Source organism: Dicentrarchus labrax, unplaced genomic scaffold (genome assembly GCF_905237075.1).
Source record: "Dicentrarchus labrax unplaced genomic scaffold, dlabrax2021, whole genome shotgun sequence".
Classification (NCBI taxonomy): Eukaryota; Metazoa; Chordata; class Actinopteri; family Moronidae; genus Dicentrarchus; species Dicentrarchus labrax.
In genome coordinates, this window is record NW_026136722.1 from 13,912,070 (window position 1) to 14,030,716 (window position 118,647).

General features: G+C 40.5%; 4 protein-coding genes across 9 annotated transcripts; 3 read left to right on the plus strand and 1 right to left on the minus strand.

The window, feature by feature from the left end:
- Positions 1-7,358: 7,358 nt before the first annotated feature.
- On the minus strand, positions 7,359-30,121 carry atp6v0a1a (ATPase H+ transporting V0 subunit a1a). 4 transcript variants are annotated; one of them, XM_051387362.1, is made up of 23 exons: positions 30,112-30,121; positions 22,330-22,360; positions 20,971-21,142; positions 20,264-20,342; positions 19,822-19,919; positions 19,610-19,738; positions 18,716-18,798; positions 18,079-18,205; positions 17,884-17,966; positions 17,707-17,800; positions 15,618-15,830; positions 14,218-14,368; positions 13,793-13,932; positions 13,438-13,604; positions 13,253-13,343; positions 12,841-12,959; positions 12,513-12,729; positions 12,290-12,397; positions 12,087-12,194; positions 11,515-11,559; positions 10,880-10,997; positions 10,566-10,737; positions 7,359-8,515 (listed from the first exon to the last, which is right to left on the minus strand). In XM_051387362.1, the coding sequence occupies exons 3-23, from the start codon at positions 21,085-21,087 to the stop codon at positions 8,422-8,424; spliced, it is 2,553 nt and encodes an 850-aa protein (XP_051243322.1). In that variant the 5' UTR covers positions 21,088-21,142; positions 22,330-22,360; positions 30,112-30,121; the 3' UTR covers positions 7,359-8,421. The 4 variants fall into 4 exon arrangements, with proteins under 4 accessions (XP_051243322.1, XP_051243324.1, XP_051243323.1 ...); XM_051387364.1 differs by lacking the exon at positions 30,112-30,121 and having other exon boundaries at positions 11,515-11,532; positions 22,330-22,426; XM_051387363.1 differs by lacking the exon at positions 30,112-30,121 and having other exon boundaries at positions 22,350-22,368.
- Positions 24,432-43,225, plus strand: cavin1a (caveolae associated protein 1a). The gene is made up of 2 exons (XM_051387387.1): positions 24,432-25,235; positions 40,148-43,225. Exons 1-2 carry the CDS (start codon positions 24,735-24,737, stop codon positions 40,913-40,915), a joined length of 1,269 nt encoding a protein of 422 aa, XP_051243347.1. The 5' UTR covers positions 24,432-24,734; the 3' UTR covers positions 40,916-43,225.
- Positions 43,226-43,692: 467 nt separating this feature from the next.
- On the plus strand, positions 43,693-58,407 carry stat3 (signal transducer and activator of transcription 3 (acute-phase response factor)). Of its 2 annotated transcripts, XM_051387371.1 has the most exons (24): positions 43,693-43,939; positions 46,896-47,045; positions 47,898-48,141; positions 48,281-48,373; positions 48,504-48,585; positions 48,734-48,834; positions 49,603-49,754; positions 50,976-51,134; positions 51,545-51,637; positions 51,752-51,811; positions 51,923-51,952; positions 52,055-52,148; positions 52,236-52,283; positions 52,477-52,560; positions 53,544-53,642; positions 53,776-53,911; positions 54,005-54,057; positions 54,148-54,242; positions 54,397-54,536; positions 54,624-54,845; positions 54,951-54,993; positions 55,892-55,951; positions 56,909-57,006; positions 57,250-58,407. In XM_051387371.1, the coding sequence occupies exons 2-24, from the start codon at positions 46,918-46,920 to the stop codon at positions 57,288-57,290; spliced, it is 2,355 nt and encodes a 784-aa protein (XP_051243331.1). In that variant the 5' UTR covers positions 43,693-43,939; positions 46,896-46,917; the 3' UTR covers positions 57,291-58,407. The 2 variants fall into 2 exon arrangements, with proteins under 2 accessions (XP_051243331.1, XP_051243332.1); XM_051387372.1 differs by lacking the exon at positions 55,892-55,951.
- A 3,535-nt stretch (positions 58,408-61,942) lies between these two features.
- Positions 61,943-113,071, plus strand: stat5a (signal transducer and activator of transcription 5a). 2 transcript variants are annotated; one of them, XM_051387369.1, is made up of 20 exons: positions 61,943-62,090; positions 94,915-94,978; positions 97,952-98,089; positions 98,376-98,532; positions 99,837-99,926; positions 100,892-101,066; positions 101,610-101,740; positions 101,845-101,996; positions 102,416-102,571; positions 104,989-105,168; positions 105,960-106,047; positions 106,727-106,849; positions 107,216-107,308; positions 107,934-108,140; positions 108,880-108,974; positions 109,245-109,387; positions 110,057-110,212; positions 110,347-110,398; positions 110,869-110,979; positions 111,157-113,071. In XM_051387369.1, the coding sequence occupies exons 3-20, from the start codon at positions 97,962-97,964 to the stop codon at positions 111,278-111,280; spliced, it is 2,361 nt and encodes a 786-aa protein (XP_051243329.1). In that variant the 5' UTR covers positions 61,943-62,090; positions 94,915-94,978; positions 97,952-97,961; the 3' UTR covers positions 111,281-113,071. The 2 variants fall into 2 exon arrangements, with proteins under 2 accessions (XP_051243329.1, XP_051243330.1); XM_051387370.1 differs by lacking the exon at positions 94,915-94,978 and having other exon boundaries at positions 61,948-62,090.
- The last annotated feature ends 5,576 nt before the right edge of the window (positions 113,072-118,647 follow it).

Sequence of the window (118,647 nt, forward strand, 5' to 3'; positions counted from 1 at the left end):
ACACACACACACACACACACACACACACACACACACACACATGCACATGCACATGCACAAACACAGATACTGAAGTGGTTGATTTAGTGGCTGATTCTCAGAAGGACTCTTAGGATCAGATGATGTGACTTTGATATTTAAGGTGACCATTAGAGGATGATTTAAGGCAGATGTGGAGACTGTTTGCTGTCTCCTGACTGGAGAGTGCGCTGCAGCGAAAGAGCAGTTGGCTCCTGCAGATCCAAATAAATACAAAGAGTGGACAAAAAGCTTACTGTGACATCCAGATAACCTGCTCTCAACAATCTCTGTGGAATGAAACTAACTCCTGCTTAATGGGTTTTTGAAGGTTATCAGGCAACAAATACTGCTTTTAAACACCCCAGTGAGGCACATTACTCTGTATAGTCCATTTGTCTCTCTTGAGTCTGTGTAACAACAGTCAAAAAAGATAACATTAATATAACAAATATTGATTTTCCTTGCACTATACGAAACTGGTGTCTGACATCTGCTGGGCTGTAAGATGTTTTTTTGCTGCAGGCACTCAGCAAGCGTTTCATCTCATGCTAACCAGCCGCACATCCTAAAGACGAGTCTGTCAGCGCCTCAAGCCATAACTCATTGATCCCTTGAGGTTTGTGCAAAACCTGAACTGGGATTTCAAAAGCCAGAAAGGCTACATTCTACACCGTATAGGTCAAAACAATCAGTTATATAACCAGAGATTGTTTGACAGCAGGGTGGAATTTGAACCGTGGCGTTCCCATCTGTGCCACTGACAGCTCAGGAACACGCTACAAAAATGGGATTGTGACTGCACTCAAATACTTGTTTTTGTAAAGAACCTTTATTTCTCATAGTCAAATACTAAACATATAAATACAGTAATATTTTACAGAGCCAGATAGTACCAAAACAATGGAAAATGATTGGAAATATAATATATGATAACTTGTAATGTAATTTTTGTGTGTTTTTAACCTTTTTCAGCCATGTTAACAGCATTGCTCTAGGGATGGAAATGTAAGTCCACCACTTTGGTCCAGACTGAAATATCTAACGCTGGAAGAATAAATTATTTGACTTTTCCTTTAGCGCCACCATGAGGTTGACTTTATTTGGCTTTTATTGAACTACCTTGACAACTGTTCACTTTACAGATATTCATGGTACACAGAGGACGAATCCTTAAGGCTTTTCCTTTAGCACCACTAGCAGTCCAAAGCTTTCACTCCCATCCTGTGAAATCTACTGGATGGGTCGGCCCAAAATGTGCTACAGACATTCGTGGTTCCCAGATGATGACTCTTAATGATCTTCTTGATCCTCTGACAAACCAACATGAGGTTGACATTTGTGATTTTGAGTCAAATTTCTCAACAACTGCTTGTCCTCTTTAATTCATCTATTGGTTAAAAGCACGTTGGGTATTTTTTGGTACACACTGTGGTTTGCTTTGTGTCTTGTTCTACTTTTGAGACTGTGTGTGTGGCACTTTGTAGCAAATATGTTGACCTGTTCGTGATAACTGGAATCCATCTGTCTTTGTATTCTAAGTTACATACAGAGGTTCAGTACACATATGTATATGATTAGATGTCCCACTACTGGAGTGCCGTTGTTTCTATCTCATCCCCTGCCTCCATGAATGGCCTATTTCCATCACTAGTTACGATACGAATGAAGTGTTTTCCTCTCTCCTTCAGCCTGACCCTCTGCTCCGGTCTCTTTCTCTCTCTCTAGCTGTCATGTTTTCCTCTCTCCCTGTCTGTCTCAATCTCACTATCTCTAGATCTCCTTCAGTGCAACAGTTTTCTCAGAAGTTGTTCCCTTTGCACCTTATATAATGGGGAAATTCCTTTACGCTTATGTTCCTGATTATACTGCCGTTATGGAATGAGTCCACTGATGTCAAAGGACTCAAGAAAGTGTGTGTGTGTGTGTGTGTGTGTGTGTGTGTGTGTCATTTTCAACTCCTCTGTCCTTTATAAATGTAGCCACATAGACTGATGATCTCAATCACACAATGTATGGCCAAGCAAGTCATTTTCATTTCATGCCTTTTTTGGCATGCTCTTTGGAATTTTCTCAGTCGACATCCTCAACACCACTGCTACATTCCAGCGTTGACCTTTGCAAGGATCTTTAAGATCCACATAAAGCCCACAATAAATTCAAGAACTGCAGCCTCTTGATGCTGATAGATATCAGTGGTGTAAGTGGACCTCAAGTCCCAAAATGCTGCTGTATTTCATGCAGATAAGAACAACCATCGCAAATCAAAGCCTGGCTGAAGTTCTCCATGTTTTCGCTTACAAGGTGTTGATCGGGACGAACGATGGAGAACACTTCTTTCACGTGTCACAGCAATTCTTGCAAAAGAAGGGGAGAATTTCCAGAAGAGGCAAAACACTCGTAACCGCTGGTAATATGTTTCTCATGGTGGTGCATTCATAGCAGCGAGGGAGGCAAATGCCTTTGGTTAAGCAGGGCTATTTATTCTGTCCCTGGAAACGGTCGAAGAACAACAAAAGCATTCTCAACAAAGAGTAGCACGACCTGATGCTGCTGCCTGTTTTCCTCTGTCTGCGGTGACTATATCCTCCCTCAACATGGGGGCACTACTGGCACACACCGTACTCAAAAAAAGCCACACAATAGGCACACTGAGCTCAGAGAGAACTTTTCAACTCAAAAGCTGTGTAAGGAACCCAACCAAAACAAGGGACACTGCTAAGTTAATCCTTAAAAGGTTCAATTTCAATGTGGGTAAGCTCATGGAAAGAAACAAAAACACTGCCAGTTCTGTTTGCATTTGCAGGACGTCGTGCACATGAATGCCCAATCACATTTACTTAAACTGCAGTTTATACACACACACACACACACACACACACACACACACTTGCCAGAGTACCCACAGTGAACTCTGTCCGCTGACTTGCTACAAACTTGGGAGGGAGTCCAGGATTTCAGACTGACGGGGAACAGATTCTGGTGGTCTGGATCTTTTCGAGCTCTTGATTTTCAACCCGCAGCGCTCTCCTTGTTTACTATGGTACTGGATTAGGGAGTTATTTGGAGCACACACATAGTACACACACGCACGCACACACGCAAGAAAACACATTCAGGATTCAGACAGATTTACTCTAGGGATAAATTAAGATGCCAGTCTACTTGCATTCATTACCTCTCTCTTACTGCAGGAAGCTGTTGTTTTTAAATCCTTTTTACATTTAGGGTTCAATACAACATTAAACAAGAGTCTACAGCCATGCCAGCCGCTCTGTGAGGCCGTATGTGAGCAAGCTTACACGTTCGCCATCTTAGTTTACAATGTTAGAACGCAAACATTTGCTAATTAGCACTAAATGTACTGCTGAGGTTGATGCCACTGGCTTTGCAGGAATTTGGTCATAGATCAATGTATTGGACAAATTTAATTTGTGTCCTTTAGCAAAGTCAATTAGATTCAACCTCCAGGAACCATCAATGTACAGACGTTCATTGCAATCCTTGGAATAGTTATTTAATTCTCAGACCAAAGTGGTGGACTGACCAACAGATTAAATGATTGCATGGTTAAAGACTTGTTAAGATGTTTATTTTAGTAGATGAGTCCGCTATCATTTGAAAGGCTGTCTTCTGATTGTGATGAAACTGTCACTTGTACTCAAGTATTACTCGCAGCAGCAGAGAAGTGCTTGTAATAAAGCCTCTTCCTGGCAGCGGCTCCTGGCCTTTTAAGGTTAATATTGTTTGGTTTGTGAGCTGCCACTTGTAGCTTTGTCCATATGATGAGTTCTGTGGGCGCGGTTAAACATTTTGAGGCCGAAAGAAACAAACATGTTGTTCTGGAACTTGGTAACTTTTCAGTGGAACTTGTTGCCTCCAGGAATATTTTCAAGGTTTCCTGGAACCTGGAACAATTAATTAGTCAAAAAGTCAGCTGTCACATCTTTTTATCCAAGTTCTTTCTTTCTCCTCCTTTTCCCTTTCTCCTGGCTTTTTGTGTTATGCAACTCTGTTCCACAGAGGTATAGAGATGTGAGCATGCTTTTGTGTGTGCGTATGTGCGTGTGTGCGCGCTCAACTTTTTCATCGCTGTCAAATTTTCATATTGTCTTGAAGCTTCCTGATGTAATCGGCCAAATCGGTGTGTGAAAAAAGAGCCTGGAAACAGTAGCTGGGGGTCAGAGGGGTCATGGAAACCTGTTTGAGGAACAATGTTATCTGGAGACCTGGTAATAAAATCCCAGTGGTGTGGAAAGGTGCAAGCCCTTTGACTAAAGAGCGACTTCCGCTCTCCCAGACTCACCTGGGCCTTCTATTAGCCGAATGCACCCGCTTGTCAGTCACGTCGGCATGAACAAGTTTACCTTCTCTGTTTGTCAGCCGTGATAATTCCTGATGTGACAGCCTGCGGCGTTCTGTCTTGTCAACATGACAGGCTTTATTTCTACCGTGTGGCAGATGAATGTCAAGAGGGATCAAGAGCTAGAAATATCAGTGAGAACAGATTATCTCAGTCTTAACGGTTAAGATTAAACAAACCGCATGCCATCCATAAAGCTGGCTGTCAGTCGGTCCATCACTTTGCTCCAGGTTGATACATCAAAATAATTATTTAATGGATTGGCATGAAATTTGGGTGCAGACATTCGTGGTCCCCAGAGGATGACATTGGTGACCCCCTGACCTCATCAGGTTCAAATTTAAATATGCAAAATTAATTACATTCCTATCTTTCTGGGTTTCTTTGTGTTTACTGCTGATTAGCAAATGTGAGCATGCTAACATACTAAAACTCTGTGTGTGTGTGTGTGTGTGTGTGTGTGTGTGTAAAATGGAAGTTTGATCAGCAATTTAATGCATTTTAAGTTCTTTGATCATATATTTGTGAATACTTTTAGGTGAGATTCATGATTATTTATTATCTCACTGTAAAGAAATACCGTTTCCTTTGTTCTAAACATGTGCTTGAAATAAATTTTATTTAATCTGTGTCAAAGATATTGCAATATTGCATAAAAGGCCCAATATTAATGATTTCTTCCATAACAACAGCACAGTGGCATGAGATGTGAGCTGCTCTTTAAATCATTTGTTTGTCTGGAAGTCTAACACTGGGCACAAAAATGTGTGTGGGTGGAAAACAGAAGAAGAAAGGAGAACATCAATATTATTCCACAGCTGCAGAGTGCACAGTACCTTAGAAAGGGAAAAAAATCCTTCTCACGAATCCGTCATCTCACAGAGATGCGAACGATGCCTGAGTAATGCCAACAAGCATACAGCAAAGAGAGATTTCTTGCAGATTCATTAAAATATACCGTAGTTTGTGTTCTTCAGGCCGCACAGACTCCGGCCAGTCGGAGTAATATCCAAACACTACTGTTTGTTCACATACATTAAGCGATGAATTGTTCTTTCTTGCAGTTTTGAACAGCATTACATTGATTGATTTGTGGATCATTAGCTGCCATTGGTGGAGCTGTTTCTGTTTTGCAGTGCCTGGATCAAGAGGACACCAAGGCCTGCAGCACTACACCAGCTGCAAAAGCATCTCTGTTATCCCAAAGAAAATTCTACTATAACCTTACAAGAAATACAACATTCCTAGAAACACTCTTCTGCCAAACTAAAGTGCACTTACTGTTTGCCTTAGATAAAGGAGCAAAATAATAAGCTGAGTCTCATCGGGGTTCATGCTTTGAAATGGCAAAGTAAAAGTCCCTGGAAGTGTAAACACAGCAGGATTTCTGGGGCTCTTATGCAAGCTTGCTCTCACCCCTGGCTATACATGACACGCTGGGAAATATCAAATTAAATGAGCTCGTCCAAAAAAAATTGTAAGATAAATAAAGAGCTCTATTATTACTTTGGCCTGTTGTTGCTAATAGCAGCCATTCCCCTTAAAAAAAAAAAAAAAAAAAAATACACACAGGATACAGAACATGATGTTCCTCATCCTCAGAGGTTTTTATTGTGGGGGGCCTCCCAAACCACCAGTAGGACAAGACATTTTTTCAGACTTAATGTTGGCCCAAAAAACCTAATATGTTACACTTTTGGGCTGAATTACAATGGTGGAAAGCAGGTAAATGGGTCATTCTGCATAATAAGTGTTTACTTTAAGTATACTTTGATGCCAATACCTTTGTACTTGTAACAGAGTATTTACACACTGTGATATAGCGATGTTTTCTTAAGAACAAGATGTGAGTTATTCCACCACTACTGAGGTATGAAAATGTAATATTACATATAGCTTAATGTTTCCTGTTGCTTTTGACAGGCCTGAGAGAGTCAAACAAACCCTTTCATACCTCAGTTTGGACTCATTATAACATAATTGCCTGTAGGCGTCTAGACCGAGCGAACCCGGTCGATTACTCAATGATAAGTGACATGTTAAAGAAAAGGCCCATTATGCACAAAATATAGAACTGTGCATTTATTTGCAATGCAATAAGAGTGTACAGGTAATTTCCCTTTAGTTTGCCAAATAAATGGCGGGTATCCTATTTCAGGCACAGAGTTCAGCAGCATTCAAGCAGGTTAGAATAGTAATTCATCTGTCATAGACAACTGTAGGTGCTTACATTACAACGTCTGACAGAGGGGACAAAAAACACAACACTTATTTCTCATGGACCACTACAACTGCACAGTCTGTTCAATAGCACCACCAAGAGGAGCGGTAACACACTGAAACCAGCCTCTCCTGGATTGTTTTTGTTTTTTTTAAACTGTGGTTATTGTTAGTTTTTGGGGGCAGTTTTTAATTTCATTTATGTGACATGTATCCACCCCTGCACTGGTGGTAAATAATTAAGTCCTTTCCCTCAAGTTCATACTGTTATACATTTAATCAGGAAATATTCTGTTTACTCCTCTTTAACACCTGATGTTACCAGTTATTTTAGTGATTAAAGGTTTTTCATATAGTACAAGATATATAATTAGTTGATAAAAATATGATGAAGAGTCTGTTTATTGGGGTGCCCCCATGACTCACCTTGTGGAGCGGGTGCCCCATGTTCCGAGGCTGTAGGAGTCCTTGCTGCAGGCCACGGGTGTGTGTTGTCCCCGCTCTACCCCGTTTGCTGTCACTATCGATTAAAGGCAATAAAGGCCCCAAAAAACATGTATTCTTTTCCAGCTATTGACAATTATTTATTTAGTTGATAATAACAGTGTCATACTTAAGATTTTGAATGCAGGACTTTTACATTAGTTTTATAGTGTAGTATTATTTTTACTGAAGTAAGGATTTGAATACTTCCACCACTGCTGCAGATTATGTAAAGAAAGTGCACGAGAAAAAAAATTTATAAACCAAACACAACTTAATCCAGCTCTTTCCATTTTATTGACACAGAAATGCACAACTGACGTCGGTATTAATGATTTGTGAGGAATTAATTCTACTTAAACATGTCTGCTGTATGCCAGTCTTACTCCCTTCTAAGTGTGACAATAACATTTTCAACTTTAAACATACGACTGAAATCAGAAGGAATGAAAATCATCACGACTGACACTGCTGAACGATTTCAGCATGCTGGGATTGTCACTGGACATCCACTCACAGATTCTCTGTACTGAAGATCAATAGAGAACAAATCACTGAACACAAAGGGGCGTTTATGGCAATGTTAGTGCAGGATTAAACAATCATTTCATCTCCATCTTCAAAGCGCGGACTGACATCCTGATGCGAGTTAAATCGTATTCCCTTTGGACCTTTATAGCTCTCTACGTGTGAGGTCAGTACGCAGTGTAATAGAGGCGTCTGCGTGTGCAAAGCGGGTGTCTGGTTTTTCTTTAAATCAAACAGAGGAGATGTGCGCAAGGTGTTAAGTGTTGCTGAAGGACAATGACGACACAGAGAGAAAGAGATACAACAAAGTGGAGGAGACGGACAGGAAAGTAGCAAACACTTCTGTCACTTTACTCTGAATAAGCATCTGTCAACACAATGGGTCGAGACATCTGCACAGAACAGACCTAATTTCTGATTGGTAGTGCAACACTGCCACATTGAAAAAGAAATGCAGGTTTATAAAGGAATAATTTGCATAAATAATATTAAACTAAATAAAACACGAGAACAAACTTCACTAAGACAAAGACACATAACAGTAATGCTATTTTTCTCAGGAATGAATGAATGAATGAATGAATAGTAATTTCTGAGTTGTTCCAGATTTAGATACTTATTTTTAAAAAGTGATGTTTAAAACAAATGGCAGTCTGACAGATAATCTTTTGGAGTGTCACTCTTGTAGATGTGGTAACACTCGGGAAGTCGTTAACTGCATCGCACACAAAAATCACTATTCAACACCACACAGACTCTCAAGACGTTATGACATTTAATAGAAGAGGAGTCGTCGTCGTCGTCAGATCTTAGTCCTCAAACCTCCCATCCAGGATGCTTTCGAAGGTGAAGGGGAGGAACTTGAAGCCCTGGCCCGAGTAAAACTTGTTTTGGAACTCCACCCTGTACAGAAAATAGAGATCCAATCAAAAACAAACAACAAAAAAAAAAAAACAATGAGCAGGAAGCGTCTCGCACAATAACACTGGGACAGAGTGTTGATGGCTGTGAGGTTGGGCAATGCCGAGCAGAGCAGTAGAGGCAGATGACCCCTACTCTTCATTTCACAGTCCGCACCCACCTGCAACCGTTCGTGTCTACATCCCTGCTCCTGGGGGCCAGATACCTAAGCTTCTTCCCTTCTGAAAGCGATCAGGCTCTATTTTTAAAAAGGCCGAAGCTAAATGACAGCGGGATGACCTTTCAACGGAGGAGCCGCGAATACCTGCCATTCCGTAGTCTGTCTGGTGTACGAAAGTAAGACGAGGAGGTTTTAAAAATATGACTGCACTTTTTCTTGTAAAAAAACGCTCAGGAATAATCCAAACTGGTGCTCTTATTATAATGATATCAAGTCTTATCTGTACAGAACCATCCCCAAAATTCATGAACCACATTCGTTTTTGAGATTATAAACACTATCTTACTACTTTTTTAGCCAACCGATGATACCGGATAGTATATTAGTGTTTAATGGTTAAGGTCTCCAGGGTTTCTCAAAGAAAATCTCTGGATAGACGAGCACCTAATGGCAACACATTGTCTACTTCTACTTAGACAGACCTTTCGTGTGACATTCAGTAGTCACATGAGGTCCTGATGCAACCACTGGAAATAAAATATTATAATTGGTGTTTTATATAAGCTTCCCTGAATGCAAAACTGCACCCGATTGTCCCTGAAGGCCATTTAGTGAAAGCTGAGTCACCCAGCATTCCTGTATAAAGGATAATTATAGAGAAGAGTGGCTGCGACACAGGCATGCCCTGTAAATGTGCCAGTGGATTATAAAACCAGGATGAAATTCAGCATAGCCAGACAAAGGCATTAATGAGGGAGACAACAAAAGGCTGTTCCCGGTCATACCAAGGAGTTGGATACTGCTCTGCACCACACACATGCAGCAGAAATGCACCGTCTGCACAGTGACTAGAGCCAGACATGTTCCAGGCCACGGGCCAAGAAGGGGAGCGGGTGAAAGCAAACCACAATTTGCTCACTTCTAATTGAGACACACCGTCCTTGACTGGCAGCCGCGCCCTGGCACTGTGAATGTGTCCTTACATAATTTTTGTTGTGAATTCACTATTGGGTACCTATAAGGTAAATAGTAAATAGGATAACCTGTTGTCTGGTGTTTTTGCTCAGCTATACTCAATTTATACTATTTTTAGTGTAGTAGATAGTTTATGAAATGCACTGATAATGTCTGATGACAAGTTAGTTAATACAAACTAATTCCTCTGATATAATTTGTGTGCTCAACTGACTTGTGTTTCACTTTTTTTAATTTTTCTAAATAAATGGTTGTCTCGTCTACACTGAATTTACACCAAGTACCAACTGTGTCCCTTGATATATTCAAATTTCATTTTTAATACAAAGAAGCTGTCCCGGTTCCTTAAGTTGAAAGTCATATTTTGAATTTGTCACCTATTGTGTAAAATGACAAACAGCAGCAGTAGTCTCTCATCTATAAATCTGTTTCTGTGCACCCTAGGATAGTCGTCTGATAAACCGTTTCAAAGTAAAAACTAGCCTGCAGATGGAGCTATAGGTCAGTGGATTACGGTGCCTGCAGTCATTTGTCATTAGCAAAATCCTCATCTTTTAAAACCGCAAATCCAGTGTACAGCAACTTAGTTTTGGATTGATGCTTGTGTGTAAATCTTCTGAACGCTGGATTAGATGCTCAAAATTCTAAAGTAGATTATCAGAACAGGAGCTGAATGTTTTTCTGTCAAATAGGTACAAAGTGTGCAATTCTTACACCAACATCAAACACAGCCTCACAAATTGTTAACACCCTTTCAAACAATTAATAACTGATCATTATTGAGTCTACAGATCAAGCACAGGAAACTGAGATCTACGTTGAGGAGAGGTAAAAAAAAAAAAGAGAAAGCAAAACAAACAAACAAATGCAACAAAAGAACATAATTACACTACTTACCAGTGCAGTCGCAGTGCATGCAAAAAGGCTGACAGGCCTTCCATAATGAGAAGAATGGCAACTGTTAGAACAGCAAAGAAGTAAAAGACTATGGCCAAAAGGAAGAAGCCTCCAAAGCTTCTGGAAGAGAGGCCGATGTGCATAACCATGGACCACAGCACCTCTGACAATTCTGTGCATGGGACAAAGAAAGCACACAGATTTCAGCGCTGTGATAAACTTGACTGAGCATGTAGAAGATGGGCGTAGATGTCCATTCCTCTTCATAAATGGTTGTATAACTTTTAAACTTTGATAATTAGAGTGTGACTTACGTGCATGAGCCAGACTGAGGGCCCAAAGCCTCAGATAGGAGGCAGTGTTGGAGATACAGCCCAGGCAGTACTCTATGGTGTGGATGGCCTGATTCACTGCCACATCTCCAAAGTTAAACTGTGGGACAGAGGTATAAGATCAAAACATAACCGCACTTCAGCACGAACCTCTAGAAAATAACATCTCTACGCCAGGTCCTGAGGTCCACGTAGGACGAGACTTGGGTGTGTGTGCATAATTATTCAGGTAATTGATAGGAAAGCCATTTCCCACTGTACATCAGCAAAGTCCCCTAAATTAGAAAAAGAGGCACCGTTGTCTTAGGACCCTGTAAACCCAGAGAATCAGCTTCCCTGCTGATGCCTCGTGCACATTGATGTGACTGTAAGGAAGCACCAGCCTACTGACACCACTGCTTGAGGAATCCCAGCAACCCATGTTTAAACAAGTGACTCCTGGAATACACCGACCACACACACCGACTACCACTTACATGAACACACACACACAGACACAGCTAAGGCAGGCAATGGTTGACAGTATACATAGACAACAAAGCAAGGGACAGAAAGAGACGCTAGACATGCAGGGGATAGGTTGCAGGGTAGAGGTGCAGCTTGAGCTCCTGTCCTACCTCTTCCTCCTCATGGGCCTTGACAGCAGTTGACAAAAGGCAACGCTTAGTTATTGACAACACACACACACACACACAGACAGATTGACAGACATCAATGAACAGAAAAGTAACGAGAGACATCAGTTACTCTCTTAAAAAAAGAAAATAGGGTGAACCCAGCAATACAGGATGATAACACAAGGCCCACATAAAACAATTCACAATTCAGCACAAATGTTTCCTGGTAGTGTTAAAGCCCTTCAGGATGTACCACAAACAACCTGAATGGTCTGAATATTCTTTTATATTTACAAGCAGCTTCATACAAAGCTCGGTGAAATAAACACAGAAGGACATTTTATAATTGAATCTCTCGATAGCATTTGCTATAATCTAACGGTGGCAGTGTGGAGCTTGTTAAAGTGGACCCTCATCCATAATTGATGTTTTTCATTGCCACAGTGGTAGTGGAAACATGAGGTATCGGTGGCAGACTGAATTATTCAAAAGGTGTGAGTAGATCCTATAACCCCCGCCTCCCTCACTAAACTGCTGGCCAGCCGTCACTAACAAAGACATGTCTCTCTTACCTCAGGCTCCTCCTCAGAGTGCTGTGAGAGCTGGTCATGCTGGATGATTTCAGCCTCATCCTCAGTGGGCCCGTTGCCCACCCTGATCCCTCCAAAGTTCTGGGTACCCTGACACAGAAAAAAAAAGATAACTTATTGTGTTTCTGGTTGAGCTAAGATACATTCTTTCAAGTGATACCACTTTCAGGTCTGCTTTATCTTACCAGGTTTTTCCGCCACAAATGCTGTCTCCGCAGAACTAGAGTCTTCACTATTAACATACAGGGAACACAAGCCAAGGCGATAATCACCAAGAGTGACTGTATGGCCATCTACATATCCAGTGGGGAGGAGAGAAAGAAAAACATTAAAAGAAGAACACTTAACTTGCTGTGGTTCATTTCAGGACAAAAAGTTGGAGGTATGTCACTAAGAAGTGTGTCTGACCTGTCCTCTGTAGAGAGGTTTGTTACTGGGGTCGTTGTAGTTGAAGAGGAACATGTTAATAAAGGCGATGAGGAGACTGGGAGCATCTTTGGAGGTGCTTGCATCGTATGAGAACCATTTATAGAAGATCAGAATGGCTAGGTAGCCAAACAGGCTGGCCATAAAGACAATCTCTGGAATGAATCCCAAGTAGATATTTAGTGGCTTCTTGAAATACCTGCAGACAAACAAACAAACAATCACTTTGTCACTATGGCAACTATGCACAAATTTAAAGAGAAAGAAATACAAGAAGAAATGCGAGTATTAACGGGGATGATAATCTCACAGGTGGTTGAAGAGACTGAGAGAGACTCCGAACAGCATGTGGATGACTCCCAGGATAATAGACATCTTCATCTTGAATGAGTTCAGGAACGTCAGCTTGTTGGTGGCAATGTTCCATATCTGAGGGACAAAATTACAAGAGGGTATGAAGGTTGAATACTGACAAAATCACTCTTTGTTAATTCATGTTCAATATCATATCACTTAGAGTGGGCTTTATCCTTTAATCATATTCAATCAACAGAGTTATATAAGCAAGTTTAAGTTAGCACTACTATTAATTATTAGATTTCAGCAACAAGCCATTATTGATGAATTATTATAACTGATATACATTCATTTGCCAAGACATGGCTCGAAAGCATGCAGTGACAACTATGCTAGTTTGTACTAATACAAAGAAAAATATTCACCGGATCGATGCCAATGGGGTACGGGCCTTTAAACACTCCATCTATTGTTGGATCCAACTGCAAAACTTTATTGCCTTCCAGTGTATCAAACCTTAACAGGATGAGAACAGCGATCAGTTTGGTGCAAACCTTGAGCAGTAACTGGGTTAGAAAAGGTCCAGCCAGTGATTACCAATGACACTTACGTCCAGTTGCCTCCTAGTCGAGCGTCGAACATGGGCCTGACACTCCAGCCAGAGCCAAACACGTTGAGGGACTTAGAAAAACAGTCGTTGTAAATAATACCAGTGTAGATTGAGAAGATTCCCATTAGCAGGATGATGTAACGTCCTGCGAACACCATGCTGAACATCTGCCACGAAAAAAACAATCAATGAGAGATAAGTTGAAATCAACATGGGCTTCTCGAACAAGAAAAACAATGTCTGCAATTATGAACACAGAGCCACAGAAGCACCAAGCCCAGTATGTCTCTGGGGCTGGTGTATCACCAGTAAGGATGGCGTAGTAATGATGAGATGGCCATGATGGGAGCCATACCTCATTATCGTTCTTTTGGGCCATCAACCTGCTCTCTCTCAGCACAAGGTACAGGGCAGCACAGGTCATGAGCGTCCCGTGGCCCAGGTCACCGAACATGACCGCAAACAGGAAGGGGAAGGTGATGATGGTGTATGGTGCTGGAGGTGAGGGAGGCAGGCGTCACATGAGGGGAGGGTGGTGTTGCAAATGAAACAACATGAGTGAAACAGGTCACAATACACAGCATGTTCCAACAAGGTGATAATGGGTGATGAGGCAGAGTAGGCAGCAAGCCTTTCAGTGACTGTAGTGTAATACTACAGGCAGCTGGGTAAACAGCAAAAGTTCAACTGCCTTAAAAAGATACAGCACAACACTGATGGTCAAGGCAACGACAGACAGAGGTATTTTAGGGTGTACAAAGAAAGGTTACACATGATTACCTGGGTTAATCTCACGGTAGCTGCCAATTCCATAGGCATCCACAATGTTTTGGAAGCCTGAGGTGAACTTGTTGGTCTTATTATAGGTGGGTGGGGTCTGCTTGGTCTGCATCCTGTTGAGGATGGAAGGCACAGTGGAGCCGCTCTTCTCCTAAATGTCATGCAACACAATAGCCTATTATGATACACATTTCCTTGAACTACTAGAACATTTCACAAATGGACAAGAAATCTCAGTCAAACACAGGCCATTCAAGAGACTGGAAGCAATGCAACCACCCTAGAGCAGTGGTTCTCAAATTTATTTTGGCAGGCCCCACTTCAGAAGCCGAATAAAGTTCACGCCCCCCGCCCCACAATTTTTAGAAGTTGAATTTTAGTGAAATAAAGGTCAGCAGGATATCATCAGCAAACCCTTGTTTGTTTATTTTCCTGGCATAAATCATATTCATCCTGCTGCTTTCTCAAGTAATACAATTAAGGGTCTCTCAGCCCATCACTGCTCTCATCTGACAGCACTGTCTGATTTTAATAAATGGATAAAAAGATCCTGAAATTAATTTATCGAGTTGCCATTCCCTGCCAGGACAACTTTGTGGAAATAGGGGTACAGATAAGATCCTAACACAGTACACCGTGGCCTCATGTTTCAAGACAAGCAGAGTAAAGGACAGCTGAGAGATAATTGAGTGGAGAGACCGTTCCATGCCTTAAAGCACCAAGCCTCTGTTGCCATGTGTACAACTGCAATTCAGTTAAAAGAGCACTCCAGCAATTTGACATTGCAATCATACAATATCCTCTGACTGACAAGCATAAATCTCAAGCAGAGATGAGGAGCGTGCTACAGAGGTCTGATAAGCTCACTTCTTTCTAACTCCACACGCCCAGATTTTTTTCATTTTCAGACTTCTAGTCTTACCAACTGATACGGCCTCATATAAGACAGCTTAAACTTAACTGTTTTGCACAGCCTCATTCACTACCTGCAACTGGTCACCATGATGGGAATTTGTGCAACCAGCAATTGTAGTTTATTAAAAATATAAATATACAATTATTTGGACTCACTCTACTTCTTGTTGAGAGGAACCTGCATGTTGTGTTTGCCCTCGCTATGACTTGTAAGCTCCTCCTGTTGACTCATTTAAAAAGAAACATACCTTAACTCAACACAAAAGCTGGAGTACACTGCCAGTGGAACACCCAGTCTGTACTGACGTAGTTTAGACTTGTTGGTTTCAAACTAGTTTGTGATACATTCAATAGATAACCAGGTACATTTTAACCAGATTCTACTTTCTAAGAATAAAAAGGGGGCTTTGTGTGACTGTGTCAATACAATATTAACAAAAACCTACTAAATAGTACATAGACGGCCTGGTGCTCAGTTAACTCACCGTCCCCCGGCGCAGGGCAAACTGGATGGAGTCCAGGTCAGAGACGGGACACCACACCTCAGCGATTAGACACTTCTGAGTGACGTCGATGTTGCAGAGGTTGAGGGTGTGGTATATGGCCTTCATCTTCCTCACCTTGATGAACCACACTCTGACTGTCTTGGCTGCAGCCTGCAGGACCCTCTGCCTGTGATCCTCGGTCTGGTTCAGCACCTTTGGGGGGCAAACAAGAGTACAGGTGGTCATGGTCAGAATGAAGTCTTACTCATGGTCTTAAAATTACATTTCTGTTTAACTCTAATTTTGTGGCATATTTGTTGAATTTGTCTTATGATGTTTATCTGTAACTCATTGTTATTGCTCGTATCTCGGCCAAGGGGTTAGATAATTAATTCATTAATTAATTAAAACATCAATCAATCACTACTAGATACTAGATTAACATAATCTCTACAGTCCTCAGGCCAAAAGGTGGATGAGACAGATGTCTGCTGTGGGAGCCCACACTTATTCCTACCATTTTGATTCACCCTGTCCTTTTCTAGGAACTACCAGAGGATCTCATGTAGGTCATTTTTCTTGTAATTAGAGATGACAAACTCCGTGTTTCCATTGTATAAATACAAGGGAAATGCTATAGAAGAGCGTTATAAACAAACCAGCAAGTTATACTTCATCAAATCATCATTTACATTTACTATCTCTACATCTTTCTAAGTAAAGTCTTTAACTTCATAATGTGCACTACAATCAGAAAACGTTGTCATAACAAGAAAACTAAAAACAGAAGCAATGAATCATACATTCTGTAATATTCATAGAAAGGATTTACATTTACTGGTGTGATGAGTGAACAGCAAGTCATATGTTAAAGACCAATGGGCTGTGCAATCCATTAGGATTTCCCAAAAGAGATATAGGATATACCCAGGTATGCTGCTGTATGACTCACATATAACGCCAAGTCCCATGATCAGCAAATAGCAGGATATTTAAGCTCTGTGCTGTCTGCCTACAGGCACAGTCTCGCCCGCTGTTTAGAGGCTTACTGGCCCACACACAGCTGATTGGTGTCCAATTAGCATGACATTCTTCCTCATCCATGCCATTCTGTCATTTAGCTCTCATGCCCACGTAGCGACAAGCATAACACTGCATCCACAAACACTGAAATCCACATTCCCTGGTATATAGGAGCCAGGAGAGGATATCAGTCAGTTCTGTCCAAATATCAGATATCCGGCTCGTGAAAGCTGTTTCTGTGGCTGCAACTGTAAATCACCTTATAAGATCTGAGAACATGATGCTTGACCAAAATTGACACAGCTCGCTGGCTGAATGAAGTTAAGTGAGAGATTCACTTCTAACTGACTCTAGGCCAGGCAGAAGCAAATACAACAAAGATTATCTCTGTGATATGAGAGTCTACGTGATGTAAAAAAAACACATATGGCCAGATGTATCATCATATGACAAAGATACAACACAGTAAGCTAAGTAAGGAAGAAGGGATCGCCTAGGGCTTTACCTTTTGCTAGGTAACAAGTCACCTGGGTGGAATTAAACGATGCAGGCACAAGATCAACAGTGGAAAGTTTATACCTGCTGGAGGACAATTCTCAGAGCCGAAGCTAAAGGTAAGGTTGACGAGTTCATCAGCAGTTGCAAAAGCATTTATCAACTCGGAATTTACAGTACATTGTGTCTGTCAAAAGAGCGACAGAGAGTTCTTCCTGATGTTTTAGTTTTAGTTACTCATCTTACCCTTATTTGCTTTCTATCTTTCCAGTGGCTAGTGAAGTAAACAACTGTGTCTGAGCTGTCATTTGTGCAACCTAAATCAAATTAATGTATTGCTTGTAAAATATCCGGTGCAGAAACTAGGCAGGAAGCTGACAATTAACTGTAAAGAGTAGATGGATTACTGTCTTGATGTCTTACGAAATTTCCTCTATTGTCACTTTCTGGTACAGTTCCTCCTGACCAGGCAGGAACAAACACAACAAAAAAAAAGAGAACCAACCAGTTTGTGTGTGTTTTTGTGCAAGTCTGTGTTAGTGATTAAATAATGTGTGTTTCTTTTGTTTACCATTTGCAGGTCTTCAATGCGTGCATTGACTCCTGCTAGCATCTCTTTCCTCTCCTGAGGTGTTTCTGGACACGGGTACAAGGTTGCTCTGAACCTGAAGACAGATGATGAAGCACAGATAAGGATCTGTTGGCCAAGAACACGATAAAATTGTACAAATGTTGGCCAGATACTTACCCCTCACAGATCTTCTTGACTCTATTCTTCAGCTGGTCTCCCTGGAAGAAGATGATGAAGACAGACTTGTGGACCTGGTCGCCCTGTGGAAACATCACACAGTTAGGACTTCAGGAGGAGAAAACTGAACAGGCACCTGACCAGCTTCACAGGAAATCAGTGTAGTTCTCTGCTCAATTTATTGTCAGTACTGACCGTAGTCGGGTCCTCCAGAGGATCTTCAATGTCTGCCTGCCTCAGGAACACATTTCCTCTGCAAACTCTCCACAGCATCCTCTCAAATGTGGGAATACGTTCCCTGCCAATGACTCCAGCAACAAATCTATAACAGACGGAAGAATTCTGTTACCGTTGTTGTTTGTTATCTGGGCTGATATGGATAAAAAAAAAAAGATTATGAGCTATGCCCTTTTTATATACAAGCTAGAAGTCACTTTGAGAAAGATTCAGATGCTCAAATACTAACAATGTCTATGCGTTTCATAGCATGAAAGATAATTTATATACATAGATCATTTTTTAAATGTATTAAAAGCTAGGTGTATTTGCAGTCTATTCTTTGGTTGTTTCTCCCCGAGAAGCTGAACACGGTAATAACATTAACTGAAATGTCTCCACAATTAGGAATTTGTGAATGGATTGTGAAAAGATTTCCACTTCAGGTGACCTTTGTCGCCTGACTAAGCTGGGCAGCCTGAGCTGGTGTGTGGGAGGTGATTGGCTAGTTGTGACACTCTGGTTTCAGACACAGATGGAGGAAGTGCACAGAATGGAAATCTCCAAGAAAAGCTTAATCCTTCTGAATTAGGGAAGACCACAAAAACAGACTCACCCCAGTCTGAGAGGAGCCCCTCGGTTAGGCTCACTGGGGTCTATGAGGGTGGAAGACTCCTCCAGTAAACTGGGATCCTCCATCTGCATAAGAGTCAGTTAACAAATAATCAGCTACAATGGCACATAACTATTGCTTGAACTACATTAACATATATACAAACATGTCAACACTGTTACTGTAATGTAGAGATCTGGACTGGAGAGAGACAAGAGCCAGTTAATGATTAAACAGCTATGTGTTTGGCTAAATGATTCACCTCAATTAACGCTCACGACAACTTGTAAAAGATGACTTAAACATTGTTTGTGAAGGCAATAAAGTGGAATTGATGTCGGGCAAAGGTGGGAAGGCAAGGCTTTGCTCTGGTGAATGGATAGCATAAACAAAGTTGTTTCTGTGCAAAGTATAACACAGCAGTGAAATTACAGGATATTAATGTGAATAGCTGGTGTAAATGGGCCAAGGCCATGTGAGGAACTATAAGCTATCACGAGTTAAACACCTTTTGCCAAATCAAGCAGCAATAAGCGCTCCTTTGTGTATGTGTGTGTGCATGTGTGTGTGTGTGTATATGTGTGTGTGTGTGATCAGTGCAGACAGCTTATCAGCACAAACTGTATTAGAGCAAAGCAGAGTTTAGACTTAACCATTGTGTTTCTTGCCCATTGCCACAGTGAATATAGTAAATCATTTTTGGTTTCACAATAATCTATGAATTCATATCAAACAGTAAATTTTTTTCTCAAGCTGTCCAACCATGGCGATAAATAATTATAATAGTATAGTATACTAAGTAAAAGTCCAACTTCTCTTTCAGACCACCACAATGTGAGCAGAACAAAAGTCCTGAGCACACAGTTTTGCAAGGCCTGTGTGCACAGTCAAGCTGACCTCATCAAAAAACTGCTGTGTGCGACGCAGGATGTGCTTGAGCTCAGTCAGTTCCAGGAAGTTCTTCTTTAGGGCTTCTTGGTTGGTGTTTATTTCCTTCAGCTCGTTCTCAAGCTTCTCAAAAGTGGCCTGCGGGGAGACGTACAGAAGGTTCAACAGAGGGATGAAAGCACATTCTCTCACTGTTTATCTTTGAGCGAGAGAGAGGTTACCTCCAAGTCGATCATGTCCCTCGGGAAGGGGACTTCAGGGTTCTCTCCAGTGTCAACTATTGGGATGTTGGCCTTCTTTATTTCTTTCTCCACAAATCCTGCAAGATAGATGTAACAAGGTAAAAAAAAAACAAAAAAAAACAGTACAGGTAAACATCTAGTTGCCCTTCCATATAAGCAAAGAGTGCGTTAAGTTTAGGGTCTTTTTAAGGCCTTGTTATGGCTCTTTAACAGTTGGAAATGGAAATAAAACGGTGTTGTTGTGTTTCAGGAGAGGGCGTGGCAGTATTGTTAAATTCCACCAAGGGCTGGAGACAGTCAGAGGCAGCTCAACAAGATTATATATATATATATATATATATATATATATATATATATATATATATATATATATATATATATATATATATATATATATATATATATATCTGAGCTCACTTACTCAGTTTGCGATCCATCTCCTCACATCGCCGTACTTCATTAACAAACTTGCGTTGGAACACATTCACATCAGGATTTAGCTGCCAGAAAAGGAAAATAAGTGAGGGTCAAGAAACGGAACACAGACTATCATTGTGTGACAAAGATAAAAATTGTGCCTCAGTAACATTTGTAAAATCAGTATGGGTACCAGAGCAAGTACACACACTTACATTAGGAATATAAGCTGCTCTGACATCAACAATTTAATGATGAGCCCAAATTCTGCATAGCTATCCACTGACTACCCTCACATTAATAAGGTCTTTTATTTAAGTCTATCAATAAACTCTTTTAAGAAGTGTAAAATTACCTTTTGAAAATATTATATATTTTCTTTTAAAGTGGTGGAAGACGTCAGAGTATAATTTGGTGAAACAATTAAGATACCACCGTTGATACACAGACATACTCTGTTACAGCCCATCTTACATTCTAGCACAAAGCTTCCCTCAGGGCTCGTCAGGAATGGGCTTTCTCATGCGTGGAATGAGGGATCAGCTGTGAGCACATGATGCACATGATGCAGAAGGCATGCCCTTTCTCAGCAATGTCACTGATGTGGTGTTTTGCACAACAGGTACCAGTTTAAGAAAGCAAGTTTCAGTTGAGCAAAAAATAATAATAACAATAAAGAAATCATGATTCAGAGGATAACAGTGGACTTACATCCCGAAATTGCACCATCCCGATCTCTCCCAGTTCACTAACACAACAGTATGCAGCTTCTGACTGGAGGAAGAGCTGAGCCAGTGTCATCTCTTCACTTCTGAAGAGTTCCCCCATGTTGCTGAAGGATGCGAGTGCTCAGCACTCTTAATTCAACCAGAATCTCTAGAGACTGAACATTAAAATTCAACTTTAGTGACACTTCAATATTAACAAACACAGATTTAGAGAAAACACGCTGTATACTGTAGATCAGAGACAACCTCTAGCAAAACATTAAGGATCTGAAAGGTTCCACATTCAACACTTTTCTCACTAATGAGCAGGCCTATATCAGTTATGTGTTAGTTTGAGACAAGGGTGAGAAGCTGACATGTGACAAGACATGAAAAGAGAAAAGGAAAAAAAAAAAAAAAGTCAGCTTGCCCCCAAAGCAGATCTCATGATCAGGCAGGAATGCAGTTACGGTGAAAACGAGTTTTCTCTGTACCATTAAAATATAGGGAACTTTCAAGAGGCTATAATTTTAGTCGTGAATGCCAAGCAAAGGGAAGTGAGGGTATAAGGCGGTTTCTGTCATTTAATGCTGAATATTTTCTTATAATATACTGAAGCCAAGCAACACCTCCTACTGTAAAACGACCACACAGGGCTTATCTATGGATTACAAGGTAGCATGTGACCTGCAGCTCCTGTAAGCCTCGATACTCCCACTGCACATCAACGCAAAGTGCAAATTAATCCATTTAACACAGCAACGGGACACGACAAAACAACACAATGTCATCATTTTGCATTGAGCTAACTCATCGATTAGAGACAGATAGGGTTAAATGAACTAGTCTGGCGACGTTTCCCGGACTGCCGCAGCTTCACCTGTCAAAGCTGATGTCAGACGAGCTAATGGCGACTAACGACAAACCAAAATAACCTGTCACTGTCTACCGATCCACCAAAACAGTCCACTTATAACGTGAGCAGAGTTAGACAGTCACATTGTTTAGCTCATATTAGTAATAAAATACCAACTGTGTGGACGCGAAGCATTGAAATAAAGTGTTATTTTTTTATATGACAAACAAGAGAGCGTTGTACAACAAAACATTAACAGTAGTTAGGTTGATATAATTGTTTTAGCCACCTACTTTACATAACAGTTCATCTCGCTCGGTTAGTAAATGTGAATGTGTGTAAATTAGGGCTAACAAGAAAGCTAACTTAAGGCTAACGACGCGCACCTGTTGTTTTAACATTTGAGCTGCAGCTAAACTAGCCCACAATAAGAGCACCAACGTTAAGAGTAGTTCAACCATATTATTAATTAATATTATTAGCAGTGTTTAGACTCAGTGTCCTTACTGTTTAGGTGGAGATTCTACCTCTCTCTCTCCTCTTTCCTCCTCAGTTTCCTCTTCACTGTTTGTTGTGGACTGGTCGGTGGTTTAACTGTCGACTCTTCTTCTGCTCTGCATTTTACGGTAGTTGGCGTCATTCACGTTGCATTACTGCCGCCTACTGGACAGTCGTGTAATTACTCCAGCGCCCACTAATAAACCCCCCCCCAAAAAAAAATATGTAATATACTTTTTACACTGGTCTCTTTTATCCTGTTTTCCGTAGCCTTTATTGTGTGATGACCACATAGTTCTCTCTTCTGTATATTTTCCTGCATGTTATTAAAGAAATTATCTCTTTTTCACCACACAGTGCCCTCCAGTGGTAACTTTAAGTAACTACAGCATGTCTGTTGTAAACATCTCATTGTGTCATTTATCCACAGTTTATTTATTTTTATTTGTTTGTTGTTGTTGTTTTTTTTGACTGGGACCGTGTTCATTGGTCAACAGATAAAACCACTGTTGAGCCAAAGTAAGCCTAAGCCTTCTATCTATATGGTCAGATGTTGAAAAAGTCGGTCCAAAAATAGAATAAAACTTAAAATCTTATAACATTCACATAGACAATATAAAAGAATATACAAAATACAGTTAAAATTCATCAATAGCACACAGAATACCCCATGGCAAAAAAAAAAAAGAGAGAATGGGTGCAGTGAGTTGTGTTTGGCAAGGTAAATCTATATAAACTGCACATTCAGTTACTAATAAAATTTAAAGTACACACGCTCTACAACTCTGGGCTAATGTTACTGTTTAAGACTTATATCACTGCCAATGGACAAACTAACTAGTACCAAGTTCTAGTGAGACCCCCACCTTCGACCTCAATGACCCTCGCTTGGCGGTCTTGGGAGAAAAGCGCTAAAAGGAAGCGTGGAGAGTAGTGTGGCTATGTGAGGCTACCAAGAAAATAACTGGAGATGGACAAAACATTTTAAGAATGGTAATATGCACTGCAGATTACCACACTATAAATACAGACAGCAAGCTAATACGCTAATATAGTGTCACAAACAGTGCTATCACTATAATGTCAACTCTTATTAATATTAATATGTACAGTCTCCTGAAAGACCACATTTTTCAAGGATTTGCATGACTATGTCTGTTCCTGACTTACAGGTTTAGTCTTTCTCAATACCTGCGTTCAAGAGTAATAATATCACCCAGGCTCATTTTCGAACTAGTTTCATTTATACGTGAACTGTATTCTTTTGATTTTGGTCTGGTGGAAGTTTCTGTATCTAAATTTGTTCGTCCCTAACAGTGAAACAAATATTGGCTAGCTAGTGTTTACATTAAAATGTCATGATGCCGTGCTTTCTAGGTGAAATCTTCTCAAGTCAACAAAAAATCTGAAAGCGATGAGAATGATTAACAACTTACAGCAGTTTGTTTTCAATTGCTTCAATTTGATCGCTGTATTTTTAAAGTAGTTAGTATGCAAGCGAGTCTGCATTGCAGTTTCAAGTTGTTACCACTAGAGGGCAACAAACTATCCGATCAACTGTCAACTCCACATAGCGTCACAAGCTGCGCTACGTATAGCAGCAGTAACATAAATATTGGTAATAACTGTATTCATTCTGTTGTAGAGACAGGCTATCTGTGTTTTCCGGTGAACACTTTCGAAATAAACTGAGAAAACTGAAGCATTTTTTTAACCAGAAGGCAACTTTACAACTTTACATATGTTGACTGAAAATGTGGACAACTTTTGATATTAATCTACATGTCTTATGCAAAAACAAGTTTAGATTATTGAATTAGCATGACCAAGGTGATGCTGTGCAGTCTATGCTAAAATAGAAACAATTTGACAGTGGGGAGAATTATAATGACATGTTGGCTTAAATTCCATAATTGTTACACCACCAATTATACACACTCTCTAATACGCCTTTGACATATAAAACGTGTTAGTATTTCTCTTTCTTTTAAAATTGAGTGTGTAATGTCACTAAAAGAGGTGGGTTCTGGAGATCTGCTGCCCCGTCGGACAGAATGGGGTGGAGCCAGGGGCGGGGGGCCCGGTGTAAGAAGGGAAAAGTTTGACTGGGAGCAGAGGCATTTGAGTCAGGGCACACATGCCTCAGCTGTGAGAGGCCCTACTCCCCTTGGCTGGCTGGCATCCCAGAGCAGAGGCAGAGAGAGAGACATAGTGTGTGAGAGCGAGGGTGAAGAGAAAGTTTAAGTAAAGTAAACTAGGAAGAAGCAAACAAGTGGTCAAGAAAGTTGTCTGACAGAAAAGAGAAAGGATTAGGGACTGAGTTCTGTGCAGCGTGGCTCCTGCAGGTTGGTTTTCAGTAGTGTATTTTTATCTGTTGTGAGTGTGCAGACGGTTTGTATTTGGAGTTGACAGCCATGGCGGATACAGGTGTCAAGCAGGAGCAGGCAGCCCTGAAAGAAGTGCCTTATGATGATGACGAGGTAGCTCTGGTGGGTGCTGCCACAGAGCCAGCAGTAGATGACGATGACCCTGCTGAGGAAGCGGACCTGTTGCTGGCCACTGGCCCCGGAGGCAAGAGTGAAGCGCAGATGAACGGGGTCATGGTTCTGTCTCTGCTAGACAAGATTATTGGGGTGGTAGACCAGATCCAACAGACCCAGAACGGACTCGAGGCCCGGCAGGAATCCATGGAGAAGTCAGTGTCAACCATCCAAGGGGAGCTGTCTAAGTTGTCTAAGAACCATGTTGGCACAACCAACACTGTCAACAAAATGCTGGAAAAGGTGCGCAAGGTCAGTGTCAACGTGAAGACGGTGCGCAGCAATCTGGAGAAGCAGGCGGGCCAGATCAAGAAGCTGGAGAGCAACGAGAACGAGCTGCTCAAGAGGCGCAACTTCAAAGTCCTCATCTACCAGGTGAGGTGGGGTTGGGGGGATACTGAGGGCTGCAATGTGTGCACAAGCTTGTTCTTTTATCATTTTTATCACTAAGTAATTTCAAATAATGTTGGATTGAGAATATGGTGGTAATAATTTACATGTGGCTATTCACATGAATTTGCTAAAGTTACACTTGCAGTAGATGTTAGTCCCGAAAAGGGGTGTGTTGCATTCCCCACACCACAAAGGAAAGTTGGGAAGGAGTGTGAAATGCACCTGAAAATCTATCAAACCATCAGAGCAACCTTTTGACATCAGTTAGAGTCACGCTGTGGTATGACGCTTGGTAGTGAAAATTAAAAGGGGGCGTAATAGTATCTCAGGATAGAGGATGCTGGCCAAAGTTTCAGCTTTTTGGTTTTCATTACATAAATGTTTGAATCCCATTTTCCTGGTACTCAAATGAGGCTGTGATGTTTATGAAGAATCAGACACTGCAGTCTTCTATTTACAGTTGTAAAGTTGTATGGTTTGTACACACACACTCAGTGAGAGGTGGATTCCTCTGCTCACCAATGAAGGGAATACTAGTGGCTTTCATGGAAAACTGAAGGCAGATAGTGACCTCTCCCACTCCACAGGACTTTATGATTACCCAATGAAACTATATAAAGACTAGTGGGTGTAAATAAAATATAAGGTCTATAAACACCGGCATGAAGGGCTACTTGAGACAGAACCAACGCCCCACCTCTGAGTGGTCAGAGGACGGATAGTTGGCAGGCCGCTGCTATGTAAGATGAAGATGTCGTTTTTATTATTAAGATTTCCCAGAAGTGGGACACACAGACTGAATTCATGCATTCATGATGGACAAACCTGCACTGGAATACCTGAGTGTGTGGGCACAGTCAAATTTAATGAATATATTTAATGACTTTAACAGTTGGAACCACGAACGTCTTGAAAGACTATGTAAAAAATAATTAAAGAACACAATTTGAATTCATTGGAAAGTGGGACACTGATTGGTCTTACTGCATTTGAGCAACTTTATTTTAGCAGGGCATGCTGTCATGTCTGGCTGATAAACTCACAGCTTACATCATAAACAGAAACACTTGAACTTGTAATTTATTCTGTGCGTCATACGGTCTTGTGCCCTCTTGTACCACAAATCAAGTGGCAGCTCAGGAAAGTAGTAGAGAGTGGTAGTCACCTTATGCACATCACATTTTAACTGAAGCTAGCTGGAATTTCTTAAAACACATTAGTAACAGTAAATCAGAGAGTTGCAAGACTCTCGTGAGTAGAGCTTACTTCAGGATCTGTATTGGTAGGCAAACGTTTTCACACCCCCCTGCTGGGATGTCCACTGTGGGAGCAAGTTACACTATTGGTATCTAGCAGAAATCCAATCATAGACACTAGGCCTTAATAAATTACTCTCTAAAGCAGGTGCCTCCTGCTGTTTGTGACACTGCGTGGTACACTGCAAGTCCTTTTTTTTTCAGACTGCATGTCTGTGAGCAATTATCAGTTTTAGACGCTGTACGTGCAACAGTTTGCAACTTCAAAGAACTTGCACTACTTTATAAGGCTTAAGATTTGACTGTTTTTATTCTGACTCTGTGTTTGGATTGTGTTTCAGCAGACAGTATAAATCATTTCCTGTTTGGGTTATCTCAACTGTAACGTTCTTATCGCTGTCTAAACTCGGTCTCTGTCAGGTTTTCACAGCGGTTGTAAGAGCTGCAGCTTCCATGTTGCAGTAGCTGTTTTGGGCTCCCATGATCTATTTATTGCCAGAGGATGGCCGCACCGTGTCCAGTTTAATTGACCGACAGATAGGCTGATCAGATCTTGGCAGCGCTGCAAATCAACACTGGCTCTCAGTCAGATTTCACCCCTTTCCACTGTCTGTTTGTGTGTTAATGTGTTAGAGTGGGATAAGTTTAGAATTAGGTTAGGGATGAGATCAAGGTTAGTGTTAGGTATGTAGAAGTTATGGTTAAAGTTACGGTTAACATCTGTGGAACTGATATAAGCTAGTGCAGTGTCCTCCCCAGTACAATATCAATGTGTGTGTGAGTGTGTGTGTGGCCATTCCTCATCAGTATCACCTTTCACTCACAGTGTCAACGTCAGTCGAAGCTAGAATTTGAGCAAGACAAATGAAACATTTTTATAGCATTACTTTTGCTGTGTTGGACCTTCTGCTGTGCTTTGTTAAACTGATAGCAGCTTTGACTGTAGGTGTCTGTCACTCTGTCTGTGCACTCTGAGAATAGACGTACGAATACTGCAGAATTTCTAACACGGAAAGACTTTGACAGTGATGCTTTATAATTAAACCTGTGAGGATGGTAGCACGCAGGATCCCCCGGCAACAGCAGGGTGGGGCAATGAAGACATGTTTACCAAATGCAGTGGTGGAAAAATTACTCAGATCTTTTACTTCAGTAAAAGTCCTGCATTCAAAGTTTTACTTAAGTAAAAGTGCAGTATTAGCATCAAAAGTAAAAGTATTTATTACGCAGAACAGCCCATTTCTGAGTAATCTATATTATTGGATTATAATTATTGATGCATCATTAATGTTGCAGCTGGTGGACAATATACTTCATATACTGCCAGGTATCGTTATTTATGATAACACATCATCATTCATTAGTTGATTACATTTTTGGCGAATAATTTGGATCTGCAAACTAAAGCTGTCAAATAAATGTAGTGAAGTAGAAGTAGAAAGTAGCATTAAATGGAAATACTCAAATAAACGACCTAAAAATTGTACAGTCCTTGAGTCAATGTACTTCATCTCAGATATACATCACAATACTTCTAACAGATCTCAGTATAGCTACATACATTTTAGTAATGCTTAAAAAATGGTTCTCCTGAGAGAGAGAAAATAAACCAGCTTTTCCTTCCTCATTAGATGATGTCTTTCTGGTGTTGGTAGGTTGGAACAAACCTCTCGTTATAAATGACCTTGCAGGGGTCCCCAAATGGCCAGTGATCCAGCACTTTCACACCCTACCTGCGTTTCTCTGCTCTGACTGAACAGCATCTAATATTGCTCTCTTTTATAGACCAATTGTCTTTCTGGAAGAAACATAATAATTCTAAATGAGTCTTTCCTCATTTCCCATTTCATATTGCCAGGTGGTTGAATAATTTTATTTTAGCCTTGCAGGGCCAATTTTATGTTATAGTGTTTTTCTAAGCTGTAATAATACATCAATCAAATAATACATCTAACCCCAAGCCATTAATAACGACAGTAAAAAAGTAATATTGTGGGTTCCTCCTTGAAACCTAATGATGGCTGTAATATAATGATTATAAATGTTGTGAAAGTCCCTCTGCAGGCCTTTCTGTTTCTGTAGCATCTCCATATTAGAGCAGTTAGGAAGTTAAACAGCTAAAAGGGGATTTCCGCTTGGAAAATTACTAAAACAATTGACCATTTGTTAAAATAGTTTCAGTAATAGTCATAATTTTCCAGTTTCTCAGCTGCCTGATGGTAGGAGGAGAACAAGTTATCATCTTTCCAGTCCACTGCCATAGTGGTGCTGCCTTGTCCCAGTACCTGAGCCTCTTGCTTATCCACAGAGGATGTTAGGCACATCTATCTACGCCAATGTACAGCAATTGTCTGGGCCTTCAGTTAGCTTAAGCCTCAGAGGGCTCGGGCTGCATTTGAGCTCAGCCCCTCACATGTTCCTTGGTCTGATTTGTATGGAAGAAGGTGCTGCTGCAGTAGTAATGCAAATAAAAAGCTACATACCCTGTGCAACTGAGGGAACTTTTTCCTCTTCCTGTTTTGTATTAGCTCTGTTAGTATACCTAAAGTAAAAACCAGATCAGAGATGAAGCAATTATTCCCTGGAAACCAATCATACTTCCTCATCAAAACCTGACGCCTATGTTGCTCACAACGGAACTTGAGCACCAGCGGATTTGCCTCATGCAAGCATAGGGAGCTACAGTGCAACAGTATGGTAACCTCGCGTCTTGCCACCTCCACAGCCCCAGATTTTTTTCATTTTCACACTTCCCCAGCTGACATTACTTGAGGCAGTTACTCAGATTTCACACATCCTGTTTCCTCAGCTTTATACAACTTTTACACATATGCAGTTTTACTTCTGCAAACACACTTTGATAAAATTAGTAACTAAAAATAACATGGTGTGCTTCAATTAGATGCTTTAAACTGTGACTCAGAACTGGGGGGTCACATTTCATAATGCACATTATCTATTATGAGGGTTAATGCGGTCTTTGCGATGTGAGAGGGTCCATCAGAGTGTGATACAGTATTGCTGTGTGTCTGGAATCAGGGTGTGTTTGGCTGCAGCTCAAGGACTGTGATAGCCATGTGGTCAACTCTATCAGGGAGATGTAAGACTTCTCAGTTACAGTCTACTCATTCCACGCCAACCTCACAGACCTTCAAGAGCTCAGATCGTAGCCAACGTGCCTCGCCACACACCCCAGCCCCCTTTTCTTTAATAGCTTTTTAACCCTGTCCAGACTACGTAATAACTCAATTCCACTTACGCCAGACATAGTGAAGGTAGTTATGAAGCACTTAACCAACCCCTTTACCGGAGAAGAGCAACCGGCATGACTAAAAAGTACTTGACCAGCAGCACCAAGTTAGTGTTGTGATTCATATCGCTGGCATCTTTCTGCCTCTCCTGCCAACATGCCCACTTGTTCTCCTCCCTTCTTCTCAGTTTCTCTCCCCTATCACTCCCACGATTAACTTAGCCCATTCTACTCCCACTCAGTGGTCTAATTGAAGATCAAGGGGCGCAGCTCATTCAGTATTTGCTACAGTACTTGTACACTATGTGGTTCTCTTCCAGTCTCTCCTTTATGTCCTTTTCTCCTACTGCGCTCCTCTTTCCCAGGCTAGTGGAAAGATATCTGGCAGGCTCCACATTTCACTGTTGCATGTCAGCTTCTATGTCGAGCCACTTCTGAGTTCCAGGACTCGGTGGTGTGTGAGCCTCTGCATGTAAAAAGTTGTCCAGTAGTTTGTGGATTGCTTACCTGCAAGACTACGACATACATGACAAGAAAATCACATATATACAGTATTTGCTATTATAAAAAGAAAAGAAAAACATTTGGGAAGTAAGGATTACCCATGGTGAAATAGGCTACTACTTAATGCCAACACATGGGTCAGAGAGAACGATAATGAGACACAGCAACCTGAGTATGAGTTCAATTCTGAAGACAGCCACCATGCATCTTATCAAGAGAGCCTCCTACCTTTTTTTTAAAGGAATAGTTCAACATTTTGGGACATTTCAGAGAGTTAGATGGGTTGGTTGAAACCACTCTCGTGTCTGTACAGCCATCAGTGTGCTTATTAGCACAAAGGCTGGAAACAAGGGCAAGCAGCTAGCCTGGCTCTGTACAGAAGGAGCAAAGACTGCCCACCAGCACCTCTAAATTAACCCAATAAACCTCGAACTAACATGTTTAATTCGCACTAGTTGATGGAATGTTTCTTATCCAGGCGCAGTCACTTCCTGGAGTCCGGTTACTGTGAGTTGCCAGGCAACCAGAGGAGACCCCAGGAAGTGACTGCGCCCAGTCCAGAAATAGTCTGGTGCATAACCCTACAATTGCATTGGCTTTAGTTAGTCCAACTGGCTTTAGCTGGCAAATGTTAATTAGTGAGCTTTAGAGATGCTAGGATTTGGATGCGTTGCCTGTGGATAGCCAGTCTTTGTGTTAAGCTAAGTTAGCAGTAGCATCACATTTTCCACACGTTATGTGTGGGGGGTAATGCTATTCTCATCTAACTCGCGGCAAATAAGTGTATCTCCCAAAATGTCAAACGATTCCTTTAAAGGACCAGTGTGGTAGGATTTAGTGGCATCTATAGATCGCAACTCCCTCGCTTCTCCTTCCAAGCACAAAGGGGAAATGCAAATGACCCTGTCTAGAGCCAGTGTTTGGTTGGTCACTTCTGCGCTACTGTAGAAACATGGCGGTTCAACTTGGCGGACTCCATGGAAGGTGACCCACAGTGTCTGTAGATATAAAAGGCTCATACTGAGGTAACAAAACCATAACGATTCCTATATTCATGTGATTATACACTAATGAAAACATAGTTATGCATATTATATTCCATTTCTGCCACTGGATCCTCCTAAATGTTACACACTGGATCTTTCAAGTCAAGCTTTCATTTCCTCTGCCTGTTTCTTCCTCTCATCTTCTTTGTTTTGGCAGCGACCAGCGACATCTTGGAGCCAGAACTATGTTTGGCCAAATCTGGATGTTTTAGCACTCTGATACTCTCTCTCTCTCTCGCTCTGACACATACAATCACACACACAATTTGTACACCACAAGGAACAAGTGAGTCCAACCCCAAACAAGAACAATCTTTTTTTCATTTTGTTTGTAATGCTTTCATATTTTTGAAAGATCAAACCCATTGTCCTTGCTTTAAAAAAAAACCCTCTGTCTTTAATGTTGAAAACAATGTGTTCTGAAAAACATCAACAAACTCTCCTTTTTTTCTTTTTTGCGTATGTAAAGCAAAGACAAATGTACAAGCTGAAATGGTCAACGATTTATGAAGAGACTGACCATTTTGACTCACTGAGGACTAAGGGTTGGCGTGGCATATTCAGACAGGCGTAATCTTAGATACTCACAGGACATTTGCCCTGTGCTGTGCTTTTTCAGATCGAGTGTGCAACACTCTGTGGTGTGTGTGTGTGTGTGTGTTTGTGTGTGTGTGTGTGCGTGTGAGTATATAGGAGGAGGATTTGCTGACAGTATTACTGTAGCCTTCCCTGTGCTGCTGTCATTAGGATATACAGTTTGCACCGCAGAAAGAGGATCCCTGCTATTCCAACACGTGGAAACACTTCCCCTATTATTATTATTATTATTATCATCAGTGTTGGGATAGTTACTCAAAACATGTAATTTTTTCCTCTTTTTATTGCTTTATTTATTACTCCCTGCCAATAGTAATTAGTTACACTATAAGATATAGTACTTTGCTGCTACTTCCTAAATTGGTAATTGCGTCATTTCTCCCCAAAATTCAAGACTTACAACTATTAAAATCCAGTTTTGTTTGTTAAAATCATAATAATGGAATATTTCCAGCATTTCCATCTTCCAAGTTTCCTTCACGATTACAAAAATGAATCTAAGGATGTGTTTGGATAGTTGGACTTCAAATGAGTAAAGGGTTGACAACAAAAGTAAAGTTGTAGCTAATTATTTTTTAGGGCGGTAACCGTAATATTATTACTGAAATGTATTAGTAATTACTTACACTACTACAGTAGTATTAGTACAGTATTATTAACATTAATATTGTCTATCAATAAATATATTTGTTTAATATGGATATGTTTAATATTTGTCTTGTTTGTATAATGCTATTTCCTATATGTACAAATTAAGTCTCCCACAGCTCTTATTATGTTTTAGACAATGTGTAAAAGACTGTCCTGCTAAAATGATTTCACTTGTCCTGATGCCTAAACTCAGGGTCCCTTCTAACATCCCCATTCCACAGCAGCAGACAGGATTTACCAGCTGAGAGACCGATCAGATCTCCCCTCAATTTCAACAGTTGTAGTTGTCATCCAGTGTCTTGGCCGGCTAACAGAAATGCGTCCTCATACCACATCACAACTCGATGGAAGCTGCTGATACCCTCTGTGCTGTTTACTCCAAGATTTGTAGGCACACCCTTCATCTACGAGGCCACAGCCAAAATAAAAAGTTGGCCAAAATATCTGAGACGATATATTAAAGGAAACCTCTATGTTGCTTTTGATTATAAATACACCAGCAGTAACGCACTGGAATGGGGTAGTGTCCTGTTTCATTGAGTGGATCTGAATTTAGCAGTCAGCAGCACTGATTGATTGATTAATTACTATATATAGGTGTTTGTGCGGAGTGTGCCTTAGTTGTTGCGTTCATACTGTACTTTGTATGCTACTGGTGTAATGGTCATTTATATGTGAATGTATAATAACAGATTCCTTTTTTTTAACCATTAATTGTAAAATCTGTTTACAGCACCGTGTTTGAATGATGTTTAAAGGCAGACTCAATAGATATTGGCCCAAAACTGAAAAATAAAACTGAAACTAGGCAGTAAAGACACCCTTTGGAGGCATCCCTATATTTTACTAATACAAAAAGTTGATTGAAAGTTAAAGCAGCATTCAAACATTCACTATTAGTATGAGTAACTGCTATCACTGCAACTTCAGGGGTTGCGTGTGAAAGTGAAGCTACTTATGTCTGAAGTGCAACAGTCAGGTTACCCTTGGGGTATATTTCCCACTGCTGCTGCTGCTGCTGTGACGGCTCGCTGTTCTTGTCACTGGTATGTGAGTTATAGGCTGTCACTGAGAGCATGCCAGGGTTTTGGTACCACTTGGGATTAGACTTTGCATGCACATGGATGTTTAGGATGATTGACCTTTAAATAATAGAAATCAAAATTAAATGTAAGAGGCGAACTTTGAAGGTGAAACGTGAAATTCTTACCCCTATTTTATCCCTATTTTCGTAGTTTCTCACACAAGTACGCAATCTTGTTTATACGGTAGAACACCCAGTTTCTCAGGGGAAAGAATGAAAGTTTTGGAATATAGTGTGTGCATTTCAGTTAAATACTAAATTTGATTACTTCCACAAGAGAGCCATTAAAATAACAAGGACTTTTCTGAGTGCAAGTTGATACCGAGACAGCTGAGAGACTGGCTCATGCTACATTAGAAACGAATACAAAGACTCTAAAAGCTCTACAGCCTGTCAGATTTTCCATCTATAACGTCCCAGTCACATTATTCAGTTTCACACCAACAATAGCTCAATTCAGAACAAAGCAAAGCAGTGTGGGTGATTGGCTGGTTGCCTCCCTTCTTGTACTCGTAGGTGTTATTTGGCAGGAGTTATTCGTCATTAATCATTATGTTGGCTTAATGTAATTCAGTAGTTATAGTTTCCTAAAGTTGGGCCCAGTGCTGTACTCATGTTGGCAGCTTGTTAATCCCCTCACTTGATCCACACATCACATTATCCTGTAAAGTGGTAATTGTGTTTTTGTGTCAGAAAAGAACAAGGATACTATGAATAATTGCAACAAACATAAATCTTTATGCTTCCTGCAGCAGGACGTGCGCATTCATGCATCTACATTCCAACTTGTACTTACTGTACCCCTTCAGTGTAAATATGGATGGCACTATTAGGAAAAAAGAGATAGTTATATAATATGTTCCAGCAGTGTAGCTGCCAGTTCACACAGAGACGTAAATGGAAAAGTCAATTTTCTGTCTTTGCATGGGACTAACCCTGGGATTCCAGTGGTTTCAGAGTTATGGATGTGGGAGAATGAGCAGTGGAAAAGGGCTTCCCCCTTAGATTCCTGCGTGTGAAATCACAAATCACTGTGACGGAAAAACCAAGGAACTCCCTTCCTGTGGCATGGACTGTAACATGACATCGCCATGTTGCCTATGTGGTACACAGAGCCCCTTTCTTTGAATGAATCTGTCTGTAGACACAGTGGGATTGGTTGTGAATGTTTCCATTACCTGCTAGACACTTCAACATGGCACCATCCTAGTAGGTTGTTCTAAAAGGGATAAGAGAGCTTCACGAAACAGAATTTGTATCGTGTCATAAGAGTCATCCCAAATGCCTGAGGTAGTAGGTGGCTGGATCAGTCATCTGTGAATTGTTTGAGCCTTATTCAGGAGAGTGTGGGCTGCATCAATATTAATGACCAGAGCACATTAGCGTCCTTATTTTAGCCTCCGAGCACTCTTTAGAGATCAAAGCATGGCAGTTCAGGCCTCTATGGGGCTCTTACATGTGGACCTCCACCTCTGTTTCATGTCAATCTCTCGTTTGGCCTTTTCCCATCCTGGACGGGCACAAGGGTCAGTGATATCACTCATTGTGAAAGCTAAGTGCACAGCTGCAAGGACTGGACAGGATCAGACAGCTGCTCCTGTGACTCACCGGAGAGGCCTTTCATCACGCTTCCTTAAAAGGAATAGTGTGTGTCTGTGTGTGTATGTGTTTATCTACCACCCAGCAAGTTGCTAAATGTCTGCACGATTCTAGGTGGATCAGAGTCGTGAATGTTAATGTGCATGGATTCAATATGTAAACAGAAGTCAGGCTTGCTACTCATCCTTAGTACTCAGATATTGCTGTAAAGGAACAAATGTTAAAAAAATATATTATATATACACTAAATAAAAAGTCATTTATCTAATAAGAGTATATTCCTTGTTTAAATTTGCTTGGATAATTCTCAGCATTATGTTACTAATGAGGTCACTTCTGTAATTAAGGTTGCATTATTTTAATAGATAGCGTATATTTTAATCATAACAGTATACAATTAGCAGATCTTTATTTTGATGCAAAGTGTTTTGAACATAACAAACGAAAAGCTGCACAGGTTTGGAAGGTCTGCAGGTAATTTCTGACGGCATGAAACGTGCTATCGAAAACCTCTTTTAGTAATCTTTCACGTGTTTATTTTAATTATTTTATTAAAGCTATTAACTGCTGAAATCATTGTGGGTTACAACATATTGAAATACCTAAGCAAGAATATTGGACTGATGGAGGTCTTGTAACAGGAGATAGAGACACAGAGAAGGGGATGGAGAAAGGTAGATGCCTGTGGCTTTAGTCAAAGCTGCTAGTCTCTGTATAGGGCTGATTGAGAACACTGTTTGCTCTGTTGTCCATGGTAACAGTCGGTGATTAAATTATCCCAGAGACCTTGTATGAGTCAGACAGAGAACATTTAGCCTCTGATAATATTTAGACAATGAAAAAAGCATTGCTGTTGTTGCATGATTGCCTTAAATTTAAAGATTTTTCAGAATATACATCATTTTTACTATAGGTTTAGAAAATAGGTTCTCAATGGGGTTTTAGCTGTTTACCAAAATCTTTCCCTTCAGTCTGCTGGGGCTTTTTAATTGCATCTCCGGTGTTGTTTTTCGCTCTGAGAGACGGAGCAGAGAGTTGTTGGCTTGTCCAAGTAAATCAAGTACACACACACAAACACGTACACACTCAAAGAGAGAGAGTTCACTCTTTCTAGCCATCTTTTCCATGAGGTATAATTCACGTCACTCTTGGAGGAAAGTAACTTTAGCAACAGACCTCCTTCTCATTGAGCACACACACACTCAGTCATCATTCCCCTGGCACCTGTCAGTAAACACACACAGACACACAGAGGGCCAACTTTTCCATTGCTGGTAAATGGGAGGAGAGAGGAAGGTAACACAGGGCCACTAATGGACTCACCATCTTCTTCCTCAAGCTCCCAGTCTCTTGCTTTGTAATTAGGCAGAGAAACCCAAACAGGGTTCACTGATATTATCACAATTTCCACAGATATAGTAGACTGACTCAAGTTTTAAGAATGTCAACAACAAAATGTTCCAACATGGCAATGTCTCCGTTTTTGCATACAAGTTCCCAGTTCCCACAAGCCCTGAAAGTCCAGTAAAATATTCAAACCTATAAATATGACTAAAATACACCCACATTTATAAATATGGTCTTTAGAGATTGACCAGACAGATATATTGGCTGTTAGCTTATTACAGATATATCGCATCGGCGTATATGCCAGTCGCTAAATAGCAAAACATTGCAGTACAGAAATTCCAAACTAGGTCTGAGGTCATTTAGATTAGATACATTACATAGAGCTCTGTATATCTTGTTTCAGTTATGTATTTATTACTATCAACCGATATAATGCCAGATTTTCTATTATCAATATGGGTGTTGGTCTAAAAACTCTAGAATCAGTCGGGATCGACTTTACATCACAATCAAATGTTAATAATAATAAATGGTTGAACCATAACTTGACAGGTTTATGATATGATGATGATGATGATGATGATGATGATGATGATGATGTTAAAATGTGACCAACATCATGTGGACCCATAAAGCACATTTAAAGTAATTAAAAAATCATAACTGTATTGTATTGAAACTCTTTTGTGCTTTGCTTTTGTTGGTGATGATCCTGATTAAGCAGTACATATCTTTAGCGAGGTATAGAGCTGGCGTGGTCCTTAACCATTTTGTAATTTCTTTATTTTGTATGACCTCGGCTGTTCCCAGGATGCTGTGCACTGCAGTTTTTCCATTAGCTGCATAGGTTTCCTGTTGAGGTCCCTACTTCTTATGAAAAGTTTTCACAGTATGGTTTCATGGAAAAAACCCCTCTATAATTACATTTCTGTCTGTGAGGGTGGGGGTGCACATGTCAGCATGAATACTCATACTCATGCATAGTTGTACATTTGTATGTGGGTATTATACACAAAGGTTGTCTTTCCTATGAGCCGTTTCTTCCAGGAACACAGGAAATATACTTATATATATTTTTAAATGTAAGATTAACACTCTTTCAATTTTTAGCCCACCAGCCAAACTCACCCCACAGCAGAAAGCAAGTTTTGCCAGGGATATATGAGGTCACCTAAACTGTTTCTTAGACACACAGTGTGAGTCACACAGTTTGCAATGTTTTATGTACCATAAGTACACATGTTTACTTTTATATTTACTTTTTTAATAAATTCTAGTCAAAAATCTGGTCACATTTCAGCACTTTGCATGTTTGTCTTATTCAGTTTTGTCCATCATATTACATTATCATTCAGACAGAATCTATGGAAAAATGTTGTGGTAGGGTTATGTGCTCATGCATTTAAAATCTCTCATTCATTTAAAATTAAAGCAGGTGCAGTATTTATTTTAGTTTCATTGTAACATACTTCAGAACAACTGAGAACCTCATGTATGTACAGTATATTGTTGTAGAGATGTCAGCTGTTTATCCAGCTAAACTTCACCACGCACCAGAGACAACATGAGCAGGTGGTTGCCATGGTGACAGAGCAGTGTGTTTATCTGTTGCTGTGTGGAAGGTGGGGGGTGGGAGGGGCGGTGTTGTGTGGTTGTGGGGGTGTCGGTGGGACTGAAAGCTGAGGTGGCTGGTAGCCAGTGAACAGTAGATGGAATCCAGAGAGAGGGAAAGGCCAGCCCAAAATAAACCCATACAGAGCGGGTCGGCCAGGCCCACACCATACACAGCCCCAGAAAAGGAGGCAATGCCCATTTTATGATAGGATCGCGTGACAATATTTGAAGTGCGCAGGGAGATGAGCTGATCACATGATAGAACAGGTGTTTTTTCTTTCTTTCAGAAGATCAATATCAGTGCTTAAATCCAATTCTACTATAAATACTGTAAGTACACTACAAAACCAACCTTCATATAAGCTTCTAAACCTTATTCGAAAACATTGATAAGTCAAAAAAATCTCATAAAGAAGATTAATCTAAAGTGACAGGAAGATTGTTCTTCAAATAAGACTGGGTAATGAAGATGCACACTTGTGTCAGATAATAATAACCCTAACCCTAACCCTAAGAATAAGAATAAGAATAATTAATTAACATTATAAGGTACGCTGTACAAAAGGTCCCAATTTAACTAAATTAAAAATGACTATAAGTAGCAGCAATACAAAATATCAGTGTCATTTTCGGCCTTCCTAAAACTGACTTAATTTCATATAGAATATATATATATATATATGTGTGTGTGTATTTAGAATGTCACAAGTGTGTATCTACAAATTCAGTGAAGATGATGGTGGTGCAAGGATTACATCTAAAGTGGCACACTGAGGTTCAGCAGGGTGGGACCTCTAATCCCTCTAGAGGGCACAGACATGCAGTTAGGGGGGATAACATTCTTAGAATAGTACTGTGTCTCCCTGTGTGGATATCTGGTACCATACTGACAGTGTCCTGCCAAACAATATGGCAATATGGTTGCTGCAGTACTGATTGATTGGCATCTGTTAGCATTACAGCAGTATAGTTTTTTATCTAGTAACTCTGCATTATGCAGTTGCAGACCCTTTGTGCAATTGGTTTTACAATTGGTGTTTCTGTATGTGTAACAGTTACTGTGACCCCAAGTCTGGGTTACATGTAGATGGGGTTTTTTTGTGAAAAGGTGTGAAATTGCTGTGCTTGTGCTGCTGTGCTGAACATTATATGGTCAAATTGGAACTGCACTAACCACCAGATCTTTCCAGTGAAGTGAAAGCATTAGAAATAATAAAAACAACTACAATTTTTACAACTACAACTTCATTTTTCCAAACATTTTTATCTGCAAAATCACCTCAAGGTCTTATTTGTTTGTACTGTTAGATTTGATTAGATTGGAATTTAGGACTTTAAGTCAACAAAACATTTTTATAGAGAAATGATAGTAACATGGCAGGAAATAAACCTGTGGTTAGCTATAGCTACAGCTTTTGCTTTAGTTTCAATATGACTGCAGAGTAGCAGATAATATAGGCTTTCTTTTAAGCCCAATACTTTTATTATGTGGTATAAAATAAATAGTTTTTGTTTTTGTTTTAGCTTTGTATTTATATTTCTAAGACTTGAAGTGTAAAATAACTGAGTGCAACCATGCAGGTTCTTGGTTGTTGGCATATAATTGACACCACTAGATGGCACACACTAGCTACAAGCAGAGAAATGTGTGCACTGAATGTGTAGATGACACATGTATTAGTGAAGTATCTTGCTCATATTTTCAATTTCGTTTCTCACCTAAAGGCCATTAACCTCACTTTCTCAGGCTGATCATTTCCATATGACATCAAATGAAATTCTATTATCTACATTATTCACAGAATACAATCAGTGTAGCACCATGTCTGCTAATATTGTAGTAAATGTCAAATTGAAAATGTTATTCAATTCACACATTGTGATCATTTTCATATCATGCTGCTATGGCTTAATAGTCTTCTGTTTTTCTTATCATTCCTCAGGACCAAGTGAAGCCACCGAAGACATCCAAAACCAAGACAGCACAGACAGTTGCTGAAGGGACAGCCGTGGAGGGCCTCGAGCAGATACCCGAGGAAGGACGAGAGGGACTCCCAGACAATCTCAACTCAGATGAGGAGGTGGAGATTGAGGAGATTATCGAAGAATCTCGTACCAAGCGCCTCCAACGCACCACTAAACAGCAAGTGGACAACATAAAGAAAGCCTTCTCCAAAGAGAAAATGGAGAAGACCAAGGTAAAGACCAAGGAGAACTTGGAGAAGACCAAGCAGAGAACCCGCGAGAACCTGGAGAAGACAAGACAGAAAACCCGTGACAACCTTGAGAAAACCAAGCACAGCCTGGAGAAGAAGATTGGCAAGCTCGGGACCCGCATGACCCCTAACCTGGAGCGCAGGGTGAAGATGAAAACCTCCAAAGACAAGATGAAGAAGTCCCTCACCCCTGACCACACGGTCTACGCTCGCTCCAAGACCACTGTGTATCGCGTGCCGCCATTCACCTTCCATGTTAAGAAGATCCGAGAAGGGGAGGAGGAGGTGGTGCAGCACACAGAGATGGTGGAGGTGACCGAGGCCGAGGGCCAGCCAGCGGGAGAGGAAAATGGGCTGGGTGTGCATGTGGAAGTGGAGGAAGGGGAGCTGGTGAGAGTAGACAGCCCAGACATGGAAGCTCTGTTGGAAGTGACTGAGGACTCTCCGCTGGTCAGGGTGGAACCAGACCACCTAAAGAAGGCCCAAAGCGAATAGAGCATCCCAATTCTGCAGGGCTGAAGTGAGAGATACAAGAAGGAAGAGGGGAACCGAGTCTTGACGAATGAGTCTAATCATGAGGACACTATATTTGTTGTAGGGACTTTCTAGACGTGATCACAATCTATGACATCTCATTTGTTGTCTGATCTCTTTTTATTGTACCCAACAGGGATGACTTTCATATTTCCCCCCCTTTAGCATACAAATAAGAAAAACTAAACAAAAACAAAGCTAGCTTTTGAAACATGTTGCAGGCTGACTGGTTATCTTAGACCTGTATGTTTATTTTACTTACTGTTTGTTGTTGGTTTGATCAATTGAGTGGCTATAAGAAAAAAAAAGGTATAAATAGTCTTTGCTATTGAGATGTAATGTGTAATATAATATTTTTAATGTATGATATGCACATTAGGAAGTATGGTAACAGGAAGTGGTTGGCGGGATTTAAGTTTGAATGGATGATTTTTGGTGATGTAATGTGCACGTGCGAAACAAATAAAAAGAACAGATAGGCAAGGTTTAGGTCCTACAGGAGAAACAAAGGACTGAGGAGGCAGGAGGAGAGGTTTTCCTCGACTGAAGAGTTTACAAAAACATTACCCCTGACATGCAAAAAGCATTAGGGCGTAAAGCTTATTTACTGCCACTCAGGCATTGTGCCAAATGTAAATTACAAATGTAAATGCCTGCAAATACAGTGTAATGTCTGATCAATTATATTGGGGACTTTAAAACGCTGACAAATTCAACTATTGGAATATTTAAACACACTACAATAAAGTTACTGCTGTGCACTTGCAACCATAATTCAATTCAATTTAATATTTTACCGTTTGGAAAAGCAAGTCAGTATCCTGTATGGACATATTTTGTGTATTGATGGAAAAAAGAATCAGTATTCCCCCACTGAGTTGGACGTTATGTGGGGAAATATCGCTGTCTATTTTGAGTTCTTAATTGGTCATTCATTTAAAATCTCAGCTATAATAAAATATTCAGAGCCGCTGCGGAGTATCTTTACAATGCATGCTTGAAATCACGGTTTGCTCGATCATTTATTGCAATGTTTTGATGTATATTCACCTGACTGTATTTATTGCACCTGCACTCACCAACTTCCACATAGGACACTTTGCACAGAGAAGAAAAACGACTGTGTTACCATGGCCACATCTTACCACAGTACATTTGCACATCCCTATTAAATTTTCCCAAGGTAATTGCAGAGAAAAATGATGGTCTGAAGAGCAAGATGACAGTTTAATGGCTGACTACGTAATACATGGAGATGGAAATATCATCCTAAATGCAATTGAAGTGAGACAGTGCACTGCCAAGTTTTAGGAATGGTGTGGCACTCTAATAAATGTCAGAAAACCGGAACAGCATGATCCAGTCCACAAGCCTTTTTAGCAGAAACTAGGTGCAATCTTGTGTACTTCCTCTGAATTATAAAAGGAACGTCCACAATGAAGCTGTCGGACCATAACTCATTAAGTATTATCGTTATAACTTAGAAAAGACAATTATGCCGGTTTAGAGGAAGCAATGACAATTGGATTGTATTTATCTGAGCCTGATGTAAAAAAGGGCCAGAGGCAATGTTCAATCATTAACACCTTTGATTGTGTAAGACAAGCACACATGGCCCTGGACAAGAAGATGGTACGGCTTCCATTTTGTGTGTGATCCTGATGTGGTGTAGCCGTGCAGAAGCCCAGTGTGTAGCATGACACACCATTAAAATAATCAATGGGCTGGAGAATGCAATTAAAGAGAGTGCTCCCTCTGAGCACTGAGTGGGGTAGAGAACGGTGGGAAGGACGGACAACAAGGATGAGTGTCTATCTCTGTCTGTGTGAGAGACTGTGAAGAGTAAGTATGTGCATACGATATAACATTTTGGTGAAAGTCAAGGTTCATATCAGCATTAAGTGGACATTTCATAAAAGAACAAATACATATATTTATTGTTCAACACTTCAAACACTGAAACACTTGTAATATATTGGTCCCTCTGTGTGTGTTCTTTTGCCACCATGTATATTTTGCCTTGTTTTGAGCTACTGGTTATTAAAAAATGGAACCGGCCTCCTATAAGCATGGGGTAGGTCACGCACAGCTTATATAGCGACATTGTTCATTTTGAAAAAAAAATCTGCTGCAGCACAATGTGACATATAATTGCTCTATTATGTTATTGATTCATACTCATACAAAATAATGAAGCTTGCCTTTTCTGTTGTGTTCAAGGCCTCTTTTGCCTAACCACTTCAATATTAAATAAAAGCTTACGGAATAATATGTACTGCCTATTATTGTTTTTATTATATATACATATGCTACCTGATCATAGGCTTGTGTATTTTCTATTTGTTCACCTGTTGTGGGGAGAGGCTTGGGTAAAGCAGCCACTGGATTGAGATCAGGAGAGGTCAATAATGAACAGCCCTGGTGTAATTAAACTCTTGATGACGTCGACACTGCCAGTAACTCAGATGACTTCCAGGCTGGCTGTTCCATCGAAGCGCTCGCACTCCCTCCGCAGCGAACCAACGCGCGGTCCAACTCTGCGGTCCGCCCGTAGGGAGGGTGCGCTTGGGGGAACAGCGCAGTTGCGACAGCAGTAAACACGACGCTCTCAACCAACCTCACAGTGACGTCCCGCCCCTCGCGCTTGTAAACCGCCTTCTGATTGGCCGCCGCAGAGACGTCGACCGTTATTGGCCGTTGGAGGTGTCAATAAAGCAGTTGGTGGAGTTTGTCTGGCTGGAAAAGACTGCAATGTAGGAGATGGGTTCGGTGAGAGCTGTGCTGCCATCAGAGGAGTGCTTCCCGTGGTTTCACGAAAAGATTCAGGGTCGCGGTCATTTTCTGTGTGCTCTCCCTCGCGTTTGTGTCTTTAATTTTTTTTTTTACAAGTAGTCATTACTGACCGCTTTTGTCGGTGTTTTTTTTTAGTAGAAAGAGTGACATTTGTTGTACGGAGAAACTTTCCAAAGGATAACAGCGAGCTTGGTAAGCCACTATAACGACTTCTGCTTTTGGCGTTTATTAAACATTTTTCCTCCGGTGGGAGGCGGGGTTGGTTATTATTATGTTACAGCAGGACACTTTAATGCACGGACAGCTATTTTATCCAGAATGACCCTGAACTACAATTGCAGCATTGTGACGCGGTTATAATTTATTCATGGTGGAGAAAACATTGTGTGTGTGTGTGTGTGTGTGTGTGTGTGTGTGTGTGTGTGTGTGTATGCCCCCTCCCCTCCGCTGTTACTAAAGTTACTAAAGTGTTACCACACCTGTCTGTAGCTATTCACTTTTAACTGCTCCTTATGGGGATGATAATATTACTCATGTGACTTTATGTTTTCTGTTGGTGATCTGGATGGCCTAGTTTAATATTGGCATACATACATAATGTCAGTTGTGGTTAAACAGGGCTGAACAGTGGCTCAAACTTCACCTGTGTGCATTTGTGGACGATGAAATTCAGGTTATTGTTATTTACTGCCTGTATCTGTCACGCCCATCTCCATGCCATCTGCAGGCCAGCATGTGTGACACCCTGCACTGGGATTCATTCTTCCATTCCTCAAATGAGAGCTAGAGATATTCTGCCCAGTTTTTAGGTTGTATGGTGTTTCATACAACCTAAGTTTCCTTTATTTTAAATGCCATCTGGAGTGCAGCCAGTACAGCTGTGGAGTCATAGTGATCTGTGTATCAGGCTACTACATTATTGACTGTGATCAGTGTTTTCTGACTGCCATTAATTACATTATGACTCTGCTTAATGGCATACATAGTGATTTTATTGTCACATGTGTTTTCAGAGACCGTAAAATGGAAAGTTGGCACGGTTACTTTGCTTTCTTTGTCTGTTCAAGGAAGTACTTCCTGGAATATCTGTTACACGATTTAAGGAATGACATTGTGCTTTTACCGTCGCTGCCACATTTTTACAGAGCATTGGACACATCTGTCTGGCCTGCCAGATTTACTGGCAATCTCACGGCCTGCTTACCGTAAGATTGAGTTTCAAAACATAGACAATTATTTGTCTTAGTTGACCCATTGGATGTATGAGCTCACCTTCCAGATAAACATTTGGCTCCTATCATTTGAGAAGCCAGTGACTCTGTGGCATTAACTCAGTGCCAAACATTGTTTAAAATAATTGTTACTCAATAATAAAACAGTATTGTGCCATAATACTGCACAAAAACCCATAGAGGGACACGGTCAAGCCCCTTAATTTAGGTGGTGAGTCTGTAATTCAGCACAATACATGGAAAGAAATTATGAAGAAGATTATACAGTAAAAGTCACTTTGTGCCAAGAGGTTCAGCTTCTTAGTGCATCAGATAAATGTAAAATCAAGTACCAAGCTGAGATACTGTCAACACAATCGAAAGTAACAAAATACTAATTCAGATGATGCAAAAATGAAAGATTATAATCATTATTATTGATGATGACTCAGCTACTCTTTGATGTGATCCTCTCAAGGTTTTCATTTGACCAGAAATTCACACCATGCAGCTGCACATTTTTCATATTTCGGTGAAAGAGGAACAAGGGGTCACGTGCACACTGTCACATCTGATGGACAATCGCAGTAACATAGCTTAACACACCTTTAACGCTCGCCCATATGATGTCATTGAGGATAATTGTTTTGACTGAATACTTGGGACACTGAAGTGATTGAGGTGAAACTAAACACACACACATGTTTTTGCTTCAGTTTGCCCTAAAACCAAAAATACATGAGCTGGATTATATTTTAACGCTTATGTGTCCAGTTTGTGTTGGCACTGTGTGAGATCTGCAGTTAGTGGTGGTGTTCAATTGGATGGTTTTATATTGAGAAGAGCTTCTAATATATTGTCTCTTCACGTGTATGGACAGGGGTGAGCAAGTGTACATGCTAATTGAAGGGGTTTACCAAGTACAGTGTGAGTGATGTAGAAACCTGGACAGATGTTGAATACAATTTTTGGAAATTTTATCAGTGCCATCTTTGATATATGTGCTTTCTGTCAGTGAGAGCAATATCTGAGCCCCTGGAAACAGAAAGCAAAGTCTAGTTTCTTGTCACGAACATGTCTGAGTCATCAGTTACCAAGGATCAGAGTTATACTAAAATTCTGTTCCTATGTCTAAATTCTGCCTGTTGCACTATTGTGTAATGTCACATACAACTAAGTACTGGCTACTCTAACCTTGAGTCCGACTTCGGACGATACGAAAGTATTTAAAAGTTATGTAAGAGGCTTAAGCAAAGGCGTCAGCTGGTCATTCAATACAGATTGCTAGAGGATTTAACTTTCTCTTGGCTTTACTGATTGTCTGGTTGTTGTTAATGTACAGTCCTCCAGGGAACGCTGTAGTCTGGTGTTGGTAAAAAGAGAGGGCTGGTAGAATCTGCCATGTGGATCTGATGGATGATAGTTGTCTCTGCAAGCAGCTGGATGAGGATTAATGAAAATATATTGTTCAAGTTGCATTGTGCTCCTCAGAAAATGAATATGAAGAAAATGAACAAACACTAATCTTGTATTATGTAGGATAGGCCTATGCTTCTGTGGTAGTTTTCAAAACCACCTAAGAAAAGGAAGTGTGGTTTTCATTGTTTCTAGCGAATACAATTGGGGCAAAGCCTCGGCCAAAGTTCAGTAATTCTTTATCTGCTTAGGGACTTGACAGCTGTACATGTAACCCTGTAATTCTTGGTGGAGGCGTAGTGTTTCACTGAACAGGAAGTGAATGTGCTGAATAGGAGGCGTCCCGAGGCCTATACTAATTTTCTGAGAAAAACTGACATTTATCTATTATCTGTGGTCAGTGTGAGAGTTAATCTGTTATGGCATGTTTTTTAAAAATAATTATCAGTATGTATCTTCCCAGAGATGTTCTCTTGGTACACTGCTTAATCTATGTTGTGACCCCCATCTTATCTGTGTAGGTTTGAGGAGGTGTATGTCAGGATGGCCCAGTGGAACCAGTTACAGCAGCTGGAGACGAGGTATCTGGAGCAACTCTACCACTTGTACAGTGACAGCTTCCCCATGGAACTACGGCAGTTCCTTGCTCCCTGGATTGAGAGTCAGGACTGGTGAGGAATAATTTAACACCTGGGCTCTCTTATGAAAGCGCATTTTGTTTCTCCTGTGTGATAACCCTTAAAGGTCCAGTATGTAGTGATTGGGCTGATTTAGGTGATTATACACTAATGAAAACATACCTATGATTATTAAATTCATTCCACCAATAGATCTTCCTAAGTGTTTCACTTGGGACCGTTTAGGTTGCTTTTATCCTCCACTCTCTTCAGACTGGCAGTGGGCCACTCACCATGACTTGCTGTTAGCTTGCCAGGCAGACTGCTATTGTGTTTTCTCTTTCATTGTCATCTTCCTTGATCATGCCTTCTTCTCTCATGACATTATTAAGTGGGTCTCACGCATATTGTGTATTTCACTGCACCTTTTCTGTGGCGAGTGACAACGCTTTCTTCTAAATTTGTTATTCATTAAAATAGTATTAGCAAAAGAGGTTATGTTTCTTTCCAATTCATCTCTTTTTTTTGATAATTGCTTTGCAGAATATCTTAAAAACTGATTTAAAGGTTTCCATGATTAGTTTTAGTGCAGATACCCAATCTGGCATTGAGCATTTAGGCAAAGATTATTAGCACCAGCAGCCAATCACCATGGTTGTCTGTCACCGTGTATTTTTTATACAGACCCAGACTGAGATGCAGAATTATCACAAGAAAGACATTTTCAGATTTTCTTTCCCCTAGTACTCACGCTCATGTGAGATACAGGATGTTTTCATGAGATCTAAAGCAGTGTGAAGGTCACGTGAACGGTGGATTTGAACGAGTTCAACTTCTTTTATCAACTCTTAAAAGGAACTCAAAATAGTCTTATCCTGATTAATATCTCATCTTCTCCTCCACAAGGGCCTACGCTGCCAATAAGGAGTCACACGCCACACTGGTGTTTCACAACCTCTTGGGAGAAATAGACCAGCAGTACAGCCGGTTCCTGCAGGAGAACAATGTACTCTACCAGCATAACCTGCGCAGGATTAAGCAACATCTGCAGAGCAAGTACTTGGAAAAGCCGATGGATATCGCCCGCATCGTTGCCCGCTGTCTGTGGGAGGAGCAAAGACTGCTGCAGACCGCCACATCTGCTGCACAGGTAGAGAAGAGCTACACTCACCTAGCTGTAGCACTCGTATTACATCAGAGAGCTTCAGTTCAGGAATTTTAAGGTTCACACTTTATTCAGAAATCGAACAATGGCTTTAGATGTTAGTGTATGTTCCGCTCTCTTGCAGGATGGCCAGGCCGCCCATCCCACTGGGACAGTAGTGACAGAGAAGCAGCAGATCCTGGAGCACAACCTTCAAGACATCAGGAAACGAGTGCAGGTTAGTTTCGATCAGAGACTTGCCAATTAAGTATTTAAATATGTTGTATAAAGAATCCTGAACTCTCTAACTTTGACAAAATTAGCTTATCTTGTCATGAATATATAAATTATTATCTGTTTTTCTTCAGGATATGGAACAGAAGATGAAAATGCTTGAGAATTTGCAGGATGACTTTGACTTCAATTACAAGACTTTGAAAAGTCAAGGAGGTATATTCTAATGAATATTTTCTTCGCTTTAGCAATGTTATTTATTTGTTGGAAATGTTTTAACTCTGAAATGTTCACTTATTACTTGGTATAGATTAAATTAACCAAATCTGTTTGCTGACCTATGACATGTCCACCCTCTGTCCAGAGTTGTCCCAGGACCTGAATGGGAATAGCCAAGCAGCTGCTACCAGACAGAAAATGGCTCAGCTGGAACAAATGCTGAGCGCCCTGGACCAGCTCAGGAGGGTGGGTGTCTATACTGCAAGAGAAAACAGTTTGAATTGTCTCGAGTGCTTTAAGCGAAACATAAGGATCATAAAAACGGGCAAAAAAAGGCTTTCATGTACAGGCCTTCTGCCTGTGCATTTGAGCACGTTCAAAGGTTTTGTGGCATAAAATTAACGAACTTAACAGACAAATGGAACAACACCTTTTATTTTCACGGTGGTGTGGTATAGGGACACACCCAGCTTGAGGTTGTTGACTGGCACAAAAGGCAGAAGTCTCTCGGCCATGGAGTTCTCTGTCATCACGGCTATGAAACTTATAGCCCTAAATAACCCGCTGTTGTCCATGCTGCGTTTTACATGCTGGGCCAGCATTTCTTAAATGTAAATGTGAAAACTGGGGTAGGGGTGGTGTGACAACTGATCTGACTGACAACTTTCTGAACTGAAAGAATAGTTATGCACAGTTATAAGCACTTTGTAACCTTGTTTAGATAAGTGCTATACAAATTAAGTGATTATTTTCATTATTATGTATCACATTTGCAAAAGGAAAATAATTATGTAGTAGTTTAAAAAGAAGTAGTAACATACTGTACAGAGGTAAAGCTACCAGTCACATTGACCATTGGGACTTTATAATTTGGCAATTATAAATGCATGTTTGATGATATATAAGCACAGAGTCATTGTTGGAATCCTTCACAGTGACAGAAGGTTTAGACCACAGATAGGCGATAACTGATTAATCCCATTTTTAATGTTTCCTATGCTTCCTGTCTTGCAGCAAATTGTGACAGAGATGGGAGGCTTGCTGACCGCCATGGATTATGTACAGAAGAACCTGACAGATGAAGAACTTGCAGACTGGAAGAGAAGGCAGCAAATCGCCTGTATTGGAGGTCCACCTAACATCTGCCTGGACCGCCTTGAAACATGGTAACCACCAGGAATGCAAATTTGAAGCAGTTTGCTAAATTGATCATACAATAATGATCGATTTCTATTTAAAAGTTTATTTTAAAAAAAGTAAAATGTGTGTTTTATGTTGATGAAAGCTTTTTAGGAACTTAGAAACAATAAAATAAACCTGAGGGTCTTTCTGCCTGTCCAGAATCTGAAAAAAAAAAAAAAAAAAAAAAAATATATATATATATATAATATAATATCCTGCAAAAATCAATTTGTTTAAATGTTTATATTTATGACTGCAGGCCCTAACCCTTGAAACATATAATCTTTAAAAAACCCCACCAAGAGTCATTATAGGAAGTAGGGGTGGGCGATATGGGCAAAAAATAATATCTCAATATTTTTTGGGATTTTGGCGATAACGATAATCAGCCGATATCCTTTAAAATGTGATTAGAATTGTCTGAGCTGGACTTGTGTCCACCAAACGCGTTTGCAGCGCTGAGAGAGCTAAACTCTTTTCCGGCGGTGTTAAAGTTGAACAGATTTCAACTTGAAGCACTCTGAGCGCTGCGCTAAAAAAAAACCGTCTCCGCTGACATCTTTTTACCGCTGAAGGCGCTTAGCGCTCTGAACGCTGAAGCCCATAGGACCCACGTCTCGGCACTAAATCATCTGAAGTACCGGTAGCTTCAGGGACTGGAGGTGTTTGCATTTTCTCTCTACCATCACAACGCGCTGCTAAACTGTTGCAAGGAGGATGCTAGCGAGAGGTCACGTGATCACGTCATGTGATCACGTAGGCCCACTAGTCATGTGACTGAATCCTGCCATGCTGTAGAGAGCGCTGCTGCACCGTGTATTAATGGATGTGAGGAGTTTCCGCGGGCGTTTCATTGTTTTTGTCGAAGTAATTTAAATACTCGATAATGGAAATTTGCACATCGTCAAAACAACAATGACGATATTATCGCAAACGATATATATCGCCCACCTCTAATAGGAAGTATGGTTATGATTACAGTATTTAAGTATTTGTGGTGTCTTTTATACCATAGATAGATTATCTTGGCTAACACACTGACTCTGGACTCAACTCTGCTCTACTTATCTGCTTTGTGATCTCCCTTAATCGCTATAGAAATCAACCAAAATGTTTGGTTTGTAATGTGCTCAACCACCCAGTGACAACTACAGGCATGTTTCAGCAAGACATTTAACTTTAACTGGGTGTCATTTTCCAACCAGGATCACATCCTTGGCTGAGTCCCAGCTTCAGATTCGTCAGCAGATCAAGAAGCTGGAGGAGCTTCAGCAGAAGGTGTCCTACAAAGGAGACCCCATCATCCAGCACCGGCCTGCCCTGGAGGAGAAGATTGTGGACTTGTTCAGAAACCTGATGAAGAGGTACTGCATTTGACGCATCATTACACAATTTCTTGCAAGTGTTATCATGATCTGCATCGATGTTATTTGTTGATGCACAGGCAAGACTTTTGTCAGAGTTTGGGATCTAGTTAGGACTCAGTGTAGCTGGGTAGACTAAGCACTGAATGTGAAAAGTGAGTGATCAATTTGTAATATATGTTCTGATAATATTTATAATAAAGTGAAATCAAACCTGTGGTGAAGAGGAGATTCGGAGCTCTTAATTTAGCAAATGTGTTGACATCTGAGCCTTCTCCATTCTCTGGAGGAAGACTGTGAGATGCACTTAAAAGCTTCAAATCAATCACCTTTGATCTTTAGACACTCTTCACCATATGTTACGATTTTTGGATATCTTCCTCTGAAACATGATCCCCTTCCTCTTCTAGTGCTTTTGTGGTCGAAAGGCAGCCTTGTATGCCCATGCATCCAGACAGACCTCTGGTCATAAAGACAGGAGTACAGTTCACAAATAAAGTCAGGTAAGATGCTGGTTTGCAACACAGAAGTCTCAGAAATTTATTTTTATACATTTTAATGACAATATTGTATGTGTCCCACATGACGTTTATATACTAATGAGTGTTATTTTTCAGGTTACTGGTAAAGTTTCCTGAACTCAATTACCAGCTGAAAATTAAAGTTTGCATTGACAAGTGAGTTTTTTTTCTAGCTTTTGTATTGTAAGTCTTGATCAGATACATAAGACACTGATTTGATTGACGACTTTAGGAGATATTTACTGATTCTAATTGTTCATTTTTCAGGGAATCAGGGGATGTGGCTGCAATTAGAGGGTGAGTTCAAGGAGTTTAGGAACGCTTTTTCTTTTCAAGCCTGAGCAGTTACTGTATATTATTTTAGAAATGAGTCTCACTGCTGTTCCTTGATTTTCTTAGGTCACGAAAGTTTAACATCCTCGGTACCAACACAAAAGTTATGAACATGGAGGAATCAAACAATGGCAGCCTGTCAGCAGAGTTTAAACACTTGGTGAGTTACAGAGGTAAAACTCTTACTGGCTGACAGTGATGAAGCTAAAAAGCCTGCTATGGAGCACTAACTTCCTGTTTGTTCCAGACCCTGAGAGAACAGCGGTGTGGTAACGGTGGTCGGACAAATAGTGATGTAAGTACTATTTCTGACACTTGCTGGTGTAATTTAATGATCACATTCTTTATTAAGATATCTGTATTATATGTGTAAGTATGATAAGTTTAGTTTAAACTTCTGCAATAAACAGTTTTCTTGACCTTTGATACACATCAGCAGTCCATGCAATTTTTATACGGAAGAGGTTTGAATAACCTGCTTTCTCTAGGCCTCTCTGATTGTCACAGAGGAGCTCCATCTCATCACTTTTGAGACAGAAGTCTATCACCAAGGACTGAAGATCGATCTGGAGGTCAGTATCGTGTCTCTGTGTCATGAACTTTGAGACAACTCTGTATTCACTGTTCAACTTTCATGTAACACTAGAAGTCAATAAAACTCAAAAGCACACTGTAATAACACAACAATGTTGTTCTTTGACACTCCATACAAAGTAAGTACCCAGATGGATTAGTCATTAAGAAAGTCTTCTGCCTCCAGAGACTGTCACCACCCCAGCTTTTGAATGAGCCTAAAAAAACCCAGTTATTGACACGACCCAAGTTACACTGCTGATGGCAGGGTAACTGGCACTGAATGTTTTTGTTCCCCGATCCCCTGTGGGTGAGAAACCAGTTTCTTTGAATATGCAGACACCAGATACTTGGGTGTCATAATAGTCTGTTATGACCAAGTTAACTTTTAATGTCTGATGTATTATGCATTTCAAATTTCCTCTAACCTCCAACACACCTTAGAGCTTTTCAAGTGTGTGACTCTTGAGTCAAAACGCTGTGTCAGTCTCAACATATATACACATATAACATAAATGACACAAGTTAGCTTGCATTATTAGTGAAAAGATGCAATTCTGCTGCTGTTTATTGCCTGGCTTTTTCTATTTCACTTAAATCTTTGGCCACAACTGGTTTGTTGGCACACTAAAACATGCATCTTCTAATAAATTTGACATATCATTTCATTATTATTATTTCATTTCAGTGCATTATATAATTCTACCATTCTTTTTTGATATGTTGTAGTCGCAGATCCAAGCCAGATCTTAGCATGCGACACACCATTTTTTTACCTTTTACACACCAAAATAGCTCATGCTTAGAACAGCAACTTGCCCTCTCGGTGTAAGAGCAGTGTTATTGATAGGACCTCCTAAGGAAGTCTCATTATGAGATGGTTTACTGAAATAGAAGCAGGAACATTTTCACCCCATTGTGCGAAAGCCACAAGTAAAAGAGAAGAAGATACTGGAAATAAATACTTCTTCTTTTTCTGCAGACTCATTCCCTGCCTGTGGTAGTCATTTCCAACATCTGCCAGATGCCCAATGCCTGGGCTTCCATCCTGTGGTACAACATGCTCACTAACCACCCAAAGGTAAGACAGCACCCTCTGGTGGAAAGGGGCTGTACTCCGCTGGGCAATGTTTACACATTAAAGTTGTACATCTATTTGCAGTGAAAAGAAATCTACACTTTTAAACTATGTTGGCCTGCGTGTCTCTGTACAGAATGTGAACTTCTTCACCAAGCCTCCAGTGGGGACATGGGACCAGGTGGCTGAGGTTCTAAGCTGGCAGTTTTCTTCCACCACCAAGAGAGGCCTGACCATTGAACAGCTCACCACACTGGCTGAGAAATTACTAGGTGAGAGTTCCCATCTAAATCTCTCCTAAAACACATTATTTTGCACTGTGATATGTATTAATGTGTGATGTTATTCTGTCATTGTCCATCCAGGGCCTTGTGTCAACTACTCTGGCTGTCAGATCACTTGGGCCAAGTTCTGCAAGGTACTTACCAACCACAAATGGTTATGTGGTTCAACCTGTCATCTTGCCATTGTATTGCTTCAAAGTTATTTTTCTCCTTCCTCTTCGTAGGAAAACATGGCTGGCAAAGGCTTCTCCTTCTGGGTGTGGTTGGACAACATTATTGACCTGGTGAAGAAGTATATCCTGGCACTGTGGAATGAAGGGTGAGAGGTCCTCCTTTGTTTACAGCCAAGTCCCTGAGCGGTGTTTGGAATAGCCTGTTTGCTGCCTTTCATATTATATGATAGTCAACAGTTTTAAAATAAGACGTACTATTTTAAAATTCTATTTATATGACTTCCTGTTGATTTTCTACAGGTATATCATGGGCTTTATCAGTAAGGAGAGGGAGAGGGCTTTACTTAGTCCAAAACCTCCTGGCACCTTCCTGCTGCGCTTCAGTGAGAGCAGCAAGGAGGGGGGCATTACATTTACATGGGTAGAAAAGGACATCAGCGGTGAGTATCTTTTGGACTTTTCCAATAACATTTCCAGGAATTACTTTAGTTTCTGTTGTGACACTGAGCTTCCTTGAATGTGTATAGGAAAGACCCAGATCCAGTCAGTGGAGCCCTACACCAAGCAGCAGCTCAACAGCATGTCTTTCGCCGATATCATCATGGGCTACAAGATTATGGATGCCACCAACATTCTGGTTTCGCCTCTCGTGTACCTCTACCCTGAAATTCCCAAAGAGGAAGCTTTCGGGAAATACTGCAGACCAGAAGCAGCTCCTGAACCTGAAATGGGAGGAGACTCTACAGGCAGTAAGTCACTGCCTTGTTCTTTATGCTATCTGTGCAATTTCAGAGAAACAGCACATATTGCTTCGTGTGGTGTTGCGGTCAGTAACGTTTTCTTTTCCCTGACAGCTATTCAGCCATATTTGAAGACAAAGTTCATCTGCGTCACCCCGTAAGTATTTGTCCGTCCTCCCTTGTATGTAAATCATCATTATTTTTTATAGAGACAAGAACATCATCTCTGAATGTTCCTGCTCAAGATCTGCACTTCCTTTTTTTAAAAAATTTTGGCTAGTGTTGCTAAATGTTCAAAGAAAAGAGAACAAAGCTGTTTTCACTCTCAATATGAGTCACCACTTGACATTGGAGGAACCATCACCCTGTTCAGTTTTATGAACCCAGATATGTGCAGATTATATCTGGCATGAGGTTATGTCTTCACTGGGTGTTCTGATGGCAATTCATTTCCATGCTCAATATGCAAATATCTGTGCAACCGATCTCTGTATCTTGAGGCCTGCAGTCAAACTCAAAACAGTACACACTATCATCTTTTCTCAGTTTGCAGCAAGCAGACTAACCCACTCTGTTTATATATGTAGGGCTGGTTGTTGTTGCCGTTGTTGTTGTTGTTGCATTCTGGCAACCACCAAATTAAGCTTTAAGCATTCAGACTCTGACCAGCGTGTTTTGGTTGTAACTGTATTTGTATTTATACACATGGAAAGTGACCAAAAGAATCTAAATAGCAAACAATCAACAACCTGACCTCTGAAATTGTATGCATACCCATGAGCAGAGAAAACGTGAATGCAATTGCAATATAATATATAGAAATAGGAAAATATTGGAAGCAGTAAAATATAACAGGGACTCTGAGTTCGTGTTGCTTTTCTTTACACCAAATACACCAAACCTGTAGAGCATCTTCAACTAGTTCGATGGTGTGAGGTCGACTGAGATCAGAGGGGAGTGTGTGCACAGGCCAGACAACCCTATGTGCATTGGTTGGTAGTGGGTTTGGTGGCGTTATGAGGTTTGCTCAGTGAGATCCTGACCTGTCTCCTTAGGTGTCCCTCCGTGTTCATGGACTTGCCGGACAGTGAGCTGCTTGGGAACGGATTCCCAGGGTAGGAGCTCGGGGGGAGGTGGCATGTAGGGCTGTGTGTGCATCTTGTCACTTTGTGTGTTTGATGGGTGGGTTTCAGGGATATCAGCGCAGCCCCCCCCCCTCTGTCTACATAACTCCTGTTTGTGTTTCCAACTCATCGTTCACTTTTCCTGGTCCTAATCCAAGAGCTTCTTCCTGCCATTTGGTTGAAGGCACACTCACACTTTCCCAAACATTTGTGTCCTCAGATTTATCATTCTGTAACGAAACAGACAAGTCAGTTTGAACAAAGATGGAAACAAAAGAAAATTGCCTGAGTAATGGCGTGTTCGATCCACTTAATTTACTGTGCTAACCAACAACTGTTTTGACATTGACTGTAGAGTAGCTGTCATTAACATCAGTTCAGTGTTCAACTTAAAAGCATTTTGTGTTAGTGCCTGCTTAGCACTGCCTGAAATAGCAGTATGTAACATATTGAACACCTACCCAGTCTTTCCTGGTTTCATCTACTGGTATTTTGCCACAGATCCATCCCATTTTTCATCTGCTCTTTTTTTTTTGTTTTTGTTGTGGGCATGACTTTGCATACTGACACGAATGCTGAATTATCTTTTATGTGATAAGACTGATGGACTCACCTTTTTAGTCATTAACCATTCACATGTATTGAATAACGCAGCAGAATCACAGCCCTTCTACTTTTGGTAGCCACGTGTTCAGTGTAATGAAGACACTGACGCTCACAAATTTGTTGGTGACTAATAACTTTTGGTTAAGTGGGAAAACAAAGATGTTGTTACTTATATTGAAAGTACATACAGTATAGCAGAATATGTGTGTGTGTGTGTGTGTGTGTGTGTGTGTGTGTGTGTGTGTGTGTGTGTGTGTGTGTGTGTGTGTGTGTGTGTGACCATCAGTGGCATTTCAGTTTTAAATATAAAATGTGTCCTCTTTTTGTTTGTTTTTTTCACAGCACTAACTCTGGAAACACCAGTGACCTGTTCCCCATGTCGCCTCGTACCCTTGACTCCCTGATGCACAATGAAGCTGAAGCTAATCCAGGACATTTGGGTGAGTCAGTTACACGCATTGGTGTACATACACACACATATATGTACTATTGTAGGAAGCACATTGACGCAATGATTTCCTGATACCTTCGCCAACACACATACATGCCCCAACACTTAGACCACATGTTCCAAATTGTTCCTCACATATATACCCCATATACGTCAAACAACACACACATACACAAAGTTAAACTTGATTAATAAGCAATATTAACAGCTTGTATTTGGATCTTTTCCACAGATTCACTCACTTTGGACATGGATGTAGCATCACCTATGTGAGGAGATTTGTCAAGTTTCTTCATTTCTGTTCTTTCCCTGTTGGGGTTTGATATTATGTTGTGATAGAGGATTCAGTGATTCTTTCTCCCTCTGTGCACATCTGCCTGTACAGTTTTGTTTCTTGTTCCTGTGTAAATGTTCACACCATAGGGAATTGGGTGATTTTGAAAGATGTTCTTTTAAATAAAAAAAAAAAAAGCATTTTGACTTTCCACCTATGGCTTAGTGTGTGAAACTGATACTGACCTGTTGTAAGCAGCATCCTGCTCCCATTCAGTACTTTCCCATCTTCATAGATGTCTTAAGTACCTTTTTAAGTGTCCGGAATTGTATTTTTTGAGAACATTGTATTTTTACGTTATTCACTTTTAAAATGGTTATGAATTAATGTGTTCTTTTCTTTTGAATAAGAAAATGTAACAAGAATAATTGTTGTATAAGCTATGCCGCTTCGGAATTGTGCTTTTGTGGTTTTTATGCATTTAGTGTTTTTCTTCAATATGTTTTGTCGCATTTTTAATTCTTGCCAAATATAATGTCACAGGTTTTCCACAATACCATTGTTTCATTTAAAATGGTTTGGATTATTTTATATATTTCTTAGAGCCATTTGAAAAGCAAACAAATTTAAGGTGATTCTGAGGTAATTTCTTTCTGTATGCTATTTTCCCTTATAGTGAATGGAGAAATTACATGACATAGCCTGTAGAAGTGGTGCTCTGTTTCTTGTCACTGCCACTTAAATATTGTAATTTGTGATCATGTGAATTGCACTTGCTTTTGAAATTAGCATTTTCTACATTTTGGTTGTGCCTGACTTCACCTGATATGATCAGATATGTAATGTAAATCATTTTATGAGCAGTGTATTTTAGGACAAACTTGTTATAAAAATAACCATGGATGTATTTCACTCTAACAGAGTGTACACAGTAAGGTGTGTAGCGGTTGACTTTTAACCTTTCATACAGTTGAGCAAACCCTGTCACTTTGAGTTTAATGCAAACAACATTTTTGTTTGTCTGTCATGCCACAAAATGTAAAGAGGTTTTCTGTAAAATATGCTGTAACTATTCATTATTTGACAGAAGGCAATAAAAACAAGTTAGCACTAAAAGTATAGTCTGTTGATCTATCGTGTAATTATTGACTAAATTTAAATGATTCAACAGCACCTGACCAGGAATCAGGACAATTTTATTATCTGTGATGGAAGTGAATCCTATCCACCTTTATATACAACATTATATTACCATGTCACCACTTTAACAGGAAGACACAATATGCAAATAATTGGCGGACTGAAATAAACCAAACATACAGTAGGCTAGAAACATCTGCAAGGACCAAAAATAAATAACTTATTAAACAGCCAGTTCAAAAAAGCTGTCTTGGCTGATCTTTATGGTGCGCAGTAGCGTGAAGGACAAGTTAAGATTCAATGTGATGAAAAGAAAGGCTCTTTGATGTGTAACCTGGGTCAGAAATAACTTAATGTTTAGTTTATCTTTGCAGTCAGTGTTCCAAAATTACATTTCAAAAGGATTCCAATGGGCGAAAGAGCCTTTATTGGCTACATGGCTTGATGCCACAGTTTTACAATTCTACAGCACAACATATTCAACATGTGTCAGACTCAACATCTGAGACAGTTTCATTTGTGTATCATTCAGTGGTTTATGTACCAACTGATGTGCAATGTTTGTCATGTTTGAATGAATGTCGCAGATCTAAAGCAGATAAAACAGAGATGATGAGTAAAGAACAGATACCAGATAAGAAGGCGATGGATGAGGACATCACCGTTTCTGACTCAGAGCACCGTGATGCTGCACCAGAAGTGACGAGCTGAAGTTTCATTGTTCAGTTGCCTTCTGATCAAGCCAGATGAAACTAAAACAGGTTTTGTTGGAGAACTTCATTCTGAAGGTAAAACAAGCCCTGATAAGATCGCCTGCGTAACGTTTTTTAGGAACTTGCCCTTGTACCCGCAGCAGGAATGAGTTGATGATTGGAAATGAGCTCAAATGCGCCAGTGTAGACGGGAAATCCATAACAACAGGCCATTACCAAAGAGGAAATCCAAAGATTTAAGACAAGCAATAAAGCAACATCTAATGAATAATGTGCAAGCAATAAACTCAGGGCCCCTGTTGGTCCTGCACTGCCAGCTGGAGGGACAAAGGGCTGATGTGTAATGCAAGAAAGATTATTTTAGATCCACACTAAAATTAAACAGAAAAAAAAGCTCCATTTGACCCTTACACTTCATGAGGTCCTTTCATGTGCAAAAAGGAAACAGAAATGAATTTGAGAGGTCTAATTTCTGAACAGACAGTCAACCCTAGGTACTTTTTTTATTGGAATTTAAACAAAATAAAAATAAAACTCCAGAATATGATGTCATGTTAAAGAGTGGGAAACCTGCATTACGTGGGGCCAAAAAACCTGAATTATTTGTGTCAAACTGTTAACAGGTTGAGGCCCCTCAAGATGAAACACCCAGGGGCCCGTGGAAGAATTATTGCCACCATGATTTGAAATAATCAGTCATTTTGATTCTTTTGTATTTTCCTGGGATTTTAATTATAAATATATCATGTAAGATATCACCTGTCACTTCACTTCCTATTTTCAGTCCCCCAGGTTGTTTCTGTTTCTGATGACAGATCTCTCAACACCGGGGTCATCGGACTTCCCTGACTGGAAACCCCATATTTGCGTGTGTGCAGCTCCACTTCTTCTTGTTGGTAGCGCTGATGCCAACAGCACAAGTGTGACTGCTGGGATTCCTATGAGTCCTTTGGAGGGTATGTGACAGCTGAGATAAAGCAGCTATCATAAAATAAAAATAAAAAAACAGTAGGGAAGAAGTTTCTGCATCACTGGGCCTCTGCCTCGCTCGACACCGCTCGCTCACTCTCAGTCTCATGTGTGCCTTGTTTGTCTTGCTGATAGGAAGTGAACACAGACTGGTTTGAGGAGATGAGGGGGTGTGGAGATGTACAGCTATTACCGTCAGCAGCTGCTGACTCAGCTGTCTGAGGAAGCAACTGTCACTCTTCGGGGCCTGCAGCCAATCAATCCGTAGAATCGATGAAGCAGGGTTGCAGTGCGTGGTGGCTGGCTGGGTTAGGTGTGAGTGCGTGTCTTTGAGGGAGAGAAACTGCTAGTGCTAGTTGTGACTTTTTGACATGGATGTGGGAAAATTAAGGGGTTTATTTCTGCATGGGGTTTTTTTCAGATTAGTTTCAGTCTGCAGCAACGTTAAAACTCCGGACTTTTAGACACATACCGTAACAAACATACATACATAAAGTATATTTTGAGGTACTCATAATTCATTTGAGAGTTTCCTTCTGTGGCACTTAATCTTTTTTTTAATCTCAGAGGAATATGTATATGCAGTTTTTTCTCAACTACACTTATCTGACAGATAACTTGTTATTTAGTATACTTCATATGACACTTACAGTTTAAGCTCAACAATATTTCTAGAATCAGCTGAGTCACTATTCCATCTTAATGTGTTATTTATTATGTATTTATTTATCCCCCACTGCACAAAGCACTGCTGGTACAGGATCAAGTGTGGCTTTTGATGCATCTGTGCGATCAATAAGGCACAATAAAACAGAATTGACTTTCTTTTTTTTCTTTTTTCTTCATCAACAAGTGATTACATAGTGGCTGTTTCTCTTTTATCTGTATTTTGTTTTGTCTCTGGCAACAATATGTGGCTCTGCTGCCTCAGGCGCACATAGTCTTCTAATGAGAGTTGGCAGGTTTATCTTTGGTCCCCGCCACCTCGCTCCTGTGTGTGTGTGTGTGTGTGTGTGTGTGTGTGTGCATGGATTCATCTAAAGGAAGTTTGTACATATAGTGGGTAAACACAACTATGAAACAAAAAAAAAGAAAATCAGATTCTATGTGATTTTTTAGAAAAACCTAAATGCAACAGAACAATGTTAGACTAAACTCAGTTTTGCACCAGACGGCGTCGCTATTCTCCAGATTAAGGGCGGCAGATTTGGGAGCGATGCACTGAGTTGGATGGAAGATTTACTGTACAGTAGATTAGATTTAATCTAATCAACCGGTCTGCTTCTAACTGTGTGCAGCAGAGAACAGCTCTGATCACAGAGAATCAGAGAAAAGTGAGTCCGAGTTTAGGGATCTGCACCAAGGTTCACTCTCTCTTTCATTTTATCTATTAGGAAGACTCATATTAATATTATTCTTAATGCTTTATGGATGTTTGGCTATTCATTTGTATAATTTGCAGCCTATTATGTCGCACAAAATAAAGTATTTTAAAATCAAAAGATTGTGCGGGTGACATTGGGCATATCAGACAATGTGCACAGACACAAAATGAATAGGCTGCATGAAAAATATAGGATAAATAAATTAAATATAGCAATACACGGAGTTGCAGCAGATGCAATAACAGATCTCTATTGTGTGTTTTTCTTGTTATTACCTGGCCTGAATATACAAATAAAGTTTGATTGATTGCCACCTGCTTCAGCCTCGTTCCGGCATTAGTCCAAATCAATCAACAGCAGGACAGAAATCAGCAGAAACTGTTGAACCCTCCGCAGACGTTCAAGAGCCACCGGAAGTGGGCGGTTTGTCGAGAGAGAGAGAGAGAGAGAGAGAGAGAGAGCAGTGAACTGTGAAGGGAACTGTTGGAAACTAGACGGCTGGCTGACGGACTGAGAGACCCTCCTGTTGTAGGTTGCTCACGTCGCTGCAGCCTCTGCCCGCGTTTTATGAGAAAGGACGGCAGTCTGAGAGGTAAGCGTGACACTTTCACGTCTTTTCTTTTTTTAAATGTACTTTTCGCGTGTGTGTGAAAGAGGGTGAACGTCCTCGCCTCGTCCCACTGACTGCCTCCCCCCCCACTCGCTGTCGTTGCGAAAGAAGACTGACGGACCAGCGCTTTGTAAACAAACTGCGAGTGCGGCTGCAGCGCTCCTCCGCCTGCAGACGCTGCGCACGGAGCGCCCGCATGGATGCAATAACTTATAACACTTCATTTGGTCTCTCTGTCTCTCTTACTTTTATTTTTTTGGGGGGGGGGGCGGCTCTGTGGTTTCATGAATCAACAGGCCGGTCTCGAAGGAGTCCCCTGTGTTATTTGCTATAATTAATCTCCACGGACTGTCTGTGAGTTTGCTGTCACCTTGTCGCATGTGACTGGTACTCTCCTGCTGTAATAGTGCTACAGAGTCAGTCACCCTGGTGTCTTCTTCTTTTTTTCTGCAAGGAGTAGAGCTTCCCTACCCAGCCTCGCCTGACTCCGATTTAACCTACATAAAGGCATTAAGTTGAAATAGGACCATAAAGATAACCTGCAACAGCCCACACACACACACACACACAGAGGGAGAGAGACACTCCGTTTTCTTTACAGGCTCTGGCTTATATGAGCGTTATACAGCACTAATAATAGTGTAATGGGTGTGCTTCAAAAGTCTGACAGGTGAAAGCCTGACTGAGAGCTCTGGTTCAGTGACTGTTGGCAGCATGCTCAGGGCTGACATCCTGCTGCATTCAGGTGCAGTTTTCGAGCTACTTTAATTTATTATTTCCATTTTGTGGAAATTGCTTGTACTAAAGAGAAAATGTGCACTTTGTACCATTTGACATGTGCCCGACTGCTGTGGTTACTTAGGCTACGGATAAAGACTTTCATTTTCTATAGGCACTGCTTATATGTCAACACATAAACCGTTAAACATTGTTTAGAATGGGTACTTTCAGTTGTGGTTTTGTGTGTTAGTCTTATTAAAATAAAAGAGGCCTATTGCACCACAGTTTTGTATGTTACAAATACCAGATATAGTATCATAATAATATGATCCGTTTTAGGTGGATGATATGCATATTTCTTATATAAATATGAAAAGGTTTGGAGTGACGACATAGAAATAAATGTAAAAATAACCACAAAGTACATTAAGGTCACTTTTTACATTGACCTGTTGATATGTGGGTAAAAAGCCCGAAAAGGATGGTTTATAAAGGTCAATACAAAGCTGACTGTCAGAGCTGTAACGCACGACTGAATAAATCAATCCTGAAGCAAGACCCTAGTGTTTGTGCTTACAAACAGAACTGAAATGTCACTGGCGCTTTGATGTCTCTGTGCCATTTCCAAGAAAAAGGTGTGCTGTGTGTGTGTGTGTGTGTGTGTGTGTGTGTGTGTGTGTGTGTGTGTGTGTGTGTATTTGCATGCAGATGAGCTTACCTGCAGTGATATCACCTTCCCAATGCGCACCCATTGTCATTTTGTCGTTCCAATAAGACTTTGTGTGTTTTCCTTTGGACAGTTTCTTCTAGAGTCCTACAGCCATTACCTTTGTCCCCTGTGGCTCCTAGTATTTGAGAATGACATGCTGTGATGATGCCCCCCTGCCCTCTTGAGGCTGCTGCGTGAGGATGAGCTTCATGACTATTCTCTTTCTCTGTAACACAGCAATAACCGTAGCCTTTGGACATTGAATTCCTCCTGGTTTTGGGCTCTTGAAAGCTGTGACAGGAATTTTAGTATAAGACTCAAGACTCTTCTTGTAAGTTCTTTTTCTATCTTCTCTTGTGCTGGTCTTATTTGCATGTCTGCTCTCTCAATCAATATTTTTTTTTTGGCCTCTAATCTACAGGAAATAATGGTCATTGCCTTTTAGCATTTAACCTTGTTGGCAAGCACCATGTCACCCTGCATGCTCCCTCTGTGGCTGCAGTGCATGGTGCACGCACGGGAAGGGAGAGTTTTCCCAGGTTTCTGTGAAAACAAGGGTGTTTTGGGTTGACGCAGGAACATGGCATGCTGGCCAGGCATGAACTGGCTGGCACACTGTGTCCCTGACAGAAAGACCCAGATGCAGGAGTAGCAGCAGCAGGGGAGACTGGGGAACCCAGTGTTTCACTGTGCCATGTGCTCCCAGCATGGCATGTCCTTAAGCTTGTCTGTGCCTCTCACTTTTTCACTGTCTGCTGCCAGACCAGTGTAGGGTTCAGCAAGGCTGATGAAAAAATGTGAGCACTGTAAGCAGGGAAGGTTAGATGGAAAGGACAGCACAGGAGATATGTTCTCAGCATTGACATCATGAGTAGCTGGAAGTGAGCCGATTAGCGCAATGGTTTTGATCTGACTGAGCCATGAGTCAAAGGTGACCAAATCACTTATGTGCTAATGACTGTGGCTAGCATGGGGCCTCTTGTCGGTCTGAACAGAGGAGAAGATGTATAGATTTAGAAATTTAGGGGAGGAGACCAAGAATTTCCTTTGCTTGTGATCTAGTTCTTTGGTGAGACTTTATGGTGAATAATAGAACACAAACTATGAAAGAAAAACAGGGGGATGAGGGGAGATTGAGAGTGAAAGAGAAAGGAAAACATGTTCAAAGTGAAGTGATAAGGAAGCATGTGGTGACATACACCCTAACCTCCTCCCCCTTTCAGTTGGGCTAACGTTAATCCACTGGTCACGTGACCATGAGCTTTTAGCCTGGTCTAGGCCAGGAGCGGTCTTATCCATCTGTCGAATAGCGTTGCTGATTGTTGGCATCCACAGTGTGTACTCCAGTCCCATGATCACTGCTCCGCACAAGACTCAAATTTGATTGCCATCAGCTACTTACTTCTGCAGGATTCTATCAGCAGTTTCAGTTTCAATCGTGTCAGCGTCTTTCCCATGATCCTTTTTTCTACCTATCTAATCCATCTCAATATTTGTTAGAATTTTCATCAAATTCCTCCTCTCGTCAGTGCAGTTCTGTAAGTGAGAGGAGGATGACGGTCAACCCTTACAGACACTGAGAAGCATGATAAAGCCTTGGGTTATTATCTCAGTGATACAACAACAATAGCCAGAATGCTCAAAGGCAAGTTTGCATTAAGACGTGAAGGAAGTCACAAATCAGGAGGGGAAATATACACTTGAATTCTCTTTAGTGTCGCTAGGGGTGCTTCCTTTTTTTTCTTTTTTTTTAACACTGCAATTTCAAATCGTGTAAGGAGACGTCGGACAGAGGTCAGTCCAGAATAGGCTTAAAATGGATATACGTGCTCTGGAGTAATCATTCTCTCTTTTTTAGACAATACCCCTCTACAAGCCTTAACCACACATTGGAGCAAGATGCTGTTGCAATGTGCTGCTGTGGCACAACAGCACCAGGTATCGCCCATAAGACTCTTAGTACCACACTGTCTTTCATATCTAGAGCCTTCTTTGCATTGATCAGAAGCATACATGATTTCAGATGCAAGTTCAGGGATGTGAATAATCTGCACATCTGTACATATACTATATAGTTGATTCAAAAACTGCATTCAAAAGCTAACTTTATGATTTAGATTAGCAAATTATGTTGCATGTCTTGAATAATATCTATTATTCTGTGGCTTGATGCAAGTTGTGACTTCAGTAGGGACACACTGAAGCTTGAAGGTTAGCCAGCTTGTGAGCGACTGGCAAGTTGCCTCTTTCTTTGGGTCCCCAAGGGCAGTTGGGGAATCTGAGTGAGAAAAGAGAAGTAATTTTCCTCCTGTGACTGTGTCTTGAGGCTCTGGATTAAAATGAAAAATCTTCTCTGCACATGTGCCTGAGTTAAATTGTTTCATTAAATAACTGTTTAATAAAAAAGGATGGTTTACTGTAGAATTGTGGATATGTCAAGAGTTATTGGTGTTGTAAAGTTACACTGCACAGTTTCTTTTGTGTTTTATTAATGCTTTGGGCCCTGAGTCATGCTTGATCTGTCATGCATAAATTATGTGAACGAATGGCTTCATCTATGCCCTGAAGTAAGTTCTATCATGTGAAGTTTGGAATTTTTATAAGAGTACAGAACATGTGCAGGACACATTGTTGTTGGTAAGTGGTGCAATTGTCATATTAATATTAGTATTTTACTTCAACTTCAACTTTTCTCCAGTGTGATTTACAAAGAAGGCATAAATATGCTACAAGGTAAACCTGTTATAATACATATAATATATAAAATAAGATAGTAAAAGTAAGTGCACTAAATAGAAAGAACAACTTTACACTAGCTGAAGTGGTGTGGAATAAATATGTGAAAACATTTTCACTAAATCTCTGTTTGTAGAGTGTTTTTTCTTTTCACACCCACACTATTCACGCTGTGGGTTGCGACCTTATATAGCCTGACCTGCTGGCCTACTTCGGAAGGGAGTGTAGTTTATCACCCATGCAGTGACCAGGAAGCTGCATTAAGCACACTGCTATCTGACAGTATGTGTCAGTTAGAAAGGGGCATTTACAGTAACACTGACACTATGAAATTAACCAAATTCTCTATCTTATAGGACTATACAGGACTTTTCCTAGCAATTAGAAACAAATATTCTCAGTGCAGCAAAGTCTTAGTGACAGGGAAAAAACCCCCACAAACCTGCCTCCATAAGTGCTCCCTCTGAGCCAATATACGCTCTTAATATTGGAGTAAGGAATATGACACTGTTTATGACATTACTTGGCATAACACCACTGCAAACTTCTTTGCATTACTCTAGAGACAAGTTATGGCTCTGTAGGTGATCAGCGTTCACAATGATTTGCAAACTTTACTGATCCCGTGCTCTCGGTTTGAAAAGGGCATCTTTTGGTCCCTTACTTTGCATTGCTTTAGTGTTAAGTAATATTTCAAACCTCACAAACCTGTCACCAGTCACCTTTCTTGTGATGATTAACTCCACCTGTGTGATGGTGCACCTTTCAGATCTTGCGATGATGAGTGGAAACGTAGATTACTGTGAGGCAGTAGAGTGTAGCCTCATCCTTCTCTTCTAAGCCTCATTTGGTCATGTTCACACCCCAACACCTGTCCCTCACTGTAATGAGGTGGCCTATCCTGTTACGAAAGGAAACCTGAGGCTGAGGTTACTGCATCCACCAGCACAGGTATAAGAAGCACCCAGACAAGAACATGGTAAGTGCATCCTTGTGTTTTGCACTATTGGCAAGGCTGGTGTGTCTCAGATTTCTGTAAAAAATAAAAAAGGCTGCTTTGGGCGGTAGATAAAGAAGAGGTAGCAGCAGGGAGACAAGGGAACACATAGATTTATTCTCCATTTGTTTGAATCTTGAACACTCACTACTCCAGGTTAGTTGTGCTTGTAAATGTTTGCTGAGTCCAATCAAAAGCTGCAATGTGTAACTTTTCACTTTGAGACAAAAAGTGTAGCCTGAGCTCTTCTAATCTTCAGTCCATCATCTTCACACCCCAACACTTGTCACTTTAATGAGGTGTTCCTGATACGCAAAGTAATCCGAGACTGAGCTAATGGCATCCACCGCCACAGGTAAAGAAGAAGCAGACAGGAACAAAAGATGCTGAACATGAGTTTTAAGTGACCTTTTGACTTTTTTGACTCAATTTTTGACCATAACCATTACCATTGCTATGAACACCACTAGCATCACACTGTAAGCTACAGCTCATCACAGTTTAGGTAAGGTAGGTAACTTGCTACAGGAAATAGATCAAAAAGGCAGATTCCCAAGACTCAGCAGGTGGGGCTAAGGGTTAAGGCACTATATAGGTCACCAGTTCGTAATAGGTCAGACTTGCAATTAGAATCAGGCAAACAGTTTATCAGATCAGGAAATTGACTTAAGGTCGACAACAGACAGGCATGCAGGTAGAAGGTTTATCAAATTAGGAAAAAGGTACCTGGCAGCCAACAGGAATGGCTTGAATAGTGTTGGCAACATTCAAATAAAGTAGAGAACTGAATAGCTGCACAGGAAGGTGATACATCACAAAGACAGTCAGGTGATCAGATGAGCAAAACCCACAATGGCGCTTGTCTTATAATGTCAAATATTTATAGGTTCACCACCTGGATAATCCCCTGAAATAGCCAACCAAGTAATAAATAGTACTACACTCAAGAAGTACATGGCACTCACAGAATGAGAAAGGAGTGAAGAGCTTTACAGGAATGTGCAAAATAATGTCTGGGGAATCTGCTAGTTAGCAGTGTGACACATAATGATGTTAATTAAATACAGTAGGTGGCGGTCACCACTGCTGTAGACAGGGGCAGCAGATAAGAACACATTTTAGCAAAAAGACCCACCTAAAAACAACTTTTTTTTACCGCTTTACACTGATGTCAGACAGCGATTTCCGACGAGGAAATTAAGCAGTTGTATTGCTCTCTTCAAAACCACCAAACTCCTTTCAAATACAGTAAACCTACCAAGCAGAATACAGGAGTTGCTGGTCTACAGCTGCCACAGTCCGCAACCAACAACTAACATTAATTCAGATCCAGACTAAGGTGTTAAAGACACAATAACACAAACAAAAAACTAACCAGTTGTGGCAGTGGTGGGCAAGCAATTCCCATGTTCTGTGAGGTAAAATTAGTTTTTGTCAATGGGGTCTGGTGGGCCCGTAGCACTTGTTCATTTGTTTTGGTCTGAGTTGCTGGTGCTCTAGTGGGACATTTATTGTCTGAGAGTTGTACACAACACCTTTAAAGTTTGTTATCAATGAATTGTGACCAAGATATGTGCTACATGATTGTACAGTTGAAAAATGAACTTGTCAGTCCTCCCTGGTTCTTGTTGATTACTGGCTGGCTTATAGTATGCCAAGACATATTTGTGATTAGCTAAAATCCGACAATAATATTGGCCGTGCTGGTGCATTGGTAAGGTTCTAATTTCCTCAAATGCAATCTTATTTTGCCTGAGTTTCTCTGCAGCATTTGGTTGTTTGAATCTGAGACGTGAGAGGAACTATACAAAGATGATGCAGTCTTCATGGCCATATAGGGGTACAGGCACAAGGGTATTAACACATGTCCTATACATTGTTATTTCGCTATACGAAAGATATACTGAGGGGAAGTAGATTTTTTTTAGTAACATCAGTTCTGTTGAATGAACACTTGAATGAAGCGAATTGAGCGGGATGAGAGGCTGCTGCTGCTGTCACTGTTATGTTCAAGCCTATTACAGCTTACAGCAAATGAGACAGGATAGCTCACAAGCAATAAATACATATTTTTGCAGGAAGAGATAGTGGATATAAACAGGCTGAAATTCTAGATATGAAAAACATACTGTCAGTAAATGAAATGTCACCAAACGTATTCACACTACACTGGCAACATGCAGATAGCCACATGCACATATGCACATGGGAAAGACAACATCAACAATTTACCTCAGTTGTAGTGCTACCATTAGAATTGTTAAAATTAATGTGTGTGCGTGTGTGTGTGTGTCTGAGACATATGCATCTGTTTTGTTCAACTGGATTTAGGTCATGGATGCTCCCTTGTGTCTGGGGAAAGAGCTAACATCTGTGTAAGATTACTGTAAGGAGCATTTGATTAAAAAATGATTATGATGACATGCCAGGGAAAAAAAGATTTCTCAATTATTCATGCTTATGCCTCATTTATATATGGTTGTACGTTGGATTAAAGTGTGGTGGATTAGAGTAGAAAAACATAGGGCTGTATGACCAAACACAAACACTGTCTTTGGCAAACTTCTTTCTATATATTGTTATTTTAAAAGTGCTTCCTGGTCTTTTTTGCATATGTGCGCCTCATGATATTTTACAAACCAACACCATAGGGTAGTAAATGTTCTCTAGCTGTCTCTTTCTTGCTTGTAGAGGCACTGGTGCAATATAATGCAAAGTCAGTGTTTGGATTTGTGGAGCTGTTATCCTGTATTGATCCTGTGAGCTCATCTGTGCCCACGGCAGCTTCTGCCTAACAAGGCTCTCAGATGAGCTCTGCACGACAACTCCAGCCTCCCTGCCACTCCTACAACAAAACAACAGAAGTCTTTTTGTTTTCTTCCTGTAAAATGAAATAAGTACATTTACTTATTGTATTTGAACAATACACATTTGATGTATTGTACTTGGTATGCTGCCTTGATGATACCATATGTCAATTTAACAAAGATAAAGATTCACTTCCCCTTTTGTCTGTTTTGTGCTCTCGTGCATGCTGTATATGTGCAAATGTGTTTCTAGTTTCGGTCTCTACAATAAAACATATTGCTCTTATGTTAACATGTCAAAGATATATCTACGATGCAGTCAAAGTGTCTCAGTTGTGACATCAGTGTGAGCTGGTTGTTTATGACTCGTATTTAATCTTTACCTTTACATTTGAATCATCATCAGGGATTCCAGTCTGCCCGGGATCTTTGACTATTAGATCCCATCTGTTGCTGTCTGCCCCTTTGAGGCATTTGTCCATGTGAGTTAATCATATGCACTTTTAAATATACAGAGAGCAAAGGGAGGTTGGACAAGACATTGTGCGCATATTGTGTAAATTTATTGTTTAGCATCATGGCTCATGGTGTGTGGCATTATAATCAAATCTCATTAAACACATCTTCCATTCTCACATGATCCACTATCTCTTTTGTTTAGCACACACCATACCATGTGGCAGCATGTGTATAGAATTGTGTGTTATAAATAGATAGCCTAGCACTGGAGGGGTTTGTGCTGTTGTCTTCTATATTCCCTTTAAGTGTAAGACTGGCTGCTTTAAACTGTGGAACATAAGAGGAATCCTATTTGTTGAGGTGCGAAAATGCTTCTGAAGGTCCTCATGCAAATGCAAAAGTTATTTACCTACTAAGATGAATGGACCATAGAAATGGTCTCTTAAAGGTCCAGTGTGTAACATTTAGGAGGATCTATTGGCAGCAATTGAATATAATATGCATAACTATGTTTTCATTAGTGTATCCTCACCTGCGTATTGAAATTGTTATGTTTTTGTTACCTTAGAAATGAGCCATGTTTCTACCATAGTAGCCCAAAAGACACTGGCACTACATAGGGGTGTTTTAAGGGGCATTTTTTGCATGTTTTGCAGCCACCATAGTTACTCCTTCGTGCTTGGAAGAGGAGAGTGTAGCAAGAGAGTTAAAATCTGGAACAGCAGTGCCCAATGCTACTAAATCCTAAACACTGGACCTTGAACTTCAGTATGTATATTGGACACTAAGAGGAAAATGAATACATCTATATTTGCAATGCAAGGTACATTTGTTCCCCTGAATATTATGTTGTTGTTTTTTTAATTCAAGTTCTATTCTCAGCTGGCTACAGATAATTGAATGTCTTTTTAATTCAAGTGTAATGGTTTAATTCAATAAACAAGAATGATGAAATAATTTAGCTTTTACTGTTGTGATGGCTTTGCAAGAATGCAAGAACCCATACTTTTCTTTTGGGCTGATTATTGATGGCCATGCACATAGAAGGATGCATTGAGGAGGCAGGCATGTTGAGGAGCATTTCTATTATGCGTTACATGCAGGGAAAGCAGGGAAATGAGGGTGAGGGGGGTGGCTGTGGCACTCTGTGTTACTTCAGTGTCCATGCTCAGCTTATCCAGATTATCCCTGTGCCACTACCATAATCACTCAGACGCTACCATGCATACAGCACCATAAGGTTTATGCCTTTGTTTTCTTTGTTTAATGTGGAGAGATGAAAGCTCTGTCCTGATTTTTTTTGTGAAGGACGGCCCCCCCCTGTCATAAGCAACTCTGCCACACCCAGCTCTAGCAATGGAACAGAGCAACAGCATGACATTTGGATTATTGGTTGATCAGTTGTCCATCTGTGAGGGAACACTGTTTGTTGACCTCTGTGCAGAAATATACATAGAAGGGCATGCTTTATAATAAGATACTATCTAGAGTGTGGCTATTGAAAAAAATAGTAAATGGACTGTAAGTGCTTTCTATTCTTTCAACCACTCACAATGCTTTTGCACTACATGCCACATTCACCCATTCATACTGTGATGGCAAAGACCATCACAAACTAACTCATTCATTCATCCACATTCATAAACTTATGCACAGCATCGGGAGCAATTTGGGGTTCAATATCTTGCTCAAGGACACTTTGACATGCAACAGGAGTAGCCAGAGATTAAACAGCTTACCTTCTGATTAGTGGACCCGCTCTACCTCCTAAGCGACAACCCCCCCACACAACACAACAGCCATGGCTATGTTAAAAAATGTGATGAACTATGGCAAAATATGATAGGCCTCTTTCTCTCTTTGCCAGCTTCAACAGCATCGCTTGTGCCAAGTGGATCTAGTCAGCAATAAGGAAACTCTCTGCGTGGTCCTAGAGAGCAGCCATGAACTACCATAGTTTTTTAGTGTCCACAAAGCAGAAGGGTGACAAAGTCTGGGGGCTTTGCATGTACTCATAGAACTAGTGCTGTAAGATTCAGCACAGCCCATTCCTTATATTACTTCTTCTTGGCAAGTTGGTGCTTTCTGATACTCCTTACCGTTGCAGGGGCAGTCAAATTTACCAGCCCCGAAATATGCACAATGGCCCCAGTATTAGCACATGGGATCTCACACTTTTACCTGAGACCGGGGTCCCCTGCAGGACTGAGTAAGCGAAAGCTGGTTCATGTCTGAGCACTATCATGTGCATCCGACTGACTGTCTGACTGTCACCAAGGCACCAGGTGTGTTGGAACATTTCTGTATCAAGAGGTGAATGCAAAGCAGTTCAGGGACAACCACATGGGGCTGTGAGCATTTTGCTGTGTGGCACACAAGTCCACTCCCACAAGTCCAAACCAAGCTCAGACCTGGCCTGACAGCGGGTTGTGGACGTCACTGGTGTCACAAGCTGCAAGTGGTGCCTGTGTTGGTTTGCAAACGTTAGCGCACCTGCCTTCTACTGTTCTGTTGGTTAGGAAAGCTCTGTCCTTGGTCAGTCATTGGCTAGTTTGTGGCTGAGCTTCCAATGGCTAAGCAGAGAGTTTACAGTCAAGCTGTATGTAAACTTTGGAGAAATAAATGCAGCAATGCAACTAACTTTGTGTGAGGATTAACAATGCAGTTTATCGATGCAACAACAATGCTATCCAAAAGCCTCTGTATTTTCTAACAATTGAGTGAAAATTTATCATGTGCCTTGAGTATGGTCAAGGCGTAAGTGATGTGCTTGGGAGCTAATCAGTAAGCTAAAATGCACGACATGAAGGACTCAAACTACATGGGGAACAAACTCTACCAGCTGAGCGACTGTACACCCCTGTCCTTGATATATCTTTTAGCTGATGCATGTGAAAGAAATGAAGAAGAAATTTTCTTGCGGGACACCAGTACATGGGTGGTGTCATTTAATTGCAAAATTGTCACATAAATAAAATATATCATTATAAACTGTTCCTGCAATGAAAGGGCTGATTTTATATTCTTCATTTTAAGAATTCATTAAGTTAATAATTCCCTACTGTAAGCTAATAAAATGGGCTCTGTTAATGCTTGAACCCAGTCCAGTCTGTCAGGAAAGGGTGCTGTTGTCGCTCTGGGGCAAAGACCTCTGTGCGGTAAAGGTGGAGTTGACCTTTACTGAAAGCACTGAGCTTGCCATGAAGGGAGGGGAGACTTGGTAGGGGGAGCAACAGTGCGAGGGGGGATGGGTCCATGAGCTCTGGTGACTGGGTTAGATACTGTGTGTGAGAAACTGCAGCTATTTGACCTCTGACACATGACACACTGGGAAGATCAAAGGGCAGAACTTTGCCTGCATTGTTTTTTACAGGAGTGCTGGTGGAGGAAAGAGGAAAGGAGAGAGGGCAAAAGAGGAGAATACCAAAGGGAAAGAGGGAGGGAATAGCAGCAAAGATTTAGACATTTTCTAACAATATAACTCAAGAATCAGAATCAGAAATACTTTATTAATACCCGGGGGGGGGGATTTGTTTCCCAGAAAATGTAATGAAAGCACTGTTTCATTTAGGTGCTACCTGTCACTGATGTCGTTAGACCAGTTTTAGGACGTTGAAACAATACATAACCCTTATTTGTCTCACCACCTTACCTACCTCTGCCACACACACACGTGCACACACACACACACACACACACACACACACACACACACGCACACTGTACACACACACACACTCGCTTTGATTCTTGCAGCATGATGTGCCTCTAGCTAGCATAGAGGTCACAAAGATTGAGTCTGCATGACTGAAAGAGGAAATGGACAAGAACACGAGCCCTTGAGATAAGGGTTAATGGAGTTAGGACATTAAAAGACAAATGAATTAGGTGTAACTTTGAATAGAATTTTGCAGTCTAACTATGTTAGAGTTAGGCTAACTTATGTAATCACATGTAAATGTCAAGTGATTGGCTCTGCTAAACTAATTTAGCAACACACCCATTATTCCAGCTGATGAAAAGCATTGATTCGCCTGCCTGTATCCTCCTTATGGATGTGAGCTCACGCAGTGCATGGTCGTCTCCTCCCAACTCCTCACGCGGCACGACGGCTGAGCCCACGCCAGCTGGGGGTTTGCAGCAAGATCCTCTTACTATACATCTGCACAGGCAATGGCTGTAAGTTACTCACAGTCAGTCAGGTTGGGCTCTGTCAGTTAAACCAGAAATGTCATTCAACAGAGCATAAAGGATAGAAAAGATGAAGTATGCAAATGAGATTAGAAAGGAGCTACCATGTCAACGTCAGTCAGCTGACCTTCTGATAAGCAATGTGTCAGTGGAAATACACTCAGAGAGAAATCAGCAACTTAACACGACCAGGTAAACAAATTAGGGTGCAAAGGAGTGATCCTTAGAGAGAGGAAGAGGAAGTGAGGGAGTCCTGCAGTAATAGACTGATAATGAAGGGAGGCAGATTGAATGTGATGTAGTGTTTGCAGGAATAGGGGCATGCTTGAATGATATGTAATTACATATAATTTACTCCTTTCAGACACAATCATATAAGGAGACTTGCATGTTGTGAGATGAGGTTTCCATTGCATGTTACACAGTGGATAATTAAAGTCATATTAATATATATAACTACATTTGCATCTGTGACTCATTGTTACTGAGTCAGAGCTCATTCACCCTATCAACCACCCCAGTCATATAAGCAGCGACATTTTGAGCAGCTGTGATAGCAAGAAGTTGACACAAGGCTGTTGCTTTAAACCCACAGGGGAATCTTGTTTCGGAAAGGATGTTTTTTGACTCCAGGCTTAGCTTTTGCCTGTTTTAGTTTTAGTTTTTCATGATATTCCCAATTTCCAATTCAAAAATGTACATCTAATGTACATGCATGCTGTGTGTAACCATTTGTACTGGAAATCCCTCCCATGAAGACTGCTCGCTCACTTTCAAGCCCAGTCCAGAAATAATAAAATAGCATTCTCCATTGTCAGAGATTTACCTCAAAGTTTAATTTCCTCCTGTGTTTTACGATCAGACAGTAGCTTCTGAAAATCCAGTCTCAACATTCTCTAAGCCCAGGGGGGTTTACAGTAAGGCCTCCTCATTTGCCCCTACCATGGGACTGTGTAAACAACACCCTCATCTGGGGCCTCATCACAACTCCTCATTGACCCCCCCACACATCCCCTCCTACAGGTCCTGTCTGGGGCAACCCCTATAATGTTTGTTCACTTGTCAGTTAGCATTTAACACACTGTTTGGGAAGACAACAAGTCTGTTATTGGAGGAAGGGGATCAACTGACGGGTGCAGGGAGGTCTGATGTGGGAGGATCGAGGTGTGGTAGATGAAACAAACTGAAACCTGTACCCTGTCATGCAATCCATAATAAACTATATGAATCTATTTCTTTATTTAAATAATCATTATCACATGTGAACTTCCAGGGATTCTGCAGTGCTTCATGTAGTCTGTCAGTATTTTAATTCAGCAAAATACTGTTTTCAAGATTAATGGAATATGTCTGTCAGATTATGTTAATCCTCTTGTTTACATTGATGAACGAGATGAAACGATGAATTCTCTGGTCTTTGAAGAGCGGACCTGTTCATCATACATATTGTGCACTGTAGACAGAAATGCCACTTTGATAGTCCTCAAATGAAAATAATAGGGAAACTTCCCGGAACAGTAATTTTCTGTTAATTACATGGAACCTTTTTATAGATGGCCTCATACAGTGCAGTTTGTCAGCATACATCGGAGAGTATCAGATATTTTAAGATTTAGGAACAAAAGTGTTTTTCAGTACTATAGTACTAGCTGAACTGAACTAAAATGTAAGATTCTATGTGCGTGTGTGCCAGGTATTAATTTGGCTTGGTCTTCTCTTCAGGGGCCCCTCTTACCAGGCCTAGAAAAATAATCGGTGGCAGGGGGCCCCTGTGGCTGGTCCTGATTCTGAACAATGGCTTCAGTGCTAATGCTTTGCTCTGCTCCACTAGCTCAGAAAAATAAATTCTGTCTGATACACAATTGTGATTTCTTCTGTATAGATTCAACTAATATCAAGCCAAAAATAACAAGATTATTATAAATTCATTAAATAATTAATTTGCTGATCTGATGAATAAAAGGCTAATACTGGGCTTTATATCGGCGACTTAATAGATTTTCTTTGAGACAGAACCAAGCAGAAACATCCAGTCATGCTGCTTGCATGTGGAAATGACACAGCAGTTAGGGTTTAAAACCACAATGTTACCAAAGGTCTGTGTTAGCAGATTAGCATTCACACTGCATGTGTTTTTGGAAAAGAGAAGGGACGGGACGTTTTGACCATTACCCCAATGCCCTTAGCGAACACATGGAATAGTGAACGTATTTGTCTGGATCTGTTGCATGTTCTTTGTTTCAAATTCATGCTGTATTTAGGTTAAGCTTCTTGTTGGGTGATTATTTTGGAAAGGTTTTTTTTTTTCTTTCTTACCAGTCGGCCTAGAGCCTTCTGCTTCATGCATGTTAGTTTGTTCTCTGAGCGACTCTGTTGTTGTTTTTTTTTCATGAATTTGAAGCAAATGTACAGTATTAAGATTTTAGTCTGGAAAACATCCACTGAGAACTGACTGAACCCAACAGCAGGAGGCCAGATGAATCAGATATTAGGGAATGAACATGATGATGATGATGATGATGATGATGATGATGATGATGATGATTTGTTTGTTGTTTGTCGTCTCTCTTTTCTTTTTAAACAAATATTTAGATTGAATTCAGAATCAGAACGGCTTGTTTCTTGTTTGTCCAATTTTCAGAATTGGAAACAAAGACCAGTGACAGCCATATGAGTGATGTATTCATTGATTCAAGTGTCAGAGGATTTTATGATGGTGTTAACGCGGAGAAGTACGTTGTTAATCATCTATTGCAGCCAAAATGACTAAATACCTCTTAATACTGCCAGGTCAGTATTGTCCTTTTTGGATCCTGGCTCTCTGTGAAAATGTGCAGCCAAGATGTGAACATTTATAACTTAAGAGGTATCCAGTTTTTTTTTTAATCTCTCTCTTCTAACCAAAGAAGATTTGAAGTAAGTAGTAAAAAAAGCAGCAAATCTATTGGCAGAAATGGAATATAATAATTCATAGGTATGTTTTCATTAGTGTATCACCTGAAAATAAGAGTCAGAACAAGACATTTGATGACGTCACCTCGGACACTGAGAAACGGACTTTCAAGCGGTTTTCAAATGTTTTATGGACCAAACATTAATCGAGAAAATAACTGGCAGATGATAATGACAATAATTATGTTGTTAGCACTAGGAGAAAGTGCCTCTTTGTGGTGGTGAGGGAATGGACTGGTGAAATACCTGAGATGTCTGTTATAAACATCCATTACATTGTAAAACGGAGTGAAGCTGCAACCTTGGCAAAGGAATAAAGTAGCTCTGCAGTGCAATGGAATGCATGCAATGAATGCAATGGGATTTGTATCAAATCTGTCTAATCGCGCATGTAATGGAGGCATGACCAATGCTGCTGCGGAACAGCACCCCCTGTTGCCTTCACAGTGTTGTATGGAATCATTTAAGACTAAATCTACGCACATTTTTGTTTAGAGTATCGACACTATAAAATCTGAACCTGTATCATGAACTAGAGTGTGGTGGCTGTTTGGTTGTTGACCATGGGTGGATGAAAGGGCTGGGTTATGGCCACACGCTATCAAAGAGAGAAGAGAGACACGATATTTGTTAAATATGAGGTTAACAGCACACATTTTCAGTCTCTCCTGGAAGGCATTCATGATGTTGCACCCGTTTGTCCACATGGCTCCTTTCTCACCTCGGCACAGCTGGCCAATCATGGCGTGAAGTGCATGTGAATGTTAGCTTCTCAGTTTTGTAAAGTTACATAACCTTACAGACACAGGCCCCCTGAATTCTGACTTTGGAAAGGTGTGGAAGGGAGGGGAGTTCCTGAACCTATTCGAACCATCCAACAAGCACTACTAATGAAACATACTTGCAGCTTAAAGGATAGCAGGTCGCGCTTAGAACTAATATCTGTTTTTACAAGTGGACTAACACTATCATGCACTGATGTCTCCTTACACCAGACTGCTGGACAGTGACAACTGGCTGGCTGGTTGTCCCTGCTGTCCGTCGCTACTCAGTGGTTTTCTGGCTGCAGGGTTATGCTCCAAAAGTGGCTCCACTCCAACAAGCTGGCATTCCTGTTTCTGCGGACTTGAGCTTCAGGCCATGTCCACATTTAACACTCCCTCTGGGCCTCAGATTATATAATATTGCCCACTGGTTCTCTGTAGTCAACACCATCACGCATGGATGCACACATAAGTAGACACACATGGAGACAATCAAACACACACAGAGGCTCATACTGTAGTCTTCCATCCACGTGCACAAATGCAGAAATTCAAAACATTAAAGTGAAGCTCAGTCGGATGTCACTTGCAAGAACAGAAGAGGCAGATAAGACAAATACAGAAGTAACTGCTTTATGTTGAGCATGATATGCCTCTTATCTATAGCATGTATTATTCTGGTCTCACAGTTTCTTGTTCTGAAATGCTTACTTGACAACAGGATTCAATGGTGTGAAAAGGGAACTGACAGACAAAGAGGCTTACTATATACATAGTAAGTGCTGAATGGTAAACGATGACAAACATTATTAACTGGATACATTCATTGGGAAAACAAGAAAGAAGAAAGTTGAACTAGTTATTAGTACTAGTAATTTTTTCATATTTCCTGTTAGGGGAAGAAGGAAGAGGTTGTGTGAACTTTATACAATTGCAAAACTTTTCTAAGTAAACCATTGTTTGAAAGTCATTTGTTTTTGAGGCTAATAAACTATTTAGGCAAATGAATCAGGAATCAATAAAAGTATCGATAAAGAATTGGGCCAATAAGCTGAATTGATAGTGTCATTGGTATCAGCAAAATAAATTCCCATTGCACGAGAACAGTGGAGAAAGAGGCGACAGCAGAGCTCAGCAGCTAGCATGTGTCACCTGTTTGCAAGATATCTGCATCTGTTGCTTTATGGTAAACAAATGCATGCAAACAAACAGTGATTGGTTGCTGTTTCACCTCTGTGTTCACCTCAGTGTTTATAGCAGTCCCTTTGTAGATCTTTCCCGTCAGTAGTGTGCAGTATCATGCACTGTAAAAAGCTTTATACTTAGACATGCATGTAAATTGAGCTGTTCAGTCAAAAAGCACAGTTATCATGTAGCCAGCTTTCATTCAGATTTTCTGTTATGAAATGATTTTGTGCTTTGTGGCAGTTTATTTTGCCACAGTCTTACTGTTCTACTTTGCACCTTCTGTACAATATGAAGGTTGTGCTGCTCAAAAACAGATTCAGTCTCACACTCAACACTGCACAGTTTCCTTTTCACGTATAGGCTGCAGCCATTTCACCTCAAATACCCTCACTTGCTCTTAGACGTCTGTCCAGATGGTTGGAGAGCGTGAGCCAGAGGAACAAGCAGATCATTGGCTGGTCGAGCTCTGGCTGGAATGGGTTTAGGGGAGGGGGGGGTTCAGAGGCTAGCAGGCCAGCTGAGCACAATGAGGTCACACTGGCAGGGACTCAGCGAGCACAGAGAGCACAGCAATAGAGATCTGCAAGAGGCACTCATTCCCTCCCTATGAAGCACTGAGTGATACAGCATGGTGTGTGTGTCTAACTATGTTGTGCATTTGTGAGTTTCATTCTCAAATGGGACGTCTGACATTTGAGGAAGTACAACTCATTAAGGAATGCTTACTATATTCACTTGTGACTGTAACTATATAGTATACTTTAGCAAACATGCAGAGGATCACAGATAAGAAAAGAAGACTGGTTAAAGTAAAAGTACTAAATCAACTTTTTTACGCAATTAAAAGTAAAAAAGTACTCTCTTGGTTTCTCTGGATGAAATTTCCACCGGCTTGTGTGCAAAGTGAATTGAAACTTGAAATAGGCGGCCGAGTTTCTCTCTCTTGTCTGTTTCATCTTGTTACGTCTTTTATGTTGTTTTTGTCACGTCACGTCTGTCATGCATAACATGATGTGTCTTGATGTGAGGAAGGCGTGCAGTGATGCCAAAGTAAATCCATTAAAACTAAAGTCAAGAGCCTTTGTGGAAAATGGAAGGATTAGAAAGGACAGATTTGTGTAAAAATGTAGTGGGTAAAAGTTACAGATACCTGAAAAAATACTCAAGTCTGGGTAGAACATGTACAAAGCCTGAGTCCTTACTGCAGCAGCCCAGGTTTAATTCCAGCCTGTATCCCTTTTGCTGCACATTTTCCTCTCTCTTTCTCTGTACTTTCTTGTCACTTTTCAGCTGTTGTTTGATAAAAAATATGGGTTATGTTAGCTTTCATAAATGAATAAGGATATTTTGAGTTTCACTGTACTCAATGTAGATTTGAAAAAGTTACTTGGGTATCTTAAACTGATCACAATAGAGTGAACAGATATTGCAGCCTCTCTCTACTAGGCCAACTCCTTTAAATAGTCTGCTGCTCTCACAAGGTTGCAAAAGGCCACCATTGCCACATGTCATCACTAGTGAAGTAAAGGTTCTCTGTTACCAAAACAAGGCTTGTTAAATGTACGTCTGCATAAAGTTGCACAAAGAGATGCATGCTAAAATACTTGTTTACTAGACCGGTTTGCTAGTCTGTGTATGACAGGCCAGTGACACACAGTAGTTTCTAGGCTGGATAGTCCAGCAGAATCTGGCAGAGCACTGTCACCTGCAGTATATTATGACTCCCTGATTGATCCCACTCCATACTGACTGCCGCTCCATCACTCAGCCTGCAGGCTGCTCTGCTCAGTCACAGCTCCAGCCAGTGACACAGAAATAACAGATTGCCAAAGCCTGGTGTTTCATCAGAGAAGCAGGGGAGGTACAAGCAGGAGTAAAGCACAGGCACTGTGCTTGGGTGGTGGTGGGTCCACTGCTACTGAGACAGCTGCAGATTTTTGTCTGTTTTTTTTTATTTATCCTGATTATCTTCACTTAAGTTCAACTTAAAAAAAAAAGTACATAACTGTCATGTTGTGCTAACTGTGACAGACCTGCCCAGGTAAAGATACAAACCAACAAAAAAAGTACAAAGAACGTAAATAATAATTAATTTGATCAAGAGCATCATCAACCATAATACATCATTCAATTACACTCCATTAGCAAATGGCCTCTTGACAGCCAGAGTTTAAAAAGTTAATGGGCCAGGAAATGAGAGTCAGCCTGTTAGTCTGTGGTCTTTTGTCAGTGGGAAGCGCATTCCTCTTAAAGTTGCCTTTTAAAATCAGTGTTTTGCCACACACACACAAAAAGATGATCAGAATAATACATCACAAAGTACTATTATATTCATTTATTTGGTTCCACTGAAGAGTCCTGGCTTCTAAGTCACATTTTTTTTTACGCATAAAAGCAACTAGATTTCCAAAATCTAAATATCGAAACTATGATTTCCATTAAAATATTAAATGATCAGTTTATTCCTGGCATCAGGCAGTTTACAGTGACATGCAGAGGCTTACTCCTTTTTTCTCAGTGTTTCTATTTATTGCTGTATGCAAGAAAATAAATTGAACTAGGATTTCAGCTTCCGTCTCAGTTCACTGGTTTTCTCTTTGCCATGTCTGATTTGCCCCCTCTGAGAGTTTTAGCAATCGCACCATATTAATGTATGAGTCCTACCACCCCAGGGGAGCTATTGTAAGCATGTGAATAATAACTTTTAGTTTCTCTCAGGATCGCAGTTGGCCACTAGCTTTTCAGAGATTACGTTTACTGAACTTCTACAGTCACTGAGAATCTTTTCACATGTTTATAAACACGTGTTTACTGTTACAGTATAATTATTGTGACTGCAGCTTTAATATTGTCTATGGTCATATCTTCATGTCTAGCACATGTAACCCAATTTTCTATTTGTCAGTGTCTAGTTACTTTCATCCAGAGGTTTTCAAACTGTGAGGTGTGTAAAAACAGACAGACATGATACAAACCTTTTTAGGTTCAGTGTGACTTAAACTTCTCGAGGATGTAATTATCTTGATGTACAAATAAACCTCCATAAATCTGCTTGGAAATCAGAGAAAAAAGACCCTTCTTATAACTCCAATTTGACTGGGACTCACCACAGTTTTTTCTTAATCAACTGATTTTACATACATAGATACACTGCAAACAGGAAGTGCTAATAGCAAATTTGGCATACTTTTTAATGGCGCCAGTTTGGTTAAATGTAAACAAATATCTCTACAAAACTAAGTGAACTACTAACTGAATCCATGGCAACGTTATACTTCCTGCTTACAGCCTCAAAGATGGTTGACATTTTAGGATTCAGGGGGAAAGAGAACAGGGGCGGTTACCTGCTTTGAAGAAATGTTTCTGGTATCTTGACCGTGTTTGCCAATGTCACTACGTTAAAGTAACTCAAAGCAACTTATGTAAAAATAATCCAAACTACACCTTTAAACTCACTTCAGATTGCATGTTTATGTTACGAATGTCGTGTAAGGGGGAAATACTCAGTTGCTGGTGAATGTCAGACTTAAAATTGTTTGTCTGCCACAGTGATGCCACACACACACACACACACACACACACACACACACAGAGTCCATTGATCACCTGTGTGAAAGCGGGTATATAATGCCTGTCAGGGACTATCTTCTCCTTTTATTTGTAGTGGCTCATCATCGCAGCCAGACAAAGAGAAGCCTCCGCTGCAGCACTGTGGGTAACTGGCTACCCGGGGGCATGTGTAGGCTTCTCTTTCCTATTTACACAATTACATTTGGTGTGTCAGTCTTAAGTGTGTCTGTGTGTGTTTGTGTGTCTAAGAGCACAACACAAAAGGCAAAATTTCAGCTCTCCAGCACAAAAGTGTTTTCATTTGACCATGATGATGATGATGAACACCGAACAGCAGGACGTTCTGCCATCTGTTTTCGTCAAACTGACTTTATCCTGTCCAAGCTGATCCACTAATCAGTCAGACATTTTAGAAGATTCGAACATTTTTTAAAACTTTTGCAGAAATGAAATCTATTTTATATTGATATTTAAATGTCAGGCGAGTGACTCATTTCAGGTCGACAATGCACTAAATACTGATATATCATACTGACCTGCAACACACTCCATTTACCCCCTCACCTTTCTGACCATGTACCATGAATTTTAACGTACCTCTCTGTTTGGTATTCAGACCTCATTAACAATAAGACAGCACACTCAAACAAATTATACTGTGGCTGCAGGCAGATGTTCTGTTACTTTGAATGTGCCTTTTTATGTGGTTCATTTTCATTTATCCACACTACTGGCAGTTCTCTATATCCCCCTTGGTTATTTTCCAATTTAATTGGTGTGTGTGTGTGTGTGTGTGTCTGGACTCGCACGTGAGCTGAGCATAAGTGTGCAATTTTTCTAGCTGGCCTCGAGCATTCAGTGACGGTCTTAGGTGGAAAAATCACCATCCACTCTCAGGTCATCTCCCCTTCATGAATCTGTAATGGTCAATGGACTTAAGCAGTGACTTAGTTCTAACTTACATTTAGAGCATGAGCTTCCCTTCAATCTGATTTCACTTAGAAATGTCCTTCGTTTCTCAGAATTGCTTTCAGTTATCCTCAACCTGTTGGGTTCATAGTATATTTCTTAAATTTTTGGAAAATTAATTTTACTAAATATTTATGATCCTCAAATTCAGAAACCATTTAGCATCCATGTGAGCCCCGGGTGAGTGCTTTGTGTAATTTGCTCTTTAACGGTGTTCATTTGTTGTAGGGTGTATTTTTCCTTGAATCACCCAGTCTTGCTCTCAAACTGCATCACATTTACTCTCACCACCAAGAACAGCACCATAACTCTATTAGCCGACAAGCTGTGACTAATATGGCCAAATACACACAGACAGACACACAAAAACGTACAATTTACTTCCAACTGCTTCTGACTGGTACTTAGTTTGACTGATTATAGGTGGTTGTTCAGCACAGTCTTGGTCCATTTTGGTCTTCATGTCAGCGACAGCCCAAAAATGAGCTCATCTTGCTTATGTGAAGATGTGATGCTGACAGTCGTGTCCTGGTCCTTGTTTAACTTGTTGCATGGCGATATGACAACAGGAGCTGACACTGAGGCTGATAGTAAAGACCTGCAGGGCAGAGATGCTCAGCTTACAGTGAGATTTAACCATCTAGATGTAATTTAGTCTTGTGGGCTATATTTAATTAGCATTTTTCCATGTTCAGATGTGAGACAATAGGCAAGCCATGTGTCGCCACCTGCACACTCTAACCCGTGGATGTACACACACACACGAGCACATTATTGAGCTAATGAGTGATCTTCCTCATGTTGACAGCGTGATGGGATGTGGGTTAGAGCATAGCAACAGGACCTCAGGCAAGGTTGGACAACACAAAGACCCTCTTGTAGCCGTCTGTCCCTCCCTTTGAGCTCCTGGCACATTCGCTTGTCATGCGCCTCTCTGTGACAACAAGCCTCCCATGTCTTCTTCTTCTATCACTCTTTGATTTTGTGTGTTCAACGTGAGTCAACAGTCACATTTGTTTGACCCTCAGTCAATGATGGTTGCCTTTTTTACTCGTGTTGGATACATTTTTCCCTCCATCCACTTGTCCGCGCTAGTGTGTTTTTCATATCCGCAGATTAAGCTGAGGTGCAGCTCAATAAAGGCTTCAACCACCATTTCACCAAACTGGTCCAGCTGCTAATTTTGAATGTGAATAGAATCAGCAGTGAAAATGCGCCTAAAATGTTAAAACTCAGATGGTCATATATTTGAATCTGGAGATGATTCACAGCAATGATTGTGTATTTCTGCCTTATTGCTGCTGAAAAAGTTGATGAGTTGATAAGATATCCTTTGGCCAGCCTCTGGTGTTTGCATGCAGGAGAGCAGCGGTGATGTAATGAGGATGTTTGGCCTGGCTGGCCTGACTCCTGCTCTGCACTCCAGTGTATTTCACATTTTGGTTGTCTCCCAAACACCTTGTTTCTACCTTGCCCCTTGACCCCACCACCTTCCTCCATCTTTTCACTTCTGTTTTGAACTACTCACAAACATTGTCCTCCATGTTCTTGCTGCTCTGCAGGATAGGGTATTTTGTACCTGCAGATGACATGAGTAACCAGCCTTTTAAGTTGCTTTTTATTAAAAAAAATATCCCTGAATGAGCCACAGTTGCTGTGGAAATAGATGCAACTACGTGCGCTGGACATAACACCGGATGTAAGTTATGGGCTTAATTTTACACTCGGCAGTTTTACTCTGAGATGTTATTTATAAATGCTGGCTCAGGGTGGGTGTGATAATGCATAGCCTCTGTCATGGAGCAGCTGGACTGTGGGAGAAATAGAGGGAGGAGAATAAAGGAGCATGGAAGTATAACAGGGAGGCAGAGCCAGACAGTGGAGCCAGTTTTTTATTTTCGACCTCCTTTAGACAAATAAAGTTCTGCTAAATGGGTTTTCCCTGTTGCTTTCTTGCTTTTCTCCTCGGAGTGCACCATCAATGGTGAAATATGTGTTAATTTCTTGTACTATTCACTTTTCAAAATAAAGTGATCATATAGAAATCTACTTTACTATTTTGAGACCCGGCTATTAACATATAAATGATCTCGAGCTTTGGGTTCCCAGTTTGATTTGTCTTCCAGATTAACACCATCAGCAACATCATTAAGTCACAGGATAGAGGATTTATCTTTATATTAATTTTTTTTTTTGACCAGACGATGCAGCTGTAACTGTTACTTACTGTGTCAACTGTAACTTTCATTCATATTACTTTTTCCTGCATAATCTTCTTTAATTTATGGAAATAAAGAAGTTAAATCTGATAAAATGTTTGATTCTTCTTACATTTTCTTATTCACAGAGAAATCAGCCAAATCACAGGTTAAAGGGGCTTAATAAGTCTTCTCACACCAGGAACAATACAACTTCTTTTTATCATCTATAACATTTCTACAGACCAATAATACCACTAATGCTATAATAGACTTAAAGATTACTGAGTACAAAGACACCCCACACGTATCAACTTGTTTCAGTCAGGAGAGACTGAATTTTTTAACAAATACATTTAATTGATGCACAATGAAAATGAGAAAAGTCTTTGTCGATTAGACCCCATCGTGACATCATCGTATTTGAAGGGGTTGGTAAAGCCGTGATTAGTAAACTAAAGATCTGGATGTGATGAGGAGGGGACTTCTGATGAGCTCAATCTGGGCACTTTATATGATAAACTGGAGATGAATGGGGTGGAGGAGGGTCACAACGATTTCGCACTGAAGATGAGGACAGATTTAAGGTTTGACAGCAGCAACGTGATTGGCTAGAGGAGATTGTTGCTAAATCTGATTGGATTAACTGAAGTAGTAAATGCCCATAGCTGATTGGAAAGGAGAGTGGGAGAACTGTGAATGAATGACGCATAATGAGAAGGTGTTCCTGATCAAACGCACACTGAGCTTCATTTCAACCGACGTGCATAGATGTTTTAAAATCTTAACAGTAAGAAAGGAGCAGATATTGAATGAGTGAGTAAATGCAGTGGACCACAAATTGAATGCAAGGTACATTCGACTATGATTCGGATCATGTTGATCGCCTCCTGCAAAACTGTGTGTGTAACTGTACCGAAACAGAAATAGTCATCCATCAAAAAAACAGTTTGCCTTCCTCATTATCATGCAATTCATGGAAAAGGCATAAAATAGAGTCAGAGAGCTGTAGGTGAGTGAACTTTTGCTGCTGAAATCTGGGTGAACTGGATTATTAAATAATACTCTTTAAATCATGCTGCACTCGACTGTTTTTTTTGTCTGATTGCCATGGGTCTCTCACTGCTGAGGGTGATAGTCCCATTTTCAGTCATACAATTCTAGCGAAAGCAACAGAAGGCAAAAGAATCAGTAGATAATTGTGAAACACGACACACTGCATCATTTTATCTCTTGACTGTCAACAGCAACTGGCCCAGACTAGAATAGACTCCCATGACTGGGTCCAATCGGGTGCAGTTTCTCAATAAAAACTATTAATAACTGATTTACCTCCTTAATCCTTGATAACTGGCTAACAAGTCTGTCCTGCACCATGTTTTTAGGTTTTTATATTGTGTCATCTAAGAAGCCGTTGTTCTCACTTCTTGTCAGTGTATTATGAGAATCAGCTTGCACAGTCAAAAGCACTGGTTCTTCCGGGTGGTTCACCAGTATTATGATGGGAGGTTCCAACAGCTAAGATGTAAGAGTCAGCTTCTAAATGGCATCACATTCACAAGCTGTATGTAAAATTAAACCCCCCAAAAATTAAGTAATCATGGACACTGTGACAAGGATAATGCCAGTTTGTTCCTGCTCATTTTTCATCTGGACATGAAGGCATTCAATCATATGTAAATGTTGTAAAACTGTAACTCATATGGTAAAAAAAATGAATGATTAGGTCACTGCAATTTAATTTTCTACTGTACTACTATGAATTGAAACCAATAGGCACACATGATTTGTAATAAAACATGCACCATCACAACACTGATCTGGTCTTTGAAAGCACAATGCTGCAGCATCATATGGCATGGTATGTGTGTGTGCCCTTTCAATTCTGGCATTCGCATGGCTTTGGTGTAAAGGAGAGCGGTACGATTGCTTTCAATGGTGGGTGGCGCGTCAGTTTCCTAACAGGAAGCGCTTACGTTGATGAATGGCAGTTTTTCCTCAGAGGAAAGAGTGGGTGATACGAGGTTGTGTTTAATTTCACTTTGCTCATGTCAGAGCCAGCTAAATGAGACCCTGGGGAATTTAAAAAAGCCTCTTAAAAGACACTCGTCACACTAGGCAACAAAGACATTGGGGATGATGGTGATTCAGGGTCAATACAAGAAAGACTGTAGTGTTGTTCCTGTTGCCTGGGTGGCTGATGTTGCAGTATAATGCACACTGGCTCACAAGTGAATATCATCGGAACATATCAGTCAGCAAAGGAGGATGTCTGCTACTTAGATTGTTTGGTCTCTCCTCACACACACTCTGCATGCTCACCCAGAACCTCACCCTGTTTAGAGGTACATGGTGTATTGAAGTCTCTGTGTCTTTGGAAGAACAGACTGGGGGCTTGGCTTGAAAAAAATATTTATGTCTGTTGCCTTCTCTAATTTAGAGTAACAGGGATTTTTGTTGTGTTTTTTTTTTTCCATTGAGACATGATTGACTCATAGAAGAGTTTTCTTCTGTTTTGTATTCCATTTGCTGCAGGAACTGATGATTATTACCAGATGCTCTGATTGGCAATGATGCATGATGTTTGGTTCTGACAGATACTATAAATCTGTCTCAGTCTACCACAAATACCTCGGGATAGAAAAACTTTGCGGAATAACTCGCCTTTGAAGCAACACGTGTTCAACAATGATTGAGAGCCTCCTCTTGGGATTTAAAGCATTTCAGAAGTTGTTGATTATTAATTTTTGAGGTTTTCAAGGACATCAACAGCAAGTTAACAGCTTGTGATGGAGGTGGAGCTGTCTATTGTGATTCCACATCCTAAGACAGCGAGAGAGAGACTAACTCATTCTTCTCTAAAGCAAGTGTGGTTATTCAGTTTGTAGTTTAGTGTAACGTGGATTGGTTTGAACTTTGAATGGCAAAATATAATGGTTAAATGAATAATGAATGAACAATTAGGAATAGCTATATCATGAGAAAGAGTTATGTTCACCTTCTCTGGGTTGGTATGGAGAACCCTAGAGAAGGGTTAGGACAGGGTTTTAATTAGTTTGTTTTGAATAAATGTGTAATGCTAGCTGGAACTCATTCTCCTGATTTCTTCTCTAGCAATTCTCAGCTCATAAATATGCCACGATTCTGCACAGTAGGTGAAAAATAAAACCAGTGTAGGCCTACTGTAGTTGTTTCTTGCATCCTTGCCAATATTTTGTGAATGGGACTGAGGGATAAGACTGATTTTGCTTTAACTTTATGTGGAACTGCGTGTGGTTTGGTACCTGAGAGGGTAATAATCAAACACTGGAAGCCAAATGTGGATTCATTCATTTAACTGTTACCATGGTGTTGAATTGGGTTAGCTTCAGCATTCAGTGTTGGTGTGTGTCTGAGGAAGAGAAAGAAATAGAGGGAGACAAGAAAAATCTGTTTGCAGTAAATTCAAATTGGACAATAAAAGGTATGTGTGAGTTTGAGAATGGCTTTGGAGATAGAGCCAAGGTCTTTCTCCCTCTGTTGGAAGAAAATGGCAATAAAGATAAAAGAAAACAACAACCGATAATCTTTGAAGGGTGAGCCAAGGCAAAAGTCAAGTGTGTGTGTGTGTTTGTTGTGTGTGTGTGTGTGTGTGTGTGTGTGTGTGTGTGTGTGTGTGTGTGTGTGTGTGTTTGTGTGTGCATATGCTCGTAAATATATGTTGAAACTAAGGTCTGAAAAAGGACTACAGGGTTGTATCAACTCTATCCATAAACTCGGATGAGTCTGCTTGAGAGGCTACTCCTTTCAAGTAGCATCACTATGTTTCCAGAAAACTGAGCCAACAGTGCTTCATAGTTTCTGTTATGGGAAGAGAAACACTTCAGGGAGCATTAATATGCGGCCCATATTGAACTACAATAAACATCCATGATAATTGCTTTAGCAAACCTCTCCAGTGAGTATGAAACTGCACATTTGGCTCTTTGGCTACTCATGTGACTGTGTCATGCCTTCGGGTAATTCATGTATGTTTACTATCACTGCTGGAATCAATACACAGGACTCGCTGATCAAGGAAGGATAGCTAAATGGGATTTGTCTTAGTGGTCAGTAGCTATGATTGGTTGATTCTTTGAGATACAGATTGATGCTGGTTCCACTGGCTGGATCTGTGCACAGTGTGCGCAGAGCTGTGAAGAGGTGAACACAACTGTTATGTGAAATTTCTCATCAGTCTCAACTCGAAGCAAATTTCTAGGTAATGAGAGAGTTAAATTAAACAAACGAGCAGGACAACAGAGAGTAAGGTGGCCCAAGCCAAGGAAGACAGATCCAGACAATAAAATAAAGATACTCGCATATTTGTCTTGACACTTCTGCCAGCATATGGGTTTCGGCTGTTCTGCCTCTTCAGGGTCCAGCCAGGAATGAGAGCTTTCTCAATCATGATAAGCCCGACTTCAGGGCTGACAGTCATGGCTTTCTGTCAGGCTGTAGTTCAAAATGTAATGCAGCTGTTATGACACTTTTCAACCTCGTTCTCGGGCCAAACACACTCCCGAAAACAAACATGGATGCAGAAACAGAAGAGTAACTACAAAGAAAAGATTTTTTCTTGATCATAAAGTGGGTCTGTATATAGTTTTTTAACTAGACATTCCTATTACTCAGTCGTAGATAATGCAGAGAAATAGACAAAAACAAGGCTTTAGCTTGCCTTCAGTAGGTGTACATATTACAACTTTGGTTTTATTTCTGTATATCTCTCACCAAGTTCACTGCTGAGACCTCACAAGGTGGTGACAATTAAATTGATGGAGCAGAACCAGAGATAGCTGCGTCCTTAGTCTAGAAAGCTCCCCTGATTTTCTTCGTTTTCAGACTTGTAGTCTTCAGCCCAAACCAATGTTGCCTCAACTGACATCAATCAGACTTTGCACAGCTCCCTCTGGAGCCACAAAATTCAATTCGATTTTATTTGTATAGCACCAATTCATAACAAAAGTTAGCTCAAGACACTTTTATAGAGCAGGTCTAGACCATACTCATTATAAAATTATTTACAAAGACTCAACAGTTCCCACTATGGCCAAGCACTTGGCGACAGCAGCAGGAAAAAAACTTTTTTTAAGAGACAGAAACCTTAAGCAGACCCCGGCTCGAGGTGAGTGTCTGTCTGCCTCCACTGGTTGGAGTTAGAGAGAGAGAGGGAGAGAGGGGAGAGAAAGAGAAAAAGACAGAGATAAAGATGCACAGCAACAACTATACTAATAGAAATAACTAATAACGATGATGATGAGGATGAGGATGAGGCCTATAGCAGCATAACTAAGCCCTAACTATAAGCTTTATTAAACTGGAAAGTCTTAAACCTACTCTTAAATGTGGAGAGGGTGTCTGCCTCCTGAACCCAAACTGGAAGCTGGTTCCACGGGAGAGGAGCTTGGTAGCTGAGGGCTCTGAATTGGCCAAAATTGGTCCAAGCACAGAACCTTGTGGAACTCCATGACTAACGTTAGTGTGTATGGAGGGTTCATCGTTAACACGTACAAACTGAGACCAATTTGATAAATAGGACTTAAACCAGCTTAGAGCGGCTCCTTTAATGCCAGTTAGATGCTGAAGACTCCGTAATAGGATATGATGTTTAATGGTGTCAAATGCAGCACTAAAATCTAATAAGACAAGTACAGAGACAAGTCCATTGGCTGATGCAATTAAAAGGTTGTTAGTAACTTTCACCAGTGCTGTCTCTGTGCTGTGATGTACTCTAAATCCTCAAATAAGATGTTGTTATGCAGAAATTCACACTCAAACTGTTTGGCAACTACTTTCTCAAGAATCTTAGAGAGAAAGGGGAGGTTAGATATAGGTCTATAGTTGGGTCGAGAGTGGGCTTTTTCAGAAGGGGTTTAATTACAGCTACTTTAAATGACTGTGGTAGTCTGATAGCACAGCCTGATAATAAAGACAGATTATTCATATCTAGTAAAGAAGTGCTCACTAAAGGTAAGAATTCTGTAAGCAGCCTAGTTGGGATGGGGTCTAAGAGACAGGTCAATGGCATTGATGAAGAAATCATTGAAGTTAATTGATGAAGGCTGATTGGAGAAAAGCAGTCTTAATATCTATCTGAGTTTACAGTAGTTAATATTACTGTGTTTGTCTTTAATAGTAATAATAAAGCTCATTAAGTCGTCCTGCTGAGGGCTATAGGAATGCATGGCTCGAAAGAGCTGTGACTCTCTGTCTCTGCCTTTTTTTTTAAAAAATGTTGTATTATTGATGAATAATAGGCTGCCCTGGCATTACGGTGGGCCTTTCTATACGTTTTAAGACTATCTTGCCAGACTAAACAGGATCCTCCCAGCTTGGTAGACCACCATTTCCGTTCAAATTTCCGCACTGTTTGCTTTAATTGGCAAGTTTAGTGGTTGTACCACAGTGATAGCCTCCTATGTTTTAATATCTTCTTTTTAGAGGAGCAATAAAGTTGAGTGTTCGCAGTGAGCCTGCAGCGCTATTATTGATTTGGAAGGGACTAAGGTTATCATAAGAGTCATCTGTTAGACATGGCATTGAATTAAATACTGATGGAATCACCTCCTTAAATTTAGCTCCAGCACTATCAGATAGACATCTGGTGTAGGAATTTTTGTCTTGTAGCCCAGGAATAGGAATCCAAAGGTTATTTAATAATGGTCAGATAAAAAAAAGGAGTATGTGGGAAGACTATTGAATGTTAAATTTCAATGTCATATGATAGAAGGAGGTCAAGGGTTTGATCAAAACAATGGGTTGGTTTATTTACACTCTGACAAATGCTAATTGAGTCTAAAAATGAGATAAACGCATTACAAGGCTGTCATTATAAACATCCACATGAATATATCACCTATAATAATTACTTTATCTGTTTTAAGACTAAACTAGATTGAAAAAGGGTTTAGGATTAATTAATAGGCTTGGGTTGAACATGGCTGCAACTCTTTGAGGAATGTGAGTATTTATATAACTGGGGGGAGTGGATTTATTTAGTCTAACATATTCTTCACGACTCAGCCAGTTCTCAGTAAGACTGAGTAAATGAATAACATAATTTGATATTAATTAATTAACTAGAACAGATTTAGATGACAAGAATCGGATGTTTAAGAGTCAACATTTAATTATTTTATTTTGTGTTATTGTAAAGTTGTTTTTGATTTTTATGTTATGTTTTTATGTTTAACCCCTCTTGTTTTTACTTTTTCTTTAAATAACTGAATCGGTTTTGGGTGTGCAACTGTTCTAATGGAAGCGCAGAAGAGAGTGTAAGACTGCAGCTCTGCTTCCTGGTCTCAGCTCTGGGTTGTCAGGTACAAAAGGCTTTATACGACCTTTTTCGCACACTGTACGTAGTACATCCCAGTCCCCAAGACTTGTAAACAGACTTTGATATGTCAAATCGATGGAGTTCTCCTTTAAAACGATCAATCACATAGAAAGTTGTGGATGGCAGAAAGTTCTTAAAGTCCCCCTCCAGTCAATATGTTTTTCTTCTTGTTTCTGCAGTTATGTTTGAGCTTCACTGTGCAGAATGATGTATGTGCAGGGTTTGACACTATGAGGATGTTTTCACATTCATCTGCTGAAAGTGGAAAGTTTCTCTGTGCTCATTGAAAATCTATTTTTACCTGGCAGGTCTACGAGCATGAGTTGTGATATCTCAAATAGTTTGGAAGCCGATCCTGGGCCAGTATGTAACTTATACAAGTGTGACGTAGAAACTTGAATGGACTTTACAGTGAAGTATGAGGCATCTTGTGTCCAGAAATTTACTATTTTAGGTGCATATTCATAGATTTTTGTATTGAGGTTGAAGGAGTAGGTGGCTTTTTAAGGATTTTAATGTGGGAAATTTTTGTGCAGAGAAAACAGAAAGCAGACTATTTGTATATGTGTATGACGGATTTTTAGCAACACTTTCAGTTTAACCTCCAAATAAAGCAGTAGCTGATCTGGCCATACTGCTGGCTGACAGACATTCCCCTTTCGTTCCCCTTTGGATCTTTTTTTTTAGTTTCACCATTCACCGTTTGTGACTGTTGTGTCTTACAACCAGAGCTGAGAACATAAGACTGACAATCAATTTTTTTTTCTTTTATGGTAATTAAAGAGACTAATTAAAGTAGCTTTTAGACCACGTCTCTAATGTCTGTTTGTGCAGTCATTTGCCCACAAATGTCTTTTTAATTGCAGCAATCTAAAGACCGCTACATAGCATCACCAACAGAGCTTTGCTTGTGTACTTCTTAGCCTTGGGAAGTTCAATAAATGATGTGTTTATGTTGACGTGTCCAAGAAAACTGGAATGAAGTGAAATCTGTTCAGTGGACTTTCCCTTTCAACCCCTCATGCTGTTTGTAAATGCACTAGTCCTTGTGAAAAAAGATAGCTTCCTCAGAAGCACACAAGGTTGACTCACTTCCTCCTTTTGCTCTCTCTCTCTCTCTCTCTCTCTCTCTCTCTCTCTCTCTCTCTCTCTCTCTCTCTTTCTTTCTGTCTCTCTCTGTCTCTCTCAGGTTTGTGGTGCTCCTCTTTAGAGTTTCCTGCTGTTACATGGTAACACAGAGCTGAAGGCAAGAGGTAAGGTGGATTTTCTTTTTTTTTTATAAATCCGCAGTGAACTTAGTGGTAACATGGATATCATTTGAACAGAGCCTTTAGAGCTTCTTGTAAAGAGAGAAAGAGAAGAGAAGTGAAGTTTTTTTACTGGTTATCTCAGGCCATTTGGATGTTGTGGTTAGTCAGAGTGAAACAGCTGCTGGGAAGCATCTCATTCTCCTGTTGGATGTGAGAATGGAGACTCTAATGGTGATGAAACAGCACCTGGAGCCTCCACCTTAAAGAGCTGTTAAAGAGACAGACAGACCAGTGAACAACAGCTTGTCCCACTGTCGTTTGGCAGCACAACAAACACTGTTTAAAACAGCATGCTCTCTGTGACTATTTGTGTGTCTATGTAATACAGGATAGAACAGAGAGACAGTCCTGCACCCACGATGGGTGTCACACAAAGGTGGTAGAAAAGGGTTTGTGCTCTTCCTGTTCGGTTCCTCCTCCAATCAGCTGATAGTACGAGTGTTGATGCTCACTGCTGATGCCCTCACAGATAAAACATGTACATGTTACTCATTTGAAAAGCACTTAACTGTGTTTTGAAAATTTGCTCAAAATGCCTTCAGTCTGCCTTCAGTTTGCCTTCATACACACAATCTGAAAGCAATCTGTATGTTCAGCAAAGATAACGGAGCACCTAGTGTTGTGTTTTCAGCTCATTCTTTCAGGTAGCTAAAGTGTGCTCAAGCAGCTAGGGTTGCAAATTATACATTACTGGCTTTGTCAACCAAGACAGTTGTGTCCATTTCTTAGTAGCAGAGGATGAAGATCACGTTCAACCAACAGATGACCATATATTATTTAGATTTTCAAATCACAAATTTCAGCTGATTTCAGATGATCGGCCTTGCTAACCTTCTATTCCTTACGAGATTTAGCTCTTTGTGTGTTTTATTTGATCAGCACAAACAAATTTCCTTAAATTGTGTTAAAAGTCCTTCAGAATCATCTGCAGAGTGCTGTTGGGGTGATTTCAGCACACAGTATTTTGAAGCAGGATTTATGAATCAAAGCTTTTGTTCCATGGAGAGGTGAGCCACTACTACTCACAGTATATCCTAGCTGCATGAATGTGACTGCTTTCTCAAGTCTGTGCTCTGGTCTGAGATCTCCAGTGGATAAGAACAAGCTGCAAGGTCAAAGGTTGGAAGTTCAGGACACATTCAGAGTGATATGAGTGCAGGAGCATTAGCACAGGCTGGCAGGATTAGTGTCTACAGACGCAAATGCCATAAGGAGTGGAATTATCTTTCTGAGCTCATCTCACCTAGACACACATAGTAGATGAACATGCACGCATATGGGCGCAGCTATGAGGGGTGATTTGTGCCATGACACAGACAGACACACATACACACACTTTGCCTGGTGATCAGATGTTTCTGACAAGGTTTTTGAGTTTTTCAAAAATTGATTTATTATCCAGCTGGCTCATGCCGTTATTAGACAGATGACTGAAGGTCATTTGTGCAAGTCATGGGATCCTCTTTAAATTTGAATCAGTTTCTTTTTGTGCAGGGATGTGGCTTCCTGTTTGTTGTGCAGTACCAATGACAAAGTGCACTGTCCCAAATCAGTGTAAACTTCACTTCACTTCACTATTCTGAACGAGGAAATATGTTTTTGAAATAAGTTAAGCAACAGCAGCATGGAAATGCCTTGCGGGTATTGTGGATGTTGTAAACTGGAGGTATGATTAAGGAAATGAGCCAGAGAGAGATCAAGTGAGAGAGAGATGAAAAACGAGACAGATAGTAGATCAACTCTCTTATGCTTTTTTTTTTATGTATATGTTAAAATGCTGTATCCAGGTTGGTTTTTGTCAATTACATATTCACTGATAGACATAAGATGTACACACTGTCAAGCAGAACCACTGACACCACTAGCACCTACCAATACACACATGCACTGACACACACATACACACACCACAAACTTCCCGCGTACTCATATCGCTCTGTCTTTTACTGACAGTGACTGTGCCACTTTTGAGAAGGGTGAGTGGGTGTGTTGACTGGAAACAAGTAGCATTGACCTAACACAAAGTCCTCTCAACCAAGACACTGTAACATTCAATGTGGAGCCCTCAACATGTTCAGAGCAAAAGCACAGGACCGGCTCAACTGCTATGGCTTGGAGCTGCAGTCATAGAAGGAAACCAGAAACAACTGCAGGTTTCATTTCACCAAATCTGTACTCTGTGAGCTGGTAGTAATGTGTTAGGGAGTTCATTGTAGATTTATTCAATTCACAATGTGGATTTGCTTAGAAATTCAAATATTGGTTATTTTTTTCTGTATAACATCTCCTAAAGACAGCCTGCTCAGCCCTGCTCTGCTGTCAAGCTTTCCCTTCTCGCGCGTTCACAGTGATAATAATGGCAAATTTACTGCTTGACATTAAAAAAGTAATTGATTTCACACAGAGGTACACAGAAGTAGTTTTCTTTTAATTCTAACTGGAAACTGAAACAGTCAGCATGAGGCAAAACTGTCGCTGAGAGATTGTATCAGCTGTAGCCAGCTAACTATTAAGCTATCCTTATAGCTCCATGAGTTGTTTAAAAAAGGTTTTTGATACTGAATTTTTAAAGGGGTCTTAAATAATACACAATGGCTATACATGATGTAATGCTAAAAGACTAAAGCTGTCCCAGGCCGAACCAGTTAGTCCTGCTATGACAGAGAAAAATGCAAGATCAGACACAACCCTGTTTGGTTGCTTAGCTTGATGTCTGTATTTTCACAGACATTTAACAGTTTTTTCACTTTTAATGTTACAAGAGAAAAGAATGGAGTGAGGAATAATCGATGTGTTTCTAAGTTAGCTCAATAGAATCCAGGACTGGCCTCCACGCAGTGCTTGTCGCGAACAAGGCTTTTTTTCTTGTTGCTATTTTTGCTAAATTGCTATTGATTGCTCCTCAACTTTCTACAGGGTGTTGAAGATGGCAGTGTGGATCCAGGCCCAGCAGCTCCAGGGAGATGCTCTGCACCAGATGCAGTCTCTGTATGGTCAGCACTTCCCCATTGAAGTGCGACATTATCTGTCCCAGTGGATAGAGGGCCAGCTCTGGTGAGTTGCTCTGCAGCACCAACAGATTGTTGTGTGTGTGTGTGTGTGTGTGTGTAGGTGTGTGTACAGTTATGCCCACATATATTCCTGCACAAATGTTTGTGTTGTATGTTTGTCAATCAGAGCACATTTGGACAGTTTGCTTCTTGCTTGCTATTTTCAACACCTTAGAGTTCATTTATTAATAAATGTGTGTTTTGTATGTGTCTTGTGTGTGTGTGTGTGTGTGTGTGTGTGTGTGTGTGTGTGTGTGTGTGTGTGTGTGTGTGTGTGTGTGGGTTGTTAGGGATGCCATAGACCTGGAGAACCCACAGGAGGAGTTCAAGGCCAAACGCCTGCTAGACAGTTTGATCCAGGAGCTACAGAACAAGGCCGAGCACCAGGTGGGAGAGGATGGCTTTCTACTCAAAATCAAACTGGGACACTACGCCAGCCAGCTTAAGGTAAGTCTTTGGGGAATATACATAGATCATGAGAACCGCACTGCGTACATGTACAGTACCTTTCAACTTGCCCAGCAAGAAAAACAACAAAAACAAACAAAAACAAAAAACATGCAAATTCTCTCTGCAGAGAGAGAGAGCAATTGCATGTGTTGTCATTAGGGCCAAAGGCAGTATGTACAGTATATGGCTTTTAGGTATTTGTCAGATTCATCAGTAAATGAGGCTGTGATAAAGAATCTGAAGAACAAAAATAGTTCATGTAATTAAATAAGGTAAAAACAACTCAGGAGGATTACTAAAATGTGTATAATATTGAAACTCTGAATTCCACCTGCTTAGACAATAGCCATGTTTTCAGCAAACACTCACATTCAAACTATTTACAATTTGTGAAGATGATAAGCAAGTGGTTGGACGGCACAACTGTTCTCCATGCCGTAATTCTTAGAAAGAACACACAGTGCACAAAATGTTTTTAAGAACAGGTTGTATCCACCATGAGGAAAACAAGAGGACAGCCCAAGTGAGGGCCTTGGTAGCCAGCCAGCGCTGCTATTTATGATCGCGCTGCCTGCTCACAGATCCGTTCTTCTGTTTGTCTTCTCCCCTCCCTGAAACCAGGCAGAGAAACAGAACAGAACATCAAAACTGCAATCCCAGATTCCACTCTGTTTTCCCTTCTTCGATTGTGAGCGTACATATATTGATGTGGTTGAGTGTGATCTATGAAATGTGCCATATGTCTTATATTATTTTTATATTTCACTAGAGATTCTCTTTTACCTTCAATAGTCAGAATAACGGAGGTCAATCAGATCTGTTGACGCCCTGTTCTCTTTGTGTCACCAACGTGCGTACTTGTAAGCTCTGTAAAAAAATACTGCTGGGAGTCACATGGTGATATTCTTGTTGTTTCCTGCTTTAAGTGGGATAATGAAGTTGCATTAAATGTTCAATTGTTTTCAGCAGTATTTTTTTAAACAGAAAGTGAAAATGCAATTTGTTACATTACTCATCAGGAGAAAAAATATTACTGTAACACATAAACCACTCAACCTTGGTGTGTGCGTGACAATATGTGTGTATTCTAATGAATCATGTCTCCATATGAAGTGTGCTGTGCTTCAGAGATGGATCTCATTAAGCTCGTCTAATGGGTTTTAGTGTGTCTGTGGCGTTGGCTCAAGAACTTAGCGAGCTTCCTTGATGTGACTAAATTGGTGAGTCCTGTGTGCAGCGGCCACTCCGCTCGTCAAGGGCTAACAAGCCTTAACACAGCACATGTGCTCCTTGTCTTTCAGAGCACGTATGACCGCTGTCCTCTGGAGTTGGTGCGATGCATCAAACACATCCTCTACACAGAGCAGAGGCTCGTCAGAGAGGCCACCAATGTGAGTAGGATGCATGCGTTTGCTGTGAAATACATAAGCTGATCTGTCACATGCAAGCACACTTTTGCTCATTTGTCTACAAAGACATCCCCACTGAAATATAAACTTGCATAGATAAACACCTGTGGCTTTCCCATGCATTATTGTTTTCATAGCCTGTACAAAGCCTGTAAGCACAAGCAGAAGCTCAACTACATAACTGTGTCTGATTCAGATATTGTGTGATTGTGTAACTACTCTCTCTTTCCTCCATTTATCCCTCCAAGGTTTGCATTGTTATAAATGTAATACCTGCAGCCACTCATGCCCTCTCAATCATGCCGTAAAATGGCCTTGTAAAAGTAAACCTTCTGTATTTCTACACTGCAATATGGAAGGAAGTCAAAAATGGAAGTAAAATATTTCACAGTTTATAACAAGCACTGAGTTATAAAACCATAAAGCCAGCAGTGCGTAAAACATGTGACTCTCAGCAACTCCTGGGGTGAATTGATTTCCAGTCACAATACGCCTTTTCTATTAGTGGAATGAATATTTGGACTGATTGAATTTCACCGTCTGAACCTTTAGGCATCATAGTTCTCTTGTTTAACTCACCACACAGTCTGCCTGAGTATGATAAGCAAATGCATTTCTTCCTTCTCTATTTGCAGTGTTCCCATCAGGCTTGTGTCACTGAGGCTTTTACAGTTAAATTGCCCAACTGCCACACGCATGGGTCAATGCATCAAGTCCAGCTCGGTTTATCTCTGATCCAACCCCCACGGATACCCTCACTAGCTCAGCTCTCAACTCACCAGGGGCCAGCCATTTCATTTAACAACATCATAAACAATCCAATGACAGACAACATATAGGCCATGCACCATCCAGTGGAAAACCAACCTTACCAATTACTGTTCCCAAACCCGCCATTTCCTTTGTCTCTCTGTGCCTGTCTCTCAATCTCGCTTTGTAATTGACAGTCAAGCTCTCCGGTGGGTGGGATGATGGACAGCATGTCTCAGAAATATCAACAGATCAACCAAGCTTTTGAGGAGCTTCGCCTGCTGACGCAGGACACTGAGAATGATCTGCGCAAGCTCCAGCACAACCAAGAATACTTCATAATCCAGTACCAGGAGAGCCTCCGCATCCAGGGTAAGACAAGAGGACTTGCATTACGCTATTGCTGCTCTAAAGTAATGCAAGAAGAGATGTTTTGACTGAGTAGACTGTGAGGAGTTTTGATAATATGATACATGCCAAGGAGTTGCTGGTTCAAGCTTTTCAGAATTGAAGATTTGTTGCTTTTCTGTTTTGTTTGATTGCAAATACAATATACACATACAATATTTAGTAGCAGATTCAAACAGTCAAGGTGTGAAATTGTATAAAAAAAGATCACATACTCCACATACATTTCACAGCTATCTAAAATATGCTAGATCCTGTAGATGGAGCTTCCATAACCCAGCAACCTTTGCATAAATGTAGCATCATTCAGAAAGCACCTAGCTCTTATGATGGCTCTATTATGGTAGAGGAGCTTTTCCCGAGTAAATCATTATTCCTCTCTGGGGATAATGTACACTCTATGTACACAGGTCAGAGATTTTTACCTCCTCTCTCTTTTCCTCCCTTTTTCTATAACTCATCCCAATCCCTCCCCCCTATGGATGGTGACAACCCCCCCCCTCTCAGCTCAGCTGACCAGCCTGGCCACGCTTCCCCCTGCTGACCGACAGCTACGGGAGCCCGCCCTTCTCAGCAAGAGAGCCACCGTGGAGACATGGCTGACCAGAGAGGCCAACACACTACAGAAATACAGACTGGTAAAACATGAACACACACAGTTTGAAGTAACACATAATAATGCGCTGTATGTATGTACAGTGTGTAATCGCAATTAAACCTTCACTTTTCTGTTTATGTGCAGGACCTGGCAGAGAAGCACCAGAAAACACTGCAGCTGTTGAGGAAGCAGCAGACCATCATTCTTGATGATGAGCTGATCCAGTGGAAGAGACGGCAACAGCTGGCAGGCAATGGGGGCCCGCCGGAGGGAGGCCTGGACATCCTGCAGTCCTGGTGAGTTCTCGTCCACCTCCCACCAGGATCACAGCCACTAGACTGCCTCGCAAAGCAAAGAGTCACCGGTTTACAAGCTTTCAATTGACTACCGCTGGGTTTATTTCCAAAGTTTATTGGCTCTGGTTTATGAAAGACATAGGCAATCCAGTCTGACATGTCTCGGTTTTAGACTTTTCAGACTCGCTGTACACTCTTCTTTTTAGTCATTCATAGTTGTTTTGAACTATCCTGTTTTTAATTCATATTGTTCTGCTGGAGTAAAACCTTCTGCAGTACAAATTTCTAGAAGCAATGTAGACACAAAATACCACTGCCAATGTCTATGCTTAAGCCTAATTCTTATGTGTGTGTGTGTGTGTGTGTGTGTGTGTGTGTGTGTGTGTGTGTGTGTGTGTGTGTGTTTGTATGTGTATTAGGTGTGAGAAGCTGGCAGAAACTATCTGGCAAAACAGACAGCAGATTCGGAGGGCAGAGCACCTCAGACAACAGCTGCCCATCCCCGGCCCCATTGAAGAGCTCCTCAACGAACTCAACAGTACAATCACAGATATCATCTCAGCATTGGTCACCAGGTGTGTGTGTGTGTGTGTGTGTGTGTGTGTGTGTCTGTGTGTTTATCTATACTGAATCTTGACTATAAAAGCTGATTTAAGTGCATGAATGTAGGTTGGAAAGTGTGTGCAAGCGGGTGGGTGAGTTGTGTACTCTGAGGCATCACCCTTTCCTGCACTCTGCGTTGGCCTTTATGCAACTAACCTTAGTTGCTTCCGTGGTCAACAGAATGAGAGATATCATCTATTACTAAAATGAAATTACTCAGGCATTCCGTTTATCCATCCAGTGATTTAATCCACATGCGTGAAGCTACTCTATAATTGTGTGGGAATTTGTGACTATGTTTGTTTGTATTCTCTTGTTTCAGTACTTGCTATGTGAGCAATAAGGGACGACTTTAGATTATACTTTGAAGTCTACTTTGTCAGAAATGCAACAAAATAGCTGGTCTACATGTTTACAGTGCAGCAAAACAATAGAGAAGTTGGTCAATCCCAATTTCCCATGAGTAATTTTCCAAACAACAGCAGAGCACAGTAAAGTTGTTTACATTGCTGGGGAGTCTGAGGTATGGAACCTGTGTCCTGCAGCTCTCTGTGGCTCCTTCTTGTTTCATTACTAAGTGCAATACTTATAATTAGTCTGCTGTCAAAAAGCTGTTTTGTGTTTGTGAATGCCTCCCTGTGTTTCACCAGTTCAGTGTTTTTAATGTGAAGCGGTAGCAGGAAATGTTCGGTTGGCATTAGCAGTAACTTAATACAGCTCTGATACGGTGTAAAGAGAGTGAACAGTGACGTTTTTAGTAATGAGATACAATTATACTGAATTACATGCATGCGTTTTTTCCCTCATGCCTGTGAGGGCAAATTTTATCCAGCATGGAAATGGTAGACTCCGCCACTTACAATGAAAACTACTAAACAGAAAATTAATTACTGACTATAAAGACATTGAATGACTATTACAGAATAAATGCTGAGCATTAAGGGTATCAAAATTGGGGTTTGATTTTAGGAAATTCTTTAAACTTTAAAGTTAGATTACATACAGAAATTGTAGTAGCGATGGGGTCTATGATTAGGAAATAAATGTATTCGAAGAACATTCAGGCAAGTTTTGTTATATAAAGTTAAAGTGCATGTCTTGTCTTCATGTGTTAAAGTCTGAGCCCTGTGCTGAGCCAAAACAGAAGTCCCTTTGCTCCAGTCAACTAGAAATCCCATTTAACACATTACATCATCCACCACTGTTTAAAACCACAACAGTACAGAATGAGACATGGACAGGAGGAGAGAAGAAGTCCTGTTTTGGTAGAAGAAGGCCATGTTCACAAGAGGGCGAAGAAGAGTATAAGATAATCCAAATGTGCCCAGAGGCAAAGGATGGAAGTTGAATGCCCCTGAAAGGGATCTGCAGGGACAAAGAGCATGCAGTGTGCAAGAGATTAAAGGAAAGCAAGGCTACATGCAATGTGTTTAAGTACATTATTTTTGGCCCAAGGGCAAATCTGCCAGGGTCTTTTAGCCCTCCAGCATCTCTGAACAGGAAGTAATGTGAAGTTTTTGACAGCATGCTCTCCCACTTTCCTAGAAGATTGTCCCAGCAGGGACCCATAACACATTGAGAGGTCATGTCTCTGTCACTGCGATTTCTGTTCGGCAACAGACAAAGCTACACCCAGACAGTAATGGACTGCTATGATCACGCACAGTACAAACACAGGTTATGTTTCCTCAACAACATCCTCTCTATATTACTCTGAACCCTTTGTCTTAATATGCAAATCAGAAAACAGCTGGACAGAATATCAGACCAACATTGTTTGTCAACAATTGCTGACCTTGTTGGTTGACTGATTACTTTCATGAGCTTCCATTAGTGAGCATGGTTACAATTAAGGTAATTTTTGAAAGGCTAATGTTCTCAGGAAAACAATGATTTTTTATTCAACATTTGACACCAAAACACACTGTGCGTGTACTTAAAGTCTAATGAACATGTTTACAGCATTTAAACCTCATAAAACATTTGATGAAGCATGCTTTCTTTTGTATGTATTAAACATGCATTGTATACATTCTGTGTTCACATCAAATGCAGTCTTACTTAAGAATCAGCCATAATTTAAAACCCAGTTGTATTGTGTTGTTACATTGTAACAAGCTACAATAAACTGGAAGAATGCATCCAAATAAACCATTATGGTTATTAAGCAGATTTGATTTGATTTAAATATTGGTAAAATCCAAACAAAGGTTTTCTCTAAAGATCCACAAGTGGTCACCCTCAATATAGCGGTTTCTTGAAAACATTCATACTTTTGGCTATATTTTATGAGATGCAAAAGAAAAGAAGTTGGCGGATTTGATTAACTGAGCCACCTAATCAACCGGGCCTAGTTCTGTCATTTCATTCTCTCTTTTTGTCTCTACAGTACCTTCATCATTGAGAAACAGCCTCCACAGGTGCTAAAAACCCAAACCAAGTTTGCCGCTACAGTGCGCCTTCTAGTGGGTGGGAAACTGAACGTCCACATGAACCCGCCACAGGTCAAAGCGACCATCATTAGTGAACAGCAAGCCAAGGCCCTGCTGAAGAACGAAAACACAAGGAAGTAAGTCCAGTGTGTCCATTTGTTTCAGTGTGGATTTAAAAAGAGAAAACACAAGGAAAAATTACAAAAGTAAAAATAAAAATTATTATTTGAATCAGATGTTTCAAGAAGTCACGCACAATGAGTGGTTTGACATTGTAGCAACAACACAAAATCCTACTCCTTCCCCTCCTCTGTACACAGAGTTTTTTATTATCCCTATTTCCTTTAGTGGGGACATAGTGGGGTGAGATGAGCTCTCATGGCGCCATTAAGATAAGGAGTCTTAGTTTCTACAGGGATTACTGGATTCCAGGATGAACTCTGGTCCAATGTGTTTCCAGACCTCACCACAGAGACATGGCTGGAACTTTAATAATGCCTCAGAGGAATCTATGGTGTGGATGCAGAATCCACATTTAGCCTGTTCCACAGCCTCATTCCACATTCCTCCAGACTAATAGAAACCTACCAATACTGTAGGTCAGCCAGGCAGCCAGTGGTTAAAGGGGTGAGCAATTCAACAGCTCAGTCGTCATCTGCTTTTTCCCCATCTAAACCACTTGATATGGCACCCAATCCGCAGCCCAGAGACATCTGTATAGAAAATAGAGGTGGTGGTAGTTAAACCTTCCAATTATATATAAAATGTGTACCATTTTTCCTACACCCTGCATTATTTTCACTCAGTTCCTGCTATCCAAACAAGCATAATTTTGTTTTAATTTCTTCTAGGAAAAGTATATTTCTCAGTGTGTCATAGCAGACATTACAGCTAATTGACTCACTCCTTGATTGTTTCTCTCCTTCAGTGACAGCAGTGGGGAAATTCTCAACAATAACTGTGTGATGGAGTACCACCAGACTACAGGCACTCTCAGCGCACACTTCAGGAACATGGTGAGTGCTCCTGAAGTGAAGTAACTACCCTAAGTTAAAAACACACAGTAGGTAGCTGTTAAGTGAAGCAACTGACAAGATGTGTTTGATCACCGTGTCCATTAGTAGTATGGAAGACTGTAAAAGTGGCGCTATGTTAAAAAAGAAAATGTCATAGTTATGTTTGAAATCACATTTTCCTATAATAACCGTAAATAGCAAGTTACATCAGTGAAGCAGTTCCTTGTGGTGGAAGATTTTCACTAATGTAGTTCCAATATTTGTGGGATTTGTAGAATACATTGACACTATATTGAAACAGCATTTAAATAAATCTACTGGGATCCAATAGGATTTAGAAGCAACAGGGTTGAGCTGTATTGCAGCATCCAGTATAATTAGTCTAGTGATGTGCAGTATGGGTATTACAATACGGTATGTACTGCACAAACCCATGGCAACTCAGCAGTGCTTTGGAGGATCAGTCTGCAGCTTCAGGAGAGCCTGTCTCTACATCCCACATGTTGTGCACACCATTCCCCCAGAGACCTCCATGGATTATTTACATGTCAGCCCTGTAGGCAGACTCAAAGTGAATTATGTATTCATGCATGTACTGTATCTAGAATGTGTGCATTGTCAGCCTAACTGTGTAGACACTAACCTTATATATCCAATATTCCTCATTCCTTCCCTGTAGTCTTTAAAGAGGATCAAGCGATCGGACAGGCGAGGAGCAGAATCTGTCACAGAAGAGAAGTTCACCATTCTGTTCGAGTCCCAGTTTAGTGTTGGAGGCAATGAGCTTGTCTTTCAAGTGAAGGTAAGAGTGCACAGATGGATGAGGTGGAAGAAAAGACTACTACTACTACTATGCCTTGACCCACAAAGATACTATCCATTCTTATCCCCACAATAGCTGGGATCTGTTCATGCTTAACCCTAAATCACAAAACATAGAGCATTCACTCCTCCACATACTGTACTGTGACACCACTTCAGCCCAAGAAATCCTACTCATTCCCATTCCTCATCTGTCTTCTTCCCAGAAATGATATGTTGTTTAAAAAGCTCTTATTTATTATTTGAACCATAGAGATACTATGAAGGTCATGTTGTTTTGCAGTATAGGCAACCTGTAATGTTACAGCGTTCTTATACTGATGGCCTCCCTTCTTTCTCTGAACAGACGTTATCACTTCCAGTAGTGGTGATAGTTCACGGTAGCCAAGACAATAATGCCACAGCAACTGTGTTGTGGGACAACGCTTTTGCAGAGCCGGTGAGTAAATGTCTGTGTTCAAACCTTTATTTAGAGATGATTCAAATTTCAACTAGCCTGTGTTTTTAAATGTTTCAGGCACCTATCACATAAACTCTGCAGTTTTACGCATCAAATTTCCTTTTATTCATCAATATTCACCAGAGTCCCTAACTTAACTGTCATGTAACACACAGAATTTGTGTACATCTAAACATAATAATAATAATAACAATTCTAAAAACTGACTGAGCACTTGAATTAATTTATCATACAAAGATGCTTCACTGCACATTTGTTCTTGTTTTATGACATTTAATAGACTAAACCATTTCTCATTTAATTAAAGGAATACAAAAAATACGATGCAATAATAAAAAATAATCAATAGTTCCTGAATAACCTTTTTTCATTTAGATACAAGGTGAAGTCCCCAAGTAGATGACTGTTTACTGCATGTGTTGTCTGCCGCTTGGTTTATTTTCTTTTCATCTGGATCAATTTATGAAAAATGTGCTTAATCCTCGCAGAAGCAATGATACAATATATTATGTATATGCACATTTTATCCATGACTTTGTTATTACATTCTGCTGCCACCTCGCTCGTGTTTATAAAGCTAATGTAAATCCTCTGATGTCTACAGGGACGGGTGCCTTTCCTCGTGCCAGATAAGGTGCTTTGGCCTCAGCTGTGCGATGCCATCAACATGAAGTACAAGGCTGAGGTACAGAGTAACCGAGGCCTGTCTGCAGAGAACCTGGTCTTCCTGGCTCAAAAAGCATTCAGCAGCTCCAGCAACAACCCTGACGACTACCGTAACATGACTATGACTTGGTCACAGTTTAACAGGGTCAGCACCAGTCTCTTTCCTTGTGATTCTCTCTCTCTCTTTCTCTATGTATATAAACACACAGTTTATACAAAGAGCATACTGATTATCTGTTCTCATCAGTGTTCCTTTATGGATCATACTTAGAAAGGGTTTCTTCTCCTTGCATTTTTAAAATGCCCACAGGCTAGTTTCAGTAAGCCATTTTAGCTGTGTGCTTGTTCTCCATGGAGTGGTTTTACTATTGGTTATTCATACATAGAAATATTTCGTGCTCCATTTGCAGTGTCCCTACAGCCCTATTCTGTAGTCGACTTGAGTGAGAATGCCTCATCAGTAGCCAGGTCTGCATCTTAATGGGTCTGTTTGTCCACACAGTGAAAGGCTGGAGGCCTCATTTTCTGTCTCAAAGCAGCTGGTGATGGCAGAAAACGCACTCACATTCACCACACACCATCAGTCTCATTAGATTACCGGAACATCAAGTTTCAACCACTTCACACACTGGTGTACAAGCTACACACACACACGCACAGTTTCAACCTCTCTTCCTTTTCCTTTTTCCCTCACACACAACATATACACATACAGCTGCACACTTGGTGAAATCATAAACACGACTGTGATGAGGACATGTTCTCTGTATGTATGGGGTGGATGGACAAGAAGGAATATGAAAAGATTTTTAATGATGTACATGTTTGTTTGAATCCTTTGTACTTTTTAAAAATTATTTTCCTCAAAAACTTTTTACTTACAGGAAAGCTTGCCCGGCAGGAACTTCACATTTTGGCAGTGGTTTGATGGTGTGATGGAACTCACAAAAAAACATCTCAAACCACACTGGAATGACGGGTAAGGAAACTGAAGAGGTCTTTGTCAGTGTCAGTCTTTGGTTGTAAAATGTGGCAAACCAGAAAAATAAAATCGTTACCTCTCTTTTTTCAATTTGACAGTGGTTTGGTGATAGTAAATGTTTTCCTGTTCCCATTTTGATGTGAACTCAGGCCACTTCATGGTTTTCCATGGCAACCTGTGGAGCTGGACTCGCTCTCGCCAGTAAACTACGCACATGACAGTTTTATGTTCTTACTTTTTCTATATAACTCTCTTCTGTTTTTTTAGAGCCATATTGGGCTTTGTGAACAAGCAGCAGGCTCAGGACATGCTGATGTCCAAACCCAATGGTACTTTCCTTCTGCGCTTTAGTGACTCTGAGATTGGAGGAATTACAATTGCCTGGGTGGCAGAAAATCCTAACAAAGCAGGTATGACAGTCACAGCACAAGAAGTGCTGGTAAAATGTTTTGTTACAAGGTCTCGGGTATTTAATTATGTTGATACCAGCTACAAACTTGCCACAACATACACTGAATAACTATGCTCAATTATAGCCCTGCTTTGGATGGGAAAAAATATTTCCAAACAATTAGGTCTCATTGGCTTGCTAGATGTTATTTTACAAGGCATTTGTTAATTTGCCCATCTATGATTTCATGCTAGGTGAGTATTGTTCAATCAGCTTACACGAGGGAGTTTGGTGAGAGCTATTAGACTCAACCATATGGACAAGAAATGACGACACGACCTTAAAGCAGCTATAATCAGTATTTTACTATTAACAATGTGCGGTCAAATGACATTGTAAAACAGTCTGACATTGTGAAACTGGTCGCTCAAAGTGATGAAACTACAGAGAACTGTTTTCAGTGACAGTGCTCAAAAAACAAACTATACACTGCCTGGTCAGCATCGAATGGCAAACCAGACCATCTAGCAACTATCTGGTGAACATGGTGAGGTATTGAGCCCCTAAAGAGCTAGATATTCCCTCAGGAGCTGGCAGAGACCAAAACTGAGTTAAAAGAGAGTGAATGTTGGACTTCAGGTGGCAAGAAACAGTGTTAAGTTGTGGTGTGGGTGCTGTGTGTCTGCAGGTGAGAGAATGGTTTGGAACCTCATGCCCTACACAACCAAAGACTTCTCCATTCGCTCTCTGGCTGACCGCATCAGCGATCTCAATCATCTCTTGTTCCTCTACCCCGACAGACCCAAGGATGAGGTTTTCTCCAAATATTACACCCCACCGCTCTGTAAGCAATCTTCTGTTTGCACAGGCTGCTGTTACTGGATTTATTTAATATCACAGTTGCAAAGCCTTTATAGTGAAAGTATGTCTTGATTGCTGTTTGACGACTGCACTGAACTGTCTCTCTTTGTTTCAAAGCTAAAGCAGTGGATGGCTACGTGAAACCGCAAATCAAACAAGTGGTGCCTGAGTAAGTATCAAGCTTCCTGTTTGCCTTTCCTCCTGTTTCTTCCATTCCTGCTCTGTCTCTCCTTTTTGTCTTCCCTGCCGTCCACCCACCCAGTTTTTCCTCTGTGGCAACATTTAGAGTTAATCACTAAATATTGGACCCTGAATTCAGATCAGCTATTAGTTAGCTGTTACAGTTGGAGGAGGCCAATTAAGGATGGCCAGGGTTCCTGAGCGAGCTTGTCTTCCGCTCATCATTAGAGTTAGGCTTGTTAGTTAGCAAGCCCCGCTCCCTCGTCTCCACAGTTGGTTCACCTGCAGTACAGAGAACGGCCATAATGATGCAGTGAGGCCTGGAAAACACGCTGGGTGTAGTTGCTTAGGCAACTGTTGAACATAGACTCATTGGCTTTTATCTTGGGTTTGTGTGTGTGTGTGTGTGTGTGTGTTGTGTGTGTGTGTGTGTGTGTGTCTTTCTGTGTGTATCTACAGGTTTGCTACAGCCAATTCAGACCCAGCAAGTGGGAACCCAACCTATATGGATCACAGCGCCTCCCCAGCACCTGTCAATCACCCTCACACCTACAGCATATACGCACCTATGTGAGTCAAGAAGTCCTTTAAACATATGTGCTGCTCAGTATGAGAGTGTGTGTGTGTGTGTGTGTGTGTGTTTTGCGTGAGTAAAGAGTGTCTTGTTGCTACTGCTGTTTTTTTTTTTGGTGATGTGCTGCCGGCTTCTCTGAGTGTGGTTTGGCTCCACTCTGTGTCCTGTGGCAGGAGTGACTCTATGTTGGACGCGGACGGAGACTTCGACCTGGACGACACCATAGACGTGGCGAGGCACGTAGAGGAGCTCCTCCGGCGGCCTGTAGAGAGCCAGTGGGGTGGCCAACAGTCCTGACCCTTGACCTTTTAACCCGTGACAACACCAAACAAACCCTGCCTCCCACTTGCCCCACTTGCATTGACATTTCTCATGGTTAAATTCCATTAATTTCTCTTTTTTTTTTTCAGATAGCTATAATGTGAAATGTTAATAATGGTTGTGATTTTTTTCTTTTCAGCATGAGAGCATGCATGTCAGTGACTTCTCTTGGTTTTATTTGTGTCCATTAGTGTTTGTAAAACAGACTAGGTATAATGCAAAACCTACAATGTTACAGTATTGTGAAAAAGAAAAGAAATGGTAACATTGTGCATGCATTTCCAATTGATTTTGAACCGATTTAAAAAATATGCTACTGTATGAAGTCATTTCAAAAAGTTGAATGTTTTTATTTTGTTATATTTTCTTCTTTGTAAATGGGTTATCAGTATTTTGATAGTGACATTGAACTTGCCCTTTGACAAAAAAAGAAACTTTAATGAAGAGTTTTGCTTTTGCTCTCAACATTATCTGATTCATTGCTCTGCAGAGTTACAGTCAGTTTTTTCAAATCTATATACACTAACCTAAAGGCAGAGTGACTCTCTTTGCTCTCTGCAACTGACAGCACACACATCAGCGCACGGTACACATGCGCAAGTGTACGACGTATTTGTTCTGATTTGTTCACCAGCTGAAACCCCAGGAGGGGGGTTTATGCACCTTCCTCGCTCTCACAGGGCTATTTGTCTTCTGTTTGTACACAGAAATGCAAATCTAAGCATTTACCCAGCGCTGCCTGCTTGTCCTCTCAGGTCCCTCTGTTCCCCTCATCAACGCTACCTCGCATTATTCTACTGACAGTTGTTGTTACTCTTGGCTCTGTTGTTGTTTCTGCACCACATCCACACTAGTAGGTACGCTCATTGGGTTTTGTTCTTGTAATTTGACTGATTTGTTAATATGTGCAAAGAAGACCCCTTGCTGCCCGACGGCTAACTCTGTTAGCTGCTTTATGCTTGAAACCATTCACCTGATGAAGTCTGGAGGCATGTCAGTGTGTCACACGTCTGGTTGTACTGCCTGAATGGGGGTGTGGTGCTCCCATCGGACTTTTCCGCCTATCCATCCACTTGTCCCTGTGGCTGTGTAATGACGCAGTGGCAAAACCTGTGTGCGCAAGTCTCTATGTGACAACATAACCGCACCAGCAACTGGTGTTGCAAGGCATAGATAGGTAGGTGCAAGCTTTCAATGCTTGTACAGACTCACCGGCCACTAGGCTACATATAGAACTCAAGGATGTAGTGTCATCTCAGTCTGTTTCTTTGTTTGGTTTTTGTTTTTGGTCAAGATTAGTTTTCATCATGCGTCCCCTTTTTGCTACACATGAAAAATAACAAATACATTAGTCTGATAGAAAAGTTTGAGACTATTATCCCACTCCCCCCTCCGACACACACAACGCTGAATAGAAAATGTGTCGTTGACAACAGCCTTGCACCTCAGGAATGAAACGCTTTGCTTAGCTGAATTATAAGCCAAATAGAAAATGATCTGTGTATACAAAATATATGAATTTATTTTCTCTATCATAATTCTATTTTATTATTGTTTCTCTGGCACTCCCCTATTGAATGTAACCCCTTTGCATGACCCTGTTGAGGATTTACGTAAAAATACCTCCTAGTCTGAGCAGAAGTTTCAAGTCTTGTGTCACCAGAAGTCCCAGAGGACATAGAGCAACTGGAAATCAGAGAAGAATTTATTATGTACTTTTGTGTTTGTCCGACAGACATTACACTATTAAAGATATTCCCTCAGCTATCTTTTCATTTCTGTCCTCAAAAAATTTTTGTATCTTGCTTTCTTTCCTTTTATTGAAATCTGAAGCTACTTGGACAGTCTTGTGATATTATCCTTCATTACCATTATCATAATTTTTAGACTTTGTTCCACTGTAGACTGTGTACTTTTTCATGATGTAGATGCCGCTGTATGCTGTTCGATGTATGTACCATGTTTGTGGTTTGGGTTTATCACTTGGAGGTTTTCCAAGAGTTAAAAAGAAGAAAATAAAGTTTATAAATAATTTTAACTCAAACAGAAGAACTACAGAAGATTTTGATGTCACTACAAAATAAATGCAACTTTTTTTATGGGTGCAGTCAACACCATCAATTTAATCCCCAAGCAGCAGTGACAGAGAAGTGGCACTCCAGAAGCTCACCTGGATTGTAGTATTGTGTATCAGTACATCATATACAGTGTATGAGGGAGTCCTGGCAATTAAACACTGATTGTATAATGTACAACTGCTAATGTATGACCTTCTGCAGTGGTTCCCAACCACTACCCCCCGCTGGGGGGCGCCAGAGATCGTAGGGGATGCGCACAACTTTGTCTGCTGAGGTTGTGAGGTTACCAAAATTATTGTTTACAAAAATTTAATTTACAAAATCCCAATTGGATAATCAAAACTCTGTATAATTCATATTTAAACATATTTTTGGTCCACATTTAAATTCATTAAGCTATTTATTACCTATTTAGTGCGTGTATGCGGGTAGGGGTTGGGGTTGTGGGGGCCTGTCTTGTCTTGGACACAGGCAAGGGGGGCTTCAAGCAAAAAAGGTTGGGAACCACTGACCTACTGCACACTGCTGCATTATTAATAGACCACAAAATGTGAAATGCATTTCCCTACAGTCAAGGAAAAATTGATTTTATGTTTCGACAAACAACAAACTATTGCTCTTATCAATGTACTGCATGAGTTTTTACTGTATGATAAAAAAAACAGATGGATGGAAAGAAATATCTTTTACAGATGACAGAGGAGAAAGTTGCTGATTTTGAAGAGACGCCCTTCATCCCATCCTCTGATTCCCTGAAGACATCCCCAATAATACTGGACATCTGACTGACAGGTTTACCTTAAACAACCACCAAACTTTTCATCACTGCTGTCTCATTTATTTCCTACCATTTTTGTACAATATGAATATCGACCTGTAGGCTGCAGATAGTTCATAATTGGTTGGAAATTATTGTCAGCATCCAAAGTTATATTTTTGGCACAGTTATTTTATTATTTAAGTGTATTACAGTTATTATTAAAGATAGTGTATGTTCATGTGCAGGTGGGAACCTCACACTTGAAGGGAGGTTTGTTTTCAAACTATATAAATAGCACATGAATGTGAAACATTTGCTTGTTAATAATCTATGCTTTCAGCTGCATTAACATACAAGGCCAATGTAACTTTCCTTAACTGGAGCATGGAGAATTTAAGTTGATTTTAATACTGCATCGAATGTAAACTAATTGTTTCTGAAATGTGTTAAAAAGAAAAAAAAAAAAATCAAAAATAGCGTGGTATAGTTTTCATTTCATTTAATTTATTATTATGTGACTCAAGACCATGATTAAATGTTATGAATCACAACCAGAACATACAATAATAACAAAATAGTACAAGGCATGACTAAAATACAATAAATCAGAGGTTACTCAAAGAAAGGTCATTCTTTAAAAAGGCAGATCATTGTTGGCTTATCTGATTGTAATAACTAAATTAATTTAAACATAGATGGACAGTTAAAATAATGATTTCCTTCAATTATGCGTACATCTTTACATTAAAAAATAATATGACAATTGTCTCCCAAACAAGTTATAGATAAGTTGACCTTGTCCAATTTAAAACTTGCACAAGTGTGATGTGGAAACTTGAAGGGGAGGGGATCTTTAAAGTCTAACATATTCTGGTAGCTCCCTCCCGCAAATGTTTAAAAAAGCAGCAGAGGACCGATAAGGACAGCCCTTTTAGGGGTCAGACCAGAGTGAGTGACAGTCGGACTGACCAACGCTCAGTGTAGTAGAAACAGTGAGCTGGTAGTCAAAGCTAAGTGAGCTAACCATGGAGCTAACCAGCCAGGAGCAGCTGCTGTCAGACTATCGTGTCTGCACTGGAAACACAGAGAGTCCGCTGGAGCAGTCACTAGAAGCACATTCATAGCCTTTTGTATGTAAATGTCATGACATACATAAGTCACAAAGAGTTGGGTTTATGTCAGTATTGGTGTGTTGAGCCATTTTCAGTGCTGATTTTCCTAAATTTGGTAAGAATGTTTGTTATAACACCATGTGTTTAATCACAGTACAGTATTATAATATAGTTCACAGCTAAAAAAAACCCCAACATGTTCAAATGTGCAGTATCTCTTTAATGTTTATTCAAAGGTGACAACATTAAAATCTGAGCATAAGAGAGTGTAAGCTTACTGGAAGCCAACTGGAAAAATAATAATACAGTTTGTGTATTATTTTTTTTACCACATTATCCAACAGTTTTTCACAACCCACAGTAATAGCACTCTTGTTTTGTTCACCAATGTTCTGAATAAGCTCTATTCTGCCATCTGGTGGATAGAAGAAACATAACTCTCTCTCTTTCTCTCTCTCTCTCTCTCTCTCTCTCTCTCTCTCTCTCTCTCTGTGTGTGTGTGTGTGTATGTGTGTGTGCGTATTTACACTGTAGCTTAGATGCCAATTACCTGCCTTGTGTCATGCCTGGGAAAGGTGATAAGAAAAGCTAATTTGCATGGATTTCAATAAAATGTGACCATTCTTACCTTAAGAAATCAATGGCTTCCTTAATAGAAAAAGTAATTATGGCTGATTAGAATGCACTGCACGCTAGACATTTTTTAATTATTTATGCTATCTACAGGCTACCATGTGTAAAAGGCTGGAAATGTGTACAGGTCAGTGATTGTATTGTAATATAATGGACTCCTAGAGGTCAGTGGTGGGTTGTTGCTTGGATACTAAACCTACATTCATTACAAGGGCTTTAAGGCAGATGCATAGCATAAGGACTGTGGTTTACATCTGAAGTGATAATAGATAGGGACATCTTCCTGCATCAGTGGACCATAAAATAATGTAATAATTTACTGAGTAGATTTATCAGTATCTGTTTATCAAAATGACAACATCATTTCAAATTAAAAATTGCCTCATTGGCATAATAAAGAACAGTATTGCTAAAGCAAGTTGTACTATGGTACTATGTAAGTATAGTCATTCAGATTAAGAAAGGATAACAAATGATTTGCACATAAATATTTAGAATACTACAATGAAAAACAATCACAATTATTATTATTATAATAAATAATCAGAGGAATGTTCAGTACTGAGAATAAGAGTAATTGTTTTTATCATTTCATTTAAAGGCTCACTTGCTACTTATAATCTAAATAACAATAGTGATTATTTCACTAATGATACTGGTATCAGACCGTCTTTAAATGCTATTTTCTGGGAGATGTTCCACCAAGCTGTACCATATACAGCAGACATGGCCAGATATAGCAAATATTGCCATGCCCACAATGAAAAATATGTGATACAATTTGATGTTTTCACTATCTTTTTGTTTAGACAGTACAAAACTTAAGGAGCTGAAAATATGATCTTTTCAGCAGGTATTCATAAGAGGCATGTACCTGCGTATTTGGTTCTTTATTCCAGTTTATCTATACCATTTCACCACCAGGTGTCAGTAAAGTCCAATGGATCAGACCGTGAGCCATGTGACTGAGCAGATTTGTGGTGAAATAGACAGTAAGGATTTATGCAAAAAGTGGTATGTAATGGATTGAAAGCAAAAAGCTCAAGCAAATGAATTAAGATATAACATTTAGACTTACAGCATGTTTTCACCCTATTAATTGTCTTGTCACATTAATAATAAGACAGCTTTGAATTATATGTAAAATCAGCAATGCAAAATATAGCCCTGTTTATACTCAGCCGATGTGAACAAATCTTCCACAGCATCATGAAACATTAATATATTCCTGTTCCTGCCAAGTGTTTAGGCAGTGTATTACGTAAAAGACCAATCTTGTGAGGGTGTCCTTTTGTTTAGGTCATGGGTTGTGCCTTTAACGAGCGACTGTAAATGCAGAATTAAAGCACATAATGTAAAAAGCCTGATGTGGGAAAGATTTCATGCATGGTTTCTGTTCCTGTCGGACTGATGATCATGTGGGCAGACACAGGAAGTGCGGCAGCCAAGCTCAGGAAGACACACCCTCTGCTCCCCGGCTGTGAGCAGCAGGAACTTCCTCTATAGGTATCATCATTCAAATGTATGATTATTCATGTATCTGTGAGAAATACATTCTTGTTCTTGTGGTTTGATTTTTCTCAGTATCTCCCTTTGAAGTTAAAATATCATAACAGATGCCGTAGATGCTACAGATTAGAAATAAAGGTGTGAGCAAAGAAATCGTCAAACACGTGACTTTCTATAAAAATCGGTCTGACTGTTTGACCAGGTGATCCTCTCCTTTTCCCGTCACCAGCTGGGATTAGGAAAGTTGATCAATAGCCAGCTGTCATCAATACGATGGCTGTAAGAGGCCTGTGGGTACCGCGATGGAGATCCATTGCCCTGAACCTGACAGCTACTGCAGCAGGAGAGAGCGGTGCCTTGCTCTACACAGCTATGGCTGACATCCTGTCACAGGAAACTATAGCAAACCTCAATAGAAAACAACAAGGGTGTTATTTTAGAATAACTTCGCCATTTCAGTTTTAAGGAGTGCTGATACAGCTTACTCTCTATTTCACTTTCTCTCTCACTTGCTGTTTTATCTTAGCTCTTTACCCTCAGACTAAAGAAAAGTGTGTTTTGCCCTTTCCCATCATTCCTGATCTGGTCACTCTTTAGGCCCGATGTTTTCACTGAACATACAGTAGTTGTGAATGGATCACAAGGGTTACTGTGGTCACATCTCGTGGACTCATGTCCCCCTCGGTTTAAATTGGAGCTGATGTTTGAGTTTGAAAACTGGTCGTCAGAGGCCTTTTCACATTAAAGTGAGACAGCTGGGCCAGGCAGTGAGGCTTTTAAAAGCAGAACTTTTGCTGAATTATTTCTGAGAATGCATAATACATGAGATATCACGAGGGAAGAGAGGGGGATGAGACTCAGTGAGGAAAAGAACGGGGCATGAAATCGAGCCAACTTCCTCTTCCTAGACATTTACTGTCTTAGTCTACCGGCATGCATGCAATTTCCTCATCCCCTACTCACTCTTTTCCTCTGTCTGTCAAGTCATACACTCACAGATTTCATTCTCCCCTCTCAGTATTCCTCCCGTCCTTGACAAGTAGCTGGGCTCCAACAGTAGTAAGTCATTCTCATTCATAGGGCTAAATGCGATTGGAGAGACCGTGTTTTGGCTACAGATTGAGCCACTTATCACCACCAAGGTCTGTGAAAATATCCACATAAAAATACTAGCATTTTTGAATAAGACCCTTCACTTCTACAGACTGTACCGCCCTCTGACAAAACACATCTGGGTGATTACATACCGTA

Coding starts and splice junctions, on each gene's coding strand:
- stat3 (XM_051387371.1), top strand. CDS start 46,918: ATGGCCCAGTGGAACCAGTTACAGCAGCTGGAGACGAGGTATCTGGAG. Junction 51,953..52,054: donor GATGTGGCTGCAATTAGAGG/GTGAGTTCAAGG, acceptor TGATTTTCTTAG/GTCACGAAAGTTTAACATCC. Junction 53,912..54,004: donor ACTGGCTGAGAAATTACTAG/GTGAGAGTTCCC, acceptor TTGTCCATCCAG/GGCCTTGTGTCAACTACTCT.
- atp6v0a1a (XM_051387362.1), bottom strand. CDS start 21,087: ATGGGGGAACTCTTCAGAAGTGAAGAGATGACACTGGCTCAGCTCTTC. Junction 17,801..17,883: donor GTCAAGAAGATCTGTGAGGG/GTAAGTATCTGG, acceptor ATCTGTCTTCAG/GTTCAGAGCAACCTTGTACC. Junction 15,831..17,706: donor GCATTGAAGACCTGCAAATG/GTAAACAAAAGA, acceptor TGCCCCCCAAAG/GTGCTGAACCAGACCGAGGA.
- cavin1a (XM_051387387.1), top strand. CDS start 24,735: ATGGCGGATACAGGTGTCAAGCAGGAGCAGGCAGCCCTGAAAGAAGTG. Junction 25,236..40,147: donor TCAAAGTCCTCATCTACCAG/GTGAGGTGGGGT, acceptor ATCATTCCTCAG/GACCAAGTGAAGCCACCGAA.
- stat5a (XM_051387369.1), top strand. CDS start 97,962: ATGGCAGTGTGGATCCAGGCCCAGCAGCTCCAGGGAGATGCTCTGCAC. Junction 101,741..101,844: donor CACTACAGAAATACAGACTG/GTAAAACATGAA, acceptor GTTTATGTGCAG/GACCTGGCAGAGAAGCACCA. Junction 105,169..105,959: donor AAGAACGAAAACACAAGGAA/GTAAGTCCAGTG, acceptor TCTCTCCTTCAG/TGACAGCAGTGGGGAAATTC.